The sequence below is a fragment of the Lycium barbarum genome, chromosome 1 (assembly GCF_019175385.1).
Source record: "Lycium barbarum isolate Lr01 chromosome 1, ASM1917538v2, whole genome shotgun sequence".
Taxonomy (NCBI): domain Eukaryota; kingdom Viridiplantae; phylum Streptophyta; class Magnoliopsida; order Solanales; family Solanaceae; genus Lycium; species Lycium barbarum.
This window is the reverse complement of record NC_083337.1, coordinates 35,962,437-36,106,615: the sequence shown is the minus strand read 5'-3', so window position 1 is coordinate 36,106,615 and position 144,179 is coordinate 35,962,437. Positions and strand designations below refer to the sequence as shown.

Here is a 144,179-nt window from a genome sequence, read left to right as displayed (position 1 = left end):
TTTGGACATCATTTTGTTAGCCTCGTCGGCTTATGTACATTGACATGGGCATAGATGCCAATGATGATATAAAGGTATTGTTGTCCGATGGGACTAGTATGATTGAGGAATACAAATGTATGATTTAATATGTGGCTCACCTAGATATAAATGTAAAGATATGTTAAGAGGCGCCCGGGTGGGCTAGCACCGGGTGCCCGTCGCGGCCCTCAGGTCGGGTCGTGACAATAGTGGCATCAGAGCAGTTCTGTCATAGGGTGTGTCTACGAGCCGTGTCCAGTAGAGTCTTGGTTATGGGTGTGTTGTGCGCCACACTTATAAACAAGAGGCTGCAGGCATTTTAGGATGATTGACCTTCTTTCTTCATAACATCGTGCGATAGAACTATGATATAAGAACTTCTTTCTCCTTAACCATGTATTGTGTATTTCAGAGATGCCTGTAAAGAGAAAGGCTACAGCAGCCTAAAAGGGCAAGACAGTGGCAGAAAAGCAGGCTGAAAGAGCACCGCCAGCAGTTGTAGAGGAAAGTGAGTCCTATAATGCGGCTCAATCTCAGTCCTCCCAGATAGTACCTATTTCTGAGGAGCGTGAGGGAGCCTCAGCCCCAGCTCCAGCACCTCCGGCTCCTCCACCGGATGCTTCAGGCCAAGATGTAAAAGAGGCCATTCATTTGCTTACTCAATTAGTTGTTGGCCAGACTCAGCGGCAAAGCACAGGGCACAGTGATAGGGATGTTAGTGCAAGGGCCCGTGATTTCATTAGCTTAAACCCTTCAAAATTCTTTGGATCAAAGCCGGATGAGGACCCTAAAATTTTTATCGATGGAATGTTGAGGATGCTTCGCTTGATACATGCTTCGGACAATGAATCGGTGGAGTTAGCATCCTATAGATTGAGGGATGTTACGGTTCATTGGTACACAGTTTGGATGGCTTCACGGGGAGCCAATGTGTCTCCCCCGGTATGGCAACAGTTTGTTGATGCTTTCCTCTGACATTATTTGCCTCCAGAAGTTCGGCGAGCTAGAGCCGATAAGTTCTTGAATTTGAGGCAAGGAAACATGAGTGCTCTAGAGTATAGCCTCCGCTTCAATTCTTTGGCTAGATATGCTTCGGCCATGGTAGCCGATATGGGTGACCGGGTACACCGATTTGTGAAGGGCCTAGGGCCACATTTGATGGATAGGTGCTTGACTGCGCCCCTTCAAGACAATATGGATATTTCACGCATTCAGGCCCATGCTCAGAATTTAGAAGAAAGCCTACAACAATAAAAAAGTGAGCGTGAGCATGATAGGGAACATAGCAAGAGGGCTAGATCTTCGGGTCCGATGAGTGAGTTTAGAGGCGGGCACAGATAACAGTTTTCTAGGCATTCAGGCCATTCTATGACTAGTGCGCCTCCACGGTTTTCAGGCCAGAGATTCGATAGATCTACTCGTTCCGGGCCGAGTCAGAGTTTTTCGGGGTCTCTGTTCAGAGGTGATTCGGGTCAGGCGAGGCCACCCATACCACGATGTTTCGAGTGTGGGAAGTTATATTGGGGTCACTGCCGATCAGGTCAGAGGTTAGCTATTCATGTGGCCGACCAGGCCATATTATGCGTGATTGCCCCTCAGTTGGTGGTAGCGGTAGGACCCAGCCTTCAGGGTCAGTAGCCGGATCTTCGTCATCTGTACGCCCTATGGGGCCAGGTTCACATGTGCCAGTCGGCCATGGTAGAGGCAGAGGGAGAGCCCCCAGTTCTAGCGGTCCTCAGCACCGTATTTATGCTTTGGCTGGACGCCAAGATCTTGAGTCTTCTCCTGATGTGGTCACAGGTTTATTATCGGTATTTTCTCATGATGTATATGCTTTGATTGATCCGGGCTCCACATTGTCATATGTTACTCCGTATATTGTGGGTCGATTTAAAGTTGAACCGGAGTCGATCAAACCTTTTGAGGTGTCTACACCCGTTGGTGAATTCGTAGTAGCTAGTCGAGTATATAGAAACTGTATAGTTGTGGTTTGTGACCGTCGTACTATGATTGACTTGCATGAGCTAAAAATGGTAGATTTTGATATTATTATGGGCATGGATTGTTTGGCTTCTTGCTATGCCAATGTTGATTGTAGAATGAAAATTGTTCGTTTCCAATTTCCGGGAGAACCAGTTTTAGAATGGAAATGGACTACTGCGTCACCAAAAGGTAGGTTTATTTCCTATCTAAAGGCAAGGAAAATGATTACAAAAGGGTGCATTTATCATCTAGTTCGGGTTCAAGATGTAGAAGCTGAATCGCCAACTCTTCAGTCCGTCCCCGTGGTGAATAAATTTCCGGATGTGTTCCCGGAAGAGCTTCCAGGCCTTCCTCCCGAGAGGGAGATTGATTTTGCTATTGATGTGTTGCTAGACACCAAGCCTATATCTATTCCTCCTTATAGAATGGCTCCCGCAGAATTGAAAGAGTTGAAGGAGCAATTGAAAGACTTGCTTGAGAAAGGCATTATTAGGCCTAGTTCATCCCCGTGGGGAGCACCCGTATTGTTTGTCCGGAAGAAAGATGGCTCCTTGAGAATGTGCATTGAGTATCGGCAATTGAATAAGGTGATGATTAAGAACAAATATCCTCTTCCGAGGATTGATGACTTGTTTGATCAATTACAAGGTGTCAAATAGTTTTCCAAGATAGATTTGAGGTCCGGGTATCATCAAGTGAGAGTTAGGGAGAAAGATATCCCTAAGACAACCTTCAGAACAAGATATAGTCATTTTGAGTTCTGGGTAATGTCTTTTGGGCTAACTAATGCACCAGCAGTATTTATGGATTTGATGAACAATGTGTTCAGGCCCTTCCTAGATCTATTTGTGTTTATATTCATCGATGATATCTTGGTGTATTCTATATCCGAGGAAGAACATGCGGATCATTTGCGCACAGTCCTCAGAGTTCTTCAAACTCGAGAGCTATTCACCAAATTTTCTAAGTGTGAGTTTTGGTTGAACTTAGTGACATTCCTGAGGCACATTGTTGCAGCCGATGGTATTCGGTAGATAGCCAAAATATTGAGGCCGTGAAGACTTGGCCAGGGCCCACAACTCCTACGGAGGTTCGTAGCTTTTTGGGCTTAGCAGGTTATTACAGGAGATTTGTTGAAGGTTTTTCTTCTATTTCTGCACCACTCACAAAGTTGACCCAGAAATCAGCAAAGTTTCAATGGACAGATGCTTATGAATGTAGTTTCCAAGAGTTAAAAGATAGATTGACTTCTGCCCCAGTCCTGACACTTCCAGGGGGATTGGAAGGATATGTTGTTTATTGCGATGCTTCAGGCATTGGGCTAGGCTGTGTGTTGATGCAACATGGTAAGGTGATTGTGTATGCTTCAAGACAATTGCGAAAACATGAGGAAAATTATCCAACCCATGATCTAGAATTGGCTGCAGTGGTTCATGCATTAAAGATATGGAGACATTATTTATATAGTGTCCATGTGGATATTTATACAGATCATAAGAGTCTTCAGTATATCTTTAAGCAGAAAGAGTTGAATTTGCGGCAACGACGATGGTTGGAATTGCTAAAAGATTATGATGTTGATATCTTATATCACCCCGAAAAGGCAAATGTTGTGGCTGATGCTCTTAGCCGTAGATCTATGGGAAGTTTGTATGATGTACGACCAGAGAAGAGAGAAATGTCTTGTGAGCTCCAGCAGTTAGCTAGCCTAGGAGTTTGAGTAGTGGACTCAGGTAGCAGGGGGACTACCATTCAGAATTCAGCAGTCTCGTCGCTAGTAGCGGAAGTGAAAGAGCGACAATACGAAGATTCCATGCTAATGCATTACGGAGATACACTCCCTCAGAAGGGGGGGGGGTCATCATTTGAGAGAAGCTCATTGTTCCCGTTATTCTGTTCACCCCGGAGCAATGAAAATGTACCATGATCTTAAGTCCATATATTGGTGGAATGGGATGAAGAAAGATATAGCAGAATTCGTATCTCAATGTCCCAACTGTCAACAAGTGAAAATTGAGCACCAAAAGTCGGGCGGATTGTTACAAGCAATAAAAATTCCAACTTGGAAGTGGGAAGTAATTAACATGGACTTCATTACAGGCTTACCTCGTTCTCGACGTAAATATGATTCTATATGGGTGATTGTGGATAGACTCACGAAGTCAGCTCATTTCTTACCAGTCAGAATGACATATGTGGCGGAAGATTATGCAAAGCATTATGTTAAGGAGATGGTGCGACTCCATGGTGTCCCAGCATCTATTATCTCTGATAGAGGGACTCAGTTCACAACTAATTTTTGGAAGTCCTTCCAAGAGGGTTTAGGGACCCAAGTGAGCCTTAGCACGACATTTCATCCGCAGACCGATGGACAAGCTGAACGCACCATTCAGACTCTTGAAGATATGTTACGGGCATGTATGATAGATTTTGGGGGTAATTGGGATGATCACTTGCCACTCATTGAATTTGCTTATAACAATAGTTATCATTCTAGCATTCAAATGGCACCGTATGAGGCTTTATATGTGCGAAAGTGTAGATCCCCAATTGGATGGTTCGAGGTAGGAGAGACTAAGTTGTTAGGGCCAGACTTGGTCCAACAAGCCATAGAGAAAGTCAAGCTCATACAAGATCGGTTATTATCATCCCAAAGTCGTCAGAAGTCCTATACGGATAATCGTCGAAGGGACTTAGAGTTCCAATTGAAATATTTGGCATTCTTAAAAGTGTCACCAATGAAGGGTGTAATGAGATTTAGCAAAAAGGGGAAACTTAGTCCCCGATACATTAGGCCTTATGAGATTGTGTGCAAAATAGGCAAAGTGGCCTATGAGTTAGATCTACCTCCTGATTTAGAGTCAGTTCACCCAGTTTTCCATGTCTCGATGCTTCGTAATTGTGTTGGAGATCCAACTAGGATCATGCCAGTAAGTGATGTACGAGTGACAGAAAAGTTAACCTATGAAGAGGTACCCATTGTCATATTAGATAGGCAAGTACGGAGTCTTAGAAATAAAGAGGTGGCCTCAGTTAAGGTTTTATGGAGAAGCAATAAACGAGAAGAAATGACATGGCAAGCGGAAGAAATTATGTGATCCAAGTACCCGCATTTATTTCAGCCCCTAGAAGAGGTCCAAGATGAGACGTCAAGATCATAAGGTATGTATGTTTTCCTTTTATGCTTTTAGGTCGTGTGTGGCCAAATTCTATTACTATCATGTTATGGCCCTGTGAGGCATTGTTATTATGGGTTGTTGTGACAGGATGGTAGTGCTATATTACAAGGGAAACTCTGGCGAAATTTTTACAGAATCCCCGACGACTTAACATTCGAGGACGAATGTTCTTAAGAGGGGGGGGGGGGGGGGGGGGAGAATGTTACACCTCGAAAAATTTTCTGTTGATGCACAGTGAATAGACTAGCGAAGAGCACGAAGTATACGGTATTTCGATAAGTAAGGAATGACATTTGATGACCAAATTATGATTTCAAAGATGTTCGAGAAAGGGGGAGAAAGTTTCCAAGAGAAGGCAAGGCATACGATAGGTATCGAAAAGGAATTACGAGTAACAAGTTAACGAGGATTTAATAATGCTTTGGAGAAGAGTTATAACGTCCTTTAGATTGTTAATGAGGTGATAGACAAGTACTAAGAAGGTTCCATAAGTATTGGAGATCAAATGAGTCGACGAAAGCGAACCTCGGAAAACTGGGGATTATATGGCCAAACATACTGGCCGTATAAAACATACGGACCATATGTTGGACCGTACAATCAGACCAGATTGTCACCTTTCTCTGGACCAAATCTACGTCCAGACATACGGACCGTATGTTGGTCCGTAGAACTGGTCGGGACAGATTTTGGTGTATTAAATGAGGGATCAAGCTTCATTTCATTTCATTTCCCTATCACACCCCCTTCTCTCTAAAACATATCTCTACATTTATTCCACAAGAATTCAAGAGATATTAGTGATCAACAACATAAACTAAGTGAATCAAGTGTAAGAAACCCATTAAGAGATCATCCAAGTCAAGAAATCTCATTGGAGATGAACTAGGGTTTTGGATCAAGTGAAGTATTTCCATCCAAAGCTTGTTCCTACAACATATAAGGTAATATTTATGGTATTTCCATGTTGTTTAAGGTATTTGAAAGTTGAAACACTTGGATTGTAGAAGGATATAGAAAATGGGTCTTGAATGTTGAAATAGTGTCATCTTTGAGTAATAGCTTGAATTGAGTCATGATTCTTGATGTGTTGTGATATGGATATGTTATAAATGATGTTAAGAACGTGGGATATACAATGTATATGAATGAACGTAGTCGTGTGTTATGACCATGGATATGGGTGATTGAAAGTGAATTGAGAAATATGGATAATGTGGATGAATAAAGATTTTTGTTATGATATTGTGAATGTATTATTGACGTTTGGAAATTGATATATGATATGAAGGAATGTAGTATAAATAAAGGAGATGTTGTCCAATTTTCTCTAAGCTTTAGTCGTGTATGCTAGCTATCGATTTTCTAATGATAGTATAACTCTAATGAAGGTAGAAACGCGGGCATTTGAGGAGAACGTGCAAGTGTAGAGTAGTTGAACGGGAAGGTATGAAAGGCTAAGCCTTCTTTCATAAGGCATGGTTCTTTGGCTAAATATCTATTCTTCTACAAGCCTATGATGCTCTCCAAATGATCCAATCTTCAAAAAGCTACAAATTGTATAATCCTTGATATATATTACGATTGTTCTACATTCCTCATATGACGAATAATCCTATAAGGATAGACGAAATGAATGACGATAATGTTAATGATGATAACGATGACAACGATGATAGCGATAACGATAATGGCGACGATGATAGTAGTGATAATGCAAAAGATGCCTATGAGCTTATATGTATGTGTGCCTATGTATGGATATTATGAAACCCCGAGCTTATAGGGCCGGGTAGAATATATAAATGTATAAATATATGTATAACGATGTGGGCGCACCACTGCAGTTGGGTACGGATAACACTGAGCCTTGGTAGGGCCAGGTATGTGTAACACTGAGCCTTGGTTGGCCAGGTATGTATGATCACCGAGCCTAACCATGGTCGGGTACGTGAAACATCGAACCTTTGTGGTCGGGTATGCTATGTATATGATATAGATATGAGTATGAAAGCGGACATGATACAAATACGAATATGAATAAGAATAGGTATAAGAATACGATCATGGTTATGAATACGGATACGGATACAGACGTATGTACACAATCACGCACTAGAAATGGAAAGTCCCTATGAAAAGCAGGTAAGTGCTTATGACAATGATTCTACTATCTCCCATCATATGCTGTTTCTCATATTACCTATTATGCTTCTATATTGATATTGATCATGCTTTACATACTCAGTACATTCTTCGTACTGACGTCCTTTTTTTTTGTTGTGGACGCTGCGTCATGCCCGCAGGTGGCCAGGGAGACAGACTTGATTCATAGCTACATTACTCAAGGACTACATAGCGGAGTTCCATTTCTTTCAGAGCTAAAGCTTTTGCTACCTATTCTTTTGTGTACATATAGTTTTTGGCATAGCGGGGTCCTATCCCGCCTATATGATTTGACACACTCTCCCTAGAGGTTCGTAGACATGTGTATATGGTTAGATGTGTTTGGCCTTGTCGGCCTATATTTTAGACATCAATTTGTTAGCCTCGTCGGCTTATGTACATTGTCATGGGCATAGATGCCAATGATGATATAAAGGTATTGTTGTCCGATGGGACTAGTATGATTGACGAATAGAAATGTATGATTTAATATGTGGCTCACCTAGATATAAATGTAAAGATATATTAAGAGGTGCCGGGGTGGGCTAGCACCGGATGCCCGTCGCGGCCCTCCGGTCAGGTCGTGACAAGATCCCGGGGTTTTATTGCGGATTTATTTATATTGAATCGAGTCTGTATTAAATGTCTACGTTAAATTTTATTATTTTTAAGGATGATTTTCACATGTTTTTAAGTGTTAGGTTTTATTGGTAAGGGTTGGCCTACTAGCTTTTCATATGGTAAGTGCCTGCACGATCCACCCATGGGTTGGGTCGTGACAGTTGGTATCAGAGCCCTAGGTTACCGGTCTCATGAGTACAAGAGCAAATGTCTAGTTGAGTCTTACGGAATAGTACAATGACATCCGTACCCGTTCGCAAGAAGCTATAGGACATCTAGAAGTTTCCCTTCGTTCATTCCGTCGTGCTACCCCAATACGTCATCCCCTAATTGGACCCAATTGGTATCTGGTCGATTCCAATTGGTATCTTGACGGGCAAATTGGTATCTGTCGATTTCGATTGGTGTTTCTCTATTTCGATTCAAGGAAGACCTTCTATAAGGGGATGCGTAAATTAATGGTGTGACCAAGTAAAAGTTCCGTAGTAATGTTGTGTGATAGACTGGGTGATTATTCTGGGACCATTTGCGAAGTTAATAGTGCATTCCTACTTACGTGCTAAACGATTAAGTAAACCCCTACGTGATCTAAGCTAAAGTACTGAAAAATTCAGCCACTGGCATTGTAGTACTGCTGTAGCGGTACGGGGACCGCTACAGCGGGATCGCTATAGCGGGCATCAAACCACTATAGCGGACACAAAGTTTCTGCGAGGGCCGCTATAGCGGCCTGCTCACCGCCATAGTGGTACCGCTGTAGTGGTCCAGTGACCGCCGTAGCGGTGCCATCTGACCAGTAGAATTTTTCTTCCTCCCCTGTTTTGCCAACCTATTGTTTCATTAACAAGTCAAGGAAAAATCAGTTTCCAAAGCAAACATATTCATGAAAACATCCGCCCAACTGGGGCAATTGTCTTACGAGCGCCCTTAAACCGGGGCACCCGCACTAAAACAACAAACACAAGGATTATCCAAACATGCCAAGACAAGCAAAAAGCAAGCAAATTGTCCAAACATCAAAGCTCTACAAGGGCAAGTGCTAACCAAAGCTGAAAAAAGGGGGAGAGGGAAGGAATCTCTAAGCCACTCCAAGGCTATTCGCCTCATCGCCTCCATCCGAGTGACTAGAGTCCTCGTTGCCAAGTCCGGACTCGCTGAGAAAAGAGAACTGGGAGGCATCTCTAGTAGTCACCTTCGGAGGCTTCACCTTCAGGACTAGGGCTTTCAGAAAGCTTTTTACACCCTTCCACATCCTCACGAATAACTTGTCTCTAGCCTAGCTCTTCGTTTTCTCCTTGTCTAAATCTTCACGAAGATCCACATGAGCTTGAGCCAGAGACCCTGAGGCGCCCTGTAAGGCATCCACAGCCTCTCTCATCTTAGTCTGGGTCTCCATGTAAGCTTTCATCTGCTCAATCGTAAAGTAGCCAGTACCCGCAGCGTTGCTAGACGACCTGGCCTCCATGGAAAGCCGTACAAATCCCATCATGGCCGCCTTCACCGCAGCCATATCAGCCTCCATGCATTCTAAAGTACTTGGGGTCTGTGACTGACCACTCCCATCTGGTGGACCACTACTGTCCTCGCTATCATCCGAGCCCGTCCTCTTCTTTTTGCCATTGCCCTGTGACCCTTTGACCTTCAGTGGGTCAAAAGCAACATCGCACTCCATAATACGGTCCCCAGACTCCGTAGGCACCCCGGCATTACGACAGAGAAGGTAATCAGGGAGGGAACATCAAGCTCGGGCCAGCCTTGGCCATAAAACCCCGCCACTCCTCAATCACCTGCATACCTACGTTCATGGGTACACCATCTAGAATGCAAGCCACCATACGGGCCCGCGAGTAAGTGACATCAGTAGTATTGCTCGAGGGGCGAACCTGCCGGGCAACGGGGTTTAGCCACCTCCGGGCCTCAATAGTAAAGTACCGGCTCTTTATAACCAATCACGAGACAGCCCAAGTAGCCTTCTTCCTCTTTGATTCTCGTACAAGCCACGGTCCGTTACCGTCAACATCCTTGGCCCGAAACTCATCCTGCGGGGGGTTGGGCAGCCCGTGAACAACATTGATGGCCTCGACACTCACCATCACTGCAACTCCCCGAATAGTAATCTGCGGCTGCAGGACAGTCCAATCCACAGTGGGGAGCATCGCATAAAACTCCCTGACCCAGTTGCAGTTGACATCACCGGGCTGTCACACCCTCATCTTGATAGGGCATGATGGGCACCCGACTCTCATCAGAGTCGAGCGAACCCTTAAACGTTCGCTTTACCAAAACCTGTCATTTCAAAAACTTTTAAAAACATGGAAATTTTCCAAATAAAGATCATTATCTTTATACAGATTATGAAAACTTTCAATTAATTACGTACTTCAAATCAACTGAAATCATCTAAAAATACATACTCTTTTAACATCTATAAATGATTCGCACTTCTCGACGCCCTATCCACAGGACACTGTCTGCAAAGTCTTTAACATATACAAAATACCATGACATAAGTACTTTGACCCGGCAACACTCCGAACTGAGATGGAGCTCGCCAATCCCGCTGGAACACCTTTAACAAAGTCTTCTACTCATCTGGGTGTACCTGCGTGGCATGAAACCCAGCCCCCGAAGAAAGGGGGTCAGTACGGAATATGTACTGAATATGTAAAGCAGTAACAAATCATAACCATAGCTTAATTTAGGAGAGAAGAAATCACAATCAAACTCAATACCTGCAGCCTTCGCTAGAAGAAGCATAAATGTATACACGAGGTCTCAAAACGATCCTTAAGTAAATAATGCAAACAAACACACAATCTTCAAGCAAATGATGCAATCTAACACACGTGTCGCTTTCGACATGCTAACCAAATAGTCCCTTCAGACGGCCGCTTCTGGCGTAGCAATGATGGCCCCTTCGGGCTTGATAACAATGATGGCCCCTTCGGGCAGCCGCTTCCGGCATAATAATAATGATGGCCCCTTCGGGCATGCCGCTTCCGGCATAATAATAATGATGGCCCCTTCGGGCATTCCGCTTCCGGCATAATAATAATGATGGTGTCGTGCATGTATGTAAATATGCAAATGCATGAAAATCTTTGAAAACCATCGAAAGACTCCCTTCGGAGCAGCTTTAGTTTCAAACGGGAACTTCTTCCCTTTCTCTTAGCCACGTCATGAAATCATCCAATATCTTAGGCTCGAAAATCTCGCACCCCCTTCAGAGTGGTTTTGAAAATCTAAATAGTAAAATCTCGCACCCCCTTCGGAGTGGTTTTGAAAGTCTAAATAGTAAAATCTCGCACCCCCTTCGGAGTGGTTTTGAAAATCTAACTTTATGTTTCCTTTAGTATAAAACTGATTTTTTTCTCGAAATTATTAGTAAAACCATATGCACAACTTAATTGGCATAACATAAACTGAGACCATATGTTATATAGCACGCTCAGACATAAGCTGAGGCCATAGCACACTCAGGGATCAGCTAAGGCCATAGCACACCCAGACTTAAGCCGAGGCCATATGTGATATAGCACGCTCAGTCACGTCATGAAATCATTTAGAAAAAAACTATTATGGACGTCATGTATGAAATCAAACCCTTTTCATTTGTCTCCTTCGAGACTCACAAATTTAAATGTAAAATGCATAGGTAAGAGAAAGACCTTATGAATGTCCCCTTCGGGATTTAGACGGCATTATGAAGTCGCACAACTTGAGGATGCCCCTTCGGGCTTAAGAGGTCAAAGAACTCAGGATATCCTACATCTAGGAATGGATTCATTATGGATATCGTACGCTACGTTTCCAAAACAATCCGAGTTAGCATATGAAAGTTAGGAACGTTATTCATTATAGAAACCTCTACGAACATTTCCAAAACAATCTGAGACCATCCATGAAAGTTAGGGACATTACTACTTACAGAACTCTTTAAAAGAGAACAAGAACTCTTTATGCTTTGCTCGTTATTCAATCATATGATAATCTCGACTTTACTAAGCATACTCACATCAAGAAGTGAATAAGAATCATTAACAAGTTCGGAATCAAGAATAGAGTTACCCCAAGATAAGTATCACAGCTTACTTAGCTCTAGGACATGCCAAAAGAAAGAAAAGGTAAGCTTTACATACCTGTCCCACGTCCAATTAGCCACGCTTATTCGTCCAAACTTGCTAGTCTACATTCAAGAGAATTGACATAATCATTAGACTCATCGACATATGCTTGTCTCAGTCCTTCAAATGAATTCATTCATATTCTGCCGAAATTTCGGCAGCATTTCCCCTGTAAATACACCATCCCCGAGAATCTAACTCGGCCAATTTATCAACAACAAATCCGAGAATTCAACTCGGCCAAATTATCAACAACAATACCAACAATCATATCTCCAACTTCAACAATTATTTCAAATGCATTCTAACACTAGCAATCCTTTTTACACAATTCGACGGTATTGCTTTTATATTCAATTCAACCACACATAGTCAAGCTAACATCAATGATTTCACATTCAAGTATTAATCCGGAATCATTCTAACATGATTCAAGAACACTTCAAACAATCCACATAATATTCCAAACAACCCAATCAACATACTACTTCACCCGAAACCTTCCAAATTCAACAAGAACAATAACAACCTATTTCCTTCTTTCAAATTCATAAACTACACCAACAATCTACATTAGCAACTTCATTCTCATAATTACAAGAAATCATACTAAAATCACATTAACTTCTACAACACCCACAAACATTTTTAATGCCAACTTGAACCATTAAATCTTCATTTGCATCATAGAATCCATAACAACAACAATTAAAGACACTAAATAAAATTAGTTCATCACTTCTTACCAACACACCTCTATTCGGCCACCCACATAACATCCATATTTCATGAATTTCATCCACTTTTACGTACTACAACATATATAATCATCCATAACATATAAGAAGAGGATTAATCCTTACCTTTTTCCTTTGACTTCTCACTTAGCTAGGATTTGTAGCTTGCAAGAATGAATACTTTACTTGCTCCAATGACTACTTCACTTTGCTAGGGACCCTCCAATTAGTAGAAATGCTAGGAGAAAATATTTCTTTGGTTAAGATTTTTGGGACTCTTCTTCTCCTTTGCCTTGGCCGAATGGCCCCTTTGGTTTTTGTCTCTCCAACTTTCTTGAGTCTTCTAAGGGATAAGAGATGATAAAATGAGTTCCATAAGTCATCTTTTGGACTATTTATTTAGCTTCCATGTGGGCTTTAGCCCACCCAACTTGGACGGCCCACTTGGCCTTTTCAAGACCATTATATATATATATATATATATATATATATATATATATATATATATATATATATTTTGAAAATTATTTCTCCAATTTCCAAATTTACCCTTAGCCTTCCTCCATATTTTCTATGAGCCATCTTGCGAATTTCCCTTTTTGCCCCTAGCCTTTCCTAATATTTCCACATCAAAATTTTCATAAGCAACTTGTGTGCTAACAAGGTCAAAATATAGCCTTGTCCTTCAATTCCCGCAATTATCTTGAATTATCCAAATGCGCAAAAATACGGGATATAACACGAGCTCCTCAGCTAATTGGGCCCAACCAATACGGTGTAGGGTCTGGTAAATTTCCGGGGCCATTTATTCGACCCGATCCATGACAAGAGCCCTCTCATGAAGCAGACCCTTGGTTTGCTGCTCTATCAAACGCCACTTGCAAGCGTTGTTGGGGAACCCGATAGATTCGGGAGGAGCCGGGGGTTGTTGCCCTCCTTGTTGTTGTTGATCCGCCATGTTTGGGTGAGAGAGTTAAGCTGCAAAGGTGAAAAACGGAGTTAGAATAGCACGGCGTAAAGTATTAACGGGGATAGGCCATACATAAAATAGGAGAAAAATCCCAAAAATTCGTTCTTCCTGAAGCAGCTCTGCTGCGGTGGTGGTATGGCCGCTACAGCGAAGCCGCTATAGTGGTAAGATGGCTGCTAGGCGTCGCCATAGCAGTGCCTTTGTCGTTGTAGTGGGCTCGCTATAGCGAGCAGGTCACCGCTATAGTGGCCACCTCTAAGCCCTGTTGGGCCACTTCCAGCGACGGGCTCACCGCTACAGCGGTACAGCTGTAGCGGTGGAAGGACCGCCGTTGCGGTCCATCTCTCTAGTCCGTAAAATCCTTTCCCCAACCTTGTTCCAAACCCAAAATGTTCACCATGATTTTTCCGTTTTAGTAAAGGATCAAGTAGTAAGATAGCATGCATGATTTTTACAACGTGTTCTACCCTATTTCAACTAACACAGTTACCAAAATTTTGAACAAGAACACCAACAATTGCACCATAGCAAGACCCCCACCCCAACACAAAAACTAGCCCCCGGATCAGTAAATCTGCAGTATAAAGTGTCGCTAAGGCATTATGAACGCCAATTAACTCTCCATGATCCAAGGAACTACCCGCCCCAGGAACCAAAAACCTTTTTTTTCTAGGAAACACAATTTCCCTTCCTAAACTAGCAAGTTAAGCATGAGATTTTCAATATAAAAAGCCATATACAAGTTATAAGAGAGTAAAGAAGGGCATTTACCTTGAAATAGAGAAAGATCTGCAAGCCTGGCAAAAGAAAAACAAAAATTTTATTGTGGAAGGGAACTTTACTTTTCAGATTTTGTGAGGAGTTTAGGCTATAGTGAGGGGTAGGTTGGTTATAAGGGAGTAGGGAGGGAGATGAGGGGTTGAAAAATGTTTAAGGGGGAAAAAATTTTCATGGGGAAGGGGAAGGGAAAGATTTTTCAGTTATGGGGGTGAGCGAAATGGGGGGGGGGGGGGGGGGGTGAACAGTTCACCCCCCCCCCCCCCCCCCCCCCCCCCCTTATATTTTTTTGCTTCTGCCCGATGACTGCTGTGGCGGTACTTGGACCGCTGCAGCGGTACCGCTATAGCGGTACTGTGGCCGCTATAGCAGTGGCAGTGGGACATTTTCCGTTTTTGTTTCGTTTGGTGTTGTCATTCTTTCTTTGCCCTTAATGATGGGCCGAGACCCTTTTTCGCATGGCATAAAACCCAGGACGTTAAACCCTATTGCATCTCACCCCATTCAAGGATGAACGGTAGTTTAATTGGTATCTGGTGTAACGACCCGTCCGGCCGTTATTTAACATTTCACAAAACCTTGCCCAATTTAAGTCTAGGGTTATAGTTTAAAAAATTGATAAGATTTTTTAAGAGTTAGGAATGGAAAAAAATCAATTTCGGAAGGGTGTGGAAAATGTCGGGCCAAAATTTAAGGCTGACCGCCGTAGCGGTACCGCTATAGCGGCTTGAGGACCGCCGCAATGGTCCACGCGGAAACAGTGTCCTAAATTTGATACTCAGTCTATTGTTCTCTCATTTTTCAACATAAGACTTTCAAGGGCTGCTCCTAGGGTTCCTCATGAAAGAAAAACCATAGCCCCTAAGAAAAAGACAACCCTTCTAATCCTTTTTTCCACCTTTCCCCGCGAAGGATATCTGTTCATGGATTCGGATAGAGGTTAAGAAAATGAGCAATTCATGGAGAATCAAATATATGTTCGCCAAAGAGGTAGGTTATGGTTTACTTTAGTTAGACTTTGATTAGTTAATCGTATATACGCTTAGAGTTGACGGGAGAATGCATGCTTAGGTCTTCGGACACGGAGTTTGGAGGGACGTACTTGTAATATGACTAAAATAGGATATAATTAGGGCTATGCTAATAATGATTTAGCTTAACATAAAGTGATGTTGTCGCTACGGAGATACCTCGTATTTACTTAATGCAACCCTAGAAGTATGGTTATTTCCTTGAATTTAGGAGGTCGCAGTAATTGAATTATACGGAGTTGGTTTTACATTACGCCCATCAAGGGCTAGGATCATAATTGATTTGTCATGTAGTTTCATGCATTGCAACTGCCTTGTTCATGCGGAAATACAGGTAACAGGCAGGGCTGCGTATTGCACTGTGTTATCCGGCCTTGTGGCCGTGGGATCGAGTACTTGGATTACATAAATGTATACGGATTGATATGTCCCGCGTTCGAGGTTCGTTCCGGAGCGGAGGTTTGTGCTCGGGTCCGAGGAGTATTCCGGAACGAGTGGTACATTGGCACCATGGGTCCCCTGCAGGTCATAGCTACTGAGCAAAGACATCAGATAGCGTGTATGTACAGTGTGTTGGGTCTTGCATCACATTTGCATTGCACTGCATACTCATGATTTATTGTTATACAGACGTGTGTTACTGTCGTTAACATTGTTCATTAAACCGTGTGTGTTGTTGAGAGCCTGGTGGGGAAGGGGTTTTACAAGAGGTAGGTGTAGTGTTGGTCGTCAGATAGTGATTTCTTTCCCTAGATATATAGTATCATGGTAGTAAGGTGAGTAGGTGAACTCTTAAAACAAAAAGGGTAAAAGTACAGCAGTACGACGAACGTGAACGCTAGAGTTACTAGGTTGTGATTTAGTAGAATACCTTATGGGTGGGGGAGTAAAAGAAGCGAGCTTCGAGGGTAGGTAGGTAAGGGGGCGGCGTGGCTATGGTCTTTATCTAGAATCTTGAGGTTCATTGACTTATCTGCTTATCTTATTAACTTTATGTTGTATTGCGTGAACTAATCTTAGTCGACCTATGATGCTTACCAGTACATGTGGTGTACTGATACTACTCTTGCTACGCCCTTTTGGGGTGTAGATGTGTTGCAGGTGTTAGCTGAAGTTTCGCCGCAAGGGTCTATAAGATATTCTCCTACAGCTTCGCCTATCTCACTCCCGATGGAGGCTGTGTCATTTATTTTGCCCTCTTGTATTTTAGGAGCTCTTGTACCCGTCTAGACTAGATCCCGGGGTTTTATTGCAGATTTATTTATATTTAAACGAGTCTGTATTAAATGTCTACGTTATATTTTATTATTTTTAAGGATGATTGTCACATGTTTTTAAGTGTTGGGTTTTATTGGTAAGGGTTCGCCTACTAGCTTATCATTTGGTAGGTACCCGCACGACCTGTGGGTTGGGTCGTGACAACTCAGAACTAAAGGTATGACTTTGTAAAGGTGCTGTGAAAAATCAAGGGCAGGGAGGAGGTGACATGGGAAGCCAAAGAGGAAATGAAGTCCAAATACCCTCACTTGTTCACTGCTAAAGGTATTTAATTGTCGAATGTCCCTCAATAAAGTCAACTTGTGCGTGTATGCCAAGACCAAATGTAACTCTTATTCTTTTTATGAGACATTGATATGATTATATGGGAGTTGTATGTCACGACCCAACCCGACGGGCCGTGACGAGTGCCCGACCACTGCTGACCAAGCACCCCTAACTCGTATTTGCCATATGCTGAGTAACCTGGTGGCCCATTTCCAACTCATATCTGTGCCATAGCATCTGCTACAAAATTTATGTAATAAACTCTACCTCGAAAACTCATACTTTGATACACATGGATATATGTATAAACGCAAACGTGCAAAGGATGACAACACAGTCTGACATGGCCACTACATGCACTGTACATAAAATAGGAGACCACAAAGCTACATGACACTTCCACTATTTACAACTGTCTTCATACCTCTAAGGAATATACGTTGTAGCAAAGACACGATAAGGCCCTATCGTACCTACATATCTACACAGCAAAATAGCATACCAAAAAGGGCTACAGCTCTGGACCAATGGAGCGCACTGACCGCGGCTGAGGGGAGGTCCTACTGATTTGGATCGTCCGGCTGGCTACTTGATCCTGCGGGCATGAACGCATCGTCCACAAGAAAGGACGTTCAGTACGAACAGTGTACTGAGTATGTAAGGCATGAATAACAACATAATAAGAGGTATGGAACATAATAGGAGATAAAGGGATAACTTGTGCATCTAATTTCCTCATAAGGCGGATATCATGCATGCTTAGCCTTAAAAAAACTTTTTCATACATACGTATATATATATATATATATATATAATATCTGCATCATAACGTACCCGGCCCTTTCGGGACTCGGTGTGTAACGTACCCGGCCCTTTCGGGACTCGGTGTGTAACGTACCCGACCCTTTCGGGACTCAGTGTGTAATATCAACCGATCAGTTGTTGCACAATAGGTGTCGTACCCGGCCGACTATAGCGCGGCTCGGTGTAGTAAAATACATACATACATATATATATATATATGTATATATATATATATATATATATACATATACATACATATGTATACATATACATACATACATATATATACATACATATACATACATATACATACATACATATATATACATATACATACATACATATATATGTATATATACATATATATATATATATATATATGTATATATACATATATCTTTATATATATATATATATATATATATATATATATATATATATATATGTATATATAAAGCATGCATGTGAGCCAAATAAAAGCTATAATTACATCGGAGTGACGTAAGGTCGGTAACGTTAGATTTTCATTATGGAATTATCATCATCGTTGTATCTCACCTTGAAGGAACAATGATTATAAGGTGAGTTCAACATCAATGAATAAAATCAAGGAAATCATGAAATGAACTCGATAGTCTCATCATAGCATTTTAAATCATAAACTTTGAAACTTCTAGAAATAGGATCATTATCATTATTGTCATCTTGAAAACATAATCATCTTTAGCATCATAGGAAACTTTAAGAATCATGAATCTCTAGCTTGTGGAGAAAAGACATCATGGAAAATATGTATGAGTTCACAAGAAAGGAGTCATCATTGTCACCACGGTCATCATAGAACATATCTTGTTTCTAATGTTCTACAACCCTGGAGAATCATGAACTTCTAGTTTTTCGGAAGCAAGGATGCCATAGAAGACATATATGGAATCGTAACGTAGGAGTCATGCCTTTAGAAAGAAAGGGACTAGCTTTACATACCTTTTGGTCTCCTTAGTGATTCAACGTTTATCCTTGCATGCTCGTAGATCTACATATAAACCATTCGTACTTTTGTTAGGCTCAAAGTCATACACCCATCTCAATTCCTTAATTTAATTCCATTTAGAATCTGTCGAAATTCGAGCAGCATCTCCCTTGTTTATATGCCTAGCCCGAAATCATAATTCAACAACCACCAACAACAAAAACAATACCAACATCAACAACATCATTACCAATACCAATATACGTCATAAAACACCACACACGATGTTTTCCAAATTCTTCAATTAACCAACTCATTATAAGACTGTTTAATAATTTTACCTCCGTAAATAAATCGAAACTAATATTAACAACGAGAGATTCATACCTTACTCCCTCTAGTATTGCGATATCTTCACTTTCCACCTTGAATTTGAGCCAGAACTCGTCACTATACGATTTTATAATCGCAACTATACGCTGTCTAGTCCAGAATTCGGGGATTATACCTGATTTGGGCTAAAATTTGATGTTTGGAAATTGGGGAAAAGTTCCAAAATTTTGGAGAGGTTTAGGGGTGTTTGGAATGAAAAATGAGGGGTAAGCCCCCTTTTTATAAAGTTTCCAGAGTCTGGTTGCACCGACCTAAAAATTGCTCAGCGCGTTTGCGCTGGGTAGTGGCGCGTTTGCGCTGGGTTGTTTGTCACCACATCTGCGCGTTCGTGCCACCTCCTGGCGCCTTCGCACAGAGCATTGTCCTGGCCTACAAGCCTAGCTTGTAACATCCATATCTCCTTGCTCCGATACCTTATTGACGAGTGGTTTGTTGCGTTGGGAGCTAAACTTCGTGAACTTCACTTTAGGCTTTTGCTTTGCCTCAAAACTCCTCGTATACAAAAAGATATTTTTCCTCCAAGTTGGGCCAAAATTGCCCTTCACATTTTCTCCAAAGTTCCAACAAACTTAATTTCCTTGGTTCACTTGCCCTTCGATCCTTCCATAGCTTATTATATGAACTTAAAGCTTCACAATCATAAGATAAACATGTATAATCTCATATACCTCCTGAAAGGTAGCTCGAATCTTAACATACAAAACTACGGGGTGTAACATTGTAATTTTTCCCTCAAGGTAAGACATGGAAAGGATATGTATAGGTTTAAATATGATCCTTGAGCGTAAATATGCCAATGATTTACAAGCAGAAAGACGTGAAATTGGAATTACAGAAACACAAATAGTATCGGTTATAAGGATATGATGCGGAACACAAGATTTCGCCAAGGATAGTTATTATTTGAATGTTTAAAAGGGGACTTGAATAATTATGAAAGTTAAAAGAGCGATGTATTCCATTCAATGAGCTAGACATTGATGAGGGCCTCCTGATTGTATAGAGTATATTGGTAAGGGTGTTATACAGAGATATGAGATCCATGTACCCGCATTTGTTTTCACTCCCAGAGGTAAGACATCATAGCCTTCAGGTATGTATATGTTGTTAGTTACTTACATTAGTTGTGTGGGGCTATCGTTGTTACTGATTGTTGTAGCCCTGTGTGGCATTGTGCCGTTGGTTTGCTGCGTGAAAGGTTGATAGTATTACAGTTATAGAAGAAGATCTGTCGAAATTTTCATAAGATCTTTGAGAGTTTAACATTCGAGGACGAATGTTTTTAAAGGGGGGGGGGGGAGAATGTTACACCTCAAAACTTTTTGCGTCGTTTGTGTCGTAAGCAAAGTAACGTAAGTCAGAGAGGTCATGAAACTCTTATAAGGTTAATAAAGACCTTTAACAAGTGTTAAGAGAGTATCCAAGGGTTTCGGGATCAAGCGAAATGAAGGAATTAAGTTTGTCAAAATTTTGGGAAAACTTGGCAAATTTCCGAATAGAATTTTTGGTCCAACTTAAGGGAGGTGTATCTCTCCTAGAATATGAGGAGTTATGGAATGCATAACCTATGTAAATTTAATTTCATTGAGTCTAGTTTCCAATGCAACAAACCATTCATCGATATGACATTGGAGTAGAAGGTTATGGGCGTTTCAAGATAGACTGCCAGAGGCTTCTCCGCGAACGCCAGCCAAGGCCTCGCGAACGCGAGGGCTAATTTTGGAGTCGGTGGAACTGACTTTCAAGGGGTATAAATACCCCCCCCCCCCCCCCATTAACCCTATTTTTTCATCATTTTATACTTCCATGAGCTCTAGAAACCTCCAAATTCATCCCCTAAACACTTATAGCTCATTAGATCAAGAATTCAACAAGATTACGCTAAACTAGTTCCTGAAAAGTGATTGTTCTTGCTTCTACTTGATGTTGTGGTGAGTTTGGTATTGAATAAAGTTGTGTGAGTTGAAGTTCTTCAACAACTTGACTTTTATATTGAGTTGTTTTTGGAGGATTTCAATGATTTAAAGTGAAGGAAAAACATAGTATGAAGGTCATAGTTTGATATGTTGATGTTGTTGGCTTATGGACTGATTTTCGAAGGAAGTTTCTGACGGATTTGTATATGTTTGTCATGTAGTATCTTGATTATGTTATTGTTGATGTTTTTAATGATGTTTGCGAGTTGTTTTGGAATTTGGAGGAAGCAGATGATATAGGGGAAATGCTGCCCAAATTTCTGTAACTCCAAATTAGTTTGGGTAGTCGGCACTTATGGGATAGTATGCAAGTAAATTGAGGCCTAACTAAGGTTTTATATCCTCATATAGGTGCGAGGGAAGGACAAGCTTCGAAATAGGGAATTCGTTCAAGTAACGGCTTGACAACTAAGGTATGTAAGGTGTTTGTTTCCCTCTTTCTTTGGCACGAATCCAACTAGCATATGAACACGAGCGTTCCATAACAAATTCACTCTATTCTTATGCTTTTTATTTCAAATTTTAATGCCTTAATTATTTGATTGATTCTTGAAATATTATCATGTTTATCATCATTAAGTTATTTCCTTGGATTCGATACGAATTCCATAATTCATTCGGAGGTTACCGACCTTGCGTCACTTCGAAAGGCTCAATGTCAGTTCATTGATGTGCATATGCATTATATATATATATATATATATATATATATATATATATATATATATATATATATATATATGTATGTATGTATGTATGTATTGCACTATTTTACTACACTGTGCCGCGCTATAGTCGGTCGGGCAGGCACGTAGATGTGCGCATCACTGCAATGGGCATGTTATGATGATACCCCGGATGCGGGATGATGATGATAGGATGATGACACGATGATGATACTACTATATGTATATACTTGCATAAGATTTTTAAACTCATGCATTGCATATTGTACATTCTCATATGGCTCAGGTTACTTCTATCCTTCTATATTTATGTCTCACTTATGATGTTGTTTCCTGCCTTACAAACTCAGTACTTTTATCCGGACTGACGTCCCATCCCACGGGACACTGAATTTCGTGCTGCAGGTCCTGAGTGACAGAGCGGAGGACCTATTCAGTAGGACTATTAGCTTCAATGGGTGTCAGCAAGTGCCACTACATCGGACTTGCTATCTTTCGGTATATTTATGTTATCATGATATATGTTCATATGCACACTCTTAGAGGCTCATAGACACAGTGGGGTATTTAGATATTATGTCTGACTTTGTCGGTCATGTTTTGATTTTGGTATTCTCCTGAAAGCCTTGTCGGCTTTATGACACGTATTAAGTTGAAGCGGCCTTGTTGGCTCGCCAGATATATATATATATATATATATATATATATATGTTGAATTGTTGCATATTTCTGTATTTGGGCCTTTTCTATGTGCATGTGTTCCTCGAGTTATATTATATGATAATCATGGTATTTGTTACGCCAGGTGGTATCCGACCTATGGGTCGGTGCCCATCATGCTCCCCGTCGGGGTGTGACACTTACATACTTGTAAACGCTCCATATCCAACGAACTAGTTTACTTCTCTGATGAAGAACACTCAAAACCCTAGCTTGAATCACTTGAGAAGGATTACCTTGAAAATCCTATGTTTTTGTTTAAGAATCATGTATTTGGTGCTTGGATTGATTAAGAATCGAAGAGATGTTCTTACCTTGGTGTGGGGGTTTGAGATGAGAGAAAAATCTTCCTTCAATGGTTTTCTACAAAATTGAAATGTCTGATAAATGAAATTTCAAGTGAACTGTTGAATTTATAGGATGGAGCATTTTGGACAGCCCGGCTCGTTGAGTGTGCTCCAAAGCGAGGGGTGACCTCGCTATGGGCCTTACTCGGCGAGCTCTATAGCGAGGTCATACCTCGCTTTGAGCTTCGCTCAGCGAGCTCACCTGTCCAATTCATACTTTTTCAAATTTTATGAAAATATTCATTTTGGAACCCTACACCATGCTGAGCGAGGTCTACAGAGAGCCCCTGCCTCGCTCTGAGCGAGCTCCTCTGTCCTGAAACATTTAGTCAAATTCCACTTGTTTGATTTTCTATACTTTAGTTCCAGAGTACGGAATGTTACATTGTGTTTCTCCTCTGAAGAGCTCGTATTTATGGCCTTTTAAATTTGTTCTGGTTATTCCATAACCCAAGGAAAGTTGTAAATATTTTTTCCTTTTCCAGCTTGTCATGACCTTTGCCTGATTCTTGGAACTTGATTGTTTCCTGATAGCTTTTTATGAATCTGGACAATTACTGAGAAGTATGTGTAATGTATAGTTAATTATACATGATTGATGAAGCTTATCCAAATTTTATCTAGTTAAGAAAGTTCAAGGGGTATTAAGATAATTAAAATTAAAATTACATAAATAACTAAATAGACAAATAAAAGTATTTAAATTATTACTAATAGTTGTTTATTCAGAAGAGCAAGGAAGACGGCCTCAATTACCCTTTGTACATAAAATTTTATAACTTTTGTGAAATGTAATTTTAATGTATTATTCTGCCATTTAATTATTTAATGCATGCTCTTATGAGATACATTTAACCGAGCAGCTGCAACATTAAATTAGAATAATGGCACAAGTTAAGGAATTAAAATCACATAGTGTTCACTAATTAGTAAATATTTATTACTCTTTCCAGTCGAAAATAATTGAGGTTTTAGACTTGGGCACATGGATTAAGGAATTGACTTACTTCTAAAAATTAAGAGGTGTATTGACTAATATACACTTAATTAAGTGGGATTTTGAAACTATAACAAACATTAAATTTGTTCATTGAATTAAGAATGTGTCAATGATAAGTTTGGAAAAAGAATGAAATATCTTCTTGATAGACTAAGAACCTCAATTATTTTGGACAACCTTCTAGAAGCTAAATCCTCAATTATTTTTGACAAGAGGGAGTAACAATAGATTTAAATAAGAACATGAACCAGAACTAATTTCATGTAATTCCTAAAAATTGCAAAATAACTTTTGTTTGACAATTAATCATGAACTTCACTAATTCTCAAAACAGAACATTCGAAATTTACAAAACATTAGTAGTTAGCAAAATATAAACTTTAAAGAAGATAATGAAGCAAAAGTAATTTCGTTTGAATCCTAAAAATAGAAAGGAAACACATTATCATACTATTATACAATTTTTTCTCAATCTGATGAAACCTATACTCATCTAAATTCTAAGCCGATTTGAACCCTCTAAAAAATAACCAATGTAAGTTTTTAATCATCTATAGCATATATAAACAAAAATATTTAACTATCTTATTTCATAATACACTGACCCGTTATCCTTTCTCAAAAGCTATCGTTACGGCGTTACCTAACAAATAGAATTTTAAATTTTAATCATACTTTCGTGCAGCTTTCTTTTCTTCTACCGTGGTGTTACGTTCTTCTTTTCTACTTAATAGCCCTTTGACACAGACAGCCCAAATCATTGCAAGCATATTTTTTAAAGTAGTTGCAAGAGCAAGCCAATCCGACACGCTTTAGTATTTGAACAGATAGTATAGCATTAAGGGCAAATTTTAGCCACTTTTATAGCTTTAAGGACACATATGAACCGACAGTATAACATGAAGGGCATATATGGATCAATAATATAACGGAGAGTAATTTAAACCATTTTTAATATTAGAGGGACAAATATGACCCTATTTTTCTCCTTTTATATTTCCTTCAACATCACAAAGTCTAACAATATAACTAACGCTAAGTCATAGTCTCTTTTAACGTGTACAACTTGCAAACTCCTTTTCACCTTTTGTCATATAAGCCATTTCATAACTGCTCACTGCCTAATCGAAAGTCACATTAATTTCACTCCTTCTTTATCTGTTACAAAGTTGTTTATCTCTCCCTTTAACCTTTTGTCATACAATCATATTGACGTGTGTTTCTTAGCATTAATTTGGGGGATCTGTAGTGGATGTATCAATGATGACCTTTTAGAATTACCTTCCTTTACTAACCAATATTTCCTTTAGTAGTCCAAAAGTCTTTCCTATTGAGTATCATGTACCAAATAATTCCTTTCTTTATTGGCATTTTTTTTGGTTTAATTTTCATTAAGCTTTCACATAATGCTTTTATTTAATCAAAGTAAGAGTACATCATTTCTTTATTGGCATTGCACTTGAGATCTAATATATTAAATCCCTTAGGACATGGCTTTTCCTTGTAGATATGTATTATAAGCTCTTAGCCTTGTATCTGTATGTCCACTTAGTAGGATTTCTGAAATATATTCTACCAATTAATTTTAGTCCTTCTTTCCTTGATTTAAGATACTTTCCAAAGTCCAGATTATAATGTAGCCATAGAGATATTCTCATCCATAAAATCAACATTGTAGTACATGTTCTTTGTACTAAATATATCCTCTCTTGGCTTTGTAGTAGGTTCAATGTCTTTATTCCATATACTCCCTCCGTCCATTTTTACTTGTCTAATATGCTAAAAATAGATGTTCAATTTTAGTTGTAGTTTGAAAAAAACAAGAGATAATTTATCATTTTAGACCTTTTTCACCCTTATTATTAGGTACTATAATTATTTTCAATTTATTTCCCAAGATATAATAACTAGGAGCCAGTGATATAGTAAATTTATGGAGTAAATTGAAAAAGATGGAGTAATATCTCGAGTCCGTTGCGTTTTCCACCCCTACCGTATGTCCTCTTTTGCAATTTGCACCCTGTCCTATTTATTTTTATGATTCGCATCCTAACCTTTTTATTTTCTTGCAAAATAATGAAACCACTCATTTTTTAAATTTTCCATAGGGACGAAATTGGAATACAAATAATAAGAAAAGAACAACAACAACAACAACAACAACAACAACCACCAAGTGAAATCCCACAACGTGGGGTCTGGGGAGGGTAGAGTGTACGCAGACCTTACTCCTACCAAGGTAGGACGGCTATTTCTGAAAGACCCTCGGCTCAATAAAAAGAGGTCAGATAAGGCTAAGAAATTCAAAGTGATATGGAAATGCAAATAACGAAAGCTACACAGATAAAATAGAATAATCAAAGTACAGGAAATAACAGATAATAGCAGAAATCAGAGCACAAGAAATTATACTACGATAATGCGCCTACTAATAAGGAAGGATAACGAGACTATCTACTAGTCTTCTACCCTAATGTGGGTCCTCCAAACCCTCTTATCTAAGGTCATGTCCTCGATAAGCTGTAACTGTGCCATGTCCTGTCTAATCACCTCTCCCCAATATTTCTTCGGCCTACCCCTACCTCTTCTGAAACCATCCATGGCCAACCTTTCACACCTCTGCACTGGGGCATATGTGTCTCTCCTCTTCACATGCCCAAACCATCTCAGTCTCGCTTCCCGCATCTCGTCTTCCACCGAGGCCACTCCCACCTTGTCCCGAATAGCCTCATTCCTAATCCCGTCACTCCTTGTGTGCCCACACATCCATCTTAACATTCTCATCTCAGCAACTTTCATCTTTTGAACGTGAGAGATCTTAACTGGCTAACACTCCGCCCATACAACATAGTCGGTCTAACCACCACTTTGTAGAACTTGCCCTTAAGTTGTGGTGGCACCTTCTTGTCACATAGCACTCCGGAAGCGAGCCTCCATTTCATCCGTCCTGCCCCAATACGATGTGTGACATCATCGTCAATCTCCCCGCTGCCTTGCATGATAAACCCAAGATACTTGAAACTACTTTTCTTCTGGATGGCTTTGGTACCAAGCCTAACTTCCACGCCAACCTCCTGAGGTGCTTCACTGAACTTGCACTCCAAGTACTATGTCTTAGTCCTACTCAGCTTAAACCCTTTAGACTCCAAGGTATTTATCCAACCCTCCAGCTTAGCGTTAACTCCGCTACGAGTCTCGTCGATCAGGACTATGTCATCCACGAAAAGCATACACCATGGCACATCACCTTGAATTTGTCGCGTCAATCCATCCATCACCAAGGCAAATAAAAACGGACTAAGAGCTGATCCTTGATGTAACCCCATCACAACTGGGAAGTTCTCTGAGTCCCCTCCTACTGTCCTTACCCTGGTTTTGGCTCCCTCATACATGTCCTTGATCACCCTAATGTATGCCACAGGTACACCTTTAGCCTCCAAACATCTCCATAGGATCTCTCTTGGAACTTTGTTGTAAGCCTTTTCTAGGTCGATGAATACCATGTGTAAGTCCCTCTTCCTCTCCCTATACTGCTCCACCAGTCTCCTCACAAGATGGATGGCTTCTATAGTTGAGCATCCCGGCACCACCCTTTCCCACACTTTCATAGTATGGCTTAGCAGCTTGATACCTCTATAGTTGTTGCAACTCTGGATATCCCCCTTGTTTTTGTATAGAGGGATCATTACGCTCGACCTCCATTCTTCAGGCTTCCTTGCCGTCTTAAAGATGACATTAAACAACCTAGTCAGCCACTCCAAACCTACCGAGCTCGCGCTCTTCCAAAATTTCCCAAGAATCTCGTCAGGTCCGGTCGCTCTTCCCTTGCACATCCTACGAATAGCACCCTTAACCTCCTTAAACTTAATACTCCTGCAATACCCAAAATCGTGACGCCTCCCTGTATGTTCCAAATCTCCCAACACAATGTCTCTGTCCCCTTCTTTATTCAAGAGTTTGTGGAAGTATGACTGCCATCTCCGTCTAATGAGAGTCTCCTGTACCAATACTTTTCCATGCTCGTCCTTGATGCACTTACCTTGATCCACATCGCGTGCCTTTCTCTCCCTCGCCTTGGCTAGCCTGAACAATTTCTGATCCCCGCCTTTCTCTTCTAGTTCAGCATAAAGGCGTTCAAAAGCTGTTGTTTTTGCCGTCGAAACCGCCAACTTCGCCTCCTTCCTCGCTATCTTATAAAGTTCCCTATTCGTCCACTTCTCCACCTCATCCTTGCTTTCTATCAACTTCGCATACGCCACCTTCTTTGCTTCCACCTTCCCTTGCACTTCTCCATTCCACCACCAGTCCTCTCGATGCTGACCATGACTACCTGTCGAGACCCCCAACACTTCCCTTGCTACAATCCTAATGCAACTATCCTTCCTATCCCACATACTGGTCGCATCCCCACTACTATCCCAGGCCCCCATATCCTTCAATTTCTCTCCTATCTCCAGGGCACTAGTCGTGGTCAAACTCCCCCATCTGATCCTAGGTTGGTCATCCCCGACCCTCTTCTTCATCGTCATCTTGATCCCTAAATCCATCACCAAGAGCTTATGTCGGGTTGTAAGGTTGTCGCTCGGAATGACCTTACAGTCTTTGCACAGACCTTTACCATCCTTCCTAAGGAGTAAAAAATCTATCTGAGTCTTAGCCACCGAACTACGGAAGGTTACCAAGTGCTCCTCCTTCTTTGGAAAACTCGAATTGGCTATCACCAACCCAAAAGCTCTTGCAAAATCCAAAAGTGAAACTCCTCCTCCATTTCTGTCCCCGAAGCCAAAGCCTCCATGCATATCATCATAACCTCCCGAAATAGACCCGATGTGCCTATTGAAATCCCCTCCCACGAAAAGCTTCTCAGTAGGTGGTATGATTCCCACTAACTCATCCAAATACTCCCAAAAACGCCTCTTCTCCTTTTCGCCTAAGCCCGCTTGCGGCGCATATGCACTAATAATGTTCAAAGTGAGCCCTTCAACGACCACCTTAATCGACATCATCCTATCAGTGACTCTCCTAACCTCTACCACCTGATCCCTTAAATCACTATCTACTAAAATGCCTACCCCATTCCTATACTTCGATCTACCAGAGAACCAAAGCTTATACCTACCTGTCTACCTCCTTAGCTTTAGGACCTACCCATTTGGTCTCTTGGACACAAGCTATATTAATCTTCCTCTTCTTAAGAATCTTAACTAGCTCTATGGACTTCCCCGTTAACGTCCCAATGTTCCAAAAGCCTACTCTCAGCCTAGACGCTCTTTTAACCCACTTACCCCTCCTAACCCTCGTCCCCGTCTCGAATGAGAACATGACCCTAATCTACCATCAATACCCAAAGCCACGAAAACGAGTATGAACTAATAAATTATTCAAAGGTCTAAAGTCAGCAAAATGTAACTACAAGTGTATGAACAAAGAATAGATATTGCAACCGGAGGTACCAACTCCAGTTGAACTGAACCTGGTGGCCGCCGGAAAACACTGTTCACTGTCAAGGTACTGTTCACTGCCGACGTACTGTTCACAACGACCTGAAAGGGAGAAGAGAAGAGGGGGGAAAGGAAAGAGAAAAGGAGAGAGAAAGAGAGGACTGGCCGGAAAAAGATGTCGGAAAAGGTCACCGGCACGGATGTTGACACCCAATTTTGTCCCGCCTCTCCTCCAAAATACCTATTTACGCTTCTAATATTTTTGAAAAATTAAAAAATATATATTTATATTTTTACTATAATTATTAGCCTCTTATCAATACTGACATTTCATTATTTTATTACAGTTACTAGCCATCATTATTATTATTATTATTATTATTATTATTATTATTATTATTATTATTATTATAATTCACATCTTTATCATTTCAACATATTTTACCAGCTTACGCACACGCATCGCATTTATATTTGCATAATTAAATAATAGTGTTTATTTACTGTGGATTTTCAAAATATTATTGCACGGCTATCACAACGCCATTTTTGCTATCTGAACACTAATAATTACATATTTTATATTGAGTAATATTTTAACACAAGTTATTTAAATGTAGTAACCCAATCAACCCATACTATTTTCGGACCAATTCATAAAATCAGCTCACATTTTAATTCACCCCAGCCCAAAAAAAATAAATACCCAACCCAACATTTTTCATCCGCCCAGCCCACATTTTCAGCCAATTCAGCCCAAATAATTACCCGACCCGGTCGGCCCAATATCTTTTCCTAAACCTAAATCCCTTCCCCCCTTTTTCTCTTTCTCTTTCTCTCATCCCCACCATCCGCCGCACGCTCCCTTCGCTCCCCTCTCTCTCTTCTCATTCATCATCTTCATCATCACCATCCCCCACCACGCCGTTCCCTTTACCCCACCACCGCCGCTCCTTTTCATCACCTCCCAACCCCACCATCGCCGTCTGCTCCCCCCGCTCCTCTTCCGTTTCTCCCCGCTCCTCTCTCTCTCCCTTTCCCGCTCCCTCTCTCTCTTTCTTCTACACATACAAAAAAACCTATAAATAGTCGGGTGGAATCGTTTAGAAAGGAAGGTTTGAGAACCCCCAAAATTGCCTTGCAAAAACGAGCTAGTGGAACCCGAAATCCCTAAAAATAAGGAGGATTTTTGGATGGGAAAACCCCCCAAGAACTAAGTTCTCAGTCACACAAAAACTCCTTGAGAATTTGAGTCTTTTAGCCTGAAAAACTCCATAGAAACTGAAAGCCTTCGTTTTGTCGCTAAAAAAAAATCCCCTAAGCAAAATTTCAATTTTTATCAATCACTTTCATTTCTGGGAATTGAGTTTTGAAGTGTTTGAGTGTAGATTGAAGATTCGCACCCACTTCGCTGCACTCGAAAAAGGTAATTCTCTATTTTTTAATTTATTTTTTGCACTCGCTATTGCCCTGTGTTATTTTGGTTGTTATTCTAGGATTAGAATATTTTAGTTTAAATAAGCTAATTTTGTTTGACATACAAGTCGGTTTGCAGGTTTTCTGTGTCGATCTGTTTGTATGATTAAGTATGATAATTTGGTTTAGTTTGCTTAAGAATATAAGCAACTTTTATTTAGTCAATTAATTTCGGTCTGATAGCTCAGTAGGTGTTTATGTATTCATTCAAAATTGTTGTCTCAATTGGCTTATGTTCTGTTTAGCTTAACTTAGTAGCATTATGCATATTCCCATTTTTAATTAGTTTTGTTTTGTTTTAGTAGTTAACATGCTTAAATAGTCATGTTTAATGTGGTTTAGTTTCCGGGCTGTTAGCTAGCAGAATCTGTCTATTCATGCTTTAACTCAATTTAGATAATTTTAGTCTTATTAGCATGTTTGTGTTCATATGTAGTTCATGTGAGTACACTGAATGTTCAAGCTTTTGTATAAATGAAATATACATTCCTGTTTTCAGTTCTCTTATGCTTCCCTCTGATAAATGACGTAGCTGTGAGATTGAATATTTTGTCGGAAGTCTTAAATGAACGAAGAATTTGATAATGGCTTGAACATATTTTCATTTAGGAATAAGAAAATACCTTGGCCCTTTGGTAGTCTGCATACATAAGTCTGAATCTGTCCATTAGGAATTTGTTTATTTATGTAAGTACTAGTTTGATTATATTGTGCTAGCTTGAAATCTTGTTTGGTCAGAATTGTTGAAAATGCTTATGTAGCCTGTTTGATGATTTACCTGATTCCTAAAATAGCTGTTTGGTATTTGGTAGCATAAAGTCATAGTTAAGCATGTATATGTCTGGTTGCAGGTCAACATAGAATGGTTATTTCAAATGATGTTAATTCTTAAGGAGCTTAAATTTTGTTGTATGTTAAACCTTGATAATAAGTTATGTACCAGTTTGGTATGAGGCTGCTTTAATCTAAAACTAATTTATATTTGTTCTTCCAAAGTAAGAACTCCAACTTGTTTCTTTTTTTTCTTTTCATTGAATTTCGAATGCTGTTTCTGAAAGAAAGTTTAGAAACCTTAAACCATTTTTAGTATTTCTCTTGAAGGGTTGAAAGAAGAATCTTAAACTGGTAGTGTCAAGTCTGATTTAAAATATGCCATCTCTGTTTCTTGCAGAAAATCCACATTAGCTTACAAATGGTATTGCCATTTAAAAAATGACCTGTTATTCTCTCCAAATGCATGTTAAAGTGTTATCAATATCTTGGATCTACCTCCCCTGTCCCTTGTAGCTTCTTGTGTGGAATTTGGATAGAATCTTATAACTTTTTTATGGTTAAGAGCATATTAACTCTGTGCTGATTTAAGAAGGCTGCTTGTGTGGAAATTGGGGGTGATTTTAGTTTGCTCGTGTACAAACTGGGTCTGTCTTTTCTAAGTTTTGGTTAATACTGACCTTAATACCATAAAGCATGTTACTTAGTTTAGTGCACTTGTTGTAGTTCTCCATATGTTGGATTACCTCGCATGATTATTTCTGACTCAAGGTTAAGTCTGCATGTGTTAATGGAGTGTGTTTGGTTTGCTGATTACCTATTCGAACCACGTCAAGATATTTGGGTGTTCCTTCTGGTTATATTTGTAACCTCTCATTGTGCTTGCTTTGGTGTTTTGCTTCCTTTGGTTTGAAATGTATGAGATATCCATGAATTTCCTTCTTTTTTTTTTGCATCTTCGAATCTGCTCATGTTGGCTTATCCCCTCATATTCCTTACCTGATTTTGTGGCATGGTATACTCCCAAATACATGATATACAAACCTTAGTGCACACCCATGTACAAGGGTCGTATATTCTTATATACCTTTCAAGTACCCCAAGTATACTAACTATCAGACGTGATCTCATCTGTACAAGCATGCTTAATTTTTGAAGTTCCCTGCCACTGCTGGGCAGATTTCTTTACTTCGGCATATGTTGTGTTAAGTATTGTTATGAAGTTAATTGCTATTGTTGTGTAGTTGCTATTTGCCTTGGAATATTATATAGTTGTTCTTGCGATGCCCACCGCACATGCTGGACAGATTGCGTACATTATTACGATATAAACGCTCTAATGTTGTTGAAGCAGTGAAGTCATATATACCTGTGTATACATGAAGTATACTTAAAATATGAATATTATGTATCATTTACTGATCTAGTTTGAATTTACATTTTGCCTTATTCATCGAGCTTATACTGATTCTTTTCCCTCTCATTTTGCACGACCATCGCATACGAGTCCGAGGGACTTGTCTCCTTCTCCTGCATTCGGTGTTGGGCCAAAAGCCCGACGTAATATCATCAAGCCTCTCTCGTGTCCAGCCCATCCGCAGCATATACAAAAAGAAAGGAATTCTGGGCTAAAGCCCAATGGCAAAACAGTTCGCAGCAGCTGGGCTCTAAAATGGGCTAGATCCATTCAATTTTCTCCCCATCTATCTTATTTTATTGTGTTGTATTTATTTTATTTTGCTTTGTATAACTAACGCCTTGTCTTATTTTATTTTCCTAACTTAAATGAATCCTAGTAAAATTAGTGGTTTAGTTTTAATACGATGGGTAGTTAATAAAAAAAAAAAAAGAAACTAACGTTAGTTCCATAAGTTTCATTCCCTTTTATGTTACAATTATTTATAGTATTTATTTTGATTTTCGAAATAGCATGAATATATATTTTTGAGCTAAAAGAATCATGAGTTTGCTTTGTTCTTGCTATCTTAAAATTTAAAAACGTCGCTAATGTTGCAAAAAAAATATGAGTTCAAGTATGCTTTACAAATAATTTTTCAAAGAGTTGAAAAACTGATACCCTTTTCATCACATGTTAAAGAAAATAAGTCTAGGTATTTCTACATCACCATATTGATATAATATAAATTTTCTCTAAAGTTCACATTTTGCTAAAAGGCTATAGGCAAGCTGTTATGTTGTTGCAAGTCTTATTTTCAAGAACATCATTATATTTTCATTCAAGGCTTAGCATGTCTAAGTTTTATTTCAAATGGTGTTTAAAACCTTCTTTTATGCAATGCATCATATTTTCTAGAGTATTATTGCAAATGATATCATTATTATTTTCATTTAAAGTCTTAGCGACATTTATAAGTCCTATTTAAAAAAAAAATAGGCATTCAAAGTTTTCTTTATATTATATTTTCTATAAGTTTTATTTTCACTAATATTATTTTCCTTTTAAAACTTTAACAACATTTGTGGACCATTTTTAAGCATTATATTTACTCTTAATTAATTAACCTAAGTTTGGTCGGATAACCGTAAGTTAACGGATTCTAAAGGATTTCTAACCCCTTCCCTTTAGGATAATATAGAGCCCTTACCTAGAATCACACTGGTTAAGCAAACTACTAATTGAGGTTTAGTTTTAACTTTGCCTTAGTTAACCTCTAGGTGTCCTAATTCACCGTTAAATTAATTAGGTGGCGACTCCTTAAAACAAAATAAACAGGAATCACCAATACGTCATACTCCCTAATTTTGACTCCGGGTTAAAATGGGGTGTGACAGCTTGGCGACTCTGCTGGGGACTTTAGGTTCTTAACCATAACAACTTAGGTTAATAAATAATTTGTTGGATGTTTTGTTTGTTTTGCTTTATTTTTCCTATATTTTTGCTTTATATGCTTTTAAATGTTTATTATTGTTTTATTCTTTATATGCATTTCTATGTAATATGTATGTTATTGCTTTCCTTAAATTGGCATTCCGCTCATACTTCTTCCACTCCTGGAAAACTCACACATATTCACACACTTAAAGCGGCTTCGCAGTTTGCGCCCGTGCACTACTAAATTACCCCTTTAGTTGGATCGATCTTGTGGATTTAGTCGATCGGCGGTGCAGTCGACGGCCACGGACTTTCCACTCCCAAGTTGTCCGCTTGGGGGAGCCTTGCGTCTTAGGAAAACCATTCTTAGTCTACCTAGGTAGAGCGAAAACCAAAACCTTGTAAGGACATGCATCATTTTAAACCTAGGAGGCTTAATACCCTTGGTGTATTAAGTCCATTAGTCAACCTTACCAAATATCCAAATGAGTCTATGACTCTAAGTGACACTACTCACTATCTATGTGCATTATTTGAAGGACAAATATGTAGAATATGTGGACCTAGTACTCTATAGACAAATATTTCGAGGAAACTGACCTTTTGTCGCAGGTTGCGTGGAGCATTCAATTAATGCCGGAGGTCGAAGACAACCAAAGAAATTAGTGAAGTTGAAGTATTAGATATCTTAGGTTGATTTTGAGATGTATTATTGGCATGTAATAATTTCTTATTCTTGCAAATTACTTTTATGCCAGAGTTGCTGAATTAAGTCACATGGTACTTCACAACCGATCATTTTCTCAAACGCCACCACATATGACTCCATCTCATGGGGTTCGTCAGACTTTGCCTATGCCACCTCCATTCTCAAATTTGGACGAATTAACCAAGCAAATTATTTTACCACCTCTCAGCCGGTTCGTTCCGAACCCCTCACTCAAAATGCTCCCCTTTTATTTACAGCCACCTCTTCAAAAACTCAGTTCATACCGCCGGCACATGATGTTACCAATACATATCAAGTTCCGCCAGTATATACTTATACCACAGCTCCACCCATGACACAAATCCAGGGACAATGTCGCACAGATGTTGATCATTATGTCGAAAATTGCATGAGTAGTACTTCTAATCTTGGTAAAAGCACCAAATTCAGTAAGAAATCAAGTTGTTATTCATTACAGCGCGCTCTAAACACCAAGTAACGGAAAAGTCAGAAATATGGCCGGAGAATGAAACATCAATGATGAAGGCCTTCAAGATGGAAGGGCCATTGGCAATCTGGTAAAAAAATTCGATCCTGGTCAAGCATGTAACAGGAAACTAATTGAGTAATTGGAGCAAATACTCTTATGGGGGGTTATGAAGTATCGGAGGGAAGGAAATCTGATCATAAAACTGAGTTTGCATGACCAAGGGATAGAGATGGACATGGCACACACACATCAAGCACTTCCAGTGGCTCCATCTCATCAAATGCAAGCTACCATGGACTTGCTTATGGTACAGTTAGGGGTGGTTGATGAGGAAGCCATTGAAGAAGGAGACATAACCTTTTTTGTGGATTTGGGTGGTGAAGAAATGATCTGATCTTGAGGGAGGATGACAGTGATGCAATTTTATTATGATCATTCTCCTTCTTATTATTTGTATTCCAATTTTGCCCTCGTGGGAAATTTGAAAAATGAGTGGTTTCATTATTTTGCAAGAAAATAAAGATGTTAGGGTGCGAATCATAAAAATAAATAGGACAGGGTACAAATCGCAAAAGAGGACATACGTTAGGGGCGCAAAATGCTAGAGGTAATATCTCCTTCTTAAAGTAGCAGATCTTTTTCAAGATTTTAGCATGCTTTCTTCCGAGATACTTGAACTTTCCTTCCTTAATTACCGCAATAATCTCGTCTAGAACTGTAGTGACTAGTGAGCCATTCAACATTGGAAATTTGAATTTCAAATGTTATTCCTTCCATTAATTAAGTTTAGAGACAAAATCTTGTAAATATCTCCTTGATTTATATAGGTCATCACGCGATATTCTTTTCCCTATATTTTGCTTGGATCTTCATCAAATCTTTCTCAGTTGAATAAATTAACCTGATCCAAAAATAATAAATTTATCACAAGTAAATATTCTTTAATTAAAAATTTATGTTGATTTGTTGTTATCAAAATCAATAAGGAAACCTAGAGGCTAACAATATTCGCACAATTATTATTTTATCTATGAATTGGAAAGGTTTCATAGCCTAATATATTTTCGTCATTTATTGGTTTGTGAAATTTACCAAGAATTGGATAGGATTTATCTTTTACTCCTTTCGTCATAAAACATTTGTCACATTTTGGTTTTCGAGAGTCTACCTAATTGAGCTTTGAGTAATCTTTTAAAATTTATATTTTTACCATATTGATATGAGAATTGCAACTTGTAATATTTTTTCGTTTAGTTTTTGAATATTTTAACTTTAGTTATAAAATATTGAATTAATCTAATCCAATTTAGCTTTGAAGATTAATCAAATTCACGAAAATTTCCAATATTTGCACAATTAGTATATTTGAAGTAGTATTTTAATCTGTCACAATAGATAACCGGTTTATTTTGTAGGTTATACTTATTTTACTTTTATCATTTAGGAAACACATTTCAGTCTTCGTTCACTGATTCTTAAGTAAAACCCTCGTACGGCCGGCGTTCGCCTCGTCTCCATTTTTTGTGAAATTATCTATAATTAATATTTAGGTGATCTGACGTATATAAAAATTAAACTCAATGTGATTAAGGTTCATGTTACTTAGTCAGATGTTGTCCTCTATCACAATGATTTGTAAAATTTTCATTCGATAAAGACTCCTTTCTATTGATTTCAACTTTGCATTGCACTTAATTACTTTAAAACAATGGAAGTAAGGCCCCGTTTGGACATGGTTTGAAATCATGTTTGGACATACAATTTGAATATTTTAAGTTGTATTTTCTCTTATAGACATAAAAACCCCACAAATTGTGAAACTATCAAAACATTCTCAATTCTTATACAATCTTACCAAATGAGCAAATCATAGTTTATAACAAAATTAGTACACTACTAGAAGACTTTTCTAAAAAATGTAACATCAATTAATCAAACTTTACTTCAATAAAATCAAAAATTTAACATGAATAGTAATGTAACTACTATTTAATATAATTTTCCCACATAAATTAAAGATTGGTAGACATAAATGAAGGTTGGTGGAAGTTAATGAGATTGGTAAATGATTGATGGGGGTAATTATTAAAAATATTTACCAACTTATGGGTTTTTTTTTGTTACAAAATATTAACTTATGAGTTAAATTTTGTATTTAAAAATGTTGAAACCATTGTTTCAAACCCAAACCATGTTTTTTGGATGATTTGGGTTCAAACCACGACTGAAAATTGATGGCTAAACGCTGGTTTGAAACCATGGTTTCAAAATTGATGGCCAAACGCCTACTAAGTATATTTTTTGGAGTCGTCCAAGAACAGTACGTGGAGTTGGAAAGAAAGATCACATAAAGACTGCCCAGCACAAAATAATGAGTAAACTTTTAAGAGCTTAAGGCCGTATGTACTAATAGGGAAAGAAATTAAATATTTTCACAATCTCTTATGATCTTATCCACAAAGTAAATGCAAATATCTTTTTATGATACACCCTAATTACGTACGAAGTATATTAATTTGGTAAAAATGGTAAGTTCATAACAAATTTGCTATTAAAAGTTAGACAATCCTCACACTATCAATGTATATAATTCTAATCCAATTTCTCTGCAAACACTGAGAAATTTGCCCAAATACCTTGACTCGAGAGTGTGATGTTCAACTAAACCACTTCAAAACATATAAACAGTTACTCTTTCTTTCTGGCTGGCTGTCATGGGAAAACCAAATCTTGAGAAGAAGGTCATCTCCAATGAACATGTGCCTTTGAAAAGACAAAAAAGAAACAAATATGCCTCTGTTTGCTCTCTATTAGCGTCCATGACATCCGTCTTATTATAGATTATGGTAAGATTTTATGATGTATATTCCATTTTATGTCTATATACATATTATTATTACTCTCATGTTCTTGTCATATAGGAGTATTATTTTTGAAAAATAAACAAAAAGGGGCTAAAATTAAGATTTTATTATATCTACACGATCAATAGCTTATAAAAAATATGTTCTACCATGTATAACTAGATGAGAAAAATATAATTCTCTATTATCTTGGATGTTCTAATTGCATAATTTTCTCAGTTGAATCTACATAAGTACTCGTCCCTTTTTTTTTTTAAGCTAAACCATCCACCTAGGCTTTCACCTTCCGTGGTGGTGGGGGGTTTGGCGTGGACCCCTACCTCGTTATATATCACAACAAAAAACAAGAAAAAGGAGGGAAACATAAAAACCAAAACCTCCGAAAGACAGAGCGAGACAACACAAAGCCCGGGTACATAAAGGGACATATGGAAACCAAAGATTCTATCTTTGTTCCCAGACCTCAATCTACACTCCCTGTACTCCCTAAATTGCAAAAGGAAGATTCAGCCCAAGGGAGAGCAATCAGCAAAGATGCCCATTTAAGTCTAATCTTTCTGCAATAATTTACAATTAGATCAAATGTTGTCCAGAGGAGAGGTTATGAGTGAATATAGTCTTAGTGACTTTGCATCTTAAAGCAGGTACCTATAGCCTGTCCAATCGGTAAGGTCCGATGGCTTTTATTGGAAGATCACCGGATTGGTAAATAATCGTATCTTGAACTGTATGGCTCCATTTGGATAGAGCATCCGCTATTTGGTTCGCTTCTCGGTAGCAATGTTGGAAAATGCATTGTTGGAGGTGGCTCAAATCTTTGATCTCCCTAATGATGTCTTCTAAATACCATGGAGGTTTATTATTGCCGTGGATCATATCTGTTACACCCCGTGGTTTTGTACTTGGAGATTCGCCGTGCATTAGTGGTTCTAGTCTTGGATGCGGGGGTTATCAAGGTTAAATGAGATTAGACAAGCTTATTCCATGGGTGTAAAAGATCAAGTTCATGTTTAGTAGGTGTTGGAAGAAGTAGAGGTTCAACAAGTTAATGAGAGAATGTTTACCAAAAAGTTGAGATTTACGGTCAAATATACGGTCCGTATATTTTATAGGGACCGTAAAATCCATGAACCCGCACCGTATAATTTAGTTCAGTAGTTGGTGCCTTCTGTTGAGGATCTACGGTCCAATGTACGGACCGTAAATTATATACGGTCCGTATATTGAATCGTACATTTGAGGCGGTGACAGTCTTATTTTTGGTTAAATACCCGACCCTCCTTCATTTTAATCCATTTCAAAAATTCCCCAAGTCCATGAGAGCTCTAGAAACTTCCTCTAAACATATCTAAGCAAATCCAAGTGAAATCAAGGATGAAAGGGCAAGGATCAAGAGATTCAAGTGTTGAAAGACTCGCTAGGGTTTGTAGAACCCGCGAATTTCTTTGGTGTTGAAGTTGGGGTTTCACTCAAGTGGGATAGTTGATTCAAAGCTTGATCTTGTGTGATTAAGGTAAGTTTTTACCTCCATTCCATGTTATTAAGAATGTCTAGTTATTGAATAACTTGATTGATGGAAGAAGAGCAAAAGAGGCAGTTCTAATGTGGGTTTGAGGATGTTATGAGTAATAAATTGGCTTGAGTTGTAATTGTTGGGATGTTTTGAGTATAATCTTGTTATGAATGGTGGTAATGATGAGGGGGAAGCGTGGTAAACGAGCGTATATAGAGTTGTGTTGGAATTGTTGTTGTTTGTTGATTATGAAAAGGAGTTTTGGGCATTATATGAAATCTCTTGATTATGAATTGATGATAATGTTATTGTTGATTGGGAGCTGTTTTATGATATAGTGGAAGTCGATAAAATAGGGAAAATGTTGTTCAAATTTCGTTCGTTAAGTTCGCTAGTTGGAACTTAAGTAGTGTTTTCTGGACCTAGCCTTAGTGTGATTCCTTTTGAATGTAGACCTTGCGAAACTTGGAGGGAGGACGTTAAGTGATTAAGTGGACGTTAAAGTATGGTAAGGCTGCCCTTCTTTCATTTTTGGCATGATCTTATGATATGGACCGACAAGCGAGTAAACGAGCTTCCATATTCCTCTACTCTTAGAAGCACTAGGAGTACCGCAGTCTTTGATGTTCCTATACCCCTTTTCATGATTGTTCGTTCTGTTCATGGGTCTTGGAAGTCGTTATATTGATGATATTAGCCCAAATATGTATATCGGAGGTAGTATGACCTTATGTCACTCCGAGAGCCCTATGTGTTCATCTTATTTATGCATTTGCATTCACGTATACATATGCACATTGACCTATGACCAGAAGGCATATATTATATGTATATGGGGTATTGGGAAAAGGGATAGGTGTTATATACGTATTACCACCTGATCAGTTGGTGCACAGTGATGATGATGATATATGGATCGGGTCTTACGTTCCTCAGCACTATTATTTGATATATGGATCGAGTTGTACGTTCCTCGGCACTACCATATGGGATATGGATCGAGTTGTACGTTCCACAACACTAACAGTTATATTATGACCTATGCATATCATGCGCCCTCAGAGGCACTTTCATGTTATACAGAATTATACAGATGTTTCGAGATGTTCAGCCAGATGCATTCAGATACTGAGATTTGCTTTCATGTTTCAGATGTCTTTCATGATCCTATATATTTGTTGTTCTTATGCCATACATACTCGGTACATTATCCGTACTGACTCCCCTATCTCTCGGGGGGGCTGCGTTCATGACATGTGATGGGGCCTTATCCCATTAAAGGTCTGTAGACAGATGTATCTAGATGACATGTGATGGGGCTGTTATACCCCGTATGTTCATACGTCAAATTATTCGCAAGCAAGTCGACTCAAGTTAAAGGCGGAGTCATTTTCGGACACGAAATAGAAACCTTTAAATTTCAATTTTAAATTAGAATATAAATTAATCATAAATTTTATTTAGTGTAAAAATATTATTGGAGGTTAGGAGTTAATTAATTGTGATTAGATTATTAAGTGGGAATTAGTAATTAATTAAAGTTTATTACAAAAGTGGGCCCCACCCGAAATTAAAAAAAAAAAAAAAAAACACAACTAGATGACACATTAGGGGGCACGTGTAGGGACCAAGGAACAAGTATATATGTGAACAAGATGATTCACAAATCATCAAGGCAACATTTCATTTGAATTAGCACAAAAAAAAAAAAAAAGAGCAAGAACATTGCCATTGGTGCCAACCTCTCGGCCAGCCATGGCTGTTGGGAAAAAATATTTGGTTCCTTGTTTTGATTAATTTTCAAGTGTAGTACAAATTCAAGGAGGTGATAGCAACATTGGATTTTAAGTTGGAGAAGAAGAAATTGCGAAATTGGAGCAATTAAGAGTAGAAATTCCTCCGAGAAAATTTAGGTAAGATTTTCTTGTTTTATGATGTAATTGTGTTAATAGTATTGTAATGGAATTATTAGAATTGGATTGGACGAAATTGGAATTAAGAAAATGCATGAAATCGATGTTATAGGAAATTGTGGGTTGAAATGGATTAAGAGAAGTTGTTGGGTTGTTAGAATTATTATGGGCTGAATTGTGAGAATTTTATGTGTATATCGTTGTTGTTGGTATTTTTGTGTTGACAGAAGGGCAATTAGAAATTCGGGTTAGGCGGATATATAGGGGAAATGCTGCCTGATTTTCGTTAAGCCCTTAACTAATAGAAAACCCTAAACGAGGTTGTGTAAGCTAAAGGATAAGTCCTACAACAATGGGTTATAGATTTGTGAACTAGAAAGTATACCTACTAACGATAACGTTACTCTTATATTAAATAGGCTAAAAGAGCGACGAGGCGAACAGATTTACGAATAGTCGCTAACAGGTATGTGAAGCTGTCCCTTATTTCTTTTGGCATGTCTTAGATTTAAGTGATGAATGATATGAACTTTGGGGTAATTCCATTCATAAGCTTTGAGTGATATTTATGATTCTTATTCACTTCTTGATGTTACAATTCTCAAGTGATTGAGCCTCCCTCTTCAGTTTTCTGTACGTTGGTTAATAGTCGATATATATTCGTTCCTATTCTTAGGAACTCTATGATAACTAGCGACTGGACTTCTAAGGTGTTTCATACTATAGTTACATATGACTATGATCCTTAAGGCTTTGTGATATACTTATGATGACATTCAAGGGATGTTTGATATGTTCCGAGTGACATTCGAAAGGTATTTGATACCACTATTGTCCTGATTTTCAAATGGTAATTCGTGTTGATTATTCTATTGAGTCTTTGAAAATGTTTTTAAATTGCATATAGTTTCTCACTACTCTGCTCGTGCATGCCTCAATATGTCTTTCACTAAGTCCCGGGCCAGGATATGTATTCGTGCACAGTTTCACTGCATTGTTCACCGAGTCCCTCACTAGAGGGCCGGGTACAGTATATATATATATATATATATATATATATATATATATATATATATATATATATATATATATTATGGTGTTATGCTGTGTTATGGTGTTATGCTGTGTTACGGAGTTATGCTGTGTTATGGAGTTATGCTGTGTTTTGGAGTATTCTGTGTTATGGCGCCAAAGACGGGGTGGCGACCATGTTCACCGAGTCCCATAATGGGATGGATATGATATATGATATTGACATGCATGATTTATGTTTCAAAGGCAAGCATTTTGGTATTCTGGTTATTGTACTCGTTTTCTGTACTCCTTATTTCAGTTATGATCCTGTTTACTGTATTTCATGCTTTACATGCTCAGTACATATTCCGTACTGACCCCCTTTCTTCGGGGGGCTGCGTTTCATGCCCGCAGGTGCAGATACTCGCTTTGGTGATCCACCAGCTTAGGACTCCCTTTCTGCTGTCTTGGAGAGCTCCGTTGTTCCGGAGTCTAGACTTTTGGTTTGAATCTTATGATATATATATATGCTATCCAGGGGTACGACGAGGCCCTGTCCCGTCATATTTCGCTATTCGCACTCTTAGAGTTCTGTAGACATATGTGTGGGTTGTGTATGGGTTCTGTTTAGCTGTGTCTATACGATGTGCTGTGGTATGATGTTCGTCTCTAGTAGCAGCCTTGTCGGCTTGCATACGATATTGATATGTGATGGCAGCCTTGTCGGCTTGCGTATTATTTCATGATATGATTAGTTGTGACTCCTCAGGAGACCGTTGATCTGGAAGTGTATATATATATATATATATATATATATATATATATATATATATATATATGATAATGTTACGAACTTTGGAGTTCCTTTATAAGTTTCCGTATTTTCGTAGTTTCAGTTTGATGTTATATGTAACAGGTTGGTATACGGGTGCCCAGTTCGGGCACCAGTCACGGCCTACGGGGTTGGGTCGTGACAAAAGTGGTATCAGAGCAGTTCGTCCTCGGAGTGTCTACAGACCGTGTCTAGTAGAATCTTGTTTATCGGCGTGTTGTGCACCACATCCATAAACAGGAAGCTACGTGACATTTAGGATATTACCTTTCTTTCATATCTAAGATCGTGCGATAGAGCCCAGCCGTAGGAAATGAAATTCCTTATACTAACTTTTGATTTCAGTTGAAGAACGACATCGACAGAAGAAAGCGACCGATGATATTGGCAGTTACAAGGTACACAGGTAAGTTACGGTGCGAAAGAGGCATGTTGGATAAGGTAAGAATATTGAAACATGAGTGAAACGTTAAGTTGGAGGATGAAAGAGGAGGTGGATAGGAAAGTATAGCAGAACAGATCGTCAAAGGATTAGGTACGTCTCGAGGTGCGATATGTGAGGTAAGTTCCGACACCTTTATACCTTTTACTCGAAGTTGGGAGCCCTGTGTGGCTGTGATACGATATGATATATGCGTATATATGTTGGCCCTGTAAGGCATTGTTGGTATTTCCTGCGTGCAGATTCTGGGATAGTAAGAAGTACAGAGGAAACTCTGCCCAAATTTTCCCAGGAATAGGAAAAGAAGAGAATGATATATAGGTTCATAATATGCTTTGAAAGTTGATACCGATAGGGTAAAATTATTATGATGGACTAAAGCTTTAAGAGATACCCTCCATGACATTCGTAAGGGGCATCATTCTTACTTGGGAAATTTTATTTCGAAAAAGCATATATGAGCAGCAAAGTTTGGAATTCATTTGGACGGACCAGAATACTGTCCACCCGCATTTTTGCCTTAGAAGAAGCTTATGTTGAAGGGCAAAAACGTTCGGTATTTAAGTTTCACTTCTATTGAAAAGTACAAAGCATACAGCAGGTAGTTTGTGAACTAGATAATTCGTTCACGACTCAAGAATAAACCTGGAGGTAAACCATGTGAACCAGCACTAGAAGTCCTGTGGTGCTTGTCGGATTCTAGTTTTCTTCTGCTGGTGGTTAGAGAATGCTTCCTAGTAACATTTTATTAGTTCTCAATCAACTAGTTGGAGATGGAATTTGTGGAAGGAAAACTTAAACTTGTGGGCTGTCTATGATCATGTATTTCATATGTTGTAGATGGAATGCTAAGATGATTCGGAAGGGCTTGTGATACTAAAGGATGATATAGAAAAAGGTGGCAACTCTTAACCAAACATTTATTTGAGGTACCGAGTGAACTGACAAGTAGGGATAAATTACGACGAGTTTACAGTTAAAAGGAGTAGTAGTATGATTGAGACAAAAGTACGGAGGAGGAAGAGTTATGACAAATTATGAAGGTATTGATAAGACAACATATGAGATATTAAATGTAAGATTGATCAGAAAGGGAGAAAGGTTAAGTACGCCTAGTCCACAGAATGTAACTAAAACATAGTAAGAATTGTGAATAAGGTTAAGAAGCGCTACGTTATAGGATGGATTACGAACAGGATGCAATGTGAATACCATAAGGATTGCTATAGAAATGAGTAAAGCCTAGCAAGGAAGTAGCTAAAGAATACAATGTGATTAGTGTGAAATGGAAAAGCAAATGTAGAACGAATAAGAAAGACTTACAAAGTTCTATAGGGAAAGTTCAGAATAAAAGTCAAGTGGTAACGACAATGAAAGCGAGCACAAGAAGAGAAGGAGTTGATAGAAATAGGAAGATAAGGGAAAGCGAGTGGGGTTACAGTGTAGCGATGCGTTATGACATGTATAGCTTGGGAAATGAGTAAAATAAGCGACAAAATTATGAAAGACCAACCTAAAGAAAGGTGAGCAACGAGACAGAAGGAGTGCCAGAAATGACTGGGATGATAAGAACAAATAGAGATGAACGGAATATGTTTCGAAAATGAGACAGGGTTATGTAGAAGTAGTGTTTTCCGAAGGATACAGGGGTAGCATGAGATTCCTTGTGCACAGAATAAAAGATGGACATAGACTGGAGAAATGAAAGGAATACTAAAGGAAGCACTCAAGATAGACGTAATTAATTAAGTATGAGTATAAGACAAAAGGGAAACATATAGCTACGAACTTAAGGTGTAGGATGACCAGATGGTGATAAGACAAGACCACTATTAAGACGAATTTGATATGATTTTGAGTAAGTTAGAAATTAGCGTTGGGTATACAACAAGGGTGAAAGAGCATGAGGCATAAAGGAATGCTACGTGTATGTTACTTCACCTCGAAAATGGTGAAATCCTTAAAAGACAAGGATTGCGGATTTGCGAAACAACGGATGTATTGTGAATTTATTAAAAGAAACAGATGATATCCGTTGGGATAAAGATAGTGTTATGAGAAAGCTTGAGACACTTATCATTAGAATATAAGTGCTACCGAATGGAGAATTTGAAACGACGATAAGCACTACCTAATTACTAATTGGAATGAAGGGAATGTGGCTTCGGACAAATTGCTACATTAATTACATTACTCGAGTACCAACCATCAGATAAGATTTTGTACTAGATATCGAGAGTTCTCATCGCCTCGTGATTGTGTTAAGGTTTCGTACATGGGTAATCTAAGTTATAGATGGTATAAAGGAAGACATTGATATGGCACAGTATACCAAATGTATGGAAGAAGGATCATAGGAATTTGAAAATTGGAAATGGAGGCATAGAGCGGGATATAAATAGATAATAAAATAAATACACCCAAACAGGAGGGAAGCGGATGAGAGAAATGCAGGTGTAAGATGAAATCAACTAACACTGTAACACATTTAATGTGAAAACTTAAACTTTAAGTGAGATCCCTTGCTGAAACAGATTAGCGAGATTTGAAGGCCAACAATAAACGGATAGAAGCCAAGATGGTATTTGAGACAGTGCAGAGAATTATTGGTAAAGATCTTGCATAATATGACATCAGAAGGTGTATGCTCATAAAAAGGAAGAATACGATAAGAGAATGGTAACAAGTAACTTAAAGGATATTATAAAGGGTAGCAAAGCTATACTGGATTAGAAGTTAAGATGTTGACAACGGGGTTATGGGCTAATGATATTGTGACACATAATTAGCAAAGGAGAAAGGATGGAGAATCTCTCCTATAGTAGGATATGAGAAAACCAAATGGTGAATAGAGGAAAGGGAAAGAGTATGGCGAAATAGACAGCAAGTGAGTTTTAGTACAATAAAATATGTAGAGCAGAATAAACCAGGAGAAGGAAAGACTATGACTAAGATTGGATGCACTTTGAACGAATTGTACAAGAATAGATATGCAACATACGAATACTGTACTAAGAACAAGGCCAAGTGAGTACTTGATAAGAAGAGTAAGAATTCAGTAACAACAATGTGGTTGCGATATTTCGGATACATCAAAGAAAGGTAGAAGATGGTTTGAGGCAAAACTACGGAGATATAATTAGTACTGAGAGAAAAAGCCATAGTTGAGCCTTGATATCAATTGGAAGATATAAGAGAAGAATATAGGGTCTGCATAAAGACTAGCGAGGCAATGCTAAGGTATTTTCCGGGCTGACTTGAGCACCTACACATACTTGTGTAGAGATTGCACTAGGATGCGTGGTAGGAGAAGGGGGCAATAGCAGAGTTTGAGTCAAAAATAGAGAAACGACACGAGGTAATATGCCTAAAGCATCACCAGTTAGAGTAAAGGAAATTATGAAATGATTTAACCGGGACAATCGGAACAAGCGGGTTACTAGTTACTGGGTGACAATGAAGTTATAATATGAGGGAACCCTAGCGCTAATTGATAGCCAACCCTAAAAGATCGAGATGAAGAAGTAAAAGCAAGTGATAGTTAAAGACCTTTAAAAGAAAGTCAGAAAGCGACACATGATGCTGAGGATTCCAGAATACGGACTGTCACAGCGGAGTAAAGCAAGGATATTGGAGTACAAAAATGTTACCTTCTGAGAAATTTCATTTTAGTCGTAGAACCTGCAAGGGTTCACAGGTTACCAGAGTCATGCAATACTCCAGGGATATTAAAATCTAATGAACCGACAAGGACGTCTACGCGTTATAAAAATCTTATTTAAAGATTGAGAGGTAAGATGAAGGAAACGGTATCTTAAGAGAGTAACTATAGGAAAAGAAAGAGTCGAGTCATGACTACATGCACCATGAGTACAAGTCTGAATCAATCGACGATAGTACAACTGAGAAGAATACAGATAAGAGAGACAGTAACACTTCAGCCGAACAGCCCGAAATACAGCTGATAACCAACTATGAAGTAAAGAAAAGAGCAAAGACAACGACGTGGAATAACTACCTCGAAAAGCAACAAAAAGAGAGAGTATTGGGAATTCAGAATCAGTTCAACATTCGAGGACGAATGTTATAAAGGGGGGAAGGATGTTATATCCCATATGTTCATACGTCAAATTATTCGCAAGCAAGTCGACTCAAGTTAAAGGCAGAGTCATTTTCGGACACGAAATAGAAACCTTTAAATTTCAATTTTAAATTAGAATATAAATTAATCATAAATTTTATTTAGTGTAAAAATATTATTGGAGGATAGGAGTTAATTAATTGTGATTAGATTATTAAGTGGGAATTAGTAATTAATTAAGTGGGCCCCACCCGAAATTAAAAAAAAAACACAACTAGATGACACATTAGGGAGCACTTGTAGGGACCAAGGAACAAGTATATATGTGAACAAGATGATTCACAAATCATCAAGGCAACATTTCATTTGAATTAGCACAAACAAGAAAAAAGGAGCAAGAACATTGCCATGGCTGCCAACCTCTCGGCCAGCCATGGCTGTTGGGAAAAAATATTTGGTCCCTTGTTTTGATTAATTTTCAAGTGTAGTACAAATTCAAGGAGGTGATAGCAACATTGGATTTTAAGTTGGAGAAGAAGAAATTGTGAAATTGGAGCAATTAAGAGTAGAAATTCCTCCGAGAAAATTTAGGTAAGATTTTCTTGTTTTATGATATAATTGTGTTAATAGTATTGTAATGGAATTATTAGAATTGGATTGGACGAAATTGGAATTAAGAAAATGCATGAAATTGATGTTATAGGAAATTGTGGGTTGAAATGGATTAAGAGAAGTTGTTGGGTTGTTAGAATTGTTATGGGATGAATTGTGAGAATTGTATGTGTATATCGTTGTTGTTGCTATTTCTGTGTTGACAGTTGGGCAATTAGAAATTCGGGTTAGGCGGATATATAGGGGAAATGTTGTCCGATTTTCATTAAGCCCTTAACTAATAGAAAACCCTAAACGAGGTTGTGTAAACTAAAGGATAAGTCCTACAACAATGGGCTATAGATTTGTGAACTAGAAAGTATACCTACTAACGATAACGTTACTCTTATATTAAATAGGCTAAAAGAGCGACGAGGCGAACGGATTTACGAATAGTCGCTAACAGGTATGTGAAGCTGTCCCTTCTTTCTTTTGGCATGTCTTAGATTTAAGTGATGAATGATATGAACTTTGGGGTAATTCCATTCATAAGCTTCGAGTGATATTTATGATTCTTATTCACTTCTTGATGTTACAATTCTCAAGTGATTGAGCCTCCCTCTTCAGTTTTCTGTACGTTGGTTAATAGTCGATATATATCCGTTCCTATTCTTAGGAACTCTATGATAACTAGCGACTGGACTTCTATAAGGTGTTTCATACTATAGTGACATATGACTATGATCCTTAAGGCTTTGTGATATACTTATGATGACATTCAAGGGATGTTTGATATGTTCCGAGTGACATTCGAAAGGTATTTGATACCACTATTGTCCTGATTTTCAAATGGTAATTCGTGTTTGTTATTCTATTGAGTCTTTGAAAATGTTTTTAAATTGCATATAGATTCTCACTACTCTGCTCGTGCATGCCTCAATATGTCTTTCACTAAGTCCCGGGCTAGGATATGTATTCGTGCACAGTTTCACTGCATTGTTCACCGAGTCCCTCACTAGAGGGCCGGGTACGGTATATATATATATTATGGTGTTATGTTGTGTTATGGTGTTATGCTGTGTTATGGAGTTATGTTGTGTTACGGAGTTATGCTGTGTTATGGAGTTATGCTGTGTTTTGGAGTATTCTGTGTTATGGCGCCAAAGACGGGGTGGCGACCATGTTCACCGAGTCCCATAATGGGCCGAATATGATATATGATATTGACATGCATGATTTATGTTTCAAAGGCAAGCATTTTGGTATTCTGGTTATTGTACTCGTTTTCTGTACTCCTTATTTCAGTTATGATCCTGTTTACTGTATTTCATGCTTTACATTCTCAGTACATATTCCGCACTGACCCCCTTTTATCGGGGGGCTGCGTTTCATGCCCGCAGGTGCAGATACTCGCTTTGGTGATCCGCCAACTTAGGACTCCCTTTCTGCTGTCTTGGAGAGATCCGTTGTTCCGGAGTCTAGACTTTTGGTTTGAATCTTATGATATATATATATGTATGTGCTATCCAGGGGTACGATGGGGCCCTGTCCCGTCATATTTCGCTATTCGCACTCTTAGAGGTCTGTAGACATATTTGTGGGTTATGTATGGGTTCTGTTCAGCTGTGTCTATACGATGTGCTGTGGTATGATGTTCGTCTCTAGTAGCAGCCTTGTCGGCTTGCATACGATATTGATATGTGATGGCAGCCTTGTCGGCTTGCGTATTATTTCATGATATGATTAGTTGTGACTCCTCAGGAGACCGTCGATATGGAAGTATATATATATGATGATGTTACGAACTTTGGAGTTCCTTTATAAGTTTCCGTATTGTTGTAGTTTCAGTTTGATGTTATATGTAACAGGTTGGTATACGGGTGCCCAGTTCGGGCACCAGTCACGGCCTACGGGGTTGGGTCGTGACAGGGGCTTTGTCGACTCCTATTCTTTTGTATACAACATATGTAGCAGCCTAGTCGGCTTGCATTGTTCTTTTAGCACATACACACAAACACACACACACATACACACAGATATATATATGTATATATATATATATATATATATATATATATATATATATATATATATATATATATATATATATATATATATATATATATATATATATATATATATATATATATATATATATATGTCACGACATGACTAGGGGTCCATGACGGGTACCCGGAGCTGGCTACCAAGCACCACTCATAATGCTAATCATCATACTCAACCTGAACACATATACTCTCCAAGGCAATACATAAATATAAATAAGCCCTCTCGGCTATAAAAATGATGTACAAGAATATACACTAATGTATCCGTGAGACTATTACTGCCCACGAGTACGTATCTACGAGCCTCTTCTAGAGTGCTGAGACATAAGGACGGGACAGGACCCCGTCATGCCCAAACATATATACAAAAAATAATACATCAAAAAGGCACCTCCGGAATAGTGGAGTGCTCCTGTAAGTCTGTTGAGTAGCTCTTAGGGATCTGGGCCACCTCCCTGTCTACCTGTGGGCATGAACACAGCGTTCAAAAAGAAAGGACGTCAGTACGAACATCGTACTAAGTATGTAAGGCATGAACAATAATAACCTGTCGAAGAGATAAGGAAACAACCTGTAACTGAATGTCACTTAAGACGGAGTAATGCATGCTATCTTACATCATAAACAACATCATATCAAGTATGTATATATAAGCTGCCCGACCATATAGGTACGGTGTGATCATCATTAGCCCGCGTCCAAGCCTCCCGCGTCTGGGGTAACCATCTCATGCCGCCCACTAGTGGTGCCTACCCATACCATCTAGACATGGTGTATATACTGCCCGCCTTAGCGGTGTCTGCTCGGCCATATAGGCACGGTGTAATCTCATTTTCATACACTTATTGTCACGACCCAACCCCGTGGGCCGCGACTGGCACCCTAGCTGGGTACCCGTACATACCTACCTGACCGAATTTCGTATCGTACAGATTTTTTTTTTTTTCAAACGGATATTACAGAAGTAGGCCGATACAGATACGGCACGCGCGCAAACATATATATATACCTGAACATGCAGACATTTACAGATAAGCCGATAAGGCTAACATACAGACGAAACCCGTAACCCACACATCTATCTACAGGCCTCTACAGACATACAAAATCATATGACGGGACAGGGCCCCGCCGTACCCAGAACTTCCATACATACAGAACATACGGAAAACAAAAGATATATACCAAAGTACATGCTCCGAATCAAAAGGAGCTCTTCAAGATAGCAGAACCTGTGCCCTAGACTGGCGGCGTGTCACCGAGTGCGCCTGTACCTGCGGGCATGTAACGCAGCCCCCGAAGAACCGGGGGTCAGTACAAAAATGTACCGAGTATGTAAAGCAGAAATATATCAAACATAATCATGATCTGGACCGGAAGCGCATAAATATACTAGACTGGCTCATAAGCCGGACAGACAGAGTCATAGTCCCGACAGACGGACATAATCATGGTCCAGACAGACAGAATCAGAATCCATATGGACATACAAAATCAGAATCCATACGGACATACAGAATCAGAATCCATACGGACATACAGACATAGTCGTAGTTCAGACAGACAGACAGAAGTATACCTGATAGAATTATGCATGCAGAGTAGTGCAGAATCATACTGAATCATACAGAGGCATGTGTTTATATACATACTGATGGCACATGCATACAGACATACAGATCCCGGCCCTGTCTGGGGGCGCGGTAAACAGAACCCGGCCCTCTTAGTACGGGACGCGGTGGACAACAGAATCAGATCAGATCATATGCCATCCTGGCCGCCATCCCCATACACAGATCATAGTATCATACAGACATACAGATCCCGGCCCGTACGCCGAGGGACGCGGTGAACAATGCAGAGAAATATGCACGATAACAGAACCTGGCCCGGGACGCAGTGAAGGAATGCATTGAGACAGCCACGAACAGATCCATGGGAAACCACATACATACAGACTCAATCAGACTAAAGGGTGCCAAACGGCGAGCCAAAATCAGAGTATACGGATAGTATGCATAGTACGCGCCTATATCCTACTTGGGAAGGCACGACAGATTATTATCAGAATCGGATTCTCAGATGTTCAGAAGTTATTTTATAAGAATTTCATAAAAATAGTTGTATCATAATCAAAATAATAGTTCAGATGGTTTCTGAGAAAATCGGACAAAATGGAAGTATTTAAAGTATTACAGAAGATATCGGGCCTTGCGGGCCCGCCTCGGACCAACTCGAGGCAACATATGTAAATTATCGCTAATAGACCTTATGAGGTCATCCATAATCGTTTGGAAGTGTTCCGACTCCGTTTAGGGGAGTTTTGTACAAAAAATCACTTTAAAGGCAATTTGTAAGAAAATAGCTTCAATTGAATTGAAGGAATTGGAGCGGTTTTCCGTCTCGAATTCCGGGGAACGGAGTCGTACTTAAGGCTCGCGGCCGAGCCTATCACATCCAGAACATGCCTAGGAACAAAGGAAAATGCTTCACATACCTCGATAGCGCCTTACGCTCGCTTGGCGTCGATCCCAATCTCGTCCAAAATCTAGAAATGGTCAAGTTTACCATTTGTTAGTTTCAAACTTTTCAATAATCCAACTTAACACATGTTTGCCTACCGAAATTTCGGCAGCATTTCCTCTGTATATAAGACATCCCCGAGACTTAGCTCGGCTCAATTCACTACACAACAACCCAGAACAACAGCAAAAACAACAACAGACATTAAAACACACACTATGGCATCACTAGCCATCGTTTCGGCATAACGACACATCTTTCGTTTCAAACTTACATTTCCGAACCAAACTTGTTATTTTGATATTCATCACCCACCAAATTCATTACAACATACATCGGAAGCATCCATACCATTTTCACCCAATATTCATAAGGTATGCGAACATTCAAACTTTCCATTAAGCCACTACTTTCCAATTTTTCCTAACCTTCAACATACAAGTTCATTATACATTTCCATCTTCCAAATTCATCCACAATAATCATAATTTTCCTCTTGATACTTTCATTTCCATTTTTACATAAACCATAACAAAGTTGTATGTTTTCCTACAACAACTTAATAACCATTAAGTTCCTTCACTCTCCTCACATAATCCATGATTAAAACAACCAAAATATTAATTCAAATCAGTCCATCAATTTCAATTAAAACAGCCCCTCACCCATAAATTTCAACAAAACAACAAACGAGTTTATAATGCTGTTTTCTCCGTTCTAATTCGTTAAAACTCTAAATAAACACTTTAATAACATAAAAGGAATTTTATAAATACCTTATCAGAAGATCCACCACGAAAATTTCATCCCCCAAGACTAATATTTATCTCAAATTGAAGGCAACGCAACGTACAACGTTTTTCTCTTCATGAGCTTCGGGATTCGGAGCTCGGATTTTGATCAAAATGATCTTCTTAGCCTTGAAGTTTTCTCTCTCTCTCTCTAATGGAATTTTTTGGATCTTTTCTGATCTGAAATGTGGAGGAGGAGGCTGAAAACTCCCTTAAATAATAAGGAAATGGGCCTGACCCGGATTGGAATCGGGTTGGGCCCATTTCACTGCCCAGCTTGACCTTTCCGCCTTAAAATGTCCATATCTCCTTGTACCGACGTCGCCTGGGAGCCCACGACCTACCGTTGGAAAGCTATTTCAATTATCTACAACTTTTATCTCTGGGCATTTTCCCAAATGCTAAACTTATAATGCCGTTTTTGCCCCTCCAAGTCAGGTCATCCGAAAACGTTTTCTTAAAAATATTCGTTTGGAGGGCTTCCACTTTGATTTGGCTCCAGGGCCCTTCACGGGTTGTGTTTAACTTTACATATACGATTCATATAACTTTTCACATGTCCCAAAAAAAATATTGATGTGTGGGCCCCACCTCAGCTTACAAATAATTCGACGTTCGAAAATGCAGGATATAACATTCTCCCCCCCTTTAGAACATTCGTCCTCGAATGTTCGATTGACCTTAGCGGGCCTCGTGACACTTCGGGGAGGTTCCTTCCTTTCTTTCAAAATTCCTTTCAACGTTACGATTGCTATCAGCATCTTTCACCTCTTGTCACACTTCTCGGTTCCTTACAACGTTATCATAATTTCACGTTACATCAAACAGGTTCATAACTAGAGCCAGACGCACAAAAGCATATCGGACAGATTCATAGTCGAAGCCAGATGTACGGAAGTATGTCGGACAAACATGAGATCGGAGTCAGACGTACAAAGAGGTATCAGCCAGATTCGAAATCAGAATCAGACGTACAAAAATGTATCAAACAGAGTCGTAATCAGAATCAGACATACAGAGATGTATCAGACAGACGCGTGATCAAAATCAGACATACAGAGATGTATCAGACAGATTCATATCCAGAATCAGACACACAGAGGCGTGTCAGACAGATTCGTAATCAGAGTCAATCGTATAGGGGTGTGTCAAACATAAACGTATTCAGAATCAGATGTACAAAGATTTATCAGACGGGAACATAATCGAGTTCAGAAGTACAGAGGCGTAATAGGCAGAGCCTTATCAGAATCGGGGGTGCAGAAGTATAACAGATAGGATCTGAATTAGAATCAGATCACTCCTATTAAGGCTCCAGTGTTTTATGAAAATTTCCCTTATTTGTAAACTTGTTCGCCAAGTTATCATACAAATCGTCTTACGTGTCGCTTATCGACCTTTTCAAAGATTCCGCTTATTCACACTTCTTATCTTTCATCTTTCCTACTATCCATACTCATTTTCTTTTTCAGACATCGTCATACCAGACCGAGTTATAATGGAATAGGGGTTTTTCTATCCTTTGATGACATTCGAATCCCCGTCTCCGCGTCGTTTCATGTATTCGGTTTAGTAAAACCTTTCGTCTATCACAACATTAGTTGTCGGGACTCGGCTCTTGATCCATATGGGCACCAAACGAAAATTATACACACACACATACACACATACAGATATATTTACTAGTATCTTACTGGCGAACGTCTCTGATTGTTATTCAAATCCGCTCAATTTCCCGAGCGGTGTTGCACCTTTTCTTTTTGCCCATTTAGTCCGCCTCGTTCTGCGCGACTCCTGTAAGGGCACTAATTACTCCACACATTCTCTTTTCCTTTAGATTACCCCAAATTTTCATTTATATCTATCATACTTACACTTGTGCAAAATTTTGCATTACTTCCCAGGGGGGTCACCCATCCCAGAATTGCTCTGGCTTGAGCACGCTTAACCCCGAAACTTTCATGCATTTTGACGCGTTAGGGCTGATATAATTTCGTCAATTGCCCTGCAGGACCTTTGTCACATAATTTTAGGGCAGTTCGGGGTCTTAGCAAATTTTCGGAAATTTTTTGTAGCGGGTCACACCCCCGGCTAAGTTGCACAATTACCATATTGCTGGATCTCCGATATTCACTTTCATACACATATACATACAATTACAGACAGGCCACAGATTTAAGTCTTCGTCCCACGAATTCCGTCTCCAAATAGTCGGTGAAATCTGATAAAATATCACCATAAGGTGCTCTCCAACCACCGACAGAAGAAAACTAAATTCCGACAAGTATCGCGGAACCTGTTTGTACTTACTTTATATATATTTACTTCCATATCTCTGGAAAAAAATTTGGGCAGAGGTTTCTCTGTATTTCTTACTATCCGAAACCTGTACACAAGAAATACCAACCATGCCTCACAGGGCCAACACATATACGCATATATATATATACATCATATCATGTCGTCTCGTAGCCACACGGGGCTAACAATTACAGATAAAATTATAAAGATGTCGAGGCTTATCTCACATGCCCAACTCGAACAACATCGGAGGCTCCTTCCTGTTCACTTTTCTGTTCAATCTTCAGCTTTATATTTCTACCACACATCAAACAACTTCTCCGACACACAGCTTTCATATTATTGCTTACCTGAGTACTGTGCGGCCTCCAATATCATCAGCCATTGCCTTCTGTCGATGTCGTCCTTTGGCTGAAATTAAAAGTTAGTCGAAAGGAATTCATATCCTACAGCTGGCTCTATCGCATGATCTAAGATTCAAAGAAGGGTAACATCCTAGATGCCCTGTAGCTTCCTGTTTATAGATGTGGTGCACAACACATCGATAAACAAGACTCTACTAGACACGGCCTGTAGACATTCCGAGGACTAACCGCTCTGATACCACTTCTGTCACGACCCAACCCCGTGGGCCGCGACTGGCACCCTAGCTGGGTACCCGTACATACCTACCTGACCGAATTTCGTATCGTACAGTTTTTTTTTTTTTCAAACGGATATTACAGAAGTAGGCCGATACAGATACGGCACGCGCGCAAACATATATATATACCTGAACATGCAGACATTTACAGATAAGCCGATAAGGCTAACATACAGACGAAACCCGTAACCCACACATCTATCTACAGGCCTCTACAGACATACAGAATCATATGACGGGACAGGGCCCCGCCGTACCCAGAACTTCCATACATACAGAACATACGAAAAACAAAAGATATATATACCAAAGTACATGCTCCGAATCAAAAGGAGCTCTTCAAGATAGCAGAACCTGTGCCCTAGACTGGCGGCGTGTCACCGAGTGCGCCTGTACCTGCGGGCATGTAACGCAGCCCCCGAAGAACCGGGGGTCAGTACAAAAATGTACCGAGTATGTAAAGCAGAAATATATCAAACATAATCATGATCTGGACCGGAAGCGCATAAATATACTAGACTGGCTCATAAGCCGGACAGACAGAGTCATAGTCCCGACAGACGGACATAATCATGGTCCAGACAGACAGAATCAGAATCCATATGGACATACAAAATCAGAATCCATACGGACATACAGAATCAGAATCCATACGGACATACAGACATAGTCGTAGTTCAGACAGACAGACAGAAGTATACCTGATAGAATTATGCATGCAGAGTAGTGCAGAATCATACTGAATCATACAGAGGCATGTGTTTATATACATACTGATGGCACATGCATACAGACATACAGATCCCGGCCCTGTCTGGGGGCGCGGTAAACAGAACCCGGCCCTCTTAGTACGGGACGCGGTGGACAACAGAATCAGATCAGATCATATGCCATCCTGGCCGCCATCCCCATACACAGATCATAGTATCATACAGACATACAGATCCCGGCCCGTACGCCGAGGGACGCGGTGAACAATGCAGAGAAATATGCACGATAACAGAACCTGGCCCGGGACGCAGTGAAGGAATGCATTGAGACAGCCACGAACAGATCCATGGGAAACCACATACATACAGACTCAATCAGACTAAAGGGTGCCAAACGGCGAGCCAAAATCAGAGTATACGGATAGTATGCATAGTACGCGCCTATATCCTACTTGGGAAGGCACGACAGATTATTATCAGAATCGGATTCTCAGATGTTCAGAAGTTATTTTATAAGAATTTCATAAAAATAGTTGTATCATAATCAAAATAATAGTTCAGATGGTTTCTGAGAAAATCGGACAAAATGGAAGTATTTAAAGTATTACAGAAGATATCGGGCCTTGCGGGCCCGCCTCGGACCAACTCGAGGCAACATATGTAAATTATCGCTAATAGACCTTATGAGGTCATCCATAATCGTTTGGAAGTGTTCCGACTCCGTTTAGGGGAGTTTTGTACAAAAAATCACTTTAAAGGCAATTTGTAAGAAAATAGCTTCAATTGAATTGAAGGAATTGGAGCGGTTTTCCGTCTCGAATTCCGGGGAACGGAGTCGTACTTAAGGCTCGCGGCCGAGCCTATCACATCCAGAACATGCCTAGGAACAAAGGAAAATGCTTCACATACCTCGATAGCGCCTTACGCTCGCTTGGCGTCGATCCCAATCTCGTCCAAAATCTAGAAATGGTCAAGTTTACCATTTGTTAGTTTCAAACTTTTCAATAATCCAACTTAACACATGTTTGCCTACCGAAATTTCGGCAGCATTTCCTCTGTATATAAGACATCCCCGAGACTTAGCTCGGCTCAATTCACTACACAACAACCCAGAACAACAGCAAAAACAACAACAGACATTAAAACACACACTATGGCATCACTAGCCATCGTTTCGGCATAACGACACATCTTTCGTTTCAAACTTACATTTCCGAACCAAACTTGTTATTTTGATATTCATCACCCACCAAATTCATTACAACATACATCGGAAGCATCCATACCATTTTCACCCAATATTCATAAGGTATGCGAACATTCAAACTTTCCATTAAGCCACTACTTTCCAATTTTTCCTAACCTTCAACATACAAGTTCATTATACATTTCCATCTTCCAAATTCATCCACAATAATCATAATTTTCCTCTTGATACTTTCATTTCCATTTTTACATAAACCATAACAAAGTTGTATGTTTTCCTACAACAACTTAATAACCATTAAGTTCCTTCACTCTCCTCACATAATCCATGATTAAAACAACCAAAATATTAATTCAAATCAGTACATCAATTTCAATTAAAACAGCCCCTCACCCATAAATTTCAACAAAACAACAAACGAGTTTATAATGCTGTTTTCTCCGTTCTAATTCGTTAAAACTCTAAATAAACACTTTAATAACATAAAAGGAATTTTATAAATACCTTATCAGAAGATCCACCACGAAAATTTCATCCCCCAAGACTAATATTTATCTCAAATTGAAGGCAACGCAACGTACAACGTTTTTCTCTTCATGAGCTTCGGGATTCGGAGCTCGGATTTTGATCAAAATGATCTTCTTAGCCTTGAAGTTTTCTCTCTCTCTCTCTAATGGAATTTTTTGGATCTTTTCTGATCTGAAATGTGGAGGAGGAGGCTGAAAACTCCCTTAAATAATAAGGAAATGGGCCTGACCCGGATTGGAATCGGGTTGGGCCCATTTCACTGCCCAGCTTGACCTTTCCGCCTTAAAATGTCCATATCTCCTTGTACCGACGTCGCCTGGGAGCCCACGACCTACCGTTGGAAAGCTATTTCAATTATCTACAACTTTTATCTCTGGGAATTTTCCCAAATTCTAAACTTATAAGGCCGTTTTTGCCCCTCCAAGTCAGGTCATCCGAAAACGTTTTCTTAAAAATATTCGTTTGGAGGGCTTCCACTTTGATTTGGCTCCAGGGCCCTTCACGGGTTGTGTTTAACTTTACATATACGATTCATATAACTTTTCACATGTCCCAAAAAAAATATTGATGTGTGGGCCCCACCTCAGCTTACAAATAATTCGACGTTCGAAAATGCAGGATATAACACTTATCATATGACATGCATTAGAAATCAATTAAAAGGTACACTCTATCGGGGTGACGTAAGGTCGAGGACCCCCGGTTCCATTATGGAGTAGTCATAATCATCATGCCTCACCTTGAAGGAACTAACATTATAAGGCGAGTCTAGCAACAATGAATCACATAAGGATCATTAGCTTCGTAGGGATGTCTTATCATGAGCTTTAGAATCTCTAGACTTAGACTCATCATCATCATTATCATATTCGTAACGTATCTCTTATCTTTATCTTATGAGAAGCTCTTGATATTCATAGACTCATAGTTTTCGAAATGTAAGAAGGTAATGGAAAGATAAAGAAAGTCATGTTATAGGAATCATGCCTTAGAAAAAGAAGGGACTAGCCTTACATACCTTTACGTCGCTCTAACTTTATCAATTTAAGCGCTTTCCTTCAATGTTCACGATTCTACATTCAAGAGAATTCGTACTAGAATTAGATAATCGGAAACATACTTAAGTTTAAGCTAAAGCTAATGAAAATTGGACAACATCTCCTTTGTTTCTATAACTTTCTCCATATCATATAACAATTCCCAACATCAATAACAACATTCATAACATCATAATCAATAACTTTGTCAAGTTCGACATTATCCAATTCCCACAATTTCCTCTCAAGGTCATCCATAATCATGGCCATAATACAACACCACATTCATCCTCATTTAATGCTTCCCCAATATTCTTAATATCATTTATAACAAGATTATACTCATAACATCTCAAGAATTATGATTCATGCCAACTACTATTTAAGAATACCATTGTTTCATAATTAAGCTCCATGTTCTACCTTCTCTCATAATCGAAGCCTTTCAACCATTCAATATTCTAAATAACATGAAATGATCATGAAACTCACCTTTGATTGTGTGGGAATGGGTTTTGGATAGAAATTCTTCACTTGAAGAAAACCCTAGTTCCTCTTCCAATGAAATTCTTGACTTCTAGCAACCCCAAAGAGCTTCTTGTCACTTGATTTCCTTGGATTAATGATATTGATCTTTGATTTCCCCTGAGTTTTTGTAAATGAGGTGTGTGGAATATTCGAGAGAGTTGGAGAGAAGTGGAGAAGTGTAAAGAATGAAAAATTAGAAGTGGGATCATATTTTTGTTCTTGGAAAATACTCAGCCCGTCGGGTGTTATACGGACCCTTATACGGTCCATATAATATTATACGGTTCGTATAAGTGACCGTATTTCACCATCAGGGATTTTTCTTTCCTGCTGGGGGTTATACGGACCCTTATACGGACGGTATAAAGTTATATGGACCGTATAGGTGGTCGTATAACTCCAATTTTTCGAAGTTCATCTTGTCATTTCGTTTGATCTTCAATCCTTATGGAACCTTCTTAGCACTTTTTTAGCACTTCATTAACAATATAAGGAGCGTTATAACTCTTCCTCAAGACATTATTAAATCCACAGTAGCTTGGTACTTTGCAAACCCTTTCAAAACACGACTCACACTTTACATTCTTCAACGAACTTTCTTCTCTTGCTTCAAATGTCTTTGGAATATTAATTAGAATTGTTTAGTACTACTTCTTACTTGTAGGAACATCATATACTTCTTACCCTGCTTTAATCTATCTACCACCTGACGTCATGAAATTTTCCAAGGTGTAACACTCTTCCCCCCTTTAAAAACATTCGTCCTCGAAGGTTAAGTTCTCGGGAATCCTACAGAAATTTCGCCAGAGTTTCCCCTATAATATGGTGATACTATCTTGTCACAATAGCCCACAATAACATCGCCTCATAGGGCTATAACACAATAGCAAGAAAATATGGCCACACACTACCAAAAGCATAAAAAGGAAAGCATTTCATACCTCATAATACCGATGTCTCATCTTGAATCTCTTCCGGGGGTGGAAACAAGTGTGGGTACTTGGAATTCATGTTTTCTTCCGCTTCCCAAGTCATTTCCTCTCGGTTATTGTTTCTCCACAGGACTTTGACCAAAGCCACCTCTTTGTTCTGAGCTTCCGCACTTGCCTATCTAGTATGGCAATGGGCACCTCTTCGTAGGCCAACTTCTCAGTAATCTGGACATTATCTATCATCACGATTCTAGTTGGATCTCCAACACATTTGCAGAGCATTGACACATGAAAAACTGGATGGACTGATTCAGGTTCTGGAGGCAAGTCCAGTTCGTAAGCTACTTGGCCTACCTTGCGGACAATCTTATAAGGTCCAATGTATCGAGGACTTAATTTTCCCGTCTTTCCAAATCTCATCACACCTTTCATCGGTGATACCTTCAGGAATACCCAATCATCAATTTGGAATTCTAAGTCTCGCTGACGGTTGTCCGCATAAGATTTCTGCCGACTTTGGGCTGTGAGAAATCGATCTCGGATAACCTTGACCTTTTCCACCGCTTGTTGAATCAACTCCGGACCTATTAGCTGTACCTCTCCTACTTCAAACCACCCAATTGGGGATCTACACTTCCTTCCATACAGAGCTTCATACGGGGCCATCCGAATACTGGAGTGATAACTGTTGTTATATGCAAACTCAATAAGAGGTAAGTGGTCATCCCAACTACCACCGAAATCTAGCACACATGGCCGTAACATATCTTCTAAGGTCTGAATAGTGCGCTCAGCTTGTCCATCAGTTTGTGGATGAAACGTTGTGCTAAGCCTTACCTGAGTGCCCAAACCTTCTTGGAAAGACTTCAAGAATTTAGCTGTAAATTGTGCCCCTCTATCTGTGATAATGGATACCAGGACACCATGGAGTCGCACTATCTCCTTAACATACAACCTTGCATAATCTCCTACTGAATATGTGGTTTTGACTGGAAGAAAATGAGCTGATTTTGTTAGTCTGTCAACAATTACCCATATGGATTCATACTTGTGCCGAGAACAAGGCAAGCCTATAATGAAATTCATGTTGATCACTTCCCATTTCCAGGCTGGAATTTCCATGGCTGGTAACAATCCTCCTGGATTTTGATGCTCAATTTTCACTTGTTGGCAATTTGGACATTGAGCTACAAATTCTGCTATGTCTTTCTTCATTCCATCCTACCAATACATTAGCTTAAGATCGTGATACATCTTTGTCGCTCCTAGGTGAATGGAATACCGAGAGTAATGAGCTTCTTCTAGAATACGACAACGTACCCCTGCAACATTTGGAACACATAGCCTATCTCGGTATCTAAGAACTCCATCTGTAGAAACTTCAAATGGCGACTTCTCTTTCTGAGGAAATGTATCTCTGTAGTTACTCAACTGTGGGTCTTCATATTGGCGCTCTCTCACCTCCATATCTAAGGACGAAACAATTGGGTTGCGAACACTAATTCTTGCATTGCCTGAATCAATTAGATGAACTCTGAGACTAGCTAGCTGGTAAAGCTCACGGATTAATTCTTTATTCTCCAGAGGAACCTCACATAGACTACCCATTGATTTACTACTAAGTGCATCAGCTACTACATTCGCCTTTCCAGGGTGGTATAAAATACTCACATCATAGTCCTTCAGCAGTTCTAACCATCGCCTCTGCCGTAGATTCAACTCTTTCTGTTTGAAAAGCTATTGAAGACTCTTGTGATCTATATAAATATCAACATGTACACCGTACAAGTAATGTCTCCATATTTTCAGTGCATGAATAACCGCGGCCAATTCAAGATCATGGGTCGGATAGTTCTTTTCATGTTTTGGCAACTGCTGGGAAGCATAGGCAATGACTTTACCGTGCTGCATCAACACACAACCTAACCCGACGCCAGAGGCATCACAATATACAACATAACTATCTGGTCTTTCTGGAAGTGTCAGAACTGGGGCTGAAGTTAATCTATCTTTCAATTCCTGGAAACTGTGTTCACAAGCATCAGTCCACTGATATTTTGATGATTTCTGAGTTAGCTTCGTTAATGGCGTTGAAATAGAAGAGAATCCTTCCACAAATCTCCTATAATAGCCTGCTAAACCTAAGAAGCTACGGACCTCTGTCGGTGTGGTAGGCCTTGGGGAAGTCTTCACAGCCTCAATTTCCTGATATCAACTTGAATGTCGTCAGCTGAAATGATATGGCCCAGAAAAGTTACAAAATTTATCCAGAATTCACATTTTGAAAACTTAGCATACAACTCGCGAGTCCGAAGAATCCCAAGGACAATGCGCAAATGGTCTGCATGTTCTGCTTCTGTTCGAGAGTATACTAGAATATCATCAATGAACACGATCACAAACAGATCTAAGAGAGGCCTGAATACATTATTCATCAGATTCATAAACACCGCTGGAGCATTAGTCAACCTAGATGACATTACCCGAAATTCATAGTGGCCATATCTCGTTCTGAAACCTGTTTTGGGAATATCTTGTTCTCTAACTCTCTTTTGAGAATACCCCGATCTTAGATTAATTTTGGAAAACCATTTGGCACCCTGCAATTGGTCAAACAAATCATCGATTCTTGGTAGCAAATATTTATTCTTTATCGTCACCTTATTCAGCTGCCTATAGTCAATGCACATCTGTAGGGAACCATCTTTCTTTCTCACAAATAGGACAGGTGCTCTCCACGGTAACGAACTGGGCCTAATGAATCCTTTCTCAAGCAAATCTTTCAATTGCGCTTTCAGCTCTTTCAATTCTGCAGGAGCCATTCAGTAAGGAGGAATAGATATAGGCTTGGTGTCCGGAAACACATCAATGGCAAAATCAATCTCTCTTTCCGGAGGAAGGCTTGGAAGTTCATCTGGAAATACATCCGAAAATTCATTTACTACCGGGACGGATTGAAAAGTTGGTGGCTTTGCTTCGGTGTCATGAACTCGGACTAGATGATAAATATAACCTTTGGCTATCATCTTCCTTGCCTTAAGGTAGGAAATAAACCGACCTCTGGGAGACACGGTATTACCTTTCCATTCAAGCACGGGTTCTCCCGGGAATTGGAACCGAACTATTTTGGTTCTACAATCAACATTAGCGTAACAAGAAGCCAACCAATCCATGTCCATAATCACATCAAAATCTAACATTTCTAGTTCAATCAACTCAGCTATAGTGTGACGATCACATACCACAATCACACAATTTTTATACACTTGCCTCGCCATTATCAGATCACCAACCGGAGTAGATACCTCGAAAGGTTTAATTGGCTCAGGTTTCACCCCAATACGGCCAGCAATATAGGGAGTAATATAAGACAACGTAGAACCGGATCAATCAATGCATAAACGTCATGAGAAAATATGGATACAATACCTGTAACCACATCCGGGGAGGACTCAAGATCCTGTCGTCCAACTAAAGCATAAATACGGGGCTGGGTGCCACCTGAACTGGATGCTCCCCCTCTGCCCCTACCACGGCCTGCTGGAATCTAGGGAATCTGCCCTATCGGGCGCACAGACGAGGAAGAACCAGCTGCTGAGCCTATGGGCTGAACCCCAACTCTACCATTCATTGATGGACAATCTCGCATCATATGCCCAACCTGACCACAGGCATATCAAGCATCTGAACCCCGGTGACACTGTCCGGAATGTAGTCTACCGCACTAGCTACATCACGGTACTAGTGATCTCCACTGGCTAGGATCACCTCCAAACAGAGAACCTGAGACTCTCGAACTCTGAACTGGACCGGAGTAAATAGGGCGATCAAATCTCCTGCCCCCAAACCGAGGAGGTGCACTACTCACGGACTGGCTCGAATATCTGGAATACGGTTGCCGCTGACCCCCCTATACTCACTACTAGCACCGGCAGATCTGACCCTCTTGCTCTGTCCTCTGTCAATATCGCGCTCACCCCTCTGTAGCTGTTGATGCTCCTCTAAATTTTGAGCGTGAGCCTGAATACGGGAAAATTCCATCCCCTCTTGCAATGAAGCTGTCAGGCAATCTTTGAACAAGTGTGGCCCTAAGCCACTCACAAATCTATGTACTCTATCTCCCATGTCAGCTACCATAGTCAGAGCATATCTAGCCAATAAATTAAAGTGAACGCGGTGCTCCCGAGCACTCATATTCCCTTGCTTTAAATTTAGAAACTTGTCAGCTCGGGCCCTTCGAACCTCGGGTGGCAAATAATGGCGAATGAAAGCATCTACGAATTCTTGCCAAACTGAGGGAGGTGGATTTTCCTTTCTTGAAGACATCCAGTTATTATACCAAAGAATCGTCACATCCCGGAGTCTATAAGATACCAACTCCACAGATTCAGTTACGGAGGCATGGATGATTCTCAACGTTCTCAGCATCTCATCAATAAAACCATACGGGTCTTCATCCAGCTTTGACTCAAAAAAATTTGGAGGATTTAAACTCATGAAATCACGGGTTCTAGCACTAGTCACCCTGTCACCTGGACTCGTACTCTGCCACTGAGCCTGAGCGGCAACTAGCCGTGTCAATAGCTGAATAGCTTCGGTCATTTGTCGACCCGAAGCACCCAGTGGAGGAACTGGAGGCGTAGGAGCTGGAGCTGAAACCCCCTCTTGTTCTTCAAGAATAGGCGGAGTGTGAGAGGTATTAGAGGGAGCCTCATTATGGGATTCACCTTCTTCTACATTCATTGGTGGCTCCCTTTCCATTCGCCTTTCTGTCGTAGCCTTGCCTTTCTGGGCGGCTGTGGCTTTTCTCTTTATCGGCATCGCTGAAATCATAGCGCACAATTAGGGAGGAGAAAATCTTATAACATGGCTCTATGGCACGATCTAATATGAAGAAGAATGGTCATTTTTCCTAAATGCCCGTAGCCTTTTATTTATAAGTGTGGCGCGCTTCACACCCATAAACAAAACTCTACTGGACATGGATCATAGACATACTCGAGTACCACTCATAATTCTAATCATCATACTCAACCTTAACACATATACTCTCCAAAGCAATACATAAATATACATAAGCCCTCTCGGCTACAAAAATGATGTACAAGAATATACACTAATGTATCCATGAGACTATTACTGCCCACGCGTACGTATCTACTAGCCTCTACTAGAGTGTTGAGACATAAGGACGGGACAAGACCTCGTCGTGCCCAAACATATATACACAAAATAATACATCAAAAATGGAACCTCCGGAATAGTACAGTGCTCCTGTAAGTCTACTGAGTAGCTCCTAGGGATCTAGGCCACCTCTCTGTCTACCTGTGGGCATGAACACAGCGTCCAAAAAGAAAGGACGTCAGTATGAATATTGTACTGAAATATGTAAGGCATGAACAATAATAACATGTCGAAGAGATAAGGAAACAACCTGTAACTGAATGTCACTTAAGACGGAGTAATGCATGCTATCTTACATCATAAACAACAGCATATCAAGTATGTATATATAAGCTGCCCGACCATATAGGTACGGTGTGATCATCATTAGCCCGCGTCCAAGCCTCCCGCGTCCGGGGTAACCATCTCATGTCGTCCACTAGTGGGGTCTGCCCATGCTATCTAGACATGGTGTATATGCTTCCTGCCTTAGCGGTGTCAGCCCGACCATATAGGCACGGTGTAATCTCATTTTCATACACTTATCATAAGGCATGCATTAGAAATCAATTAAAAGCTACACTCTATCGGGTTGACGTAAGGTGAAGGACCCCCGGTTCCATTATAGAGTAGTCATAATCATCATGCCTCACCTTGAAGGAACTAACACTATAAGGTGAGTCTAGCAACAATGAATCACATAAGGATCATTAGCTTCGTAGGGATGTCTTATCATGAGCTTTAGAATCTCTAGACTTAGACTCATCGTCATCATTATCATATTCGTAACGTATCTCTTATCTTTATCTCATGAGAAGCCCTTGATATTCATAGACTCATAGTTTTCGGAATGTAAAAAGGTCATGGAAAGATAAAGAAAGTCATGTTATAGGAATCATGCCTTAGAAAAATAAGGGGCTAGCCTTACATACCTTGATGTCGCTCTAACTTTATCAATTTAAGCGCTTTCCTTCAATGTTCACGATTCTACATTCAAGAGAATTCGTACTAGAATTAGATAATCGGAAACATACTTAAGTTTAAGCTAAAGCTAATGAAAATTGGACAGCATCTCCTTTGTTTCTATAACTTCCTCCATATCATATAACAACTCCTAACATCAATAACAACATTCATAACATCATAATCAATAACTTTGTCAAGTTCGACATTATCCAATTCCCACAATTTCCTCTCAAGGTCATCCATAATCATGGCCATAATACAACACCACATTCATCCTCATTTAATGCTTCCCCAATATTCTTAATATCATTTATAACAAGATTATACTCATAACATCTCAAGAATTATGATTCATGTCAACTACTATTCAAGAATACCATTGTTTCATAATTTAGCTCCATGTTCTACCTTCTCCCATAATCTAAGTCTTTCAACCATTCAATATTCTAAATAACATGAAATGATCATGAAACTCACCTTTGATTGTGTAGGAATGGGTTTTGGATAGAAATGCTTCACTTGAAGAAAACCCTAGTTCCTCTTCCAATGAAATTCTTGACTTCTAGCAACCCCAAAGAGCTTCCTTGCACTTGATTTCCTTGGATTAATGATATTGATCTTTGATTTCCCCTGAGTTCTTGTAAATGAGGTGTGTCAAATATTCTAGAGAGTTGGAGAGAAGTGGAGAAGTGTAAAGAATGAAAAATTAGAAGTGGGATCACATTTTTGTTCTTGGAAAATACTCAGCCCGTCGGGTGTTATACGGACCCTTATACGGTCCGTATAATATTTTACGGTCCGTATAAGTGATCGTATTTCACCATCAGGGATTTTTCTTTCCTGCTGGGGGTTATACGCACCCTCATACGGACAGTATAAAGTTATACGGACCGTATAAGTGGTCGTATAACTCCAATTTTCTGAAGTTCATCTCGTTGTTTCGTTTGATCTCCAATCCTTATGGAACTTTCTTAGCACTTGTTTAACACTTCATTAACAATATATGGAGTGTTATAAATCTTCCTCAAGACATTATTAAATCCACATTAGCTCGGTACTTTGCAAACCCTTTCAAAACACAACTCACACTTTACATTCTTCAACGAACTTTCTTCTCTTGCTTCAAATGTCTTTGGAGTCTTAATTAGAATCGTTAAGTACTACTTATTACTTGTAGGAACATCATATACTTCTTACCCTACGTTAATCTATTTACCACTTGACGACATGAAATTTTCTGAGGTGTGTATATATATATATATATATATATATGCAGATTGTACAGAGTTCATGATAACATCCTTTCATGAGTCAGTATAAGTTCCGTTTGAGTTACTTATGGGCCCTTGTTATTCAGTATTATCTAGATACGAGAATAGGGGTATTTGGTTACTAGATATCGAGCACTCGTCGCGACTCATCGGTTTGGGTCGTGACAGAAGTGGTATCAGAACAGCTTCATCCTAGGGTTATCTACAGACCGTGTCTAGTGGAGTCTTATTTATGGGTGTGTTGTGCACCACACTTATAAACAGGAGGCTACATGAAATTTAGAAAATTGTCATTCTTTCTCTCTTAGATCATGCGATAGAGCCGTGTGTTAAGAGTTCGCCTTCTAATAATTTGTTCTGATTTCAGCGATGCCTTGTAAGAAAGCTACAGCCACCCAGAAGGGCAAGGGAGTGACTGGTGAGGCCACTAGTCGTACTCAGTGGGCTACCAGGGCTCGAGGCTAGTCTCAGAGTGAGAGCTCATCTCAGACTTCGCATACCCCACCTCCAGCACCTGCCCCAGTGCCTCTAGTTCCTCAGCTAGATGCACCAGGCCTGGATATGCGGGATGCTATGCAGTTATTGACTAGATTGGTAGCCGCTCAGGTTCAGCAGCAGGGAGTTGGTGTTGATCAGGTAGACCGAGCTGGTAGTGCGAGGGTTAAGACTTTTCTCGGGTTAGATCCTCCAGAGTTTTTTGTGTTGAAGCAAAATATGGATCCTCGGGACTTTATTAATAGTATGCAGAGGACTTTGAGGGTTATGCACATTAATGAGGTCGAGGTAGTGGAACTGGCTTCTTATAGGCTTTGTGATCTTTCAGTGCAGTGGTATCAGACATGAGAGCTATCTAGGGGAGACAATTCCTCTCTAGCCGTTTGGCGAGAGTTTTCGGATGCTTTTATTTTCCATTATTTACCACCAAAAGTTTGACGGGCCCGAGCAGATAGGTTTTTGCGTGTTGATCAGGGTAGCATGAGTGTTCAGGAGTACAGTGTATACTTTGACTCATTGGCTAGATATGCCCCAGCTATGGTGGCTGAGATGGATGATCGAGTTCATCATTTTATGGCTCGTCTAGGACCGCATTTAATTGATGAGTGATTGACAGCGGCGTTGCAACCGAGTATGGATATTTCCTGCATACAGGCATATGCACAAAATTTAGAAGATCGTAAGTGTCAGCGGAGGACAGAGCGTGAGCGTGACCGGGGTCCATGGTAAGAGGGCTAGATCATTAGATATGGTTGGTGAGTTCAGGGGAGGATAGGGACAGCAGCATTCCCGGTACCCCTTTTATTTAGCAGGGAGTGCACCTCTGCAGTTTTCAGGTCAGAGGTTTGATCGGCCTTCTTATTCTAGAGCGGGCCAGAGTTCTAGAGCAACAGGTTCTCAGTACAGACCAGAGTCAGGCCAGGTGAGACCACCTTTGCCGTGATGTGCCCAGTGTGGTGAGTTACACGCTGGACAGTGTCGGCCGGGATCAGACGTTTGTTATGCTTGTGGTCAGCCAAGCCATAAATGAGGGAGTGTCCAATGAGGGGTGGTACAGGCATCGTTTAGCCACGGGGTCCATGGCTGGTTCTTCTTTTGCAGCATGCCCCTCAGGGTAAGGTTCTCAGACATCAGCAGGACATTGTAGAGGGAGGAGTCGAGCGTCTAGCTTGAGTGGGCCTCAGCACTGCGTCTATGCATTAGCCGGTAGACAGGATCGTGAGTCGTCTTCTGATGTGGTCATAGGTATATTATCAGTTTCCTCCTATGATGTATACGTACTGATTGATCCAGGTTCTACCTTATCATATGTTACCCCATTTATTGCTGACAAGTTTAGGTTAGAGCCTGAATCGATTAACCTATTTGAGGTGTTGACACCAGTTGGTGATCTAGTTATAGCTAGGCGGGTATATCGAGGTTGTATAGTGATAGTTTGTAATCATGGTACCTTAGCAGACTTGATTGAGTTAGACATGATTGATTTCGATGTTATTATGGGCATGGATTGGTTAGCTTCCTGTTATGCTAATGTTTATTGCAGAATAAAGATATTTCGATTCCAGTTTCTCGACGAGCCAGTCCTAGAGTGGAAGGGTAATGCTGTTTCGCCGAGAGGCAGGTTTATTTCCTGCCTTTAGGCAAGAAAGTTGATTAGAAAATGGTACATTTATCACTTAGTTCGGGTACATGATGTGCAAGCAAAGTCACCGACCATTCAGTCTGTCCCTGTGGTTAATGAGTTCCCAAAAGTGTTTCCAGATGAGCTTCCAAGCATTCCGCCAGAGCAGAAAATTGATTTCACTATCGATTTATTACTAGATACTCAGCCAATATCTATTCCTCCTTATCGAATGGCACCTGCGGAGTTGAAGGAACTAAAGGAGCAATTGAAGGATTTACTTGAGAAGGGCTTTATTAGACCCAGTACATCATCGTGGAGAGCGCCGGTGTTATTTGTAAGAAAGAAGGATGACTCTTTCCGAATGTTTATTGATTATAGGTGATTAAATAAGGTGACTATAAAGAATAAATATCCACTTCCGAGGATTGATGACTTGTTTGATCAGCTACAAGGCGCTAAATACTTCTCGAAGAAATACTTGAGATCGGGGTATCATCAGGTTAGGGTGAAGGAGGAAGACATCCCAAAAATGACATTTAGGACTAGATATGGTCATTATGAGTTTCGTGTTATGTCATTTGAATTAACTAATGCTCCAGTTGTGTTCATGGACTTAATGAATCGCGTATTCAGACCTTTCCTAGATCTGTTTATAGATGATATTCTGGTTTATTCGCCATCAGAGGCAAAACATGTAGAACATCTACGAGCAGTGCTTAGAGTTCTTCGAGGTAGAGAGTTGTATGCCAAGTTCTCCAAGTGCAAGTTCTGGTTGAACTCTGTGTCTTTTCTTGGTCACATCATTTCAGATGAGGGCATTAGAGTAGATACTCAAAAGATTGAAGCCGTGAAGAATTGGCTAAGGCCTACGACACCAACAGAGATACATAGTTTCTTGGGTTTGGCTAGTTATTATAGAAGGTCTGTAGAAGGATTTTCTTCTCTTTCAGCCCCGTTGACCAAGCTAACTCAGAAATCAGCTAAGTTCCAATGGACGGATGCATGTGAGCGGACTTTCCAGATATTAAAGGACAAGTTGACCTCAACACCTATTTTGACTCTTCCAGAGGGAACAGAAGGCTATGTGATATATTGTGATGCTTCGGGTATCGGATTAGGCTATGTATTGATGCAGCACAGTATGGTTGTTGCCTATGCTTCTAGACAGTTGAAGAAGCACGAGAAGAACTATCCAACTCATGATCTTGAGTTAGCAGTAGTGATCCATGCCTTGAAAATGTGGAGACATTATTTATATTGCATTCATGTTGATATCTATACCAACCATAAGAGTCTCTAGTATATCCTTAAGCAGAAGGGCTTGAACTTACGATAGAGGCGATGGCTAGAGTTGCTGAAAAACTATGATGTTGATATTATGTACCATCCTGGAAAAGCTAATGTAGTAGCCGATGCTCTTAGTCGTAAATCTATGGTGTTATAGCCCGCATTTTATACGTTCGGAAATTTTGAGGTAGTCGTCGTATGTTGAAGGCAAGACCATTTTTCCAAAATCATTTTAATATACAAGTTGTTACGAATATTATTTATGAACATTATTAGTATGGAAATATTGAGAAAGGTTAAGGGAAAACTTGGAATTTGGAAAATAATTTTCATGAATTGCAAGACAATACAAAACAAAAAAAAGTGGGCTTGAGGCATAAGGGCCAAGTGTGGCCGTCCATCTTGATGGGCTAAGGCCCATATGAGAGTCCAAAATATGTTATTAAAAGATGACAAATACTTTACATAAGATATATTGGTCATAATTCTCTACAAATTCTAGAAGCTTGGAGAGAATAAACAAGGGTCATGTGTTCAAAATTCTTATACTTGAGGGGCTTAAAAATAAATATAAATAAATGGTGGCAAGAAAAGGATAAATAAGACCTAATTGTCTTCATCTTTAGAAAGATGAAAAAAAAACTTGGAGAAGGAGAGAAATATCAACAAGGCCATTCGGCCATGAAGGTGGGGCAAGAACCTTGGAGGAAACATTGTTCAAAAATTATTTTCCTACTAATTGGAAGGTCCCTAGCAAAGTGAAGTAATTATTGGGGCAAGAAAAACATCTATTCATGCAAGGAACAACTTTAACCAAGAGAGAAGATAAGTGGAAAAGGTAAGAATTCAATCTCCTTTTATATGTTATGAATGTTTGTGTATGTTGTAGTACGTAGAAATGAATGAAATTTGTGATATTTTGTGTGTTGGAGGTTGGCCGTGCATATGTATTATTGTGGCCGTGTGGTTGTTGTGTAATATAGAGGAGAATGAGTCAATTTTATGTGGTGTGTTGGTTGTTGTTGTAATGTATAGAAAATTCATGAAAATATGCACGTAGTTGTTGTGGCCGAATGATGGGTGGTTTGGCAAGTTATGGTGAATTGATTCTATTTGACATTTTAGTTGTGGTATTGTGAATTTCATGAAGAAAAATGAAGGTTTGATGGCTTAAAATAAAGTTGCAAACGCTATCGGAATATTGAAGAAGTTAATGTGACATTAGCTTGAATTCTTGCATTGCATGAGTAGTATTATTAATGTGTGGTTGTTGATATGGTTTATGAATCTAGAATAAGAGAAAATATGTTGCCAATGTTTTTATTGAAGTTGGAGAGGTTCGGGCGGCATGGTATGTTAATTGGATCATTTTGAATATTGTAGTGTTGCTAGAATAATTGTTGGCATTGTTGTTGGTTTGGCCGAGTTGAATTCTCAGATTGTATCGATAAATTGGCCGAGTTAGATTCTCGGGGATGGTATATTTACAGGGGAGATGCTGCCGAAATTTTGGCAGAATATAAGTGAATTTATTTGAGAAGTTAAGACAAGTGAATGACAATGGATTTAATGATTATGTGAATTCTTTTGTATGTAGACTAGCAAGCTTGGAAAAATAAGCATAGCCAACAGGACGTGGAACAGGTATGTAAGGCTTACCCTTTATTTCTTTTGGCATGTCTTAGAGCCAAGTAAGTTATGATATGTACTTTAAGGTAATTCTACTCCTTAATTCCAAGTTTGTTATGATTCGTATGCCCTCTCTGATATCAGTACTCCGATACGAGTAATCTGACATAAGTATTTTGATATGTGTATTCTGACATAAGTATTCTGATACAAGTATTCTGACGTAAGTATTCTGATATAAGTATTCTGATATAAGTATTCTGACATAAGTATTCTGGTATAAGTATTCTGATATAAGTATTCTGTTATGAGTAATCTGCTACGAACATCCTGATAGCACGTTCGATTATTCCATCGAGTCTTGATTTATGTGCATTTAGTTTCTCACTACTCTGCTCGTGCATATGTTATGATTTCCTTCGCCGAGTCCCGGGCCGGTATGTATCGTGCGTATGGTTCACCGGGTTCCCCGTTTGAGGGCCGGGAGCCATATATGTATTCCGAAGTTAGATGTGTTATGGTGTTATGATGTGTTATGGTTCGCCGAACCACATATGATATGTTATTATGTTATGATATTATGATTTGTGACGGAGATTACGGAGCAAAACTTCTGGAGTTAGATGTGTGTGGCGCCAAAGGCAGGGTGGCACCACGTTTTCCCCGAGTCCCGCAAGGGACCGGATACCGTTCTTAGCATGCATGGTTTGTGTTTCCAGTAAGTTGTTTTTATTAATTTGCATATCGCACTCACTCCTGTACTAATCTTCTGTATTATTTGTTTCGCTTGTGATTTTGTTCATTTTATTCCATGCTTTACATACTCAGTAAATATTCCGTACTGACCCCCTTTCTTCGGGGGCTGCGTTTCATGCCACGCAGGTATACCCAGATAAGCAGAAGACTTTACTAGGAGGTGTTTCAGCGGGATTGGCGAGCTCCACTTCCCTCCAGAGCGTTGCCGAGTCAGAGCGTACATAAGTTGTGATTTCTGATTTGTGTTAGAGACTTTGCAGACAGAGTCGTGGGTATAGAAAATCAGTTTGTAAGCGGCTTCATCAGCCGATGTGATATTTTGTGATATGTTACAGATTCCATATGTCTACAGATTTTGTTTGATTTGTGAACGATAGAAAGAAAGTTTCTGAAAGCCTTACTGTATGTTTCCTGTGATTTGATTTGAAAATCTGAAAAAAGAGTATGTATGTAATCAGAGTCTGAGGGTTCGCTCGGCTCCGAATATGGGATCGGGTGCCCATCACACCCTAATAAGGTTAGGGTGTGACAAAGTGGTATCAGTGCAGGTCTGTCCGTGGGGTTGTCTGCAAAGTCGTGTCCAGTATAGTCCTGTTTATGGTGTGAAGCCGGCCACATTTATAAACAGGAGGCTACTGGGCATCTAGGGATTTTTGACCTTCTTTCTGTCCTAGATCGTGCGATAGAGCCAAGCTCTAGGAAATGAAATTTCTTATGTAAGCCTTACATACGACGGAAAAAGGTAAGTGGCGACATGAAAAGTCACAGGGGTAAGTATTGACATATTTGTTCTGTTATCTGAATTTGGAAGCTTTGGGTGGCTGGAATATGTCACATATATATATATATATATATATATATATATATATATATATATATATATATATATATATATGTCCTGTGAGGCATTGTTGGTATTTACCCTGCGCAGGTTTTGAAAGATAAGAATGGTAAAGGAGATTCTGCTAGAATTGTTGGGTATGCCTAATCGGAAGAAGTGTGGAAAGGGAATATTGTAAATGGACGGTAAGTGGGGTGAGTGTTTCAGAAAGGTTATGGATTTGGTATGACACAAAAAATAATAGCGAGAAAAACGGTTAGCTGCCCAGAGGATTAAAATGGATAACATTTGAGGTTTAGTAGGAACGAGGTCTGCTGGGGGATTCAGAGAAAGTCGACAATCGACTTTGCCGTAGGTTATGATATGAGAACGGTGAGGGGAAGTCCGAACTGGCTGATAATCGAGTATGCATAAGTAATGGCGACGAAGGTACGTTTGTTACCATTGGGACTCTGGGAACCCGGGACGGAAGGTAATTATACATAAAAGTGGAAGGTGAACATTGAAGGTCGAAAAGGGTAAAATGGTAATTGTAAAAGAAAAGACGTGTTACGAGAGTGTCCCGGAATCTGGAAGGCCTCGACTAGCCCCAAATCATGTAATAAAGGTCACATGAAAAAGTGGACGCGATTATATCAGTATTAAGGCACCAGATTCCATCGAAGTTTCGAGGTTAAGCGTGCTAAGGTGGGAGCAATTCTAGGATGGGTGACCCCCCAGGAGTTATGCTAAAAAATTTCACAAGTGTAGATCCAAGAGACAAATGAAAAGTTAGAATTACCTAAAGGAAAATAGAGTATATGGGACGGTTGGAGATCATGAGAGGTCGCGTAGAACGAGGCAGATTGGATTGGTGAAAAGACAGGGGGTGTATTACAACTCTGGAATTAGGATAGGCTTGAATAGTGTTTGGAAGTATTTCGTGGACTAGTTGATAGTAGCTATATATGTATATAGGAATGTGTAGGATATCCCACACATTCTTGTATCGGTGAACATGTGCGTCCTAGCAACCGGCGCTACGGTAAAGAAGCTACCAATTGAATAAGGGTACCGAAGTTCAAGTGACAACAAGAATGAACGGCACAATGTTATAAGGTAGGCTGATGTTATTCTCTCTATAGGGTAAGATTGAAAAATTCTGATATATTGATACTTGAGAAAGAAAGAAAGTAAGTAAATGGAAGGCAAAGAGATCAAAATGTCGGAAAAAGGTGAAAGGTAAGAAATCCCGGTAAGGGAAGCCCGAGAGAAATTGCTGATAAAGCATGAGACTACTTGGATAGAAACTTGAATGTAAGTATGTAAGAAGAATAAAGTGTGGTAATAGGAAACAAGGGAGGAATGGATGAGGGTCGAGAAATTAATTTCAATAAATAAGGCGAAAGGAATAGTGACGATGAAGGGAGACGTGAAGCAAGAAAAGAATGATTAGGCATGGCGATGATGTTAAGAGATTAGGTCCTTAAAAGGTATGTAAAGGTATAGATGTGCAGCCATATTAATGTGGTTGCCTCAGATATGGAAGTGCCTTTCTAAGAAGATGACTTAAGAGTGAAACGAAATTGCACGTTCAAAGTAAAATTTCATGAACTTCAAGGCCGATGCCACAAATGGCAAAAGAATAAAAGTGTCCGAGGAGGAAAGAACCTAAGGAAGGTTAAGGATGAAAGTAGAAAAAAATATACAATGGGTTGGTCACAGGAAGGGGAGAGCGTTTAGGCACAGGGCAATTGGAAACCTCTAACCATAAGCGTAAGAAGGATACCGAAATGAGTTAGCAATAGGAACCTGATTACGTGCCAAGGAAATAATAAGGATAATGAGCTAACGTTGTTGATTTGGAAATTTATGATAGGGAATGAAAATTTATGCGAGATCTGAGAGATTTGATCTTAGAAGAAATGGAAATGAAATGTAAGGAATGTACGTAGGAGACCACTCGGTTATAGCGTCATGAGTAGAATTAAGGATTCGATGAGCAGGAATAGAAGAAGTATAGACTATATGGATTTTATGCTAAGGGCAAAAGCGATTGGGCGCTCGAAAAATCATGGATGCGCAGCTGCGGTACGAGCGCACAGTTAAGAAGAACTACGAGTAAGTAAATTATAAACGAAGACTTCACAAAAGAACTGTTGGCATATAGGGAGCCCTTAAAGGGGGGAGACCATATTATATTAAGCTTATGAGAAATTACGACATTTTCAAACGCCAAGAAAGAACACAGTGTCTACAAATGAGATGGAAGAATTTATTGGATATTAGGAAATACTTCATGGACCATTAATTATACGAAGCATAAGAATATACGCCGGGAACTTGTATGAATCACCAATGGGAAGCGGTGCTCGGTTACATTTGTAAGAAATCCACACAAGGAATAACAATGGATGAAACGAGCGCCAACACGAAGGATGATAAGTATACTTGAGTTGAGAAATGTGAGGGAAGAAAGTAAAGAAAAAGTTGTAGTAAGAAATCAAGGATGTTGAGAACTAAGAAGTTAAGTGAGCTCGGATCATAATCTACCATAAGGATAACTGGACTGCGAATGGTAATAAATAAGGAAATATTTCGTATGTATGTTTTTAGATGAATGTTTAGAATGAAAGATTAGGAAGGGATAGTGGCAAAGACGTAAAGGAAAAGGGAACACCAAGAGCCGATGGGTATTTATAGCCTGATAAGCGAGATTGCAATACCGTAGACTAGATACAAACAAGGAACAACATATGGCCCTGTCGGATCGTCAAGTGAAGATTACGTACTAAAGACGTGACTTTCGTTAAGATATGATAACGAAACAACAACAACAGAGAAGAGATGACTAGGGAAGGACAAGGATACTAACTTGGTACAGTGGGTTAGAAAACCCATGACACGGAATGAGAACTTATGTGGAAATCGAAGAGTTCGATTATAAAGGAAGTAGAGAGAAAGGAAGAAACGAGCATGAAGGAAGGACGACTATAAAAGGGACCCTCCCAAAGTATTATGATACCCCATGAGGTCATTTGAACATTCGAGGACGAATGTTCTAAAGGGGGGGAGGATGTTATAGCCCGCATTTTATACGTTCGGAAATTTCGAGGTAGTCGTGGTATGTTGAAGGCAAGACCATTTTTCCAAAATCATTTTAATATACAAGTTGTTACGAATATTATTTATGAACATTATTAGTATGGAAATATTGAGAAAGGTGAAGGGAAAACTTGGAATTTGGAAAATAATTTTCATGAATTGCAAGACAATACAAAACAAAAAAAAAAAGTGGGCTTGAGGCATAAGGGCCAAGTGTGGCTGTCCATCTTGATGGGCTAAGGCCCATATGAGAGTCCAAAATATGTTATTAAAAGATGACAAATACTTTACATAAGATATATTGGTCATAATTCTCTACAAATTCTAGAAGCTTGGAGAGAATAAATAAGGGCCATGTGTTCAAAATTCTTATACTTGAGGAGCTTAAAAAATAAATATAAATAAATGGTGGAAAGAAAAGGATAAATAAGACCTAATTGTCTTCATCTTTAGAAAGATGAAAAAAAAATTGGAGAAGGAGAGAAATATCAACAAGGCCATTCGGCCATGAAGGTGGGGCAAGAACCTTGGAGGAAAAATTGTTCAAAAATTATTTTCCTACTAATTGGAAGGTCCCTAGCAAAGTGAAGTAATTATTGGGGCAAGAAAAACATCTATTCATCCAAGGAACAACTTTAACCAAGAGAGAAGATAAGTGGAAAAGGTAAGAATTCAATCTCCTTTTATATGTTATGAATGTTTGTGTATGTTGTAGTACGTAGAAATGAATGAAATTTGTGATATTTTGTGTGTTGGAGGTTGGCCGTGCATATGTATTATTGTGGCCGTGTGGTTGTTGTGTAATATAGAGGAGAATGAGTCAATTTTATGTGGTGTGTTGGTTGTTGTTGTAATGTATAGAAATGAATGGAAAATTCATGAAAATATGCACGTAGTTGTTGTGGCCGAATGATGGGTGGTTTGGCAAGTTATGGTGAATTGATTCTATTTGACATTTTAGTTGTGGTATTGTGAATTTCATGAAGAAAAATGAAGGTTTGATGGCTTAAAATAAAGTTGCAATCGTTATCGGAATATTGAAGAAGTTAATGCGACATTAGCTTGAATTCATACATTGCATGAGTAGTATTGTTAATGTGTGGTTGTTGATATGGTTTATGAATCTAGAATAAGAGAAAATATGTTGCCAATGTTTTTATTGAAGTTGGAGAGGTTCGGGCGGCATGGTATGTTAATTGGATCATTTTGAATATTGTAGTGTTGCTAGAATAATTGTTGGCATTGTTGTTGGTTTGGCCGAGTTGAATTCTCAGATTGTATCGATAAATTGGCCGAGTTAGATTCTCGGGGATGGTATATTTACAGGGGAGATGCTGCCAAAATTTCGGCAGAATATAAGTGAATTTATTTGAGAAGTTAAGACAAGTGAATGACAATGGATTTAATGATTATGTCAATTCTTTTGTATGTAGACTAGCAAGCTTGGAAAAATAAGCATAGCCAATAGGACGTGGAACAGGTATGTAAGGCTTACCCTTTATTTCTTTTGGCATGTCTTAGAGCCAAGTAAGTTATAATATGTACTTTAAGGTAGTTCTACTCCTTAATTCCGAGTTTGTTATGATTCATATGCCCTCTCTGATATAAGTACTCCGATACGAGTAATCTGACATAAGTATTCTGATATAAGTTTTTTGATATGTGTATTCTAACATAAGTATTCTGATACAAGCATTCTGACGTAAGTATTCTGATATAAGTATTCTGACATAAGTATTCTGATATAAGTATTCTGACATAAGTATTCTGGTATAAGTATTCTGATATAAGTATTCTGTTATGAGTAATCTGCTACGAATATCCTGATAGCACGTTCGATTATTCCATCGAGTCTTGATTTATGTGCATTTAGTTTCTCACTACTCTGCTCGTGCATATGTTATGATTTCCTTTGCCGAGTCCCGGGCCGGTATGTATCGTGCGTATGGTTCACCGGGTTCCCCGTTTGAGGGCCGGGAGCCATATATGTATTCCGAAGTTAGATGTGTTATGGTGTTATGATGTGTTATGGTTCGCCGAACCACATATGATATGTTATTATGTTATGATATTATGATTTATGACGAAGATTACGGAGCAAAACTTCTGGAGTTAGATGTGTGTGGCGCCAAAGGCAGGGTGGCGCCACGTTTTCCCCGGGTCCCGCAAGGGACTGGATACCGTTCTTGGCATGCATTGTTTGTGTTTCCAATAAGTTGTTTTTATTAATTTGCATATCGCACTCACTCATGTACTAATCTTCTGTATTATTTGTTTCGCTTGTGATTCTGTTCATTTTATTCCATGCTTTACATACTCAGTACATATTCCGTACTGACCCCCTTTCTTCGGGGGCTGCGTTTCATGCCACGCAGGTACACCCAGATGAGCAGAAGACTTTACTAGGAGGTGTTTCAGCGGGATTGGCGAGCTCCACTTCCCTCCGGAGCGTTGCCGAGTCAGAGCGTACATAAGTTGTGATTTCTGATTTGTGTTAGAGACTTTGCAGACAGAGTCGTGGGTATAGAAAATCAGTTTGTAAACGGTTTCATCAGCCGATGTGATATTTTGTGATATGTTACAGATTCCATATGTCTACAGATTTTGTTTGATTTGTGAATGATAGAAAGAAAGTTTCTGAAAGCCTTACTGTATGTTTCCTGTGATTTGATTTGAAAATCTGAAAAAAGAGTATGTTTGTAATCAGAGTCTGAGGGTTCGCTCGGCTCTGAATATGGGGTCGGGTGCCCATCACACCCTAATAAGGTTAGGGTGTGACATATGGGTAGCTTGTTATATTTGCAGTTAGAGAAGAGGGAACTGGCCCGTGATGTTTGTCAGCTAGCTAGTTTGGGAGTCCAGTTGTTAGATTCAGGTGATGCAGGAGTTACGGTTCAAGACACAGTGATGTCATCTTTGGCAGCGTAGATAAAGGGAACGTCAGTACGAGGATCCTGTTATAGTTAATTAACGAGATACAGATTATCAGAAATAAAAGACACCTTTCGTGATTACAGGAGATGGAGTACTCAGGTATAGGGGTAGATTATGCGTTCCTAATGTTGCAGGCCTTAGCCAGTAGGTTATGGGGGAAGCCCATTATTCTCGCTATTCTATCCATCCAGGCACAACAAAGATGTATCATGATCTCAAGGAAGTGTATTGGCGGGATGGTATGAAGAAAGATATAGCGGAATTTATCACTCAGTGTCCGAATTGTCAGTAAGTCAAGATAGAGCACCAGAAGCCCGGAGGTTTATTGCAGGCTATGGATATTCCGACGTGAAAATGGGAGGTAATCAATATGGATTTCATTACATGTTTTTCCCGTACCCAGCGGAAGTATGATTCAATATGGGTCATAGTTGATAGGCTTATAAAGTCCGCTCATTTCCTACCTGTTAGAACTACCTATTCAGCTGAGGATTATGAGAAACTCTACCTTAGAGAGATTGTATGACTTCATGGGGTGCCTACAACTATTATTTCAGATAGAGGAGCGCAATTCACAGCTAACTTCTGGAAATCTTTTCAGAATAGATTGGCGACTCAGGTGAGTCTTAGTACTGCATTTCACCTACAGACAGATGGACAAGCGGAGCATACTATACAAACACTTGAGGATATGTTGAGATCTTGTGTACTTGACTTTTATGGTAGTTGGGGTGATCATTTACCTCTTATCGAGTTTGCCTATAATAATAGTTATCATTCCAGTATCCAGATGGCTCCTTATGAGGCTTTATATGGGCGGAGATGTAGATCCCCTATAGGAGGGTTTGATGTGGGAGAAAACCAGTTAGTAGGCCCCGTTCTAATACATCAAGCAGTTGACAAAGTGAAAGTGATTCAAGAAAGGTTACTAGCAGCACAGAGTCGATAGAAATCCTATGCAGCTAATCTGCGGCGTAAGCTAAAGTTTGAGGTAGGTGATTGGGTCTTCCTGAAAGTTTCACCTATGAAAGGAGTGATTAGATTTGGCAAGAAGGGTAAGTTGATCCCTCGATACATTGGGCCATACAGAATTATTCGTACAGTGGGTAAGGTGGCATATGAGTTAGAGCTACCTTCTGAGTTGGAGGCTGTGCATCCGGTATTTCATGTGTCCATGATCCGTAAGTGTATAAGAGATCCTTCGAGAGTTGTACCGATAGAAGACATCCATGTGACCAAGCAGTTATCATACGAGGAGAATCCTGTAGCTATATTGGATAGACAGGTTCGTCGGTTGCGAATGAAAGACGTGGCTTATGTTAAAGTACTCTGGAAAACTAATAATATTGAAGAAATGACTTGGGAAGCTAAAGAGGAGATGAAGACTAAGTACCCGTATTTATTTCCGTCATCTCAGGAGGCTCAGACTGAGGCATCACTTACCCCAGGTATTGTTTCTATTCATAGTTATTGCGAATGGTCGTGTGAGGCCATGGTATTGTATGTTTTAGCATGTGCCCCTGTGCGGCATTATTTTGGGTTGCTGTGTACAGATTGGTTTGGTATACTTATAGGGGAAACTTTGGCGAAATTTCTGTAGAATCCTTAAGAGTCTAACATTCGAGGACGAATGTTCCTAAGAGGGAGAGAATGTTACACCCCGTAGTTTTGTACTTGGAGATTCGTCGTGCATTAGTGGTTCTAGTCTTGGATGCGGGAGTTATCAAGGTTAAATGAGATTACACAAGCTTATTCCATGGGTGTAAAAGATCAAGTTCATGTTTAGTAGGTGTTGGAAGAAGTAGAGGTTCAATGAGTTAATGAGAGAATGTTTAGCAACACGTTGAGATTTATGGTTTTATACGGACCGTAAAATACATGAACCCCCGCCATATAATTTAGTTCAGTAGTTGGTGCCTTCTGTTGAGGATCTACAGTCCAATGTACGGACCGTAAATTATATACGGTCCGTATATTGAACCGTACATCTGAGGCGGTGACAGTTTTATTTTTGGTTAAATACCCGACCCTCCTTCATTTTAATCCATTTCCAAAATTTCCCAAGTCCATGAGAGCTCTAGAAACTTCCTCTAAACATATCTAAGCAAATCCAAGTGAAATCAAGGATGAAAGGGCAAGGATCAAGAGATTCAAGTGTTGAAAGACTCGCTAGGGTTTGTAGAACCCACGAATTTCTTTGGTGTTGAAGTTGGGGTTTCACTCAATTAGGATAGTTTATTCAAAGCGTGCTCTTGTGTGATTAAGGTAAGTTTTTACCTCCATTCCATGTTATTAAGAATGTCTAGTTGTTGAATAACTTGATTGATGGAAGAAGAGCAAAAGAGGCAGTTCTAATGTGGGTTTGAGGATGTTATGAGTAATAAATTGGCTTGAGTTGTAATTGTTGGGATGTTTTGAGTATAATCTGGTTATGAATGGTGGTAATGATGAGGGGGGAAGTGTGGTATACGAGCGTATATAGAGTTATGTTGGAAATGTTGTTGTGTGTTGATTATGAAAAGGAGTTTTGGGCGTTATATGAAATCTCTTGATTATGAATTGATGATAATGTTATTGTTGATTGGGAGTTGTTTTATGATATAGTGGAAGTCGATAAAATAGGGAAAATGCTGTTCAAATTGCGTTAATTCGTTAAGTTCGCTAGTTGGAACTTAAGTAGTGTTTTCTAGACCGAACCTTAGTGTGATTCCTGTTGAATGTAGACCTTGTGAAACTTGGAAGGAGAACGTTAAGTGATTAAGGAGACGTCAAGGTATATTAAGGCTTCCCTTCTTTCATTTTTGGCATGATCTTATGATATGGACCGACAAGCGAGTAAACGAGCTTCCATATTCCTCTACTCTTAGAAGCACTAGGAGTACTGCAGTCTTTGATGTTCCTATACCCCTTTTCATGATTGTTCCTTCTGTTCATGAGTCTTGGAAGTTCTTATATTGATGATATTATCTCAAATATATATATATATATCGGAGGTAGTACGACCTTATGTCACTCTGAGAGCCCTATGTTTTCATCTTATTTATGCATTGCATTCACGTATACATATGCACATTGACCTATAACCAGAAGGCGTTATATACGCATATATTATATGTATATAGGGTATGGGGAAAAGGGATAGGCGTTATATACGCATTACCACCTGATCAGCTGGTGCACAGTGATGATTATGATGATATATGGATCGGGCCGTACGTTTCTCGGCACTATTATTTGATATATGGATCGGGTCGTACGTTCATCGGCACTAACATATGGGATATGGATCGAGATGTATGTTCCACAGCACTAACAATTGTATTATAACCTATGCATATCATGCGCCCTCAGAGGTACTTTCATGTTATACAGAATTATACAGATGTTTCCAGATGTTCAGCCAGATGCATTCAGATATTGAGATTTGCTTTCATGTTTCGAATGTCTTTCATGAGTTTATATATTTGTTGTTCTTATGCCTTACATACTCGATATATTATCTGTACTGATTCCCCTATCTCTCGGGGGGGTTGCGTTCATCCCGCAGGTTCAGGTAGACAGACAGGCGGTCCAGCTCAGTAGGACTTTCATCTAGCGGTGGTCAGTGAGCTCCATTTGACCCGGAGCTGCAATTCATTTTGGTATGCTACTTTTGAGATGTATATGCATGTATAGGTATGGCGGGGCCCTATCCCGTCATTTCTACAGTTTTCTATCCCATTAGAGTTCTGTAGACAGATGTATGTAGATGACATGTGATGGGGCCTTGTCAGCTCCTATTCTTTTGTGTACAGCATATGTAGCGGCCTAGTTGGCTTGCATTGTTCTTTCAGCACATATATATATATATATATATATATATATATATATATATATATATGTATGTATGTATGTATGTATATACAGATCGTACAGAGTTCATGATAACATCCTTTCATGAGTCTGTATAAGTTCAGTTTGAGTTACTTATGGGCCCTTATTATTCAATATTATTCAGATACGAGTATAGGGGTGTTTGGTTACTAGAGATCAAGTACTCATCGCGACTCATTGGTTTGGGTCGTGACAATATCAATCACTAACTTAGAGTCACTTTCAAGAACGATTCTGTGATATCCATTGTCATAGCACCATTTTAAACCAAAAAGTGCCGCAATTGCCTTGGCCAGGTTGTTATAGCCGTTTCCCAGCCCTTGAGCGAAGGCCATTATGAGGTCACCCTTATGATCCCAAACTATTCCACCTGTTCTAATAGTTCCATCATAAGTCTACGACCGTCCGTGTTGATTTTCACCTATCCAAACAATGGATATGTCCAGAGAACAGTCATACAAGCAATACGATGGGAGAGGGAGGTAAGAATATCATAAATCCCGTTCCAAGAGTACATTCCATCGATTTTGATTTTATGAGTTTGAATGACCCACCTAAGGTGGTTAGGAATAAAATAATGTACTCTGGAAATATAAAGTTTCTTACCCCCATACTTTGCAGCGCATCTTGCATTCCACAATTCCCAACAGATAATAATAGGGGTAATTTTGGTGATAGTCTGAATGATTGAATTTTGGGCTTTGTATCTCCACCAAGTGTTGAGTATAGAGAGAATAGGATGATCTTCCCATCTAATGCCGAGAGGTCCTCCAAAGGTTCTCCAGGTTGTTTTAGCCAGGTCACCATTCACAAAGTTGGGGTGCATCGTTTCTTCTCGAGGGTGCCTGCAACAATTACACATAGAAATAGAAATAAGAGTTTGGAAAAACATGGGAATAGTGATATCATCAAAAGGTAGTTTTTTCTTGATCAGTCTCCAACTAAGAAACGATATTTTAAAAGGTAAAACCTTATGCCATGCCAAAGATTATTCAAAACATTAGAGTTGAGTCTTGACTCCCTGGTTTGTTGCCATGCGGAGGCAGTGGTGAAGAGCCCCGATGAAGAAGCTTTCCAGATGGCTCTATCAGGAACGAGAATATCTCCCAGCTTGATAGAGTTGATCAGCTCAATAATGTATTCTGGCATATGTTGGATTTGATCATAATAGAGAATATTTCCAACTCTAATATGCTTGATCAAAATATTGTCTTCGGGATCATCTATGTGAATAATATTTGCTAATGCTCCAATGTCTAGCTAGTTGTCCCACCAAAAGTTGATGTTGCCCGCATTACTCTTCCATAATATATTTTTTTCAGTCTTGTCCCTAACTTCAAGGAGCTTTTTCCAATGGTGAGATTGTCCTTTACTCCACGTCTTTTTAACAGGATGAATCCTATTGCAATACTTGGCCATAAGAAAATCACTCCATAGTGACTACGATGTTCTGAATCTCCACCACTTTTTCATGGCGAAAGCTTCACTAATCGATTCCATATCCCTGAAACCAACTCCTCCTTCATCCTTCGGGAAACATAAATTGTACCAAGAGCTCTAGTGGTATTTCTGCTCTTCACCCGAAGTGCCCCAATAGAAACTAGCCAGATACTTTTCAATCTGCTCAAAAACTCCTTCGGGGGGAGCCATTGCCGCTAACATGTGAAGTGGTTGGGATTGGAGAACATGTTTAATAAGAACTACCCTGCCGCCAAGAGAAAGGAGTTTTCCTCGCCAACCATTAGTCTTCTTGACAATTCTAGCGATAGCCTCCGAGAAATGGAAAATTCTTTTCCTTCCAACATAGAGAGGGCACCCTAAATATGTGATAGGAAACTCCACATTTCTGAACCCAGTTATATCTTTTATGCGTTGAATTATGTCGGTATCCATTTTGTAAGAAATCAAGAAGCAGCTCTTACCTGTATTGATCATCTGGCCAGAAAAATTCTCGTAATTTTTTAGAGTCTGCATAACTAGATTTAAAGAATTTCTGAGCCCGAGGTGAAGATCATCACATCATCCTCATAGGCTAAGTGAGAGATTTGAGGCCCCCTTTTGTGCATATAAAAGCCCTTATACATCTCATATCGTGGAAGATTGTTTAGCATTTTCGTAAGAACCTCTGCTCTAATAATAAAGAGAGCTAGGCAGAGAGGGTCACCTTGTTTGAGACCCTGGTTGAAAGAAAGAAGCCTTTTCTATTCCCGTTAATAAGAATCGAGTACCAGTTATTAGAAATAGATCTCCGAATCCATTTAGTCCAAGTGTCAGAGAACCCAAACCTTTTCAAGACTGCTAATAGGAAATCCTAGTCAACTCTATTGTATGCTTTGGCCATATCAAGCTTTATCACAACATTGCCTCCATCGTTATCTTTTTTTATGCCATGAATAATTTCATGAGCAAGAAGGACAGCCTGCTCGGAACAAATTCAGTTTGGTTACTGGAAATAATTTTTGGAAGAATAGGTGCCAGTCTGTTACTCATAATTTTGGAGGTAATCTTATTAGAGAAATTACTCAAGCTAATAGGCCTGAGGTCAGAGAAAGTATCAGGGTGCTCGACTTTCGGGATCATGACCAAGTTAGTGCTAGTGTGGAATTTAGTTAAAGAAGCAACTCTAAAGAAACTTTGAATAAAAGCTATTAAATCATGTTTGATGATATCCCAGCAACTATGATATAAATAACCACCAAAACCATCGGGGCCCGGTGCAATTGTTTTGTCCATCCCAAAAATAACATCTCTTATTTCATCTTCTTGTGGAATAGCACAGAGATTATCATTATCCTTCCTAGTGATGATATTGTCAATGAGCTCAATGCATTGAGATTGTGAGACTTGAGGGTCTTTCATGAAAATAGTCTCGAAGTGGTTAATAGCACAATCCCCAATTTCCTCATCTCCTTCGAGCCAGTTGCCCTGAGGATCCGTGATTTTATTGATGGCAAGCCTTCTCCTTTTATTATTGATGACAGCATGGAAGCAATATGTATTTGAATCACCCTCTTCAAGCCATTTGATGTTAGCTTTTTGTCTCAAAATAGCTTCCTCAGCTTTCAGCCATCAAGTGTATTCAGCTTGAGCTCTATGTAGTTCAGCTCAGTCATTGTCATTATTACTCTCTATATGATTTGTCTCGAGTTGCACCATTTTGTGTTCCCGTTCTTTGACTTTGAGGAAGACATCTCCAATCTGTTCTTTATACCAAACACTCAGTTGTCTTGCAACCTGTTTCAATTTTCGTTGAAATCTTCACATAGCATTACCATGAAACTCCTGATCCCAAGATTGTTTTACAATCGTCTCGAAACCTGGTTGATCCGTCCCGAAATTAAGGAATTTGAAGTATCTGATAAAGTTCTGGTCAATATTAGAAAATCTGGCAAACATAGGGGTGTGGTCTGCCGGGTACTGGCCCAATGCTCCATTTTATTTTCTGTTGAACCTGGAAGCCCATTCATGATTAATAAGAACTCTTTCCAGTCTCTTCCAAATTCTATTACCATTACCTCTACCGTTACACCAAGTAAATCTTGTCTTATGAAGCCGGCATCTACCATACCACATTCTTCAATACAAAAAATGAAATCCCAACTCTTTTGCATTCTACCAACAAGGTCCATTATTATAGTCCCTGCATTGTTTAATACTATCCCAAAGATCAACTCTGAGTCTGCTGTTAGTTTTGGCATATACAAAAGTCATCCAAATGGGGTCGTCAGAATATGGTAGTTTCAATTTAGTAGTGACTTGTTGTTCATCATCAGTTGTGATAGTGACAGAGAAGGCATCAAACCAAAAAATCCATATTTTGCTAATAACATTGGAGTAGCAGGCATGGAAACCTAATAATCTTCTATGGTGATCAATTTGGTCAGCACCAACAAAAGGTTCTTGTAAGACAATAAGGTTAATCTTGTGTATCCTGGCAAGAAACTTAAGTCTCTTGAAAGCACCTTTGGACTTAACACCCCTAATATTCCAAATGGTCGAATTAATCATTAAAAATCAAGGGGGGAGAGGTTGTTTTGGATAGCTTGGATTCTAGCCCTAGTCATAGGACCTAAATTAGAGTATTGAGTGTGACGACCCAACTAGAGGGCCATGAAGGGTATCCGGAGCTATCCCGCCGAGCACCACCTTTCAAACTTATCAACAAACTCAACCTGAACATACACCATCTCCGCACAAGCCTATCATGAAACGATCTCCGAATATCTCTCAAAACATAAATGTATATAAGCCCACGAGGCTACAAACTGATATACGAGATGTACACTAAGAAGATTACTAAACATCTACTACCCACACATATGTATCTACGAGCCTCTAATTGGAGTACCGAAATCATAAGGATGGGACAGGACCCCGCCATGCCCCAAACATATACACAAAAGAATATACCAATAAGCGGCAACTCCAGAGTAGTGGAGTGCTCCTGTATATCTGTTGACAAAACTCCTAAGCGTCTGTGCCATTCCCCTGTCTACCTGCGGGCATGAACGCAGTGTCCATAAAAGAGAGGACGTCAGTACAAACAATGTACTGAGTATGTAAGGCATGTATAGCAATATAATCAAGAAATAATAGAGCATAAGATGAATAGATAACCTGTAACTGATTGCCTCTTAAGGCGGAGTCATGCATGCTAACTTTTATATTTAAAGCATCATCATATCATATATACATACATAAACTGCCCGACCATATAGGTACGGTGTGATCATCATTATCCCGCGTCCGGGACTCCCGCGTCCGGGGTAACCATCTCATGCTGCCCACTAGTGGTGTCTGCCTGGCCAACTAGGCACGGTGTAACTATCATCATAGCTGCACACTACACCTTTCGTAGTGGTGTCTACCCAGCAAGCTCAGCACGGTGTGATCATACATATACATAACATAAAGCATGCATGAGAACTCAAGTAAAAGCTATAGGTCTATCGGAGTGACGTAAGGTCGGGAACCTCCGATTATATTATGAACAATCATCCTCATTATGTCTCACCTTGAAGGAACTAGTATTATGAGGTGAGATGGCCAACAATGAATGACCTTAAGAAAATTGTGAAATAAGATCATTAAGCTCATAATAGCATCGATTTATAAAATTCGGAACCTCTAGAAGTAAATTCATCATCATCATTATCATAGAACACATCATATCTCTTTCTCATAGGAAGCTCTTAAGAATCTTTAACTTTCATCTTTTGGGATGTATGAAGGTCACGGAAACGTAGAGAGGAAATCATAATTGTCACGACCCAACCCCGTGGGCCGCGACCAGTGCCCTAGCTGGGCACCTATACGTACCCGATACCCAAATTAGCATATTATCAGAATAATAATATAATAATAACATTAGTGGATGCTACAGAATTTAGCAGAAGAGCAGACTTGGCACACAGAAGCCGATAAGGCTGTCATATAACAAAACATCCCAAACGTATGTACAGAACCCACACAGATGTATCCACAGACCTCTACAGAACATATCATAATCATAAGACGGGACAGGGCCCCGTCATACCCAGAACAAAGTACATATCCAGATAGCAGTGACAAACTGTACCAAAAGATGGGCTCTGAAGAAGAGAGCGCCCCAAAATAGCAGAAGTGGGATCCTAAACAGATGGATCAGCGAACCTGTCGTCTGTACCTGCGCGGCATGAAAACGCAGCCCCCGAAGAAAGGGGGTCAGTACGAAATATGTATTGAATATGTAAAGCGGAATCACAGAAGTCAAATCATAATGGTTACAGAAAATGAGTACAGAATCCAGAGTGTCAAATGCATATTTCCAAAACAGACAGAATACGTACAGAAACATATGTCATATCATATCATATCCGGTCCCTGCCACGGGACTCGGCAGACAGAATGTGGCCACCCTCCCGACGCTGGTGCCACTATACAGAGGAATCAGAAAAAGGGGCGTGGCCCCGTATCATATAATGTCATATCAAAATGGCCATAACAGATCAGATCAGAATAGGCGGACATGGCACATCATACTCCACAGACCCATGTACGCGTATACCTGCCCCCTCACATCGGGACGCGGTGAACAATGCAGAGAATTACGCTTGACAACATATCCTGGCCCGGGCTCAGTGTGGGAAACATTGGGCCATCCACGAATGGAGTAGTGAGAAACTAAATGCAATTTAAAAATATAATAAATGTTTTCAAAGACTCGATGAAGCGTATCAAAGACAAACAAATCCAATGGGGTCGGACGGAATCATAATAAATGTATTTCGGATATCATAATAAATTACAGAAGTATAACTTTCCCGAAGTCATTCCGAGTGTCAAAATAATTTATAATATTTAACAGAATATTTAAAAATAATATTCGTTAAGCGATTAGTAGGGTAATTAAAACATTTCTTTCAAAAAATCGCTTAAAAAGGAAGCTTTAACACATTAGGGGCAAAAACGTAAATAGTGGGCCCGCCTCGGAACAAATAAGGCGGCGGGCTCAAATTGTGCCCTCTAAACATATAATATCATCTACGAAGGTTATACAGACATTCTATGACTTTCTGAGTAATTTAGAGCACAATTGCATAATTTCAGAAAAAGCGTATCAAAATGGTTCAATTCTACTGAAGGAAAAACTGAAATTTTGTCTTGCGGGTTCCGAGGGCCAAGAGGTCCTTCGAGGCCCGGATCCGACCCTAATACACTAAGGGCATGCCAAGGGAAGAATTAGGTTTGCTTTACATACCTTTCGCGCTCCTTAAGCCTTTCCAAACTCACTTCCCGTTTCGTCGAAAACCTGCAATTGGTCAAGTTTACCAATTGTGAATTATTAATGCCATTATTTCAACTTTAAGCATATTTGGCTACCGAAATTTCGGCAGCACTTCCCCTATACATATGACACCCCGAGAATTCAACTCGGCTATAAATCATCAACAACAACCCAAATGACAACAACAATATCAACAATGAACATCAAAAACACAAATATCCTTCAACTAGTCATTTTTCTCACAAGTTGACATAATCTTCAATTCAACCCAACTTTCAACTAAGATCAATAATTTCATATTCAACAACCATCATGATCATCACCATATAGTTCTAGAAACATTTCATATCGTTTTCCTTAAGATATACACTCGATATACATGATATACAATCTTCCGCCAAAATCATAACTTATGCAAAACATCAAATCTTTGGCATACAACTTCATAACAAGTTTCCAACTTCCAAATTCATCAATGGTCATCACAACTAACAACCAAACAACTTCATTTCCTTAATGTCGGAAAAATCATACTAAAACGACATAAGTTTCTACATTCCAATTCAATACAAACTTATATCATTCTAACTTCATTTACATATCAAGCATTACAACAACACTCCAATACTCTAAACAAACTTAATCCATTTCATTCCCAAGTCAAATATACCACACGGCCATATGCTATTTTTCTCCATTCAATCAAATTTATTCCACTTTCATTCTCAACATAAATTCCATCACATTCTCAACTAGAATACAACATGAATTTTATACATTTTTGGCTATACAACATGTATATACACGACCATACATATATACTACATACCCACTTTGCAAACTTCCATTTCTTCATACAATCAACACATTTCCATAAACTACAACACAATCAAAACTTCATAACACAAATAAAAGGTAGAAATTCTTACCTTTTCTTCAAGTTTTCTTCACTTGGATATATGATCACTTTGGTGAATTGGATGCTCCCCACTCCAAACCAACTATACCAAGTTACAAAGGAACCTTGACTTAGTAGGAAAACAACAAGAAATAAATTTTTGGAACAATATTTTTGATGGCTATTTTCCTAAGCCAAACCCGAAACCCCCCTTTTTTTTTCTCTTGTTCTTGACTTCTTTCTTGCTTATTTTTTTCTAAGTCTCTTAATGCCTTAAGTCTTCTAATGTCTATCATTTAAAGACTTGGTCACATGACCAAGCACATGACCAAATAATGGGCTTGGATCATGGCCTTAAGTTAATTAATCCATGGAAATTTAGTACAAATTTTTGGGCTTGGGCCACCATGGCCGGCCACTCCAATGCATTGGGCCTTAAATTCCATTCCATTATTTTTGGCCCAATGACTTATAGTCCACGTTTTGTAATTCCCGAAAATAATTTCCAAAATTCCAAAATTACCCTTAGCCTTGTCCCACACTTTCATGACTCTAATCTTTCATGCATAAATCCTATGTTCAACAAAATATCAAATTGATCTTATATCTCAAGAATCCAATATAATTCAAGTCTTTCCAAACGTGTGAAAACACGGGATATAACATCCTTCCCCCCTTTAGAACATTCGTCCTCGAATGTAAAATTAATCTTATAGGGTTGGAAAATACTTTGGGGGAGTTCATGGTTGCAAACAACACATATCACATACGATTGGCATTGAAATAAAATTAAGCAAGGATTTGAGATTACCTGTGGCCATAGGGAACAGATGAGGATACTTCTTCTTCATTTCTTCCTCAGACTCCCAGGTCATTTCCTCCCTGTTATCATTCCGCCACAGAACCTTAACAGAGGCTACATCTTTGTTCCGGAGCCTCCTTACCTGACGGTCCAAAATAGACACGGGTTGCTCCTCGTACGATAACTGCTCCGACACCTGGATATCATTCGCGGGGAATATTCTGGAAGGGTCACCAATGCATTTGCGGAGCATAGACACATGGAATACCGGATGTACCGCTTCCAAATCAGATGGCAAATCTAATTCATAGGCGACATTTCCAACTTTCCGAACAATCTGATAAGGCCCAATATAACGCGGACTGAGCTTACCCTTTCTGCCGAACCGCATCACGCCTTTCATAGGCGATACCTTCAGAAATACCCAATCGCCTACCTGAAACTCCAACGGTCGACGTCGTTTATCCGCGTATGATTTCTGTCGACTCTGGGCTGCCAACAGTCGCTCTCGAATAAGTTTCACCTTGTCCATGGCCTGCTGGACCATATCTGGGCCAATCAACTCTGTCTCGCCAATATCAAACCAGTCGATCGGCGATCTGCACTTCCTGCCTTATAAAGCCTCGTACAGAGCCATCTGGATGCTGGAATGGTAACTGTTATTATATGCAAACTCAATCAACGGCAGGTGATCATCCCAGCTACCTCTGAAATCAATAATGCAGGCCCGCAACATATCCCCCAGCGTCTGTATAGTGCGTTCGGCTTGCCCGTCGCTCTGAGGATGAAATGCGGTGCTCAGACTCACCTGAGTCCCTAGTCCCTCCTGAAAAGATCTCCAGAAATGCGCCATAAACTGGGCGCCTCTGTCAGAAATAATAGATATAGGAACTCCGTGAAGCTTCACAATCTCCTTAATATAGAGCCTGGCATAATCCTCGGCGGAATAGGTAGTCCTGACGGGAAGAAAATGGGCTGATTTCGTCAGCCTATCAACGACGACCCAGATGGAATCATACTTCCGTGGAGTGCGAGGCAATCCTGTAATGAAGTCCATATTAATAACCTCCCACTTCCAAGTCGGGATTTCCATCTCCTGCAACAGTCCACCCGGCTTCTGATGCTCAATCTTGACCTGCTGACAATTAGGGCACTGGGCGACGAGCTCTGCAACATCTCGCTTCATACCGTCCCACCAGTATAAGCATCGGAGATCATGGTACATCTTCGTAGACCCATGATGGACCGAGTAGCGAGCATAATGTGCCTCGCTCATAACCTGCTGCCGAAGGCCTGCAATATCCGGTACACACAACCTGCCTTTGTATAACATAGTGCCGTCCGGTGAAAACTCGAACGGAGTCCTCTCCTTATCATAGGCTGTGTCCCTGTACCGAGCTAAGACAGGATCCTCGAACTGATGCCGCTTAATGTCGTCCCTGAGGGATGACTCAGAAACCCCTCGAACAGAAATCCGTGTATCTCCAGAATCGGCCAGACGAACCCCGAGACTAGCCAACTGCTGAATATCACGAGCTATCTCTCTCCTGTCTGGCTGTAAATCGGCTAAACTACCCATAGACTTCCGACTGAGCGCATCGGCAACAACATTAGCCTTACCCGGATGATACAGAATATCCACGTCATAATCTTTCAGAAGCTCCAGCCACCTCCTCTGTCGCAAATTAAGCTCTCTCTGCCTGAAAATATACTGGAGACTCTTATGATCAGTATAGATATCCACATGAACGCCATATAAATAGTGTCTCCATATCTTCAGAGCATGAATTACCGCTGCGAGCTCCAGATCGTGGGTAGGATAATTCTTCTCATGCTTTTTGAGCTGCCGGGAAGCATACGTTATAACTCTGTCGTGCTGCATCAATACACAGCCTAACCCCATGCCAGAAGCGTCACAATAAATAACATACCCATCCGGTCCCTCTGGAAGAGTCAGAACTGGGTCTGTAGTCAGCTTCTCCTTCAGCAACTGGAAGCTCCGTTCACAAGCGTCAGACCACTGGAACTTAGCTCCCTTCTGAGTCAGCCTTGTCAAAGGCGCTGAAATCGAAGCAAACTTCTCCACAAACCTCCTGTAATAACCTGCTAACCCCAGGAAACTGCGTACCTCTGTGGGCGTCGTAGGTCTGGGCCAATTCTTCACGGCCTCAATCTTCTGTGTGTCCACCCGGACACCATCAGCTGCAATAATATGCCCCAAGAAGGCCACTGAAGACAGCTAGAATTCGCACTTAGAAAATTTCGCATATAACTTCTGATGCCGGAGTACCCCTAATACCGATCTCAGATGATCTGCGTGCTCCGCCTCAGACCGAGAATAAACCAGGATATCATCAATGAATACAATTACAAACATTTCCAAGAATGGCCTGAATACCCGGTTCATCAAATCCATGAATACTGCGGGAGCATTTGTCAGCCCAAAAGACATAACCCTGAACTCGTAGTGCCCATATCGGGTCCGGAAAGCTGTCTTAGGGATATCGGCCTCTCGTACTCGCACCTGGTGGTAACCGGATCGAAGATCTATCTTCGAAAAACACTTAGCGCCCTGCAGCTGATCAAACAAATCATCAATCCTGGGGAGGGGGTATTTATTCTTTATAGTTACCTTATTCAGCTGCCGATAATCAATACACATACGCAGCGACCCGTCTTTCTTACGCACAAATAATACCGGGGCTCCCCAAGGCGAAGTACTGGGTCTGATGAAGCCCTTATCCAACAAATCTTTCAGCTGCTCATTCAACTCCTTTAACTCTGCAGGCGCCATTCTATACGGAGGAATAGAGATAGGCTGAGTGTCTGGGAGTAAGTCAATAGAGAAGTATATCTCCCGCTCTGGAGGAAGACCTGGAAGCTCGTCGGGGAAAACATCTGGAAACTCGTTAATCACGGGGACTGATTGAAGTGTCGGCGTCTCTGCGTCCAAGTCTTGCACCCGTACCAGATAATAGATATAACCCTTTCTAATCATTTTCTTTGCCTTAAGGTATGAAATAAACTTACCTTTCGGCGATGCTGTATTTCCAGCCCAATCTAAAACTGGCTCCCTGGGAAACTGGAAGCGAACCACCTTATTCTGGCAGTCAACATTAGCATAACAGGAAGCTAGCCAGTCCATACCCATAATAACATCAAATTCAGTCATATCTAACTCTACCAGATCTGCCTTAGTATCACGGCCACATACAATCACAGAACAGTTTTTATAAACCTGTTTCGCTACAATAAAGTCCCCTATCGGTGTGGCTACCTCAAATGGCTCTATAGGTTCAGACATAATACCAATTTTACCGGCAACAAGAGGTGAAATATATGATAAAGTCGAACCTGGATCAATTAATGCATACACAGACCGAGAGAAGACCAATAAAGTACCTGTAACGACATTAGGAGATGCCTCCTGATCCTGGCGGCTGGCCAAAGCATAAATGCGGTTCGAAGGACCGCTAATACCAGAAGCTCCACCACGGCCTCTGCCGCGACCCGCTGGTGCCGAAATACCCTGCCCCGTAGGGCGCATAGCCACTGACGAAGATGAAGACCCAGCGGCTGATCCGGTAGGCTGCGCTGCACCACCCGAACTACCCTTATATGGGCAATCTCTCACAGAATGGCCCTGACGGCCACAAGAAAAGCATGCACCGGTGGCTCTGTAGCACTCTCCCGTATGGTATCTGCCGCAAAAAGAACACTGAACCCTGGGTGGCCTCATCTGACCAGAACCCCTATCTGTCCGTGAACCTGAAACCCTGGAGCTCTGGCCCGCTCCTGAATACCCTGGGCTCTCGAACCTGCGACCTGTAGGCTGGGGAGGCGCGATCTGCGCCGGCTGAGATGAGAATCTGCTAGGCTGCTGCGGCTGTTGGGGCTGTCTGCCCCGAAAATCTCCAGATGACCTGGCCCTCTTGGGCTGTCTCCGATCCTGGCCCATGTCAGGCTGGTGTCCTCCTCTGCCCCGATCCTCCATGCCCTGGGCATGGGCCTGGATATGGGCAATGTCCATACCGGGCTGAGCAGCCAATACTAAGCAGCTATCAAGAAAATACCGATCCAGCCCCATAATATATCTGTGCATCCGGTCCGCCATAGTAGCAACCACAGTAGGTGCATATCGGGCCACGGAATCAAACTCCAAACGATAGTCGCGGATACTGCGGCCCTTCTGCCTCAATAATAAGAATCTATCAGATCTAGCTCGTCGCAACTCTGGGGGCAGAAAATGTCCAAGAAATGCCTGAGAAAAATTGCCCCAAACTGCTGGAGGAGCGCCGTCCCCCCTGGATAGCCCCCATGACTCGTACCAATTTGCCGCCACATCATATAACCGGTACGAAGCTAACGCGACTGACTCTGTCTCGGAAGCATTAATCAAATCTAGAGTGCGTCGCATCTTCCTGATAAACTCCTCAGGATCCTCCTCGGGCTTTGTCCCGAAGAACTCTGGAGGGTTACAAGTCAAAAACTCACGGGCTCTCGAACTATCACGCCTGACTGCCCGGTCACCTCCCAGTCCATGCCCCTGAACCTGCCCTGCCACAAGTCTCGTCAGCAACTGGACTGCCTCCCTCATAGACTGATCCTCAGTGCCTGGCCGTGGAGCTGGAGGCCCAGGTACTGGAACTGTGGGAGCTGGCGGTGGAGCCGCCCCCCGATCTGCAGCTGCGGCCGCCCCAATCTCCTCCACGAGTGGCGGTGTAGACGAACCCTCTGTCTGGGGCAAAGTCCCCGGAGCAATATGTGCCTGGGCCCTAGTAATCCTCTGGACCCGGCTAGTCTCTCCCAAGGCTGCTGACTTGGCCTTTTGGGCCGCGGTTGCCTTTTTTGGAGGCATATCTGCAAACATAGCCACTCGTTAGGAAGGGGTCATCCTGATAACACAGCTCTATCGCACGATCTAAGACAGAAAGAAGGGTAGTATCCTAAATGCCCTGTAGCCTCCTGTTTATAGGCGTGGTTCACAACACACCGATAAACAAGACTCTACTAGACACGGTCTGTGGACATTCCGAGGATGAACTGCTCTGATACCACTTTTATCACGACCCAACCCCGTGGGCCGCGACCAGTGCCCTAGCTGGGCACCTATACGTACCCGATACCCAAATTAGCATATTATCAGAATAATAATATAATAATAACATTAGTGGATGCTACAGAATTTAGCAGAAGAGCAGACTTGGCACACAGAAGCCGATAAGGCTGTCATATAACAAAACATCCCAAACGTATGTACAGAACCCACACAGATGTATCCACAGACCTCTACAGAACATATCATAATCATAAGACGGGATAGGGCCCCGTCATACCCAGAACAAAGTACATATCCAGATAGCAGTGACAAACTGTACCAAAAGATGGGCTCTGAAGAAGAGAGCGCCCCAAAATAGCAGAAGTGGGATCCTAAACAGATGGATCAGCGAACCTGTCGTCTGTACCTGCGCGGCATGAAAACGCAGCCCCCGAAGAAAGGGGGTCAGTACGAAATATGTATTGAATATGTAAAGCGGAATCACAGAAGTCAAATCATAATGGTTACAGAAAATGAGTACAGAATCCAGAGTGTCAAATGCATATTTCCAAAACAGACAGAATACGTACAGAAACATATGTCATATCATATCATATCCGGTCCCTGCCACGGGACTCGGCAGACAGAATGTGGCCACCCTCCCGACGCTGGTGCCACTATACAGAGGAATCAGAAAAAGGGGCGTGGCCCCGTATCATATAATGTCATATCAAAATGGCCATAACAGATCAGATCAGAATAGGCGGACATGGCACATCATACTCCACAGACCCATGTACGCGTATACCTGCCCCCTCACATCGGGACGCGGTGAACAATGCAGAGAATTACGCTTGACAACATATCCTGGCCCGGGCTCAGTGTGGGAAACATTGGGCCATCCACGAATGGAGTAGTGAGAAACTAAATGCAATTTAAAAATATAATAAATGTTTTCAAAGACTCGATGAAGCGTATCAAAGACAAACAAATCCAATGGGGTCGGACGGAATCATAATAAATGTATTTCGGATATCATAATAAATTACAGAAGTATAACTTTCCCGAAGTCATTCCGAGTGTCAAAATAATTTATAATATTTAACAGAATATTTAAAAATAATATTCGTTAAGCGATTAGTAGGGTAATTAAAACATTTCTTTCAAAAAATCGCTTAAAAAGGAAGCTTTAACACATTAGGGGCAAAAACGTAAATAGTGGGCCCGCCTCGGAACAAATAAGGCGGCGGGCTCAAATTGTGCCCTCTAAACATATAATATCATCTACGAAGGTTATACAGATATTCTATGACTTTCTGAGTAATTTAGAGCACAATTGCATAATTTCAGAAAAAGCGTATCAAAATGGTTCAATTCTACTGAAGGAAAAACTGAAATTTTGTCTTGCGGGTTCCGAGGGCCAAGAGGTCCTTCGAGGCCCGGATCCGACCCTAATACACTAAGGGCATGCCAAGGGAAGAATTAGGTTTGCTTTACATACCTTTCGCGCTCCTTAAGCCTTTCCAAACTCACTTCCCGTTTCGTCGAAAACCTGCAATTGGTCAAGTTTACCAATTGTGAATTATTAATGCCATTATTTCAACTTTAAGCATATTTGGCTACCGAAATTTCGGCAGCACTTCCCCTATACATATGACACCCCGAGAATTCAACTCGGCTATAAATCATCAACAACAACCCAAACGACAACAACAATATCAACAATGAACATTAAAAACACAAATATCCTTCAACTAGTCATTTTTCTCACAAGTTGACATAATCTTCAATTCAACCCAACTTTCAACTAAGATCAATAATTTCATATTCAACAACCATCATGATCATCACCATATAGTTCTAGAAACATTTCATATCGTTTTCCTTAAGATATACACTCGATATACATGATATACAATCTTCCGCCAAAATCATAACTTATGCAAAACTTCAAATCTTTTGGCATACAACTTCATAACAAGTTTCCAACTTCCAAATTCATCAATGGTCATCACAACTAACAACCAAACAACTTCATTTCCTTAATGTCGGAAAAATCATACTAAAACGACATAAGTTTCTACATTCCAATTCAATACAAACTTATATCATTCTAACTTCATTTACATATCAAGCATTACAACAACACTCCAATACTCTAAACAAACATAATCCATTTCATTCCCAAGTCAAATATACCACACGGCCATATGCTATTTTTCTCCATTCAATCAAATTTATTCCACTTTCATTCTCAACATAAATTCCATCACATTCTCAACTAGAATACAACATGAATTCTATACATTTTTGGCTATACAACATGTATATACACGGCCATACATATATACTACATACCCACTTTGCAAACTTCCATTTCTTCATACAATCAACACATTTCCATAAACTACAACACAATCAAAACTTCATAACACAAATAAAAGGTAGAAATTCTTACCTTTTCTTCAAGTTTTCTTCACTTGGATATATGCTCACTTTGGTGAATTGGATGCTCCCCACTCCAAACCAACTATACCAAGTTACAAAATAACCTTGACTTAGTAGGAAAACAACAAGAAATAAATTTTTGGAACAATATTTTTTATGGCTATTTTCCTAAGCCAAACCCGAAACCCCCCTTTTTTTTTCTCTTGTTCTTGACTTCTTTCTTGCTTATTTTTTTCTAAGTCTCTTAATGCCTTAAGTCTTCTAATGTCTATCATTCAAAGACTTGGTCACATGACCAAGCACATGACCAAATAATGGGCTTGGATCATGGCCTTAAGTTAATTAATCCATGGAAATTTAGTACAAATATTTGGGCTTGGGCCACCATGGCCGGCCACTCCAATGCATTGGGCCTTAAATTCCATTCCATTATTTTTGGCCCAATGACTTATAGTCCACGTTTTGTAATTCCCGAAAATAATTTCCAAAATTCCAAAATTACCCTTAGCCTTGTCCCACACTTTCATGACTCTAATCTTTCATGCATAACTCCTATGTTCAACAAAATATCAAATTGATCTTATATCTCAAGAATCCAATATAATTCAAGTCTTTCCAAACGTGTGAAAACACGGGATATAACAATAATATAGAAGTCATGCCTTTGAAAGAAAGGGACTAACCTTAACATACCTTTACGTCTCTTTAACTTTATCGACTAAACGCTTTCCTTCCAAGCTCACAATTCTACATACAAAGGAATTCATACTAAGGTTAGATCATTAGAAACATGCTGAAGTCTAAACCAAAGCGACTAAGAGCTAACGAAAATTGGGCAGCATTTTCTTTGTTTCGACAACTTTCTCCATATAATAAACAACTCCCAAACATCAATAGAAACAACCATAATATCATAATCAATAAACTTCTTCGAGTTAAACGTTGTTCAATCCTCAAAACTCCTTTTCAAAGTCATTCATAACCATAATTACAACACAACACCATATTCATTTACATATAATACTTCCTCAACATTCTTAGTATCATTCATAACAATATTATACTCATATCATACTAAGAATCATGACTCAAGTTAACTTACTACTCAAAATATCATTATTTCCATATTTGAGCTCATACTCTACTTTCTTCTTTTATCCGAGTCATTCAACCACTCAAATAATCTTAATAACATGGAATGGATGTAAAACTCACCTTTTATCATATAGGAATGAACTTTGAATGAGGAAACTTCACTTGAGAAAAACCTCAACTTCACTACCAAAGGGAATCTTGACTTCCACAAACCCTAGTAAGCTTATCTATACTTGATCCTCTTGATTCTTGGTGTTTAATCTTTGATTTCCCTTGGATTTGTATGGATATGGTGTGGGGAATGTTCTATAGCTTTCAAGAGTTGTGGAGAGTGTGGGAAATGAATTAAATGATCATGGGTCATATATATATAAAAAACGAAAAATCTGGAAAAAGTGACCAGATTGAATTTTACGGACACTTATACGGTCCGTATAAGTTTATACGGTCTGTATAAGTGACCGTAAAACACCACCAGGGATTGGCCTCCTCTATAAAGGTTATACAGACCTTTATACGGACCATATAAAGTTATACGGACCGTATAAGTGGTCGTATAACTCATATTTTCCGAAATTGTTCTCGTTGATTAGTTTGACTTCAAATCCTTGTGGAACCTTCTTGGCACTTGTATAACACTTCATTAACCATCTAAGGATCCCTATAGCTTATCCTCAAGACATTACTAAATAATCATTAGCTCGATAGTTGTGAAACCTTCCCAAACACAACTTATACTTCACTTTCCTTAACGAACTTAGTTTCATCGATTCATATAACTTCAAAACCTCATAGTATATATACTTTAAAGCTACTGAATACCCTTTTTAAGGTCATATGGACTTCATGTTCCCCTTAAGCTTGCTTTAGTCTATTCATAGCACAACAACATGAAATGTCCGAGGTGTAACATTGAGATTGATCTTGTGGACTGTGGATATCTATTACACCCCGTATCTTCGAAGAAGCACTTATCAAATTTGAAACATAAGTACGTTGAGTTAGGGTTAAGTAAAACCACTTTGGAATATAAGGAGCAAGCATTATTAAGTATATTTAATAAGTGAAGGATGTATATAAGATATACCGGAATGTTTTATAAGGAAATGAGTGGAAGAAATGAAGTAGTATGACTTCGGAGAAAGGATGGGTAATGTTTTGTGTGAAAATTTTTATCCAACTTGGGGGACGAATATCCCTTAGCATATGACGTATTTTAAGGTGAAACAAAATCCTAAAATAAAGTTGGTCGAGTCTAGTTTCCAACGCAACAAACCGCTCGTCGATAGGATAGCAGAGTAGAGAATTATAGACGTTACAAGTTCAGCTGATGGAGCAGAAACGCGTGCTACAGTACTGCTACAATACCGACTTGCTACAGGGTAAAAACCATTTGTTTCACCAAATTTGCCCAGAAATTTCCAGAAAATTGAAGAAAATGAGAGAGGGGATCACAAAGTGAGCAATTTTCAAGCGAGGAGTATTAATCGAAGCTCGGATAAATGCATGTATGTGATTCTAGTATGGTTTTGCGGTGGATTCAAGGTAGATATTGAAGATATCTCTGTTTTAACAAGAATAAGGTATGAATCTCCTATTATGAATGTTAATTTTGGTTTATTTACGGAGATAAAGTCGTTAAATAATTGTATAGCGAGTTGGTTGGTTGTGGAAATTGGGAAAACAACGTGTGGGCTGTTTTATGGTACATATTGGTGTTGGAAATGATGTTATTGATGTTGGTATTTTTTTTGTTGTTGGTTGTTGGATTGCGATTTCGGGATAGGCCTATAAACAGCAGAGATGCTGCCCGATTTTCAGCAAGATATAAAATAGTTTGACTTGAAAGCTTAGCACAAATATACTACGATGAGTCTAACGATTGTGTGAATCCTCTTAAATGTAGACTTGCGAGCTCGGACGAATAAGTGTAGATAATTGGAGGCTGAACAGGTATGTTAAGGCTCACCCCTTTCTTTCAACGGCATGATTCCGATATTATGACGTCAAAATGTTTCCATATCTTTCTCGTTTTCAAAAGTTAGATGTTTATGACTCCAAGGCATAACCCCTTTCCTAATAATTCATAAATGTTTTCCAAAATGTTCGTATTTCCTAAATCAGAGGTTTATGGCTCTGTGAGCTCTTATGATAACAACGATGAACCTGTTTTCGCAATCATAATGATGATGCCAAAGATGAGAATATTTTCCTACCTTGATTATGATGATGATGATTCCGGGTTTAAAGGTTCCAAGTTTACGATTTCAACGACGATATAAGAATGTTGAGCTATTTCTTGATTTCTGAATTTTATTCATGGATGATGACTATTTTTAAAGACTCCAAAGTATATGAATTGATGCCTTACGAGATTTATGATCTTATTCTATGTTCTCTCTTGATGCTATTCATCGTTGATAGTCTCACCTTATAATAATTGTTCTTTCAAGGTGAGACAAAGGGATGATAATTATTCCATAATATAATCGGAGGTTACCGACCTTACGTCACTCCGATAGAGACATGACTTTCTTTGGGCTCTCATGCATGCTGCTTATATGATATATGTATATGATACATGAACATGATATATGTACATGATACATGTATATGAATATGGGAAAGAGGACCAGAGCGCTATAGACGCGTATCCACCTGATCAGTTGGTATTATATGACATGATATCATCCCGGACACGGGACATATGTGGCTAAATGGATCGGAGCCGACGCCTCGGCAATATGATATGTTCTATTTTCTGTATACATGAACAAGAAATGTTTTTCAAAGAAAGCATTACTATGGATATATGTATATATGTATATAAGTGGATCGGGCTGCATGTTCCGCAGCACTAAGCATACATGGTACCCGCCTAAAAGGCACTCATATGTACATGTTACTCTTTTATCTTACGATATGCTCTATATTTCCATTCTGTTATTATTTATACTTTACATCCCTTACTATGTTACTATTCATGCCTTACATACTCGGTACATTATTCGTACTGACGTCCCTTCTTGTGGACGCTGTGTTCATGCCCGCAGGACCAAGTAGCCAGTCAGATGATTCGCAGCAGTAGGGCCTCCCCTCAGCAGCAGTCAGTACGCTCCATTGATCCAGAGCTACACCTCTTTTGGTCTGCTATTCGGTTACGTACATATATGGGTAGGACAGGGCCTTGTCCTGTCATTTCTACAATTTGTACTCCATAGAGGTCTGTAGACAGTGATATGTAGTCGTGATATTATGCAGTCTCGTCGGCGTTTATTTTGTTGTACAGTATATATGTATGGCGGCCGTGAGTTCCAGGTACGGTGTCTCTTATGATGATTGTTCGGGAGACAGTGTAGCATAGTTACAGATTGTATATTGGCCCAGGATAGTCAGTGTGACGTAAACGCAAGCATAGGAGTGCTTGGCCAGTAGTGGTCGGGCACTTGTTACGGCCCGTCGGTTTGGGTCGTGACAAAAAGTGGTATCAGAGCAGTTCGTCCTAGGGGTTGTCTACAGACCGTGTTCGGTAGAGTCCTGTTTATGGGTGTGAAGCCGGCCACACTTATAAAAAGGAGGCTGCAGGGCATTTAGGAATCATTGACCTTCCTTCTATCTTAGATCGTGCGATAGAGCCAGAGTCTAGGAAAGATTGCTTCTGACCCCTTTTCCTGTAGGTAGGCGTAGACTGACTAGAGATGAAGAGATCAGCTTCAGATAGTGGGGGTGCTAAGAAGGCCCATAGAGTATCTCCAGGACCCAGGCTCCAGGACTGAGTAGAAGGAGCCTCAGTTATTCTATTGTGACTGATCCCTCCAGAGTTTTTGACTCCCAGAGAGGAGGACCCCCCAGAGGACAGCTATGATACAGATTCGTCCGAGTATTCGTCTGGGACACCGGAGGAGGAGATTGCTGAGGCCGTTCCGGTTGCTCCTACGGCAGAGCACTACCTCAGACCAGCCTCCCCAGTGAGTGTTACAGATTACTCCAGCCCCCTATCCTGGCTGTCGGTAAACCAGTAGTTACCTGGTTATGTATATCCCTCGGATTCAGATGAGAGAGATGATGATGGTCAGACAAGCGGATGGTGGGTAGACGATGACGAGGAGTACACTTCACCTTATAGTCCACCAGATCAGACTAGAGACCGATCGGCTAAAGGTATATGAGTCCTTATTGGAATTTCTATGTAAGTACATTTGCTGTAGATTATTATTTAATAGTGGCGAGGGGAAACCCAAAGAGGACGATAACCGAGTATTTAAAAGTAACATCGACCAAGGTGTGTTAGCTACCATTGGGAATCCGAAAATCTAGGACGGAAAGTAGTCATACATACAAATGAAAGGTGAATATTGAGAATTAAAAAGGCCAAAATAGTAATTGTGTAGTCGCAAGAGTAAGAGACCCTTTCTAATTCGGAGGGAGATGCGTTACGTGAACGTTTTGGAATCTGTCAAGACCTCAACTCGCTTTAGATTATGTGGTGAAGGCCATGTGGTGAGGTGGATACGATTATACCAGCATTAACGCATCGGATTTCATCAGAGTTTCGAGGTTAAGTGTGTTGGGGTGAGAGAAATACTAGGATGAGTGACCCTCTGGGAAGTGTACAAAAAGTCCTATAAATTTAGATATAAGAGGAAAATGAGAAGCTAGAATAGCCTAAGGGAAATTAGAGTGTGCGGAGTGGTTGGACACCTTAAGAGGTCGCGTAGGCCGAGGCGGACTAGGCCGGTGAAGAGAAAGAAGGTGCATCATAGCTCTAGAATTAGGGTGAATTTGAATAGCGTTTGGAAAGATTGTGTAAGCGAGATGGTAGTAATTATATATATATATATATATATATGCATATGATATCCCATAAGTAGCTATATCAGCGGGTTGTGTATCCCGGCAACCAACGTTGCGGTATATGGAAGGCATTAATCGAATAGGGTAACGAAGTTCAAGTAACAAAAAAATGGTACAAATGTTACAAGGTAAGCTGATGCTATTTTCACTACAGGTTAAGCTTGGAAAGTTCTAATACAATGATATTTGAAAAAGAAAGAAAGCCAGTAAATGGAAGGTAAGGAGATCAAAATGTCGGAAAAAGTGAGAAGTAAGAAACATGAGTGAGTGAAGCCTCCGAGAGACACGACGGGCAAAGTGCGAGACTATTTGGGTAAAAAAAATATTTCAAGGTAGGCATGCGAATTGGATAAAGTGTGGCAGTATGGAACAAAACAAGAATATATGGGGTCAGAGAATAGGCTTCGATAAGTGGGGCTAAAAGGATAGTGACCACCACGAGGAATGTGAAGTAAGAGAAAGAATGGTTACTCCTTGCGACGATGTTAAGAGATTTCCAGCCCCTGAAAGGTATATTAAGGGATAAGTGTGTGGTCAAATTAACACGGTTGCCTCGGACATGGAGAAGCTTTCCAAAAAGATGACTTAAGAATAGAATGGATTTGCGCATTTAAAGGAATATTTCACGAACTTCAGAGACGATACTACAAATAACAAGAGAAGAAAGGTGCTCGAGGAGGAAGAAACCCAAGTTTTACCAAAATATCTCTCTTCTAAGTTTCTTTCATTTCTCATTTGAGTTTCGAATCTAGGGAATCAAAGTTCAAATCGATTCAAACACTCTTAGACCCATTTCGTTGCTCAAAATCAGGTAAAATCGCTTCCCATTTCTCTTTGGGTTTTTTTAGCTTCAAAATGTTATTCGTCGTCGTTCTCATTTTGTTATTTTATACGGTTGAAATCCCGATTGAAATATGTGTTATTTGCTAGACGGTTGAAATCCCGACTGAAATATGTGTCATTTGCTAGACGATTGAAATCCTGACTGAAATATGTATTATTTTCTATGAAAGTAAGAAAGGTATACTAATGGGTTGGTCGAAGGAAGAGGAGAGAATTTAGGAGTAAAATAGTTGGAAATCATTAACCATGGGAGTAAGAAGGATACTTTAACGAGTTGGCGGTAGGAAACTGATTACTCATCGAGGAAAGAACGAGGATGATGAATCGACATAAATGATTAGAAAATTAATGACATGGAATAAGAATTCATGTGAAGACCGAGAGATTCGATCATAGAGCAAATGGAATGAAATGTAAGGAACGTGCATGGAAGACCACCCGGCCGTAGCATCAGAAAGATAGATAAAGGTTCGATGAACGAGGATAGGAAGAGTGTAAACTGTAAGAATTTTGTGCTGAGAGCAAAAGTAGCAGGACGCTCGAAAAACTTGGATGCACAGCTGCAACACAAACGCGTAGTTAAGAAGGATTATGAGTAAGTGAGGTAAGTGGGCGAAAGGACTAGTAGTGGATGGAAGGGTATGGAAATGTTGAAAAAGAAATGATGATATAGACATAAATGGAAGAACTCAAGATAAGAAGAATTCTAGGTATGTTATAAGCAAAGTCGGGAATAGAAAAATGAGGAGTAAGATATAATCGAAGACTTCATAAAGGACGTGGTGAATCTCGATGTCCCCATTAACTTACGGGTCCAAAACACCATTAGTCATAAAAGACAGAGGTGTGAAAAGACGGAAAGAAGGCATCGAAATTGGATCTAACCCTGATAAGTATTCTAATTGGATACAAGACTGTAACTAGCAAGAAGATCAACAAGTCAGACCATACGATGACGGAACCCCGACCCTAAGAAGATCGTCAAGGGCGGCAGATAATTATCGAAAACAATGGTTACTCGAAGGCTATGGGTGTATAAGGACCTCCTTAATAAGGGGGGAAGAACATACTAGACTTGAAAGGAACTATGATGTTTCAAGCCCCAGAAAATGAGATTTATTAGCTCAGGGCCAGAGTTCGAGGCGTATTGGCATATCGGGAAGGTAACGGAACGAAGTAGAAACGAATTGACAATAAGTGTACCATGAGGCAGACATAGGGAGAAAGTATGGAAGATAACTCAAGAGAGCACTTTACGCCAAGATGAACTACGATATTTTTAGACTATGATTTGAATCCCTCATATCGGGCAAAAAGTGCGCCGTACTTAAGTATGCAGTGACATGCCCTAAAGGGTAATGAAAAGAGCAAGAAAGGTCTCCAACCTAAATTTACAAAGGGTGTTAGAGAGGATGACGAATCCAAAGAACACTTGGGGTGATAATGACAATTGTAATAAAAGGAACAACGATTGGTAGTTTGGAAATTTTTGAAAGGAAGAAAGAACACTGCTCCTATGAATGGAAATAAAAGAGTTCACCGGATATTAGAAAATAGTTCACGGAACACTAATTATACTGAACATAAGAGCATATGCTATAGAATTATATGAACCGTCAACGTGAAGCTATGCCCAACTACAATTGTAAGAAGGCCACACTGGAAAGCCAACAAGGAATAACGACTGACGAAACGATCGCCGATACAAGGAAATCGAAGATAAGTATACTTGCGTTGCAAGAGAGTCATAATAGAAGAATTGCCATAGTCCTATGCTTCTGGGATTGTATTGATAGATGTGAGGGAAGAAAGTAAAGAAAAAGTTGTAGCAGGAGCTCAAAGATGTTGTGAGCTATGAAATTAGTTGAACTTGGATTATAAGTCTGCCATAAGTGTAACTGGACTGTGATAATAAATGGCGAAGAAACATTACGTATTTCGGATAATAATATACTGGCCTTAGAAGGGAACATAACCAGTACGTTCACTAGCGACAAAGATATGCTGGGTAAATATTTGGAATGTAAGGGTAAAAGAGATGGTGACAAGGATGTAAGGATTAGAGAGCCTGATTAATGGACTACAAAAAATCGGTACAGTGTACATCTAAGATCAACGGGTACAAAAAGGATAGCCCGAGATGGCACCGAAGGAGTAAACGCAAAGAGGGCACCGTAGAGAGAGAAAGGTAGCTGCCCACTAACAAGGGAACAAGGAGTGAGAAAAAAAAGAGTACTTACAGGACGATGGATAGTTATGACACGGCAAGTCAAGACTACCATAATGAAGAAAGAACAAGAGCGGGATGCTAGTTAATTTCCGATCATGTACATGAGGAAAAAGAATTGAAAGAGTATGACTGAAGGCAATAAAAGAGCTAAGAAAGAATGAGAAGAGACTGACCCAAGTTATAGTTTAAGCAAATGGTAGTCGGACCCGAAAGGAGAAATAATTGTTCTAACGAATCAAAGATGGTGTCATGGGTTGGCAATACTGCAACATTCGAGGATGAATGTTTTTAAGAGGGGAAGAATGTTACACCCCGTATCTTCGGAGAAGCACTTATCAAATTTGAAACATAAGTACGTTGAGTTAGGGTTAAGTAAAACCACTTTGGAATATAAGGAGCAAGCATTATTAAGTATATTTAATAAGTGAAGGATGTATATAAGATATACCGGAATGTTTTATAAGGAAATGAGTGGAAGAAATGAAGTTGTACGACTTCGGAGAAAGGATGGGAAATATTTTGTGTAAAACTTTTGGTCCAACTTGGGGGACGAATATCCCTTAGCATATGACGTGTTTTAAGGTGAAACAAAAGCCTAAAATGAAGTTCGTCGAGTCTAGTTTCCAACGCAACAAACCTCTCGTCAATAGGACATCAGAGTAGAGAATTATGGACGTTACAAGTTCAGCTGATGGAGCAGAAACGCGTACTACAGTACTGCTACAGTACCGACTTGATACAGTACTGCTTTTTCACTATAAAAAGAGTAATAACCCCTTTTTTTCACTAGATTTGCCCAGAAATTTCCAGAAAATTGAAGAAAACGAGAGAGGGGATCACAAAGTGAGCAATTTCAAGCGAGGAGTATTAATCGAAGCTCGGATAAACGCATGGATGTGATTCTAGTATGGTTTTGCGGTGGATTCAAGGTAGATATAGAAGATATCTCTGTTTTAACAAGAATAAGGTATGAATCTCCTATTATTAATGTTAATTTTGGTTTATTTACGGAGATAAAGTCGTTAAATAATTGTATAGCGAGTTGGTTGGTTGTGGAAATTGGGAAAACAGCGTGTGGGCTGTTTTATGGTACATATTGGTGTTGGAAATGATGTTATTGATGTTGGTATTTTTGTTGTTGTTGGTTGTTGGATTGAGATTTCCGGATAGGCCTATAAACAGGAGAGATGCTGCCCGATTTTCAGCAAGATATAAAATAGTTTGACTTGAAAGCTTAGCACAAATATACTACGATGAGCCTAACGATTGTGTGAATCCTCTTAAATGTAGACTTGCGAGCTCGGACGAATAAGTGTAGATAATTGGAGGCTGAATAGGTATGTTAAGGCTCGCCCCTTTCTTTCAAAGGCATGATTCTGATGTTACAAATTCAAAATGTTTCCATATCTTTCTCGTTTTCAAAAGTTAGATGTTTATGACTCCAAGGCATAACCCCTTTCCTAATAATTCATAAATGTTTTCCAAAATGTTCGTATTTCCTAAATCAGAGGTTTATGGCTCCGTGAGCTCTTATGATAACAACGATGAACCTGTTTTCGCAATCATAATGATGATGCCAAAGATGAAAATATTTTCCTACCTTGATTATGATGATGATGATTCCGGGTTTAAAGGTTCCAAGTTTACGATTTCAACGACCATATAAGAATGTTGAGCTATTTCTTGATTTCTCAATTTTATTCATGGATGATGACTATTTTTAAAGACTCCAAAGTATATGAATTGATGCCTTATGAGATTTATGATCTTATTTTGTGTTCTCTCTTGATGTTATTCTTCATTGATAGTCTCACCATATAATAATTGTTCTTTCAAGGTGAGACAAAGCGATATTAGTTATTCCATAATATAATCAGAGGTTACTGACCTTACGTCACTCCGATAGAGACATGACTTTCTTTGGGCTCTCATGCATGTTGCTTATATGATATATGTATATGATACACGAACATGATATATGTACATGATACATGAACATGATAAATGTATATGAATATGGGAAAGAGGGCCAGAGCGCTATAGACGCGTATCCACCTGATCAGTTGGTATTATATGACATGATATCATTCCGGACGCGGGATGCCCGGACGCATGACATATGTGGCTAAATGGATCGGAGTCGACGCCTCGGCAATATGATATGTTCTATTTTCTGTATACATGAACAAGAAATGTTTTTCAAAGAAAGCATTACTATGGATGTATGTATATATGTATATATGTGGATTGGGCTGCACGTTCCGCAGCACTAAGCATGCATGGTACCTGCCTAAAAGGCACTAATATGTACATGTTACTCTTTTATCTTACAATATGCTCTATATTTCCATTCTTTTATTATTTATACTTTACATCCCTTACTATGTTACTATTCATGCCTTACATACTCGGTACATTATTCGTACTGACGTCTTTTCTTGTGGACGCTGCATTCATGCCCGCAGGACCAAGTAGCCAGTCAGACGATTCGCAGCAGTAGGGCCTCCCCTCAGCAGCAGTCAGTACGCTCCATTGATCCGGAGCTACACCCCTTTTGGTCTGCTATTCGGTTACGTACATATATGGTACAGGAGGGCCTTGTCCTGTCATTTCTACAGTTTGTACTCCATAGAGGTCTGTAGATAGTGATATGTAGTCGTGATATTATGCAGTATCGTCGGCGTTTATTTTGTTGTACAATATATATGTATGGCGGCCAAATCGGCTCACGCTGTTATTCTTAGTGTTTATGTTTATAGGTATGCGTTGGCCGTGAGTTCCAGGTAAGGTGTCTCTTATGACGATTGTTCGGGAGGCAGTCTAGCACTGTTACAGATTGTATATGGGCCTAGGATAGTCAGTGAGAAGTAAATGCAAGCACAGGACTGCTTGGCCAGTAGCGGTCGGGCATTTGTTACGTCCCGTCGGTTTGGGTCGTGACAATATCACTAGTTCGTTGGGTAGCATAGTTCTCCTCATCCAATTTTGACCAAGCTGTTTTAGGAGCAAATGCATTAATCAACTCTTCTTCATCAGTGGAAAAACATTCTTGAAAATCCTCATCATCTTCTTCCAAATTATTTTACTCATCTGATTCATATTCCGATTCATGCTCATTTGAGTTGTTATCATTATGCAATGACTGATCATTCATTGGAGAGTCATGGGACCCTTTAATAGTTGCTATAACATCTCCATCCGACCCTTTTATAAAAAGGAAGTTGAAGGGTGGATGGGCTTTGTTCCTAAGGGATATTTGGCTCAACAAAAAGATTGATGCCATCCTTATTAGGGTCCATGAGATTGTAGATATTTGGAAGAATTAATTGTCCATGAGATTGCTCGGTACCACCAGATATGGATGCACTGGTAGCATATTGGGATTTGTCCGTTGGGGTCTCAATACCACCATTTGTGCTGAAGAGCTTGGCGCTAGAGCTCCTGTTAACATCAAATAAAGATCCAGCAGGGGCTTGGGGGAAGACTGGGTGGCAGCAATTCACGAAATAGGTAGTCCAGACATGGATTTGTCGGCATTAGATATGGGTGCTTCATTCTCGAGCTCTGTTGGTTGGGCATTTACCAGAGGAATTGTATTAAGGTCTTGTTGGTCAACATCTGGTGGGAACTTAAAACGGACACTAGTGCTGGGAGAAATGGCATTAGACATCCTGTTAGCACTAAATAAAGGTGCAACAGGAACATCAGGGATCTTATGAGAAGGTAATTCATTAAAATCACTCGAGATGGCCTGTTGTCTAAAGTTGGTTTTGTTAGCCTCAGAAACAGCTGCAACAAGAGTAGATTGAGCATCCAGAGGCAAAGCTGCAGGCTGATTATTAATAATCAGAGAAGAACTCGAGCTTAGAGGGAGGTCAACAATAGGAGAGGATCCAGCAACCTGAAGATCATTAATCTGAGCATAAAAAGTACCAGAGACAGCTTGAGAAATAAACTCAGGCTTATGCGATTGATTATGACCTTCGAGCAGCTGATTAAGATGTTGAAAAGAATTTTTCACAGGGATGGGATCATGATTAATATATGGTGCGACAAGAGAAGACCCGTCACCCTTATATTTTATGACTGCCATAGCCTTTCACTTTTCCAGAGTATGCATCTCATTATCATCCATTGACAGTTTGGATTGGTCTGTATTAAAAGCTTTAGACCTAACAATCCACTTTATCTTTTTAGCCTTGAGACCCTTCTGATGTTTGTGTCTAGTAGGGGGTCTAGCTTTACCTTTAATTCTTTGAGATTGAGTCTGAGATATACAAACAGATTCATCATGCTTAGAGTTAGAAAATGACGGAACAGTCTTGGCTAGAACAGTTTTGTTATGTAACTTAATACCAAGTTGATCCTAAGTTCCACATTCCCGTTGATTAGCAGCCTTGTTAGGAAGAGGCTTTTTATTAGAGTTAGCAACAGTGGCCAGAGGTTTGGATCCCTTCCCATTAGAGTCACCTCTATTAGGGGCAATTGGGGCAGGGCCATTCGGGGATCTATACTTATGGGCATAGCAAACAACCTCAGAGTGGCCTTGATGTTTACAGAGAAAGCAATAGTTCGGCACGTAATCATATTCTATCGATTGCCAAAAACCAGATCCCTCCACCCTATTAAGGTCTTTAATTCCCACCCAAACTGAGTCTTTTCTCTGTACGACAAGGTCTATTTCGACCTTAACCTTTGTAAAATTTGGTCGAGACTTGATTGAGGTAGCTTTATCAATGGTAAGTAAAGTGCCTAAGGGGGATGTGATTCTTACCAGTGCATCCCAATTGTAGTTGTGCCATTTAAGCCCTGGGAGGTGAACCCAAACCGATACCAAAGTAGTTTCCTCTTCGAGATTGAAATCTTTCGTCCGTCGCATCAAATGCATAGGAACCCCGCTGATCGTGACTTTTTCTCTAAAGTAGAAACTCTTGAAATCATCTTCATCGGGAAGTCAAAAAACGGATGCTTTGGATTATGATAGCCGATTGTAACAGAGCATTTCATTGGAAATCTAGCCTTGAAATCGTGTCGTATCTCTTCGATAATTGGTCTTCCGTGTGAGAATTTACCGATAACAGTCATCTTACACACACTGGCCAGCTCCTCTTCTTCTTGGTGAGTGAAAAACATAGCAGACTTGCCTTTGTATAGTTCTGGCGGCAGAAAGATTAAACGTGGTTGTTTCTTAGCAGGTCCGGCAACAGCAGAAACATAGTTATGCTTTGGGTTAATTGACTAGTACCATGGGTTCGTGGATGTCTGGGGGTCTTCTTGAGTTATCCCACTCGCTCTATGGTGGTCAGCGACTGTCGGAGCAACCATCGTCGTGAAGAATAGGGCACCAAATCGATTTTCAGAAAGGGGCGCGTTCAATAGCGTGTGAGTTTTTAACGGTTCTTTTTTTCCTGATTTTTTTTACGTACTCGTCCTTCAGTATAGGAGTATTGTTCATGAAAAATAAACAAAAAAGGGGCTATAATTAAGATTTTATATCTACATTCTACACAATCAATAGCGTATTAAAGAATGTTTTACCATGTATAACAAAGTATGTTTTATCATGTATAACTAGATGAACAAAAGATATAATTCTCTATTACCTTGTTCTAACCTCATAAATTTTCAAGATCTAGAGTTTGTGGGTTCAAATGGATGCTATATTATTATATCATACATATATTCATACTACAAACTCAAAATTACAGATAAGTTGAACCTACAAAACTTGTCATGAATCTGCTAGTGGTCAATGCAGATACGGGAGTGATGAGTGGAGCAGTGATTTACATAAAAGAAGACCTCAAAATCTTAGATGTTCAAATTGAGATCCTTGTGGGAATAATCAACATATACTCTCTTGTGGGTGTTCCAGTTGCTGGTCGAACTTTAGATTGGATAGGTCGCCGATATACCATTGTTTTAGCCTTTGTACTATTTTTTGTAGGAGCAATATTGATGGGATTTTCCGCAAACTATATGTTCCTCATGCTTGGAAGGTTTGTGGATGGAATTGGAGTTGGATATGCTCTTATGATAGCTCCAGTTTACACTGCTGAGGTTGCTCCAGCCTCTTGTCATGGATTTTGCACATCTTTCCCTGAAGTTTTTATCAATGGAGGTACTTTTTTTCTTTTATTTTAGTTATCCAAATTCAACGATTTACTTTTTTATTTATTTTTATTTTAGTATAAACAATTTTTATTTGAAATGATTTAAGTATAAACCCCGTTAGTTTTAAAAGTTTACCTTATCGATGCAATTAACTGGCTATTGAAGGTTATTGGGATAGTAATAGCTTTTGTTTATGTTATCATATTAGGCTTGTTATGAAGAGTTAGCTTTTTGTCGCAAATCAACTAACACAATGATCAAAATAACTCTTACATGTTACATCAGTGCATAAAACTTTAACTTTTTTTTTATTTACTATTCAACAAATAACTAATCTAATGTTAGTATTTAAACGTATTGCTATCCAAAGGAAAGAAGTTTAGTACTCACTCCATATGAATCTGTAGTTGATATATAGCAAAAGGATAGATATTGTTTGTAAGATCCCAACCCACAAGTGGACAATGTTACTAGTGGTTGGGCTGTTAGCGATGGTATCGGAGTCACTTCGCATGCAACCATGAGTGAAGGTGGGCCCCACCTCAATGTTCAAGCTAAGGTGACTGAGTAGACCGATCTCACATCTTTGAGATGATGGTGGGAAAATCTCAACGAGGGTAATCATGAATCACTAAGTTAAGCGGATGTGTATGTGATACTGTAAGCAAACTTCATATTGACAGAACACAGGAGAAATGTTTGTTATATAAAGAAATAAGCCTTAGACCCTAATAACGCATTTTAAAGTAGTGTAGCCCTAGGCCGCATAAAAACAATCCCGTACGGCTAAAACACATCACTAATAGTTTAAAATTTTCTACTCATGATCATACAAATTAGTTAGTATATTATTATACACATGATTTTTTGCAAATGTAATTATTTCAAAGTGATAACTAATTAATATGTTATTGTAAGTTAAATCAAATTTACTGTAACATAATACTTGTATATAATTTTAATATCAATTCAAAAGGTAATAAAATACTATTCGTGTCTTTTTTTCTTCCTTTTTGCAGGTGTGTTACTTGGTTAGGGATCAAACTATGCTTTTTCCATGCTCCCTTTGAAATTGGGATGGAGATTCATGCTTGGAATTGGTTTGATTCCATCAGTGTTGTTAGGCATTGGTGTCCTCGCCATGCCTGAATCACCATGTTAGCTAGTAATACAGGGTCGTCTTGGAGATGTCAAGCGAGTTTTGGACAAAACTTCAGATAGTTTAGAAGAATCCACGGAGAGATTAGCTAACATTAAAGAAGCTGCTGGCATACCACAAGATTGCCAAGAGGACATAGATTCCATCACACGACGTAGTTCCCAAGGAGAAGGTGTATGGAGAGAGTTGTTCCTCCATCCAACCCCAACTGTTCTTCATATTATAATTGTAGGCATTGGTGTTCATTTCTTCCAACAAGCAAGTGGTATAGATGCTGTGGTGATGTACAATCTGAGGATATACGAGAAACCAGGTATCAAATCTGTGTACGGTGAGAACTTGTGAAAAGTTCTCTCCGATATGAAAGGTCTGTTCTGTAATAGTTCATAAAAGAAGTATCTGTTCTAGTTAGTCTGTGACGTTTCGCCCGAGGTATGTTCGAGGGGATAAGTCCAAATAAACTGAAGGTTATCTTCCACTGATTTTTCACCGAGGATCACGCCATCAACGGACGTGTCCAACAATATCGGAACCATTTTTACCCACGTGAGGGTTCGTGTCTCCTAGTTTAGTAGGACACTAACACTATATAAACGCATGTATCAGCTCCATTAGAGGGCATCATAATCATCTTTATTCCATTTGCTAATAAGAAAAGCTCTTCTTCGTTTAAGTCTCTGTTCGCAAGTTTTATTTTTGATTAAGTTTGTTCCCTACACTAGGCGTTCGTTTAAACAATACGAGGAAGGAATTCCCCAAATCGGATCCATTAAGCACAGTCTCTGAAAGAAGCTTCTCCCCATCGGACCTGCCATACCATACTCAGGCTCATTTACTTTCAGTTTGGTTTTTATATTATTAACTTGTTAATTTTATTTTCGTTACTAAGCTTGGTCACCGATCCTTTAAACCGCGTACAAATTCAATTGTTGCTTTCTTATGAGGGTAAATAGTTTGGCGCCCACCGTGGGGCTAAGGATAATAGTGATGGCTTATATAAACAACCTTCACTTGCTTTGTTTGTTTTTGTGATTTCAGGCTACACTATGTCAAACCCTAGCCACTTTGTTCACCTCAACGAAGATGAATCCAGCGAACATAACGCTAATCTCAATGGGGTGCCACTCAATAACGAACCTGCCATCAATCCAGTCAGCAATCAGCCCATCCAAAACCCCCGTGCTGATGATGCGGATAGGCATGGAGCACCCGGAGGAGAGGCGGAGGAAATTAACTTACGTTTGATTTATAATTTTTTGCAGGAACACCATGTCACTATGCAGCAGCAACAGAAGGCCATCGTCTGACTCTAAAGTGATCTCAGCGATGCACTAGCACCGGAACCGAATAGGGTTTCTGAACAGGTTTGTAGGGAAATCGAGGTCGGTGTCATTCAGGATAGGCCGATCAATAAGTCATCTGAGAAAAAAGTAGATGACTATAATTCTCGAGTGGATCAAATATCGAGAACACCTCTGATTCTCACTGGTCAAGAAACAAAATACATCGTGAGAAGGCCTTTCCCCCCGAGCGCGGCACCGAAGCTGATCCCGAAGAGGTTCAAAATGCCAGATATACCTAAGTACGACGGAACTACCGACCCCGAAGAACACATTACTGCATACACGTATGCTATTACCGGCAATGATCTCGAAGACGATGAGATCGAATCAGTAAGTTTGAAAAAGTTCGGTGAAACCTTAACCAAAGGGGAAATGCAGTGGTATTGTTCACTACCTAAACACTCCATCCCCTCCTTTGAGTTACTTGTGGATGCCTTCGTGAAGGCTCACGCAGGGGCACAAAAGGTACAAGCACGGAAGGCCGATTTATTCAAGATTTTCCAAAGGGACGATGAGCGGCATAGAGAGCTCGTTACTAGGTTCCAGCAGGAAAGAATGTTGTTACCCCCGGTCCCTGAGGAATAGGCCGTCCAAGCGTTCACGAAAGGGATTAATCCAAGAAGTTCAATGCTTCACTCAAACTGAAGGAGAACCTGTTGGAATTCAATGCTACGACTTGGGCCGATGTGCACAACAGGTACGAATAAACAGTCAGAGTAGAGGATGATCAGCTTAGCCTCCCCCCAGGTACGGTAACTCGGACAAGAAGCGATAAATCAAAAAGGGCATTTGAACAAGAATACAACCCACCAGACAGGTATCATCCTTACCCATCCGTGAGGCCCGGTTTCCGATCAAAGAAAACCAGGAGCAACCCCGGCATTCATATGAGCCGAGGAGATAGGTGAATTGACCGAGGGGACAGATGTATTGATCGAGGTTCATCGAGTAGGGGCCTCCAGTATAAAACCAACTCCACCACTGCCTCACATACGGGAGAAAATCTAAGGATCTCGGAGTATAATTTTAACGTTGACCCCTCAACCTTGGTAGCAATGATTGGAAAGATCGAAGGAGTAACATGGCCGAAGCCACTCCGAACCGACCCTTCACAGCGGGATCCGAAGTTGATATGTGACTATAACGGTACCCACGAGCATTGGACCGACGATTGTAGAGGGTTAAGGGATGAAGTAGCCCGATTACTGAAGAACGGACATCTTAGAGACTTTTTGAGTGAACGGGGGAAAAATAACTACAGGAACAGAGAAACCAACAAAAAGGCTGAGCCAGAAGAACTCCAGCACATAATCAACATGATCGTCGGTGGGGTTGAGACACCACGAGGACCTGTCATGAAGAGAACGAAGTTCTCTATCACGAGGGAAAAAAGGAGTAGGGACTATATACCACATGGGTTTATTTCATTCAACGATGAGGAAGTAGAAGGAATCACTCAACCTCACAACGACGCCCTAATAATCTCTGTATTTATACATAAAACTCACGTTAAATGTATTTTAATTGATCCAGGTAGTTCGGCAAATATCATCCGATGGAAGGTCGTCGAACAACTCGATATATTGGATCAAATTATACCGACGACTAGAGTCTTGAACGGGTTCAACATGTCCTGCGAAACCACTAAAGGAGAAACCACATTGCCAGTAAACACAGCCGGGGTTATGTAACACACCAAGTTCTACGTCATTAATGGAGAAATGAAGTACAATGACCTGTTCGGGAGACCTTGGATACACATGGTGAAAGCAGTACCTTCCACACTACACCACATGCTAAAATTCCCGACACCCGATGGGATAAAAGTAATACATGGAAAACAGCCATCCGCTAAAGAAATGTTCGCAGTTGAGGAAGCTGTACCTGTCACGACCCAACTAGTGGGCCATGACTGGTACCCGGAGCTGACTACCGAGCACCGTTCATCATGCTATCTATCATACCCAACTTGGACATATATCATTCTCAACACAAGGCTTATCATGGAACAATCTCCATAAACATCAATATGTACATAAGCACACGAGGCTACAAGAACGATGTACAAAATGTACAATGAAGGAGTCATATAGCACCTAAAACCCACACATAAGTATCTACGAGGCTCTAACTGAAATACTGTAACCATAAGGACGGGACAGGACCCCGGCATGCCCCAATATGTACACAAGAATATACCAAGAAGTGGCAACCCCGGAGTAGTGGAGTGCTCCTGCAAATTTGCTAAGCAAGCTTCCAAGCGTCTGCGCCGTCTCCCTGTCTACCTGTGGGCATGAACACAACGTCCATAAAAGGAAGGACGTCAGTACGAACAATGTACTGATCATATAAGGCATGTACAATAACATAGTCAAGAAATAAGAGAACATAAGATGAAGAGATAACCTGTCACTGATTGCCTCTAAAGGCAGAGTCATGCATGCTAACTTTTACAATAAATAATAGCATATCAAGGATACATATATAAACTGGCCGTCCATATAGGTACGGTGTAATCATCATTAGCCCGCGTCCGGGTTAAACATCTCCAGCCGCCCACTAGTGGTGTCTGCCCGGCCAATTAGACATGGCGTAATCATCATCATAGCAGCCCACTATGCCTGTCGTAGTGGTGACTGCCCGGCCAATTAGGCACGATGTAATCTCACATATACATAATTTAAAGCATGCATCAGAGCTCAAGTAAAAGTTGTAACTCTATCGGAGTGACGTAAGGTCGGGAACCTCCGATTATGTTATGGAATAATCCTCATCACTATATCTCACCTTGAAGGAACTAATATCATGAGGTGAGATAACAACAAGAAGTAACATCAATGAAATCATAAAATAAGATTATCAAGCTCATCATAGCATCATTATCATCATCATTAGCATGGAACATATCATCTCTATCTCATAAGACGCTCTTAAGAATCTTTAACTTTCATCTTTTGGGATGTAAGAAGGTCATGGAAATGTTAGAAAGGAAATCGCAGTAAAGGAGTCATGCCTTTGGAAGAAAAGGGACTAGCCTTACATACCTTTACGTCTCTTTAACGACCAGGTATTCTCCTTCCAAGCTCACAACTCTACATTCAAGAGAATTCGTACTACATTAGATCATTAGAAACATGCTTAAGGCTAAGCTAAGACGACTAAGAGCTAACGAAAATTGGGCAGCGTTTCCTTTGTTTCAAAAACTTTCTCCATATAATATAAAAATTCCCAAACATCGATAGCGACACTCATAATATCATAATCAATAGATTCTCGAGTTAAATATTGTTCACTTCTCAAATTCACCTTCAAATCATCCATAACTATGAGTACAATACAATACCATATTCGTTCTTCACATAATACTTCCTCAACGTCACTAGCATCATTCATAACGATATTATACTCATCTCATACTAAGAATCATGACTCAAGTTAATTTACTATTCAAAATACCATTATTTCCATATTTGGGCTCCATATTATACTTTCTTCTCTAATCCAAGTCTTTCAACCACTCAATACTTTTAATAGCACGAAATAGATGTAAAACTCACCTTTGATTGTATAGGAATGATTTTTGGTTGAAGATACTCCACTTGAGAAAAACGCCAACTTCAATACTAAAAAATTCTTGACTTGTATCAACCCTAGTGAGCATCCACACACTTGATTCTCTTGATTCTTGGTGTTTAATCCTTGATTTCCCTTGGATATGTGTTAATATGGTGTATGGAATATTATAGAGGTTTTGAGAGTGATGGAGAAGATAAGGAATGAGAAAATAAACTTGGGTCCTCCTTATATAAAATTTTAAAAGCTACCTGTCGGGTTTTATACGGACACTTATACGGTCCGTATAAGTGACTGTAGAATATTTCCAGTGCAGGGCCCTTCTCTGGAGAGGTTAGACGGATCCTTATACGGACCGTATAAGTGGCCATATAACTCACTTTTTTCCGAAATTGTGCTCGTTGATTCGTTTGACTTCCAATCCTCGTGGAACTTTCTTGATACTTGTATAATACTTCATTAACCATCTAAGGAGACTTATAGCTTCTCCTCAAGACATTACTAAATGATCCTTAACTCGATAGTTTGCGAATCCTTTCCGAAACACGACTTATACTCCACTTTCTTCGACGAACTTTCTTCTCTTACCTCCACTGTCTTTGGAATCTTAATTAGAATCATTAAGTATCCCTTCTTACTTGTAGGGATATCGCATACACCTTAACTTGCATTTGTCTATTCACCGCACGACAGCCCGAAATTTCGAGGTGTAACATTCTCCCCACTTAAGAACATTCGTCCTCGAATGTTAAGTTCTCGAGGATTCTACAGAAATTTCACCAAAGTTGTCCCTGTAATATGAAACTACCATCCTATCATAACAAACCAAAATAACATCGCCTCACAGGGCTACAACAACAACAACAGCAAGAAAACATAGCCACACATGACCAAAAACATTAAGAGAAAGCATTACATACTTGGGAACAACGGCGTTTCATCTTGTCCCTCTTCTGGGGGTGGAAATAAGTGCGGATATCTAGACTTCATGTCTTCTTGTGCCTCCCAAGTCATCTTCTCTCTGTTACTGTTTCTCCACAAGACCTTAATTGAGGCTATCTCCTTGTTTATGAGTTTCTGCACTTGCCTATCTAGTACAGCAATGGGTACCTCTTCATAAGTCAACTTCTCAGTAATTTGGACATCATCTACCGGTATGATCCTGGAAGGATCTCCAACACACTTACGGAGCATCGACACATGGAAAACTGGGTGGACTGATTCAAGTTCCGGGGGTAAATCTAGTTCATAAGCCACTTGTCCCACCTTGCGCACAATCTTATAAGGCCCAATATATCGAGGACTAAGCTTGCCCTTCTTGCCGAATCTCATTACACCTTTCATCGGAGACACTTTCAGGAATACCCAATCATTAATTTAGAATTCCAAGTTCCGTCGCCGATTGTCCGCATAAGACTTTTGGCGACTTTGGGCTGTCAGCAATCGGTCTCTGATAAGCTTGATCTTTTCCACCGCTTGCTGAATCAATTCTGGACCTATTAATTGTGTTTCTCCGATTTTGAACCATCCAATTGGCGATCTACACTTCCTTCTATACAGAGCTTCATACAAAGCCATCTGGATACTAGAATGATAACTATTTGTAGGAAAAGTCAATAAGTCGCAAATGATCATCCCAATTGCCTCCGAAATCTAATACACATGCCCGCAACATATCTTTCAAGGTCTGAATAGTGCGTTCAGCTTGTCCATTGGTCTGTGGATGAAATGTTGTGCTGAGTCTCACTTGAGTTCCTAAAACTTCTTGAAAAGACTTCCAGAATTTAGCTGTAAATTGTGCCCCTTTATCTGTGATAATAGATACTGGAACACTATGAAGTCGCACTATCTCCTTAAGATACAACCTTGCATAATCTTCTGCTGAATATGTAGTTTTGACTGGAAGAAAATGGGCTGATTTCGTAAGTTTATCAACAATTATCCATATGGAGTCATACTTACGCCGAGAACGAGGTAAGCCCACAATAAAATCCATATTGATCACTTCCCATTTCCAGATTGGAATTTCCATAGCTTGCAACAATCCTCCTGGCTTTTGAAGCTCAATTTGCACTTGTTGGAAATTTGGACACTGAGCTACAAATTCTGTTATATCCTTCTTCATTCCATCCCACCAATACATTAACTTGAAATAGTGGTACATCTTTGTCTCTCTTGGGTGAATAAAATAATGGGAGTAATGAGCTTCTTCCAGAATCTGACGACGTAGTCCTGCAACATCTGGAACACATAACCTGCCTCGGTACCCGAGAACTCCATCTGCAGAAACCTCAAATGTTGACTTCCCTTTCTGAGGAAGTGTATCTCTATAGTGACTCAGCTGGGGAACTTCATATTGGCGTATTTTCACTTCCATCTCTAAGGATGAAACAGCAGTGTTGTGAATTGTGAATATCAACTCCTGCATTGCCTGAATCACTTAAACGGACTCCTAGGCTAGCTAGCTAGTGGAGCTCGCAAACTAATTCTTTCTTCTCCGTCTGACCATCACATAAGCTGCCCATAGATTTACGGCTAAGAGCATTGGCCACCACATTTGTCTTTCCGGGATGATATAAAATACTCACATCATAGTCTTTTAGCAACTCTAACCATCGCCTCTGCCGCAGATTCAACTCCTTCTGCTTGAAAATATACTGGAGACTCTTATGATCTGTATAAATATCAACATGAACACCATACAAATAATGTCTCCATTTCTTTTGCATGAATAATCGCTGCCAATTCAAGATCATGGGTCGGATAATTCTTCTCATGTTTCCGCAGTTGCCTGGAAGCATAGGCAATAACCCTACCGTGCTGCATTAACACACAGCATAACTAAACACCGGAGGCATCACAATAAACAACATAACCTCCCGATCCCTCTGGAAGTGTATGGACTGGAGCTAAATTCAATCTATCTTTCAATTCCTGGAAGCTACGTGGACAAGCATCGGTCCACTGAAATTTTGCTGCTTTCTGAGTTAGCTTCATCAATGGTGCTGAAATAGAAGAGAATCATTCCACAAATCTTCTATAATAACCCGCTAATCCTAAAAAGCTATGGACCTCTGTAGGTGTTGTAGGCCTTGGCCAAGTCTTCATGGCTTTAATTTTCTGAATATCAACCCAAATGCCATCAGCTGAGATAATATGGCCCAGAAAAGTTACAAAATTTAACCAGAACTCACATTTTGAAAGTTTAGCATACAATTCGCTAGTACGAAGAATTCCAAGGACAGTACGTAGATGATCTGCATGCTCCGTTTCTGGCCAAGAATATATAAAAATATCATCGATGAACACGATTACAAATAAATCTAGGAAAGGCCTAAACACATTCTTCATCAAATTCATAAACACTGCCGGAGCGTTAGTCAACCCAAATGACATTACTCGAAATTCATAATGACCGTATCTAGTTTCGAAAGTCATTTTCGGGATGTCTTCTTCTCTAACTCTCACCTGGTGATATCCTGACCTCAGGTCTATCTTGGAAAACCACTTAGCACATTGTAGCTGATCAAAACAAATCATCGATTCTCCGAAGCGGATACTTATTCTTTATCGTCACCTTGTTCAATTGCCCATAGTCAATGCACATTCGTAAAGAACCATCTTTCCTTCTTACGAATAAGACAGGTGCTCCCCATGGCGATGAACTGGGTCTAATAAATCCCTTCTCGAGCAAATCCTTTAGTTGTGCCTTTAACTCTTTCAATTCTGCAGGAGCATTCTATAAGGAGGAATAGATATAGGCTCGGTGTCCGGCAACACATCGATAGTAAAATCAATCTCCCGCTCCAGTGGAAGACCTGGAAGTTCATCTGGAAATACATCTGAAAACTCATTTACTACTAGAACGTATTGAAGAGTTGGCGGCTTTGCTTCGGTGTCATGAACCCGGACTAAATGATAAACGTAGCCCTTAGCGATCATCTTTCTTGCCTTAAGATAGGAATTAAACCTACTCCTTGGAGATGTTGTGTTAACTTTCCATTCAAGCACTAGTTCTCTCGGGAATTGGAGTCGAACCATCTTTGTCCTACAATCTACATTAGCATAACAAGAGACCAACCAATCCATGCCTATAATCACATCAAAATCTAACATTTCCAGCTCAATCAAATCAGTTATAGTCTGACGATCACATACCACAATCACACAATATTTGTATACTCTTCTAGCTATTATTGGATCACCAACCGGAGTAGATACCTCAAAAGGTTTGATTGGCTCGAGTTTCACCCTAATACGACCAGTAATATAAGGAGTGATATATGACAAGGTAGAACTCGGATCAATCAATGCATAAACATCATGAAAGAGTACTGATAGGATACCTGTGACAACGTCAGGGGAGGACTCAAGATCCTGTCATCCGGCCAATGCATAAATATGGGGCTGAGGGCCACCTGAACTGGATGCTCCCTCTCTGCCCCTACCACGGCCTGCTGAAGTCTGGAGAGTCTGCCCTACAAGGCGCACGGACGAGGAAGAACCAGCTACTAATCCTGTAGGCTGGGCCGCAACTCTACCACTCATCGATGGACAATCACGCATCATATGCCCAACCTGACCACAGGCATAACAAGCATCTGAGCCTCGGCGACACTGACCTGAATGTAATCTACGGCACTGGCTATATCGCGGTACCGGTGGTCTCCTCTGACTTAGAATCACCTTCTTACTGAGGACCCCAGACCCTCGAACTCTGACCTGGACCAGAATAAATGGGGCAGTCAAATCTCCAGTTCGCGAGCCGAGGAGGAGCACTAGTCGCGGACTGGCCTGAACATCTGGAGTACTGTTATCGCTGACCGCCTCTATACTCACTACTAGCACCGGCAGATCTGGCCCTCTTACTATGCCCTCTATCAATATCGCGCTCACCCCTTTGCGGCTGCTGCTGCTCTTCGAAGTTCTGGGCGTGGGCCTGAATACGGGAAATGCCCATCCCCTCCTGTAGTGATGCTGTCAGACAATTTTTGATCAAATGTGGCCCTAAGCCACTCACAAATCTATGCACCCGGTCTCCCATATCAGCCGTCATGGTCGGAGCATACTGGGCCAATGAATTAAAGCGGAGACTATACTCCCAAGCACTCATATTCCCTTGCTTGAGATTCAGAAACCTATCAGCTTGAGCTCGACGGACTTCGGGTGGAAAATAATGGCGAATAAAAGCGTCTACAAACTCCTGCCAAACCGGGGGAGGTGCATTTTCCTTTCTCGAAGATATCCAATTATTATACCATAGAACGGCGATATCCCGCAATCTATAGGACGCTAACCCTACTGACTCAGTATCGAAAGAATATATTATTCTCAGCGTCCTCAACATCTCGTCTACAAAACCCTACGGGTCTTCATCCGGCTTTGACCTGAAAAATTCTGACAGGTTCAAACTCATAAAATCATGGGCTCTGGCACTAGTGGCTCTGTCACCCGGACCTGCACTCTGCCGCTGAGCCTAGTGTTACAATCCGCTTTTTAAACTTGCGTATAAAAGTGTACCAATAACTTGGCTCTTTGTGTGAAAACAGAGTCGCCACCTAATTTTATGGAATTAGGAAACCATTTTGGAAGCTAGACAAATACAACTATTTTAAGACCATCAATATTCTGAAAAATACTTTTCATTAATAACCTAAAATTCGCCAATGGCAAAGAAATATCCTTTATATTTTATTTTTTTAAAACTACTTTTTATTTAAGAAAAAAAGAACGGACAAAACTGATTTAAGAAAACTAAAATCACAAACTGATTATAAAGCAAAATATGAACATTCCAGATTCTGATAAAAGGGAGCACTGGTTTTATCCTTTAAAGAAAATGAGAAAAAAAATTCTTCTTCTATTTTCTTTTTTATAGGAAAAAGGAGTTGATAACGGGACAAAATTTAATGGTAAAAAAGATAAAATAGCAACTAAAATGTATTCACAAATGCCTGTTGGGGCTTTATTTAGTGTCTAAAAAATGTTTACACAAAAAGGTAAGCAAAACAGAAGCAGAAATCCAAAGAGAGAGCAAAGAATTGGGCTTCAATCCCGATAAAATTATTCTAATAGTCGGGCTTAGTCGGAGAAAGTCTAAAAAGGGCCTGTCCTAGGTTCCCTCAAACTTCCACCCTAGATTTGCAATATTTCCGTCACCGCCACTGCTATGTTGCTACTGTTTGGAGTCGAGATTTATTGTTATGTTGGGCCAAAAGCCCAACGCGCAATATGCAGGAAGTGGGGAGTCCATTGGACTCGTATCATAGGGTTCATGCATAGAAAATTAAGATAACGGATTAGTAACATACTTGATAACTAGATAAAATTATAGCATGTATGTTGATCAAATGAAGAAAGAATTAGACTCAAACAGCTCGTTAATCCATCAAAGACGCCCAGGTTACTACTGGAAATTAAACATATATCACAGACACCTCAAACAGCAACCAACAGAATCTTTTACATCTATTTTTGGATCATTCTGATCAAAAACAAAAGAATTATTATCGTATTTAAAAGTGTAGAAAAAGCTAGGATCGATAAAGATTATTAGAACTGAAAAATACTCTCAAGATCATAGAAGAAAACTCGGGCTTTCCCTAAAAAATTGGAAGGAAGGTACACATGCATATTAGGGAAGACAGGGCAATCACATAACATGTTGGAAAAGAAAAACCTCCTTTTGCCCATTTTTTAGAGCATGCTTCCAGTAAAGAAAATGAAACTCATCTTGAAGTAACTAAATTTGCCAAACTTGGGTTCTGCAAATTCACATTTTCCAAATACATGCTACAAACTAATGACTCTTTTATCTAGACAAAGCAACAATTCAAGCCTAAATTCTCTGGTTCCATAATGAATCCAAAGAAAGACTAATCACGTTCACGTACCCTTAAGTTACAAAAGATATCCCCAATTTGAAGGGAAAAAAGAGAAAAAGAAAAAAAAATACTCCAGGTTAAAAATTCAAGCTAATAAGCCTTAGGGATGGAGGGTGAGATTCTTTGAAAGCTCAACTTCATCCCGGTCTAGTATTAAGTCGAGATTTCATTTCCCTCCACCAAAAGATATAAACTAATAATTCGACACATAAACAAGGATTAAAACAATAGCGAACTAATGTTCAAAGAACCACAAAAAAAACAAGCTAAAGTAATCAATATAAAGTTAAACAAAAGGTTGGGCAGAAAGTGGAAGAAACAGAAGTTAAAACTTTTAAACTTAGGCAAGTTACACAGAAAAAGACAAAGCCGAAGTTAAGCAAGCTCAAGAATAGAAGATTAAGGCCGTGGATCCAAGGGTAAGGAATGAGAGGTTTAAGATGTCAACCACACTTAACTCTTCTCAATCTAAGTCCAATAACCTAGCATCCTTTAATCACATAAATAAGACAATGATTCAAACAAAGAACGACTGAAAAGGAAATTTCAATGCCTTATCAAGCATAGAACTTAATGTAGGTGGAGGATGGAATATTTAAAGTATAGGACATCACCAAAAAATGACGTAAGTCATTCCCGTTGGCACCCAAGCTAATCCCATGTCCCTCCAACAAAACATAAGATAAATAGCTTCTTAAGGAAAGTAAAGTAAAACTAACTAACTAACCAAGAATCTAAACTTATTAGAAATAAACTAAAAAAACAAACTGGACAGCCCTTGGATGATAAAGAGAGGAAGAATTTGGGAATTTAAGCTAGCCAAGAAGGGAAGAAATTAACTTCACCTGTGGCTAGTAATCGACCAAATTAGCTTTTTCCTTTCTTCAGAACTACGACAGAAAAAAAGAGGCAAATAAATGATGACATAGAGACTAAAATAAAATCTCGTAATCTTAAACAAGCCGAAATAAGAAACTGAATAGATTTTTAGAATAAACTTTTTAAAGATAGAGGAGAAGTATTTTGGGAGTAAAAAAAAACCAGTTACAAAGGGAAAAAGATTAACTTCTAGAACTGGGGTCACGGGTATATTATCGGTATTCTCTCGTGATGTATATGCTTTGATTGATTCGGGCTCCACATTGTCATATTTTACTCCATATATTGCGGGTCGATTTAGAGTCGAACCGGAGTCGATCAAACCTTTTAAGGTATCTACACCCGTTGGTGAATCAGTAATAGCTAGCCAAGTATATAGAAACTGTATAGTTGTGATTTGTGACCGTCGTACTATGGTTAACTTGCATGAGTTAAAAATGGTAGACTTTGATGTTATTATGGGCATGGATTGGTTGGCTTCTTGCTATGCCAATGTTGATTGTAGAATGAAAATGGTTCGCTTCCAATTTCCGGAACCAGTTTTAGAATGGAAAGGGAATACTGCGTCACCAAAAGGTAGGTTTATTTCCTATCTAAAGGCAAGGAAAATGATCACAAAAGGATGTATTTATCATCTAGTTCGGGTTCAAGATGTAGAAGCTGAACCGCCGACTTTTCAGTCAGTTCCCGTGGTGAATGAATTTCCGGATGTGTTTCTGGAAAAGCTTCCTGGCCTCCCTCCTGAGCGGGAGATTGATTTTGCTATTGATGTGCTGCCAGATACTAAGCCTATATCTATTCCTCCTTATAGAATGGCTCCCGCAGAATTGAAAGAGTTGAAGGAGCAATTGAAAGACTTGCTTGAGAAAGACTTTATTAGGCCTAGTTCATCCCCGTGAGGAGCACCCGTATTGTTTGTCCGAAAGAAAGATGGCTCCTTGAGAATGTCCATTGACTATCGACAATTGAATAAGGTGACGATTAAGAACAAATATCCTCTTCCGAGGATTGATGACTTATTTGATCAATTGCAAGGTGCCAAATGGTTTTCAAAGATAGATTTGAGGTCTGGGTATCATCAAGTGAGAGTTAGCGAGAAAGATATCCCTAAGACAGCCTTCAGAACAAGATATATCCATTTTGAGTTCCGGGTAATGTCATTTGGGCTAACTAATGCACCGACAGTATTTATGGATTTGATGAGCAACGTGTTCAGGCCCTTCCTAGATCTGTTTGTGATTGTATTTATCGACGATATCTCAGTGTATTCTAGATCTGAGGCAGAACATGCGGATCATTTGCGTGATGTCCTTAGAGTTCTTCGAACTCGAGGGTTGTTTGCAAAATTTTCTAAGTGTGAGTTTTGGTTGAACTCAGTGACATTTTTGGGGTACGTCATTTCAGCCGATGGTATTCGAGTAGATAGCCGAAATATTGAGGCCGTGAAGACTTAGCCAAGGCCCACAACTCCTATGGAGGTTCGTAGCTTTCTGGGCTTCGCGGGTTATTACAAGAGATTTGTTGAAGGTTTTTCTTCTACTTCTGCACCACTCACAAAGTTGACGCAGAAATCAGTAAAGTTTCAATGGACAGATGCTTATGAACGTTGTTTCCAAGAATTGAAAGATAGATTGACTTCTACCCCAATCCTGACACTTCCAGAGGGATTGGAAGGATATGTTGTTTATTGCGATGCTTCAGGCATTGGGCTAGGCTGTGTGTTGATGCAGCATGGTAAGGTGATTGCGTATGCTTCAAGACAATTACGGAAACATGAGAAAAATTATCCAACCCATGATCTAGAATTGGTTGCAGTGGTTCATGCATTAAATATATGGAGACATTATTTATATGGTGTCCACGTGGATATTTATACAGATCATAAGAGTCTCCAGTATATCTTCAAGCAGAAAGAGTTGAATTTGCGGCAACGACGATGGTTGGAATTGCTAAAGGATTATGATGTTGATATCTTATATCACCCCGGAAAGGCAAATGTTGTGGCTGATGCTCTTAGCCGTAGATCGATGGGGAGTTTGTGTGATGTACGACCAGAGAAGAGAGAAATGGCTCGTGAGCTCCAGCAGTTAGCTAGTCTAGGAGTTCGAGTAGTGGACTCAGGCAGCAGGGGAAATACCATTCAGAATTCAGCAGTCTCGTCGCTAGTAGCGGAAGTGAAAGAGCGACAATACGAAGATTCCATGCTAATGCATTACAGAGATACACTCCCTCAGATGGAGGGTTCATCGTTTGAGATTTCAGAAGATAGAGTTCTTCGATGCCAAGGCAGATTATGTGTTCCCGATGTGGCAGGTTTACGCCACCAAATATTGAGAGAAGCTCATGGTTCCTGTTATTCTGTTCAGCCTGGAGCGACGAAAATGTACTATGATCTTAAATCTATATATTGGTAAAATGGGATGAAGAAAGATATAGCGGAATTCGTAGCTCAATGTCCCAACTGTCAATAAGTGAAAATCGAGCACCAAAAGCCGGGCGGATTGCTACAAGCAAGAAATTCCAACTTGGAAGTGGGAAGTAATTAACATCAACTTCATTATAGGCTTACCCCGTTCTCGACGTAAGTATGATTCTATATGGGTGATTGTGGATAGACTCACGAAGTCAACTCATTTCTTACCGGTCAAAACGACATATGTAGCGGAAGATTATGCAAAGTTTTATGTTAAAGAGATAGTGCGACTCCATGGTGTCCCAGCATCTATACAGCTAATTTTTGGAGGTCCTTCCAAGAGGGTTTAGGGACCCAAGTGAGCCTTAGCACGGCATTTCATCCGCAGACTGATGGACAAGCTGAACGTACCATTCATACTCTTGAAGATATGTTATGAGCATGTATGATAGATTTTAGAGGAAATTGGGATGATCACTTGCCACTCATTGAATTCGCTTATAACATTAGTTATCATTCTAGCATTCAAATGGCACCGTATGAGGCTTTATATGGGCGAAAGTGTAGATCCCCAATTGGGTGGTTCGAGGCAGGAGAGACAAAATTGATAGGGCCAGACTTGGTCCAGCAAGCCATAGAGAAAGTCAAGCTTATACAAGATCGGTTATTAGTAGCTCAAAGTCGTCAAAAGTCCTATGCGGATAATCGTCGAAGGGACTTAGAGTTCCAAGTGAAAGATTAGGTATTCTTGAAAGTGTCACCAATGAAGGGTGTAATGAGATTTGGGAAAAAGGGGAAGCTTAGTCCCCGGTACGTTGGGCCTTATGATATTGTGCGCAAAATAGGCAAAGTGGCCTATGAATTAGATTTACCTCCTGATTTGGAGTCAGTTCACCCAGTTTTCCATGTCTCGATGCTTCGTAAATGTGTTGGAGATCCTACTAGGATCGTGCCAGTAAATGATGTTCAAGTGACAGAGAAGTTGACTTATGAAGAGGTACCCATTACCATACTAGATAGGCAAGTACGGAGGCTTAGAAACAAAGAAGTGGCCTCAGTCAAGGTTTTATGGAGAAACAATAAACGAGAAGAATTGACATGGGAAGCGGAAGAAATTATGCGATCCAAGTACCCGTATTTATTTCAGCCCTTAGAAGAAATCCAAGATGAGATGTCAAGATCATAAGGTGTGTTTGTTTTCCTTTTAAGCTTTTGGATCGTGCGTGGTCAAATTCTATTGCTATTATGTTGTGGCCCTGTGAGGCATGGATATTATGGGATGTTGTGACAGGATGGTAGTTGTTATACCCCGTGTTTTCACACGTTTGGAAAAAAAAAACTTGAATTATATTGGATTCTGAGACATAAGGTCAAATTTGATATTTTGTTGAACATAGGAGTTATGCATGAAAGAATAGAGTCATGAAAGTGTGGGACAATGCTAAGGGTAATTTTGGAATTTTGGAAAGTAGTTTCGGGAATTACAAAATACGATCCATAAGTCATTGGGCTCAAAAAATTGAATTGAAAGTGAGGCCCAAAAAGGGGTGCATGGCCGGCCACTTTAGGCCTTGGTCCAAGCCCATTTTAGTTGGTCATGTGCTTGGTCATGTGACCAAGCACTTCAACTACATATACCATAGAAGACTTAAGAAATTAGAAGATAAGAACAACAAAAAAATAGAAGAAGAGAAAGAAGAGGTTTCGGGTTTGCCTTGGTAATTTGGCTAGCAAAAATATTGCTCCAAAAATTCATTTCTTGTTGATTTCCTACTAATTCAAGGTTCCTTTGTAACTTGGTATAGTTGGTTTGGAGTGGGAAGCTTTAGATTCTTCAAAGTGATCACATCTCCAAGTGAAGAAGACTTGAAGAAAAGGTAAGAATTTCTACCTTTTATTGTGTTATGAAGTTTTGATTGTGTTGTAGTATGTAGAAATGTGTTGATTATATGGAAAAATGGAAGTTTGCAAAGTGGGTTTGGAAATTTGAGGAATGGCCGCGCATATGCATGCATTATATGCTAATGAAGAATTGAAATTATGTTGTATTCTAGTTGTAAGTATGGTGGAATTCATATTGGGATTGAAAGTTGAATGATTTAGTTGAAGTTGCCAAAATAAGCATATGGCCGTATAGTATGTTGGAATTGGGATAGAAATGAATTAAGTTGTTTAGTGTGTTAAAGTGTTATTGTGATGCTTGATATGTAAATGAAGTTAGAATGATATAAGTTTGTATTGAATTGGAATGTAGAAACTTATGTCGTTTTAGTATGATTTTCCGACATTAAGGAAATGAAGTTATTTGGTTGTGAATTATGATGATCATTGATGAATTTCGAAGTTGGAAACTTGTTATGAAGTTGTATGCCAAAGATTTAATGTTTTGCATAAGTTATGATTTTGGCGGAAGATTGTATATCATGTATATCGAGTGTATATCTTAAGGCAAACGATATGAAATGTTTCTAGGACTATATGGTGATGGTCTTGATTTTTGTTGAATGTGAAATTATTGATATTAGTGGAAGTTTGGGTTAGAATGAAGGTTATGTCAACTTGTGAGAAAAATGACTAGTTGAAGGATATTTGTGTTTTTAATGATTCATTGTTGATATTGATGTTGCCGTTTGGGTTGTTGTTGATGATTTATAGCCGAGTTGAATTCTCGGGGTGCTATATGTATAGGGGAAGTGCTGCCGAAATTTCGGTAGGCAAATAAGAGTTGAATTGAATTTGTAGCATCTATAACTTACAATTGGTAAACTTGACCATTTGCAGATTTTTGACGAAACGGGAAGTGAGTTTGGAAAGGCGTAAGGAGCTTGAAAGGTATGTAAAGCTACCCCGATCCTTCTTTTGGCATGTCTAAGTGTTTTAGGATCGGATTCGGGCCTCAAAAGACCTTCTTGGCCATCGGAATCCGCAAGAGGAAATCTCAGTTTTTCCTTCAGTAGAATTGAACCATTTTGATATGCTTTTCCTAAAATTATGTAAACTTTCTCTAAACTCCTTGAAAAGCTATAGAATGTCCGTAAAACCTTTATAGGTGACCCCATAAGCTTAAAGGGCGTAATTTGAGCCCACCGCCTTGCTTGTTCCGAGGTGGGCCCGCTATTCCCGGTTTTGCCCTTAATGTACTAAAGTCTCCTTTTCGAACGATTTTTGAAAGAAACGTTTCGACTACCCTTTTAATTACCTAACGAATATGGTTTTAAATATTCCATTAAGTCTGATAAATTGTTTTGATACTCGAAACTCATTTACTATGATTCCTTCCGACTTCATTGGATCGGTTTGTCTTTGATATGCCTCATCGAGTCTATGGAAACATTCATGATATTTTACTTGCATTAGTCTCTCACTACTCCATTCGTGGATGCCCCAATGTTTCCCACACTGAGCCCGGGCCAGGATATGTTGTCAAGCGTGATCCCTTGCATTGTTCGTCGTGCCTCGATGTGAGGGGGCAGGTATACGCGTACATGGGTTTGTGGAGTATGTTGTGCCATGTACGCTTGTTCTGATATGATTTTATATGGCCATCTGATATGACATATTATGTTACGGGGTTATGCCCCTATTCTGATTCTTCTGTGTTGTGGCACCAGCGTCGGGAGGGTGGCCACGTTCTGTCTACCGAGTCCCTTGGCAGGAGCCGGATTTGATATGACATATGTTTCTGTACACACTCTGCATGTTTGAAATTATGTATCTGATACTTTGGATTTTTCTGTTTATTCTGTACGTTCTATACCAGTTATGATTTTGTTTCTGCAACTCAGGCTTTACATATTCAGTACATATTTCGTACTGACCCCCTTTCCTCGGGGGCTGCGTTTTCATGTCGCGCAGGTACCGACGACAGGTTTGCTGATCCGTCCGCTTAGGATCTCATTCTGCTATTTTTGGAGCTCTCTTTTATTCAGAGCCATCTTTTGGTATAGTCTGTCACTTCTATGTATGTATATGCTCGTTCATGGGTACGGCGGGGCCCTGTCCCGTCATATGATTCTGTCGGTCAGTTTAGAGGTCTGTGGACATGTTTGTGGGTTGGGATCTTTCTGTACAGCTGTGTGTATATGTTGTGTTTGGGCGATCCCATTCGCCGCGGCGGCCGGTCCGCATATATTTAAATGTTACTCTGTTGGCCCTGTGTGCCCTTTGTTGGTATTTTCTGCGTGCAGGGTATATGGGATAGTCCGTAAAACAAAGGAAACTCTGCCGAAATTTTTCTGGAAATTAGCTAAATTTGAAATAAAGCCTCGTCGGCTTCTGCTGTATATTAGAATGTGTTTGAGTGCCCAGATCGGGCACTAGTCACGGCCTACGGGGTTGGGTGGTGACAGTAGTGCCATACTACAAGGGAAACTCTGGCGAAATTTTTATAGAATCCCCGACGACTTAACATTCGAGGACGAATGTTCTTAAGGGGGGAGAATGTTACACCTCGGAAAATTTTCCGTTGATGCACAGTGAATAGACTAACGAAGAGCATGAAGTGTACGGTATTTCGATAAGTAAGAAATGACATTCGATGACCCTAACTAAGATTTCAAAGATGTTTGAGATAGGGGGAGAAAGTTTGCCAAGAGAAGGCAAGGGTTACGATAGATATCGAAAAGGAATTAGGAGTAACAAGTTAACGAGGATTTAGTGATGCTTTGGAGAAGAGCTATAACGTCCTTTAGATTGTAAATAAGGTGATAAACAAGTGCTAAGAAGGTTCCATAAGGATTGGAGATCAAACGAGTCGACGAAAACGAACTTCGGATCACTGGGGATTATACGGCCAAACATACTGGCCGTATAAAACATACGGACCTTATGTTGGACCGTATAATCAGCCCAGATTGTCACCATTCTCTGGACCAATTCTGCGGCCAGACATACGGTCAGTATAATTTATACGGACCGTATGTTGGTCCGTAGAACTGGTCGGGACAGATTTGGTTCATTAAATAAGGGATCCAAGTTTCATTTCATTTCATTTCCCTATCACACCCCTTCTCTCTAAAACATCTCTCTACATTTATTCCACAAGAATTCAAGAGCTATTAGTGATCAACAACATAAACTAAGTGAATCAAGTGTAGGAAAACCCATTGAGGATCATCCAAGTCAAGAAATCTCATTAGAGACGAACTAGGGTTTTGGCTCAAGTGAAGTATTTCCACCCAAAGCTTGTTCCTACAACATCTAAGGTAAGATTTATGGTATTTCCATGTTGTTTAAGGTATTTGAAAGTTGAAATACTTGGATTGTAGAAGGATATAGAAAAATGGGTCATGAATGTGGAATAGTGCCATTTTGAGTAATAGCTTGAATTGAGTCATGATTCTTGATGTGTTGTGTTATTGATATGTTATAAATGATGTTAAGAACATCAGATAGACATTGTATATGAATGAATGTAAATGTGTGTTATGACCATGGATATGGGTGATTGGGAGTGAATTGAGAAATATAGATAATGTGGATGAATAAGGACTATTGTTATGATGTTGTGAACGTATTATTGACGTTTGGGAGTTGATATCCGATATGGAGGAATGTCGTATAAATAAAGGAGATGCTGTATGATTTTCTCTAGTTTTAGTCGTGTGTGCTAGCTATCGATTTCTAATGATAGTATAACTTCAATGAAGGTAGAAACGTGAGCGTTGAAGGAGAACGTGCAAGTGGTAAAATAGTTGAACGGAAAGGTATGTAAGGCTAACCCTTCTTTCATAAGGCATGGTTCTTTGGCCAATCTTCTAAATCTTTTATAAGTCTATGATGTCCTCCAAATGACTCTATCTCCAAAGGCTGCAAAGCTTATAATCCTTGATATGTATTACGATTGTACTGAATTCCTCATATGACGAATAATCCTATAAGGATAGACGTAATGAATGACGATAATGGTAATAATGATAATGATGACGACGATAATAGCGATAACGATAATGATGACGATGATAGTGGTGATAATGCTAAAGATGCCTATGAGCTTATATGTATGTGTGCCTATATATAGCTATTATGAAACCCCGAGCTTATATGGCCGGGTAGAATATATAGATGTATATATATATATATATATATATATATATATATATATATGATGCGCGCGCACCACTGCAATTGGTTACGGATAACACTGAGCCTTGGTAGGGTCAGGTATGTGTAACACTGAGCCTTGGTTGGCCAGGTATGTATGATCACCGAGCCTAACCATGGTCGGGTACGTGAAACACCGAACCTTCGTGGTTGGGTATGCTATGTAAATGATATGTATATGATATGGATATGTATATGATATGGATATGTAAATGAGTACGGATATGAATACGGATACGGATACAGGTGTATGTACACAATCACGCACTAGAAATGGAAAGTTCCTATGAAAGGCAAGTAAGTGCTTATGACGACGATATTACTATCTACCATCTCATGCTATTCCTTATGTTGCTTATTATGCTTCCTTATTGATATTGATCATGCTTTACATACTCAGTACATTCTTCGTACTGACGTCCTTTTGTTTGTGGACACTGCGTCATGCCGGCAGGTGGCCAGGGAGACAGGCTTGATCCATAGCTATATTTTCTCAGGGACTACATAGCGGAGCTCCACTTCATTCGGAGCTATAGCTTTTTGGTACGTATTCTTTTGTGTACATATTTATGGGCATAGCGGGGTCCTGTCCCGCCTATATGTATATGGGTAGACGTGTTTGGCCTTGTCGGCCTATATTTTGTACATCATTTTGTTAGCCTCGTCGGCTTATATACATTGACATGGGCATAGATGCCAATGATGATATAAAGATATTGTTGTCCGATGGGATTAGTTCGATTGATGAATAGAAATGCATGATTTAATATGTGGCTCACCTAGATATAAATGTAAAGGTATGTTAAGAGGTGCCTGGGTGGGCTAGCACCGGGTGCCCGTCGCGGCCCTCCGGTTGGGTCGTGACACTCTTGGACAAGACCTGGTCCATCCATTTTAAAATGGCCTGGCCCCATATATATATATATATATATATATATATATATATATATACATGTGTGTATATGCACCATGTATCAATATACTTGGTGTATATACATACATATATATAGAGGGTAGGAAAAAAAACCAATACGTAGATAAATAAATAAAAACAATTGTTAGTCCATTAGAACTTAAATAGTTTAAGAAAACAACCCTTAGAGTAAAAGAAAAATCATTTTGCAGGCACCGGTCTTTAAGTTAAGAAAATAAATCGATTACGCAAGCGCGCGCAGGAACGGGTAAAATGGTCATCCTTTTTAATTACTCAAAATGCCTTGGACAATAAAACTAGAATAAAGTCGCTCAATAATCTAATTTTCCTGAACAAATAATTATTAAGAAGGGGTTTTCTTGCCCCTCCGAGTAATTGCAATTTCTTCAAAATAAATCTCCACAAAATTAAAATACTTTAAATGTTTCTTTATCAACTCAAAAGGGTGACATGTTGTCCCAAATACTTTTATAAAATTACCTAGACCCCCTCAGGGGTGCACAACTGATTTTATTTATTGTCCAAGGACTCCGAGCACTTAAAACAGATCTCGGGAGGTCAAAAATTAGGTGTCAACGTCTTCTTCTTTCATTGAATCCGCATAAAATATTGAAGGCCCAGCCATGGGTGAAAATAGCTAACTAGTGGGCTCGGTAGGCCCACCAGCCTCACTTTCTCTTTTTATATTGTATATATATATATATGTATGAATACTTGTAAGTATTGAAACCCTATGGGTTATGACTTAGACGAATAGGCAAACAATCATTTAGAATGGATAAGAACCCGGTTACTATTTTCAAACTTAGACCCCACAATAGATAAATGATTATATCTTTTCAAAGAAATTTTGAGTGAAGAAATAACTTTGTCATCTTTCCTTACAAAACTGAAAACTGGAAAGGTGAACCAAATTGTCACGATTTTCCTAACTTAAAAAAAAAAACTTTCAAAAAAACCTAGACATAAACAGTGTACATTTTCTGCAAAAGTACAATTCTTTTTTAAACTGAGTTTGCAAACGAAAGGATAACACAAGAATCTGATTTACAAAGGGTAAATATCTTTGAAAAGGAGTTTCAAATGGTTTAATGGACTTCAAGTGACTCAAGTATTTCCAATTAAATTTTCAAACATTTTGGGCCAAGCCCACTTCAAGTGAAATAAAACAAAGGGAACTCTATTTGGACCCAAGTTAGAGGAAAGGATTTTAAATAGGATATGGTTGGCCTTCAAATATAAGTGAAATGGATAAATAACTTGTAATGGAAAAAAGGGCATTTTCATAAACTTGTATAAATTTCATGGCATCTTTTACGAATGACATGTACTTGGAACCTCTTTAATAGAAAACTTATAAGGATAAAAATGGACATAACACTTGGACCAAATTATGTCGAACTCTACTCAAGAGAGATTTTGGGTGTGTTTTTGATATGGAAGTGAAATGTCCACTTTAAAATCTTATACACATTTTCAAAGAGAATTCAACTTCTTTCTTCAAAACAAAAGGGTTTTTTTGCCAAAATATTTCAAATGATATGCCATGAAAATATATACAAGATTTGAAACTATTATAAGAAAATAATTACAAAATCACACATTGAAGCTCGAAGGTCAACCGTATTCTATGCATTCTTAATATCGGGGTGTCTTAACGCCTTCCCGGAGGAATCACCAGAACCCTTACCTCCAACTCTGATTTTAAAGGATTTTTCTCTTGTTTGAATAAACTCTTTAAATTTGGTTTTCCTAATTTCTCTTATAAATTAGGTTGAGACTCTAAAAAAACAAGAAATCCAAAAGATCCCACAAATTTGAAGTAGTTTTTATGCCTCGCGTAAAAGTGAACCGTAACAAATCCGACGCAAATCCCTGAGCATTGGTGCGAACTCCCTGGGTCTGAGAGTCCACTTCTTGGGCAGCATCAACAGTAGCCCTTTGGCTAGTGGCTGAGGTTCTCTTGGTGTACTTCCTTTTTGTAGACATTTTCTAAAATACTTAATACGCACGAGTTAGAAGAATTCCTGAAAGTACTGCTCTAACTGCACGATCTAGAGTGTGGAAGAAGTGAGACAATCCTGAATGTCTTAGTGGTCAACTGTTTACATGTGTGGTGCGCACACACACATAAAAGTGACCATACATGACACGACTTCATAGACTCCCTAGGACACTTGAACCTAGTGCTCTGATACCAAGCTTTGTCACGCCCCAAACCATAGACTAGGCATAACACGACACTGTGCCTGACTGTATGTGATCGAGCGAATCAACTCGCTGGCTGAATTAACATGAGATAAATATTGAATGAGGAATGTAACTTATAACATGTTGATCTACTAAAAGGTCTGACTAAATCATAAATACGAAATAAGTCTGAAGTGTGAAACGTAGCCAACATGGCTAACACAACAATCTGCAAAACTGTGACTGACTACTACTCTAGTCTATGAAGCCTCTAAAGAGTACTGTAATATTGACTGTTTACCGAGACAAGGCTCTCGACATACCTGACTGTGTTAAATACTGAAAAGTCTGTAAATAAGATAACGTCCCGAAAGCACTGGGGCTCACCAAGCAGCTAATACGTTAATCCTAGCGAGCAGATTTGTCGTCCTATAAATTGCTACCTGCATCGCGAGATGCAGGCCCCGGGAAAAAGGGATGTCAGTACATTTGAATTGCACTAGTATGTAAAACTAACTGAAAGAAATAGTTGTGGGGTGGTCGGGAAAGGGCAGCCAAAATCAATAAACAGATAATGTACTGAAACTGAAATTGAACATACTGATAGCTAAACTGAACAAGAGAAGTAAAGTCATAAGTACTTCATGTTCTTAATATGGAATCATCTGTTTAACTAAGTTAATAATCTCTGGCCTCAGGCCCAAAATAGGTGCACAAATTTGTGAACTCAGACTCAAGTATACGTATATGTAAAATGTGGCCCCAGGCCCAAAATACAGGTGTTCAACATTCAATAATTTGTAATAAAGAAACTGAGAATCATACTGTAATGCAAAACGCTGGAATACTGAATATTATTATGCTGAGACACTTATTCATGGACTGATTTGGAGTTTAAAAGATTAACTGTTAATATGAGCAGACTGACTTTTCATGACTGTGACTCATGGAATATCAAACACGATTCTATACTAATTACATACTGATTTCACGACATTCGGAATGACAATCATGAACGAATTACGAAACTATATCACTTAGAGAATAGAAGTTCTACAACTCTTCATGAAACTAGGTCATAACTATGTTTCTGAGGCAATTTGTAATAGTCGTAAAAGAAACGTGGAGTGGGGAGGATCATTAACATTTCACACGTAGAGCATTAGCCTTACATACCTTAATTCTGGCCATTAAGTTTAATACAATGTTCTTCACCCCCTTTCAACTTTAATCTATACCAATATAAGTCAAAAGGAATCATTATTAGTAAGAATACTCATGTTTTGGTCATCTAAGCATTTTATCAAACACCTTGTGGGCATAAAGCTCCACAACTCTCATTAATGGTGTTTCTTCACCCAATAACCCATCCTCTTACTTTTAGGTGATTCTACGATCTCAA

At 39.7% G+C, this 144,179-nt stretch overlaps 2 long non-coding RNA genes and 1 pseudogene across 2 annotated transcripts; 1 reads left to right on the top strand and 2 right to left on the bottom strand.

The window, feature by feature from the left end:
• The first annotated feature begins 35,999 nt into the window (after positions 1 to 35,999).
• On the top strand, positions 36,000 to 119,766 carry LOC132611199 (polyol transporter 5-like; annotated as a pseudogene).
• LOC132634654 (uncharacterized) lies at positions 51,965 to 54,656 on the bottom strand. The gene is made up of 3 exons (XR_009580306.1): positions 54,389 to 54,656; positions 53,587 to 53,637; positions 51,965 to 52,363 (listed from the first exon to the last, which is right to left on the bottom strand). It is a non-coding gene; the product is annotated as an uncharacterized LOC132634654 (long non-coding RNA).
• On the bottom strand, positions 57,393 to 60,111 carry LOC132634643 (uncharacterized). The gene is made up of 3 exons (XR_009580305.1): positions 59,769 to 60,111; positions 58,967 to 59,017; positions 57,393 to 57,743 (listed from the first exon to the last, which is right to left on the bottom strand). It is a non-coding gene; the product is annotated as an uncharacterized LOC132634643 (long non-coding RNA).
• Positions 119,767 to 144,179: the final 24,413 nt, after the last annotated feature.